The 144,179-nt window shown below is 48.1% G+C and overlaps 1 protein-coding gene across 3 annotated transcripts; it reads right to left on the bottom strand.

The window, feature by feature from the left end:
* Positions 1-77,582: 77,582 nt before the first annotated feature.
* On the bottom strand, positions 77,583-140,031 carry LOC149339606 (uncharacterized). Of its 3 annotated transcripts, none has more exons than XM_089548315.1 (3): positions 139,179-140,029; positions 127,523-128,217; positions 77,583-79,386 (listed from the first exon to the last, which is right to left on the bottom strand). In XM_089548315.1, the coding sequence occupies exons 2-3, from the start codon at positions 128,172-128,174 to the stop codon at positions 79,058-79,060; spliced, it is 981 nt and encodes a 326-aa protein (XP_089404441.1). In that variant the 5' UTR covers positions 128,175-128,217; positions 139,179-140,029; the 3' UTR covers positions 77,583-79,057. The 3 variants fall into 3 exon arrangements, with proteins under 3 accessions (XP_089404441.1, XP_089404442.1, XP_089404443.1); XM_089548316.1 differs by having other exon boundaries at positions 77,583-79,362; positions 139,179-140,027; XM_089548317.1 differs by lacking the exon at positions 77,583-79,386 and adding an exon at positions 96,745-96,975 and having other exon boundaries at positions 139,179-140,031.
* Positions 140,032-144,179: the final 4,148 nt, after the last annotated feature.

Genomic DNA, 144,179 nt, shown 5'->3' with positions numbered 1-144,179 from the left:
GAGAAGTCCCATTGGCTTCTGCACGAGTGTCCCTCTGCCGTTCAGCGTAAAGTGACCAAAGCCAATCAGAAGGCGAGTGGACATAAAAAAAAAATTGGGGGGAAGCAAGAGGATGCTGAGTCAGAGCTTCCAGAGAGGGAAGCCTGAATGCCCATGGCTAAAGGCAGCGCTCTGCGGGAGACTGCAATCGCGTGAGATGTCCTCAATGGAAACGTTTTGAGCTTCGGTGATTTTGTTCGCAGCCCCGAAACTACGCGATAAGGGCTCGCGAAGCCGTGTGTATACGCTTATCCCAGAAGAAATTGATTTAGGTTCTATCCACTGTGCACTGTTCGGCGTCCACAGCTTGAAATGGAGCCAAGTGTTAGATAAGGAAAAAACAGAAGGTAATGAAATCTCGAAGGAGAAGTTACATGAACGGGCTCTCAAGTGACTGTCTTTTAAGATATAGAGTTTCTATGGACGATAAACGTCATGTGAGGCGCCCATCTATTTATACGGACCTTTGAAACTTGAAACGTCCGCAGCAGTTTTGGTGAGCGATTCACTACCGCGATAAATTAACTTCGTCGTCTAGAGTTCAGCTGTAATCTGAAATCAGTGGCCAGGGCTGACACCAAGAAAAGATTGCCCTTCCGTCATTTCCACCTGACCACTACGGTTGCGAGATAGCTGCGGGGAATCTGTATGTAGAGAGTTACCTGTTATCCCTGCCGCGCTTATCTAGGCCAGGGTTTTCTGAATCCATGCCGCTATCCAGCTGTCTGACAGCAGAGCCGACAATGTATGCAATGGCAGGAACGAAATGCCCTGGTTCGCCGTTATCGCCCTGCCTGATCTCCGTGGTTTCTGCAAACTTTGTGGAAACTCTGGGGCGCACGGAGTTGCTCCATGCAGCCGTAAAACTTGCACAGAGGCCGGCGCACCCACTGAATATCGCGAACTGTGCACAGCTTGCAGGGATTCGTGCTATTCTGTGATGGGGCTGAAGCTTGAAAACGTAGTACTTTGTTTAATGTGCACGGTGCGATGGTTCAGCACTGAATCATGGTTTTGTATTCAGGACTTAAGGCAACCTTTGCCACCTGCCACCACCGCTTGAGTTTGACTGTTGTTTTTTTTTTGCGTTGTTTTATGGAATCCTTGGAAAGATCTGTACGACGCAGGATGATCTTCGAACAAAAGGAAGCATGGCACCACTTGAGCAACCACACGAGCCAGAACAAAATGCGTACCTATACGGACAGGACTTCTGTAGCGCGTAACAAGTTAAGTGGCAAATTCGTAACTTGTAACTTGTTACAAGTTACGAATGCAACCGACTAGGCTAGCATCAAATTCTCGTCATTTCCGATAGCCTTGATGTCAGTGACCTGCGAATATGAGTAAATGGAATCACTGTGCAAGATACAGCATGGTCACTGAAAGACTTGGCCGGGAGTTGTGGTTTTTAACCTTTCTAGACGTGCGTACTGCGTCCATATACACTATATGGTCATACTTCCCTGGCTGTCACGGTGATGAGAACATCTTACTGTTGCCTCGTTCATCCTAAAAAAATATTCTTTTACAAAATCCTTCGAGCAGGCATTTGTTGAATGAACGGTGGAGAAAACCTTAGTCCTTACCTATGGCTCATTTCCTCAATGCAGAATTTTTGTGGAATTTGCCTTATCTTTACGAGATTTATGCACGATATAGAAACGAGTAAAATATTAGGCGCTCGTTATTTGCTAATTAACTACAATGCAGCCTTTCGATATACCGGATACGTTGTGCGCAATCACAGAACCACAGGATATCATTATTGTTCCTTATTTGTAAGGCGAAAATACTTGCTTTCGCTTTTAACGAGGTCTTGTCAACTGTTGATGTCAAAGCTCATGGGCGGCGCATACGTTTACTTGCAGCCAAAAACAGGCTACACAGGCTCAAGACGTCACTGCGGACCTGTCATAAGCGCAGTATTTCGAGTTATCTACACTGGCTAAAGATGTCACTGCGGATCGGTCATAATCACAGTACATAGAGCTATAATTAATACCAGTTTTCCACTCTGTTCGCTCTACCAGCTGTTAACTTTATGTGTGAGCTGCGATGGAGCGAGCATTAGGAGTCATGCGTATTCTGACACCATAGCGTAAAGTTGACAAAACATGATCTCAAGCGCACTTAATTAAGAAATAAGAAAAAAAATGTGCTTGCATGCACGCCCAAAACCCCACTGCATAAACAAATGTACAGCCCTGCACTCTGAGTTTCGTGACCGGTAAGAACTTCCTGCGTGAGGATGAAACGAAACGGTACGACTTGATCAGATAATCAGTGCCTACTTGATATCTCTGTACGGCGACGTTTTTCGCGTATTGGCGAAGTGACCTAAGAATTGCAATTTTTAATCAATCGATGATTATTATCATCAGTCTTATCAAGGCTATTTCCGAACATATGACAGTTATCTCCAGTTAGACGTGTGTCCGTTCAAGCAGCGGCCATACAAGACCACCAGTTTCCTCCTCCACACATCACACTTTACCGCACTCGATTACTTTTTCTACATTGGTAAAACAAATGCAGTAAAGTAATAAAAGTAATCATTTTATTTTGACTGTGCTGCAAATTCATTACATCTCTTTGAGATGACTAGAGCCCAGGCCTACTATAGCTGGTGTATTCTGCAAAAATAAAACCAACCGTAAATTGTTGCCAATCGTATTTCTATTTTTATTAGTAGCCTCATGAATGCCGAGTATATTTATCAATTAGCTCCACACGCCTAAGAATCGTGGTTTTCTTAAATGTAATAAGCCGAAGGAACAAGTTATGAATGCAAATTTCAGGAAGACTTCACCATTATAATTTGCTTATAACGAATGTTGAAACGGTGCATCAAAATACACAGTAGAACACAATGACAGCCCACTGCAGATAATATTGCAGTTACCGAATTTGTCGCAGGTCATTCCTTTTCATGTTGATTTTTCCATCATAAAAGCCTTCTTCAACGCGCAGAAAATACTGATCTTTAAAACTAGTCCTTACGCATGCCACTAAGAAAAGGTTAATATGTAATGTTGGTTGATCGAACAGTGGAAAAACTTGCTGCTACGCAGTCAGAAAAACATCTAACAAGGGCTATGTATGGCAACAAAATGATGTTTATGTGCCAGTTAGTTAGTTTGCTAGTCATTCTTCACGTTGACTGTACTCTGTCAACGCTGTCAGCACTTATATTGTAACGGGGGGTTTATATTATCGGGTTAGTGTTGTATCATAGTTTTGGTGCAAAGAAACTCAGCATTCAAAACGATGGGCTTAACAAAGCCGGAAATAAAGAAAGTTTCAGCCCATGAGATGAACATAAAAGGAGGAAAAAAATTAAATGCGAAACAATGCAAAGTTAGCGGACGGTGACGAAGCAGAGCAAATCTTACGAAAACTGAGCTCTGCCTCTGGGAAGTAAAAATCGTTCATACAAAAATCGCGTCAGCGAATTTGACACTAATAGCAGACAAGCGTACTTTGATTTTGGGTTTCTTTGTCCCAAAGACACGAGAACCAAATGTAGCGTCCGATTTGACAGTCATAGAGTAACGTGTTCATCCTGTTATGTGTCGACAAATCATAGGCGCCGAACCCACCAGTGAGGGTTTCTGTAGTTTACAAACCGTGATTCTGTCAACGTTGATTTGCTGAAGTGTTTCGATCGGTATTTGGATACGAGTGGCACCACAGCTATTGGCTTGCTATCTCTTGTGTCTATATATTAGAATTTTTGGTTCCTCGCACTTCAAGCATTTTTCAAGTCTCTTGATTTCGACCCTGCTAACCTGTGAGGGAAAGTAATGTCGATCATCAACCCATGCTGGTTCTCTGTGATGGCTAAGTAAGTCACAAAGTATTTGAAGCCGTATATATTCTTCCACTTTTTCATACTTATGATCCCGCCACTTTTGGGCTGCTCGCCAATTGTAGTTTTTCCCCAGGTTCCAGTATATCACCCTAGCGTATCTATGATGTGACTTTTTTTGTGATTAATTTATATTTTAAACCCTGGCCTTTATTCTATTCGCATTATTGAGTAGTCCTTGTTAATTTCCCTGTTGATAGCCAAATTGAACTGTTGTTTTAACAACCTTTCTTTGCATTTCTGTAAAACCTACCATTGCAGCGCATATTTTCATAATTTTTTGTTCGAGCCCGCAAATCATTTCTTCAGAAATCCTTCTTTGTTCTTCTTTCACCAAAATTCGACTCCTAATCTGAATGAAGTTGTGTTCGTGACTATTTTTCTCGTAATCTGCTACAGCGTGTAGTTCCTCTTACAGAAAAACGAGGTAGCGAGTAAATTTGCTATTCGAGCTGTATATATTGAAAATAATGAGGAAAATGTGTCAAAGAACCTTACAGCACTGTCGTTCTCTGTTAATATGGACACTTTGACCGAAAAAAAAACAGTCTATAAAGCGAGACGTCCGTAATAACTAATTGTAACGAAAAAAATATTCCGTAAGAACACATTGTGATTAAGACCTGCTTCTGAGCAAAATGGTGGGCCGTGAAGTGTAAATTAGACAAAATCTGGGCAGTCCCTAGTACGTTACCCTGGTTGCCATTGTCTTAAATCATGTGGTGAAGTTTGAAGCAACTAGCGGTCCATCAGGCATGCGACAGCTTATTGCGTGATGACAAATCTCCCAGTACGACTGTTCATTTTTCACAAACTGCTAGCACATATCTGTACCCAGTTGGCTGACAGCTTATGAATGCGGCTCTGAGCGCATCACAAGCTGCAGAGAAGTTTTGCTGGCAGCCATTCATTAGACACTGCAAATGTTAAGCGCACCGACCGTGCACTTTCGCAGTGTATAGCGTAAAACCAGAGGTCACAACTCCGGCATTTGCACTTTCGCGCTACCTGTCGTTACTGCGTTTCACTTAAAATGCAGAGCAAGAAAGATTTTATTTGGGCAGTCGAGGTTTTGTTCTCAGCGCTGTTCATATTAACGCGACACAAATGCATGGGCCTTAATCGTCCCCACGCTTTTTCACCCTGACATTGTCCGGACAGCGAGTTTCTATAATAACTAAACGTAAATAAATTGAAGAAGTTTAGTCCTCAAAGAATGCTGTCCCTAATTCGAGTCATCCGTATATCAACGGGGCTCGTATTAACGAGACGCGATGTATTCTTGAATTTCATCTGCTATGTTTTTCTCCCCCTCGGGTTGCTCCCGTGGTAACCACCTGCCGATGCTTGATGTCTAGTTGCATATACCATCCAGATATATGCAGTCTTCTGGATAACGAACTGAACTGTTTGTCCCCTCGGCATTTCAACCACTTCGGTGACTTCAACGATACTGTCTTCAGCAGGACTGTAGCGCATTGCCGATCACCATGCAGATGTCTGTACTCAATTTATTACTGAGTCGCCGCGGTGCTTCACTGGTTATGGCGCTCGACTCCTGACCCGAAAGACGCTGGTTCGATCCTGGCCGCGGTGGCCCGAATTCTGATGGAGGCGAAATTCTAGACGTCCGTGTACTATGCAATGTCTGCGCACATCAAAGAGCCCAAGCTGGTCGAAATTTCCCGAGTCCTTCACTACAGCGTCCCTCAAAGCATGAGTCGCTTTGGGACGTTAAACCCCAATGAACGAAAACAAATCAATTTATTATTGGTTGAGCTGTGCTGAGCCTACCACCAATAAGCACTGCGCTAGTCGTGCTGTGACTGGCTTTGAAGGTACAATTCAGATTGTCAGGGGTGATCGCCCTAGTGACCTAAATCAATCTGAACAGAAGGCAGTTCAGTAGACACATAAGACGGGAGCACAGCGTTGCTCGTATCATTTCTATTGCTTCATGCACTCGTACGTGAGCGCTACCGACGCCTGTCAGCTTCGATGTGTCTCGACTGTACAATACCGAATGCGGGCGGAAAGTGTAGTGAGGCACGTGCCTGACAACTTAATCCGTGGGACGCTCACAGACTGAAAGGAGCACGTGCACTTCGAGGCTTAGCGCGTACCTTGCCTTTGCTGCCCGCTCTTTAACGACCTGTTTGGTCGCACCATCTCCGCGCCTCAAACGCGTGGAGATTAAGATACATGCGCGAGCACCGGCGTGTCGTACGCGATAACCGAAGCGAAGCCTGAGCACATACTTCAATACGGCATATCTCAACGACACACAACCCGAAGCTGTGATTGCCCGACGGCAAAGAGAGAGAGAGAAAAAAATGTGGGCCGTAAAGCAAGGACTGCGGCGTCCACGTAAGGCACCACCGTCGGCGCGGCAGTAAAAGTTCGCAAACGAGCCGCCGTAGGCATCTCAGCCACGCTGCTGCGTTGACGGCGTGGCTGCACCTGGAAAATTCCTAGTGCTCTATCTAACACTAGTGGAAAGGAAGTGGATATTGCGGTGCTCGCGCCTGCGTTCGTTCAACCTTTTAGCGCCACGCGCAGTGCAGGCAGCAGACCTGCTAATCTACTAGAGGCCCACAGAGCAGCAGGACTTTGCATCGGACGAGGTGGCGGTAAATGCGCGCGCATCTCTTTGCAACAGCTAAGGCGAGCGCTCATGCGTGAAGAGCTTAGAAGACGTTGTGCCGCAGGAGGATGAAGTTGTTTCGTGGGTATTCTTATCAACAGGCTTCGATTAGAGACTAGCTCTGTACACAGAGTTATAGCTTAGAATTTCGGTCTGCATGTATCGCGGAAGCGCCGCTTTTCACTTGCGAATGTGCGCCCTCGATCTCACGGCTCTATCACCGTTCGGAATACAGCGGTTAAAGAATGCTTCCAAGAAACTACTTCCGTTAAAAAGATTCAGGCTTAGATACGCTGGGACATTTCTGAAGGTAAACAGAACGCACGCAGATTTAAAGCTTATCAGAGCCACTACCAGTTTAACACAAGGAAAATCGTAAAAATGCGTTGCTGCTGTCTAATATTCGCAAATCTTGGTCGGTAGAAAAATTTGTCCTCAAACAGGGGACAAGCTCCACACCGCTGATTCACTTGAACAACATGCCGGCGACTTTTAAGTCATCCACAAGTGCCACATAGCGAATTATATGCAAAAGCTTACTTTCCCACTTTCCGCACCTTACGTAAGTACAATCCACACCTTGATCAACAATCACGAAGATACAGGGAAAAGACATTCTACCGTTTGTGTCCATGTGCGCTAGAACAACACGACTTCATTCCATCTTTCCCAGTTATTCCTTTTGGGCAACGTCAATGAATCCTTGAGTTATGGGTTAGCTTGTCTTCGCCCTACCATCACCTAGCGGTTTTGGTGACTTGAGTCCGCTAAGCGATTCAGTTACACAACGAATTTTTCTTCGTCTACAAACGTCAAACATCTAAGAATGTTGCATGGTTCTACTGTGTAGCGATACGGATGAACGCAGTGAGCTAAAATTATTCTGCTGATAGAAACCTGTACCTACTGTCAGTTTTTTTTTGCATACATTCGACTGTGAATATTTGTAATAGCTACAAATTTTAGGAATCTAAAATTTGTAGCTATTATGCGAAGTTCGTCTTAAGGGGAGTCTTTTTTAACACTAGGTGTTCACAGGACCACATATATTTTCGAAAAAACTGGAAGTCAGAATTAAGCGGGTTAAAACTAACGTGATTCCACTGTATCTGGTTCATTGACAAAACTAAATTCAATCATGTACCTTCTCCAAACGAGAAAGTCCATAAGTGAGTGTCGTGGAATACGATACAGAAATACGATGCAATATATTACAATACAATACAATACAATACAGTAAAATACAATAGAGTCTATTTTCATCAGTACAAAATTATGGAGAAGGTGAGAAAAATTCGATGGCGCCTGACTATGTTCTCACACCCATTACAGCAGGCAGTGGCAGGGAACAGTTTATTTCTCACGTGCAACCGAAACAAATGAAGGAACAAAAAGATAAGGCGAAGAAGAATACACACTTACGAATGATAAGACACACTGAAGCGACAATGAATATGTGCTGTACGATCTACTATTAAAGGACTAATGACGCCAAGTTTTTGCTTGACTGTTTTGCTCTTTGAACGTTGATTAGACATTGTTGCACATGAAGAACTCTAGGTAAATTATTTAGCGGTCGTAGACGAATGCTACGTGTTCATTCAAGTATTCTAATGTCTAACTCGTCATTTGAAAGAAGAAAACACGTAGTAAAATTAGGTTTCCATAGTACATTAAGTGAATGGTAACTGGTAACATGAGGCAGTTAATGAATGCTGTTTACAATGGGGTAGCTTCTAATAAGCGAGCTGGCGACATCTGGAATATTAATATCTGAATGAACAAATTTACCGCGTAAAACCTCGTTCTTCGTTCCTATCATCGCCGCGGCATGCGTTCTGCGTTTAATGTCGATTTCTCGATTCCACAGTTCCGTAACGCCAAATCAAACTTCGCAGTGCAATCATATTTCACCTCCGGTGTTATCAACACAAACACCGCTGAAAAATGATGCGAATGGGCATTCACTTTCCATTGGAAGGAACGTGTTTTAATTCGAAAGCATTACTAGTCCTACTGGGAGAAAACCCGGCGGCGCGCGTTCGTGTACACGCATATGGTACGGAAAATCCCAGCGACGGCAAGAAAAATAGGGTGACGTCATCAAGCGGCCGTAAGACGCAGAGAGCAAGCCGAGCACCGCCATTTATGACAATCATATACATGTTCGTTCGTCTCTATACACCCCCCCCCCCCCCCTGACTGACCTCAGTGTGGTGCCAGAATTTAGCACCAGTTTTCCCGACTGCATTCGTACCAAAATTGTGAGACGTCATATGTCGCACGGCATTCTGGGTGGCGTCATACAATTTCTCGTTGCATATATCGTACATGCGCTAGTCACGCCGGAGGCTAGATTGCGTCTAGGATTCGAACCGACGACATTTGGGCCTTCAATTATATGCCTTTCCACACTCTTACCACTTTAGTTGAGGTGTCCACCGAGATGTGAGACAGTTAGTGCGTCATTTCCTCTCCATATAATCAATTTTTTTCATATCAAAATTTTTTATGCAACCGTTCGCCCTGGACCGTTGCGGCTGTTGTCATATGATTTCTCGTTGCACATAGCATACGTGTCTTAGCAATAATGGAAACTAGCTCAAAACATATATTCGAACTGCATGTCAGCGTGTTTCACTCGTTCCTTTGTGGATTTAGGGTTTGTGGAATCCACGTTCGGAGGCGCGTCTTCGTTTGATTCCTCAGGGCGCTACTTGCGTCGAGGTCGAACGCTTACTATTAGACACGAATTGCGTTGCCTTCACAGCATGTAAGCATGTCTTAAGTTCCCTTTGATTTTTTTTTCACTCAGAACTTATGGAAGCAAGTGGAAGCAATCCCTATTCCGCTTTATATTTAGGCATGGGGCGCTTACAGTCAATGTCACAGCCATCGTCAGCGAGGCTTCAACCAAGCTCTTGCGATTTCGCAGTCCTTGCGTGGTCTTTTCCACCAATGGGTTGTCGCGAGCCGTGATGCGGTGACAAAGAAACGCATGCATTCCTGCTTTAGCCCGCATACCCTCCGGAGCTTTGTCCATAATTGATATTTCTGTTCCCTTGATGTGAGGCGGTATCGATGACCTGCTTGAGAAAGTGCTAAAGCTTTGTAGGTTATTCCATGCGACTAAAATAATTGTCCTTCTGCTCCAAGTGCCATGCGTTGCTTCCGCACGGTAGTCATAATTTCGAACGGCAGAGTCGTCTAAAGTGTGTTCTTGGTTGCCGATGCGACACGGACATCACAATTGAGCGGTTACAGCAGTTGTGCCGCACTAGAAACAAAAACCTATAGGCGGAAGACAGGACACGCGACGAACACTTTTTTTTTCAGATTAGTGTGCCAGCCTCTTACTCGCAAAAATCCACTAGTTTAAGAGAAAAAGATAAATGATTAAGACTGCAATAAGTGCATCGTGCCGTGCTGTGCTGTGGCAAGAAATTAGCCACTTTTGAAAAACTGCTTTCAAAACAAACTTCATCATTGTACACACTATTTTATTCTAATCTGCTCAGCAACGTGTATGAAACATAGGGACTCAACTTAGCAGAACAAAATCACAGTATTCGCTTAATTTCGGGATGTACGCAGCCGTAATGAATAACATAAAATACGACACTTCTCTTAGGCAACTAACTGTTCAGTTCAGTCCCCATAAACAACTAAAAAAAATGCATACATGCACACACTAGATTTATAGTTGCTACTGTTATGCTAACAAATATCAAAGTCCACCTGAATAACTCCTCTACAATTTGTGGTATGTACAGTCGCGACCATAAACGAATGACCTCGCTTTTCTGCGTGGTCTCAGTGCCGTGATTCAGATAGCTGAGCCAATAGGTGAATCTCGCCCCTTAATGCAGTCGAGAAATGGTTCCCTGTTAGTTTTGCGTACCTTTGATGTGTCACATAGCATAACAATAATATGCTTCAAGGTGCGCCGAGACTTATTACTGGTGTAGGTCACATTTATCGTAACTATGCCACTGTTTACTGTGCTAAGAGACCTCTTTTCGGTAAAAAGCTTTCATACATGTGATTAGCGTTCAACGGGGCGTGTAATAAATCCTTGCCTGTAGTGAGATCTTGGACAGAGTGCATTACGCGTGAACCAGCAATGCGAAAGCATCATTAGTTCGGTCAAAGATCCAGAGTAAGAGTTAGCAGTATCATTACAACCACAAGCAAATTTATGTGTCACGTAGTGAATTACAAATGCTAAGCATCTGGAATGACTAGTTCCATCTGTTAGCTCCTAGCTGTAGCTAATGCAATGAACGCTCACGGCAATACTATACTCATTGTTAACTGTAAGGTAAGGCAAGAATTGCGCACTAAGGAGGCAACAGTGCTCAATCGTGTGCAGTTTGCTACACGTAACCAAAACTGAAAAAAAGGCACGGAAATTAAAATCAACCACAGGTCAAGCCAGGCCAGTGACTCTTGCACAGTTTTCCAGGTTGCATTTTTTTTTCTCATTTGTGGTTTCTTATCCCGAAAGCTCTTTCCCACGCACCTGCACATGCTTGCATGCCATCATGTCCTCATGCACCACAGTCTGAAGTTAGATAGGAAGCATGCTCCGTCTCTACCTTGATAAGCGCTTGATTGATGGCTATGACCAGAGAGGAACCTTCCTGCATGGAGGGCCTGCAGTCTCCCTTGCAGGCATGCAAGCGTCCGAGGGCTCACTGCAGAGCCGAATACCAATGGAGCCAAACCAAAGCAAGTGGGCGCAGGCCGGGACCTAAGTGGACGGCTCTCGTTTCAGGTGAGTGGCCTTGAAGCCAGGGACGTCGTAAAGTCCTGGCCGTTGCAAAGCATGGCGGAGGGCTTGGGCGGGACATTCTCGCGAAGACGTCCGCCGCGATTCCTTTGCACGCGAGTGGCATGGCGGCTCCTTTTTCTAGACATGGCGCAGAAGCCTGCCGCGCCGAAGCAGAACTGAAAGAAGCGGAGGAACGGTTCGCGGATACGCATATACATAAGGCAAAACAGGCGGAGGACTGCTAAGCAGGGAAGAAGAAAAAGAGGACGGTTTCCTTCGGCACGTCCTTAAGGAGTGGCCCTTGCGTTCGCGAGGAAAATAAGAAGAAAGTTAAGTTTTTACGGCTCCTCTCTTGGTTCAGACTGCAGCCTCTACCCGTGGCAGTGCCATAACAGCAGTCTTTGAGCAGCTTCTGTGAGAGCTGTACAACGTTGTTAGGTACCCCTGACGTTTATGACAACCACTTTAGGAGTTCCCAATGAAGAGATGAGGAACGAGAGTGGAAAAGGAAGAAAAATAGAAGGAGATGAATGGGAGGGGTGGGGAGGGCACGCTTTGTCTATCCATATGGTCTAGATGCAGCACTGCATGGACGCTGCTGCCGCGTGCCGCGGACTGACCCATAGACGTCGCGTCACAATGCCGGGTTCCTGCCATCAAAAAAAATATATCACAAAGAGTTCTCTTCTTTTGTTTCGACCTGTCTACCATTGCACTTCTTGTACTTGCTTTTATTCTCTGTTTCCAAAACAGGCAACAAGTAAGAGCTGTATATCACATGCCCATTGTTTTCACGGACCAGTTTCGAACCGAATCGACCTGTCAGAAACCTTGTGGGCTTTCTGGTGAGCACGCCATTGGATGCAGCACACTGTCGGTAAATTGATTCGTTGCCTTTTTTTTCTGTTGTGAAATGAAGAAGGTGACATGGGGTTCATTTGACGCGCTCAGTGAACCTTTAAGTTCCTTGCAACGTACGGCTCTTAACTCAGTCCATCTGTATGCAGTGCCAGTGTCACTTCATGCTTGTGAGTGCTGTGACATCCGAAAGCTTTGCCTGCCCCAACTGCTGCTGATTGAAAGTCTTCGGGGTAGTCTGCATAACACTCAAGGTTCATGCATGGCTTCAAGGTATGCGAAATGAGAATTTTCAGTTTTAATATGTGCATGCTCGAGAAAATTACATTCCAGGGGCGTTGGGATTTCTTATTGCGTATAACTTTTCTGGAAAATTTATCAAACAGCCTACGACTCCGAGTGATTCAAAACGCAACAATTTGTTAAATTACAACATGAATGAGTTGTGTTTTCGAACAGAGATGTGTCTGAACATACTTTAGCCGTGTTTCCTTATGTTGTGAAGAATATCTTCGTTGAAGAAAACGGATGTTTTCAGGTGTTCACTTCAGAGATCCAACACGAAAAGTGCTCACTAATTAACGTGTGTGCCGCTCGCTCGAGACTCGCGCCCGGAAATGACCGTCATCTAAGCTAACATTTCGTATAACTCTTGCTGTTTCGATATGTGTTGCCGTCGTCAAATTTAGAGAAGCAAGAACATATCAGTGAGCTCGACCGTTGTTCCTAGCTGTAGCTTATACCACAGTGAGATTATAAAGAATCGCTCATATTGCAAACTCATCCTGACGTACCTACAGACGACATCAAAAGTTTACGGGATGTTGGTGCACGGAAAAAAAATTTTAGCCTATGCGCATGGGCATGCGCATGCTCCATCCGTTCTCTAAAGCGACTGAGTCACGAGCAAGTGCTATATTTGTACCCGAGTACGAGCATCCCGCAAACTTTTGGTGCCGACTGTTCACGCGTACACACCACCTTACATATCTTTTTGTATTATCCATTTTCTGCACCGCGCGTTCCGGTTACAAATACTGTATTACTAAAATATATTGCGTTTTACTTGTTTTATCAATCGGTCAGAGTTATTCCTTGCGATTTCCAGCAGGTTATAACTAATGACATGTACTATGGGGGACAAAAGTGGTATACTCCATGCGGCAGGAGCCGGAGCAAAGGAAAACTGCGTTGCAACGCCATCTACAGGCGACATCTTGGATCGAGACAGCCAATGCGTGACCTTTATTATCAGCAGGCATGTCGCTTGGCTCGTTTCAATGTTTCGTGCTTTAGCTCTCCAAAATGCCGCAGTTTTCCGTTGCTCCGGCTCCCGCCGCGCGGAGTATACCCTTTTTGTTGGTATACTCCTGCCATAGGGCAGGTTGTCCGAGCTGAAATGTATCAATATTAAACGAAAACAAAGCGTCCTTCGGAACTGAAGTCAAATGAACGTTGTTAGGATTTCTGTAAAGTACCGGCCGATATTCTATTCGTTTCGTGTACCTTAATAATAAGTCGAAATTAATAACTTTTTAAATATGGATGCAAACGCTCAGGTGTGAAATGTAAAGTTGTCAAGCATCACGATATTTGTCCGATCCAGTCGCTTCCGACGAAGTAGCTTATCCCAGCCCTTTTTGTTGCGCCAAATTGGAAGCCCGCGAAATTTTAAACGTATCATGTGACAGCGTTCTCTGTGCGCCGAGCGAACCTCGATTACATAGACCTCATCCGCGCCTTAGTAAAGCTCTGCCATATTCTCGTCTTCTGCTCTGCCTTACGTCAATGTTTTGCGTTGCTGCAGGTCCCGAGATTAGCTACAGCGGCTGTTGATGGTGCGCTTTCTTTTTGTTTTGTTTTTTTGTGCCTTAAAACCTGGTGATTATCATCAGCTCTTTTTCGCTAAACTTAACTAGTCATTTGTACCGCGTAAGGCGAGAGTAAATTTTCTTTACAACTACTTTCGTGGCGGTTATACTGTCTTTTCAAGCGCATATTAAACCTTACCCTTGTTCCGAAGTGCTCGCTGAAAATGATTTTTATTCAGCAGCTTCTAAATATCCAAGTTTACTTCATTTGTCCTCGAGGCTAATGAAAATCGGATGTCTAAAAGCTCGCAGCATACCAGAAACTTTCGGGGTGGCGCCCAGAACTAAAGCAAGTTTTACACAGAAAAAAAACGATATCCAGGGATTAACAAAAAATAAAAACTTCATGCGAACACTGGCGTTTTTAATTCACTGTTTTTCGTGTTTAAGTCAGGGCCCTGTTGAATTGTCATAAACATTAGCACGAGCGCATCCGAAACGTTTCTGGAAATTCACTAGGTGCAGCACGCGCTCTTCTTCATTTCAACCACGCCGCGCGTTTCCAAGGAAGGGTCACCTCATATTAAGCATGAAATGCTTTTAGCCCCCGTTGTCGGCAGTGTGGTGACGTCACGCCGAGACCGAGAGCCATCATCCGGGCACTGAAATCCAGTCATCCGGGCACTGAAATCCAGTCATCCGGGCACTGAAATCCAGTCATCCGGGCACTGAATTCCAGTCATCCGGGAACTGAAATCCACTCATCCGGGCACTGAATTCCAGTCATCCGGGCTCTCAAACGAGAACATCCGGGCACCGTACGAGACTTAACGAGATTTAACGAGACTCTGTAAGCCCTCCTACACGACCGGCATGCAAGCGCCGGTTGGACTCCAAAGGACTCAGAAAAAATAACTGCTGCCAGTGTCTTCTCAATGTTTATCAAGATATCAGTCGCTGTGCGTTTGATAATGCACGGAATTATAATTTCCGATTTCTAATAACGCGTGCAAAAAGCACATAAATGCCACGATACACTTTGTTGCCATACGTGATCTCTTAGGGGCTTCGCGCATCGAAACAAAGCCGCGCAGGCGCACAGGGGCCCGGGGAAGAAGCGCTGCGTTCAAAGGGCAAGGCATCGCGCCGAACGGGTGGTGGCGTTCCTCCCTTCCATTACGGTATGGTTCGGGTGTCCACCGAGATGGCAGAGAATTACTGCGCCATTTCCTTTCCTCAAAAAACGTTGCGTTCAAATGGCAAGGCATCGCGCTGAACGGGTGGTGGCGTTCCTCCCTGCCTGTACGGTGCGGTTCGGGTGTCCACCGAGATGACATTAGGCCCGTAAACATTTCATGCTTACTCTACTCTCGGTTACGGGAGAGGCAGAGATTTTTATTTTTATTTTGTGGTGGAGAGAACGTTCTACTCCACACATGCTGGCACGACCGTGCGTTTGTTTTTCTGGAAAGGATGTTACCCTACGGTAGTTGGAGGGCTGACCATGCTCTCAATTAGCCAATGATATGAAGAATGTAGAATGATTGGGTGCTACGGAATGTGGGCCGGGCCTTTAGGGCTTTAAAACTGGGCCCCGGAGCCGGAAGCAGAGGTTCTGCGCTAAGGTGAGATGCTATGCATCTTCGGCTATGCCGAGTAGGGGCCTCCCCTAGTGTTAGCCAGATCCACTTTTTGTTGTTTGTTCTGCGCTAAGGTGAGATGCTACGCATCTTCGGCTACGCCGAGTAGGGGCACTCAAAGCGGAGCGTCTCCTTTCTTGGAACGCGGCCGCTCGCGAACGCGCCGGGAAGTACGGGTGTCCACCCGCCCCGCGGAACCGATTCGTGCACGTTCTGGCACGAATGTGTATTTGTGTTCGTTTTTTTCTCAGATCAGTTCTGTTCACCAGTGCTTTTGAGACAAGGGCACCCTATGAATGAGGCTGCTTTGCTAATCTCTTCAATTCATCGTTGATGCCGGTGGAGCCACTGCAGTAGTAAGCAAACTGAAGCACAAGTCATCTGATATCGTTTAAATTATTTTTCTGATTATCAAACGTTTTAGAGTACCTTCTTCATGCATCAGCCTACATTTTTAATTACCTTTTTTGAGTACCTGTATTTCTTTTCCTCTTGGATCAGTGGAAATAAGCCATAATTGTGGTCATCTTCAAAAATGGCGACGCATATCTTCTCTAAAGTCATCGCCCAGTATCCCTACTTTGCGATTTTTTTTATACAAATGATAGTTGTTGAGTTCTCGTTCTCCGACACCTTGAAGTATCTCACGCTGCAGCAGCATGCATTTATTAAGGATCATTCGATAGACACTAGCGTGAGTATAGTGCTCGAAATTACATCCCTCCTCGTGTCACTAGTCAGAGCCAGGCCGATTGTTGTTGTTTTTTAATCTTTCAAGGCCTTTGAAAAGGCTCACCATAGTTTCTTACTGAAGAAAATGGAGCCATACATCCTTTGTTCTTTGCTCAGTAAAGGACTATGCACATACTGGTCTTCAAAAAAAAAACATTGTGTACGCGTTGAAAATGCTAATTCCAAGCCGGTTGTCTCCCTATCAGGTGTTCCTCAGCGATCAATCTTAGGCCCCTGTTATTCCTTCCGTTTATTAATGATGTAGTGCAGTATGCTAATTTCGGTAGCATGTTGTTATTTGATATTTTTTCAAATTTTTTTCTTGTGTTAGCTCAGAATAGTACTTTGTGGACCTATATTGCCTAATATTTCCAGAATTGCGAAAACATCTCTAACCAAAAAAAAAAGACAAAACTTATCTCGCTCTCGCTCCAGGAAAAGCTCTCGCATTTTAGCAACCATTTGGGAAATATATTTTCGCGGGTTGATGTAACCAAAGACTTGGGCATGCATGTCGATCCCAAATTCACTTTAAAGCACCATGTTGCGTCTGTTCGTAACAGTGGTTTGAAGTTAAACGGCATTAGTCCTCGTTTGATAAAGCCCTTTCAGGAACCATTTAATGGACTGCGATGATAAAAGCATTGAGACAGTATAAAAACGCTTGGTCAGGATACTATATGACCGGTACTTTGGACGCAAGGCCTATTTCTACCATGTGCTTTTCGTCAAGGCACTATCACTGGAACTATTACATGCCTTTAAGCGCTGTCGTGACACTCCTTTTTGTACGAGATCATTCACGGCAAAATTTATGTGCCTGATCTTGCAAACAGCTTGTACGTACTTGCAAAAACTTGTATGTTTACAAAATTTATTGATTAAATGCTTAAAAAAGAGGAGAGTTTTACTTTCCTTAGCCCCTCTGGTCTTTCACGTGTGCCTGGAAATGCTTCGCACTATTCTTTTAACTTTGTAGAATTTAGTATAATTTTTTTTAGCTTCTCACTCTCACATTGCATACTTTTATTTTCACGACAACATCTTGCACCAATGCCCAGTGTCAGAGAGGTTTTTGGGCATGCAATAATAAATGAATGACCGTAAATCCCATAGAGGTCTTATTACTTATACTGGTGCTTTTTCTTAGCAATATTAGCACTGTCTTGAATATGCCGCATGCGTCATTTTTGTATTTCATTTTTTCCGATCAAATTGCGTGCTTGGATGTGCATATATGCTGCGCTGTCCCACCTTGGCCACGACGCGCGAGAAGAGCTCCTCAAACGTTACAACGACTCTTGGCTCGACGGTGCTGTTCCTCAAGAATGGAAATCGAGTCGATTGATACCCCTACTAAAACCAGGGAAATCTCCACTCGAGCTCTCATCGTATAGTCCAATAGCTTTGGCCAGTTGCGTAGGAAAGGTCATGGAGAAAATGATTTTGTCGCGCCTTGAGTGGTACCTCGAACACTACAAAATATACCCCGACGCTATGGCCGGCTTCAGGCGGGGTCGCTCTTCTATTGACAACGTCGTTGACCTCGTATCCACGGTTCAACAACAGAAGCACTTGAAACGTTTGTCAGTGGCACTCTTTCTGGATGTAAAAGGTGCCTACGACAACGTGACCCATGAGGCCATCCTTGATGCGCTGGAAACTGTGGGCATCGGTGGTCGGATGTTTGCATGGATAGAGAGCTATCTGTCCAAAAGATCATTTTTTATCCAATGTGATGATGGCTCGACGCCTGCGCATTACACCTACCGTGGCGTGCCCCAGGGCGGTGTCCTTAGCCCTACATTGTTTAATCTGACTCTCATCGCCCTCCCTGAGAACCTCCCCAACACCGTCCAGGTGTGTATGTACACCGATGATATCTGCATTTGGGCCTCCTCTGTGACGCGTCCCCAGGTGCGGGCAAGACTTCAGCGGGCAGCATCAATCACTTCTTCCTATCTCCAGAAGAAAGGTCTCAGCGTTTCACCGGAAAAGTGCGCGCTAGTGGCATTTACACGTAAATGTATGACTCCATATCCGGTACGCATCGACGGTCAAGTCATTTCTTACAGCAAATCTCATCGTTTCCTAGGAATCCTGATCGACCGCAATTTATCATGGAGCCCTCATTGCACTCTACTGAAAAAAAAACTAACATCTATCGCTCATTTACTTCGATTTCTGGGAGGAAAATCATGGGGCTCGTCGGTCCAGTCAATGCTGGAGTTGTACAGAGCTCTATTTGTGGGATGCTTGCGGTACAGTACACCTGTACTCTCAAACACGTGCAAAACTAACATGCGTGCCCTCCAGTCAGTGCAGGGTCAGGCCCTTCGCACATGCCTAGGTCTCCCTCGGAGCGCATCAACACTGGGTAGCATTGCACTCGCCAAAGACCACCCGATCTCTACTTATATTGTCCTAGACTGCTTGCGAATGCACATACGTCATATCTCAAGGATTCCACAGCATCACCTTGCGCCCTTGCCACTGCAGAGACCACATTCTGCATTTGCGAAGGTGATAACGACGCAACAGTCGTCGATCCCACAACAGTTCACCCCGGCAGCACTACCTCCCTCTCCTCTGTGGTGTACGCGGCTCCCATGTGTGCGCCTTGCTATTCCGGGGATAGCGAAGAAGTCAAATTTATCGACGCCAGCCATTAAGCAACTGACACTGTCCATGCTCCACTTCGAATACTGGGACCGTACTCACGTCTATACGGATGGATCAGTAACCTCTACTAGTTCTGCTTGCGCTGTGGTCGTTCCTGCGCGACAGACTCAAATTCACCAACAAATTTCGCATCGGACTACCTCTACTGGAGCAGAGTTGGCCGCACTTCTTGCGGCGGTACAGTATATCTCACAACAATCACCTCAAAAATGGGCTGTTTTCTGTGATTCAAAAGCTGCCCTACAATGTCTTCAATCTGCCTTGAGACATAGCGACCATGAGCAACTTATAGCGGAGATACGATATCTGCATCACCAGGCAATCGAACAAGACCATGAAATCATCTTCCAGTGGGTACCAGGCCATAGCGGCATTGTTGGTAACGCCTTAGCTGACGATGCTGCTCGATCGGCTCACGAGACAACCAACACTGTCCGCATACCACTGACAAGAGCTGACGCAGCAAGGCACCTTCAACTGCTCGCCCGAAACCTGACTGTAACATCGTGGTCTGCCCCTGGAGGTTGGACACCCCGCTCGCATCACTTCAACCTCTTGCTCCAACATCATATAACATTCGGCCTCCCCCGCAGTGATACTACGCTGTTGTGCCGCCTGTGGCTGGGAGTGGCGTTCACAAACGCCTATTCCCATCTCATCTCAATGGCTGACTCTCCTGCGTGTGGCCAGTGTGGTTGTGACGAGACGATCAGCCACCTCCTCTGTGACTGCCCTCGTTTTGAGCGAGAGCGCGGTTGCCTAGTTGCTTCTCTGCTCCGCTTGGACTCGCGTCCTTTAACAGAGTCTAACGTTCTGGGGCCTTGGACGCAACCTTCCAGACAACGGAAAGCGGTGAAAGCGCTCCTGAATTTCCTAAGGGACTCGGGGTTGCATTCCCGCCTATAATCTAAGTTTTATGTGCGCGCCCTCTGTCCCTGTGACATAGTGGTCGATGGACACTTGACAGACTCATTTCTTTGCCACTCTTTTTCCTTTTTTCCCCTTTGTTCCCCTACCCAAGTGTAGGGTAGCCAACTGGGCATCGCCTGGTTAACCTCCCTTCCTTTCCGTCCTTTTCTCTCTCTCTCTCTACTTCTTGTCATAATACTCCAACTATTCTGCCGCGTTTTTTTTTTTGTTCTTTTAAATGAACAAGACGCGCCCAACGGCGGGGTCCTTCTGTAAATAATCTCTATTTCCAAAGCCCGCGTAGAATAACCATTTTTTTTAGTTGGGCACGACCAAACGAATGCAACCCAGAGGGGCTGCATCTATGATGTGAAGTTGCTACTTCAGAATAGTGTAAGAGATTGATACGTAGTTTTTATCCCCCGTATTAAAACTATGTTATGTTAGGTCAGTGCCTTTTCTTGGATCAGGCCGCCATTGTGGTCTTTGAGACAAGCAGTTAAGAGCAAGAGGTTCAATTTGAGCACCTAAGTCTGTCAAGTACACTATTTCAGCCACCGCGGAGGTTAAGTGGTTCAAGACTCAAAGTTCAGGAACGTGTTGTTTTACCACGTTCGTCGAGTTCAGTTATTTTGTAATCGTGCGACTTGGCCGCGTTGGCAGCACAGGTGGTCGGCGTGGCATTGATACCGCAATCTCGACTGCTTTTAAACTTCAAAACCAGAGCTACTCTTGGGGTTGTTCCGCAAGAGTGCCGGATCCTGCCTCTGATGGCCGGACCCTGGGCTGCGGACGTCACAGTTCAAGTGAAAAAAAAAACGCGTTCGTAGCGTTGAGAGCTGCTGTGATAAGGCCCTGACGCGCCGGCGCGCATTGCGTTTGTCACGTTTGGTCGGATAACGTATGAGAACCGATACGCATATATAAAGCAGAACGACATATGCTCAGTAGTGCCAGTACACGTTAACCGGTTCACGCGCAGTCAGACAGATCACCACACCGTAGTCGCAACACCACACCGTAGTCGTTCTGAAAGTGAGAGTCACCATATCATTGCCGTAATGGTCGTATAAGGTGCATCATACGCCTTCTTGACGCCTACACAGTTAGGCAAAAGGTGCAGTTGGCTCAAATTAAGGCAATAAACTCTATTGAAGCTCACGACTACTCGAAGGTTCCGAAAGACGCGGGTTCGATCCCGGCCGCGGCGGTCGCATTTGTATATAGGCGGAATTCTAGTGGCCCGTGTACTGTGCGATGTCAGCGCACGTTAAAGAACCTCAGGTGGTCGAAATGTCCGGAGCCCTTCACTACGGCGTCCCTCACAGCCTGAATCGCTTCGGAACGTACTCATAAACCATAAACCAAACTAATATGTAAATCGATTACAGTTTTGCATTAGCGCCTCCATCAAATTATTGCTAGCGTGGCCGGGATACAAACCGCAAAATTCTGCTCACCACACGAACACCACAGTCCCTGAGACACCACTGTGCTTGTAAAAAAAAAAATGCTCTCGTACAGAGAGTGCTCACACATGACGTAACTTTATACGTTCAGGTATAACATATTACTGCCTCGAATGAACTGAGCTGCTCGTTCTTCGCTAACGCTTCATAGAACCAGCGTTCAAGAAAATTATTACAGCTTCGTTCAAGGTGCGCTTAGAAGACGTTCGAAAGAGGTCATAGCTTTCCAGCGGTCTGAGCGCCGCACGCTAGCGCGCATAGTTTGCGCAACTCTCGCTTTCTACTACGATTTCCTATCAGCGTGAGACCGGCCGCCTTTTCGATGCATTGATCGGGAAGCATCTCCGCCACGCGTACTACATAAAAACGCCGTTTCGAACATCTCAAGTGCGCCGCCGCCACCGCAGAATTGGGCACAACGTATTTTTACGTTCGATATCGTGCGCCGTAATCAGCTTGCATCGGCGGACATCTGCGCCCGTGTTCTGCTGGTGCTTTCAGCGCGCTCCTATATCGTCATTCGGTTGAGAGCACGCGAAAGCAGTTACCTCGGCGAAGTTGTTTACTGCCGGGACATTGTCGTTTACAACTTGTTTATATTTATAATGAAAGTGAAACCTTTATTGCAAGGATACAGAGCGAAAGACGAGGGCTAATGCTGTCTTTAGCGCAAGAACGCAGATATTTCGACACCTGGAACGCTGACAGAGTAGAAATTCAAAATGTAGTTTTAGTGTCCAATATGCGAAATGAACTGAACGCGTATAGACTACTCACATCGTACACGCTTCTGCACGATAAATTGTACATAAATGTCGTGTCAGGTATGTTCCATGCTATTGTGAGAAATTCCCTTACATAGACCGACAAAATTCAAATTTTAGTGCCCTTTTCCCGGCAGCAGTTTGGAAAGTTTCCCGCCTTAACTACCTAAGGATATGTGTTAAAACAAGTTTTAAGAACATAGTTCCAAGCTTTGTTCAGCCAAATATTTACTTCTTAATGCAAGCAAAGGAAACAAGGACGTAAATTAGTACCATGAACTTGTATCTGGTACGTTAATTTTACAATTCAAGCTGATGCCAGCTTTACGTGACTGTCACACTTACTCCCAAATCTGTCGATCCGTCATAGAGGCCAACTTCCTAACATTACGAATTGTGAGAAAAAAACGCCGAGGCTCGAACGTCGTATATGTATACAAGCCGCGCAACGGAAGCTTGAGTCGCAAATATGTGATTAAGGTGACGGCCACAGCGTGTCACGTTTCGCTGTCGCAGCGACGCCGTGAGAAACGCGTCATCAGAGACAGCGATCTATTTGCACACAGCCCAGAGAGAAGCATAAGGACACGATAAACAGGAGAGCACAAAATAAAGCGCGAAGATGAACCGCCTCCTCTTCGGTAGCGCTCTGCAGACAACCTAAATGTCCGCAGTGCCAGCGATGTCGTGCTATAACGGCAGCAATTTATTGAGACAGTCTGTAATATATTTTGACATAAAAATTTTCTAGCTAATTCTAAAATTCCGCGATAAGTTGCGGCAATTCCCTTCCGACTTATTTAGAGACCAAAAACTTTATGAGAAAAACATAATCACTCGAATGATCAGTGTTACGCACACTATGGATTCGATGAGTTCTGTTTTTCTGTGATGAATTATGTATTTTTGTTAGCTTTCTTGTTGTCTCCATTTAGTTATGCAATCGATTTTAAGAATGGGAGGTGAGGAGGCTAACACGACCTAGGTTGAGTTTGCTACCCTTCACATGATTAAGGCGGAGAACGGACAACGGATATACCGCGAACATAAAAGGTTGCATGGAAAAAGACTGTAAGCGGTCCCTAAGATCAGTAACTGCATGTACAGCAGGAGAAGCCTATTATCCTTCTGGGTCCTCAATCAGTGAGGCTAATCTCATCTTCTTCCCTGATCGGCCTTAAACGTTGAAGCCGGCACAGGCTAAGAGGAAATGTGCAATGTTTTCTTCATGCCCGTCGTGCACACCGGAGTGTTACCCGTACCAGTCAGGCACGAATAGGCACTCGTAATAGTAACCTCCCGTCACAGGCAAAACACCAAAGGCGCGTAGCAGCGGGAGAGGCTGGGTCGTTGATGAAGTTCTAAGGGGAGGTAGGGGAGGAGACATAGAATGACACACGCCAGTCAGCCGCAGCAGACAATCTGTGGGCGGGACGGCTTAAAGTTCTGTCAGTGTCAATTCTCGACAGCTGGATCTGAACGCTCTGTCTGATTTCACAGGCAGGCCTGGCAGCATGCATTGCTCACAGAGGTCGCAGCCAGACCCACCACAGTGAGCCGGCAGCATTCGGAAACGCATATCGTATAGCCCTAGATGACAGCACAGTGGTATATAGCTATATAAAGATCGGTTGGTTGAATGGTTGAATGGGGTTTAACGTCCCGAAGCAACTCAGGCTACGAGGGACTCTTTAGTGAAGGGTTCTAAATATAGCTACAAAAGCTATATAAAGAAAAGCGAGAACGCTTCACAACGTCTGATGTACTCATGCTTCACAAAGTCAAGGATTGAGTAGTACATGGCCCACGGTATGTAGGGCTTGGTGCGTGTCAGCAGTTTGAAATTCGCTGCAGTGAATCCAAAACAAGAAGTGTGGGCCAGTTCCTTTCACCAACCGCTTGGTGCGCAAGGATCGATTGGGTGGCTTGTAAGCAGTTTGAATTTCGCTGCAGTGAATCCAAAACAAGAAGTGTGGGCCAGTTCCTTTCACCAACCGCTTGGTGCGCAAGGATCGATTGGGTGGCGTGTAAGCAGTTTGAAATTCGCTGCAGTGAATCCAAAACAACAAGTGGAGGTCACCCAGTAACGTGAGCACAAGCGACGACTGCGTGCGTGGCCTTGAGGCAGAATGCAGAATGAAAGCTTCCACGGCGACAATGTCCTGACGCCCGCGAAGCGAAACCTCGAAATGCACGAGACAGAAAAATCACGATAAGGCGTTTCAGTGCCAGTTGAACGTCAACTCGTTAGGCTTTGAGCATTTGGTCTGTGACTAGCTCTAAAAGATTCTGCGAATTTTATGCTTATATACGCTTAGCTGGCTCATTAATCAGTAATGTCACAGTGAGACGTGGTTAAGCGGTTAGCTGTAGGGCAGAAATTCGCAACGTCTCTGACGGCCACCTGGTAATTTTCCAGAGCGATCAAACACCAACTCACGAGCTCCGCTACTTACGGCGGACTTCAGATTCCGAGCAGCGGCCCTAGCGGAGAGTACGAAATTTTCGCCTACGAAGTCATACTCAACTTGTGCGCTTACTTCTGCTAGGCAGATCTGCAGGGCTGCTTATTTTCTTGTTGAGTAGGCTGCATAATTGGTGGCCTAAAAGTTTCGCAAGCATAAACTTCGATATTTGCGTATCTTGTCCGTTGGAAATTGTCACATTTTACAGAATGTCCTTGAAACCATGAAAAGAAAAGTAAACAAGTGAGGTTTTGGAGCTCCATATAGTCATCTTATCTCTCCAATAAATCATATTCATCGCTCTGAAAGAAACTCATATTAATCGCATCTGGCAGCTCCAGCAGTCTGAGCCGGGTTTTCATTACGCGGGGAAAAAGAAAAAAAGAAAGCCCATATCCTTGAAACTACGAAACGAAACCTGAACGAATGAGGTTTGGAGCACCGCAGAACCACAGTCATCTTATCTGTCCATAAATCCCATCTCTCGCCCTGAAGCACATTAGTGTCTTTGCTCAATTCTTAATGATGGACTCGGCCGAAAAAGCCGTTTTCTTTTTTTTATTTTACATCCCTGTGAAGCAATTACTTCGAAAACATGCTTAGTGCGCCGTTGTTTTGCTTTGGCTTTCGACTATGCTAAGCCATGCAAAAGAGAGCACGCCCTAGCATACTACGGGAAATATCGCAGACGTTTAGATCGGCATTCCTCACGTAACGAAGGACCTGCGCTAACTGATATGAATGCATTGTTTAAGCAGCTTGTGAAACGGGGTTCCCATGAATTAACATGCCTGGCCTTCTTTCGGCCAGTGAACGTCGTTTCAAGTGTGCTAGTATATTGTACATCTGCCTGGCGGTTCTCCGCGGTGTATTCCGGAATTTATCTGGACTGTTGCAGAAAGATTTAGCTCTGCAAGCTGATTCCAACAATTAACAATCTGCTGCGTCGTGAACGCTGTCAATACTGACAGGTGTGTGCTTAAATAACAGAGTCCTCTGCTATCAAACTTTTTTTCATGTTGCACGAGCGCTTCTAGTGCAGATTTCGACAACTACTTTTCCAGTTGCGTGCGAAAAAATTCAATTCTATACTTATATATACCGTGGTTTATGAGTGCTTATGGCTGAAAGCTTCTTTCCGGAACGCCATGTATATATCTACTAGTAAAAATCCAAGCAAAACAATTCCTGCACTCGAACGCGGCGTCGCTATCATTATAAGCTACATACATTACGACCGCTGTAGAGCAAATATCTGTCCCATCGACCGCCATTCAACCATGCTTTCCGCCAGCAGAGGCTATCCTGCCCCGGCAAGCTTTGTCAGCTTAACTCTCAACATGACTCTGCCGCCTCAACTGCGTATTTTCAAATGATGGCCGTTACAAATTGTGGCCATAAATTCTATACGATGTGCATGCTGATGCTAACCTCTTTTATAAATACGCCAAAATGTCATTGAAGGAGCTCACCGCAAGATCATGTAAAAGCGAGACCAAAAAAAAACATTACCCATAGGTGGGGTTCGAACCACGAACCTCGAAGCCACAAGCTCCAGAGTAACGCATGGTGCAAATGGATCGGGAATGCAATCGCTCGAGTAGTGGTGCTTGTACAGGCTAGTAATTGTAACTAGTCAATGCAGTCGACGCGATGCAGGAACACAGACGTGTACGGAAAGTCGCACTAAAGCAAAGCGCAAGCGCCTCCATTTATCGCTTCTGAAGACGAGTGTAAGATGCGGTTTCGGGGTGACTCGCCGGTATTCTGAGGGCCGTGTAGTAAGGTTACCAAAACAATTACCGCTGCTAGGATTTACCACTTCATTTTTACGGGAACAGCAATGCCAGGTGTTGTGTTGTGCGTCCCTTCAGTAATTCCACCAGCTTGGACAATTCAAGCATTGCTCTGTTGGGAGGAATAAACGCGCTGTCCCCGCTATATGTGACACTAATCATCATCACTTATTACCGGCTTGTCTCTTGATAGATCTCTTCGGGAGAGGATTTGATTTCTTTCAATAATTCACAGTGGGTAGAAGGCCACAATCTGCGCCGTCGTTCACGATTCAGGCTGCAAATGTTTTAGCCCATGGTTGTGGGAAATGCGGCGCTGTTGAAGTGCTCTCTGGCGGTTGATTTCATCCTGCACGTGATGAGCTTAAAAATTGCACACGCGAGCAAGCGTCAATTTGTTCATGGCTATACATAACTGACGCCGACGAATTCCTCTGAATTAACGAATAAGTCCGTGCGGCTTCTCTAGGATGTTTGCTAGCATTGTCTTGCTACAGAAGTCTAGATATAATGTCAGCTAACATATCGACCAATATTCCACGCCTATAGTGGAAACGGTTTCACTCGGCGTTATGTAGCCTTATAGACTGATGCCCACCATATGCGTCCTGCGTCCCATGCAGAGTAAGTATTTAATGGCTACTCTCTTGCCTCTACCATAACCATATTTATACCAAAGCATACCGTAGGTTACTGCCGCCCGAATATTTGACCAAGTGCAGCGAAATGGGCTTGTTGGTTAACGTCCATACTTAAAAGACGCAAAGGACACGAAGCTGCTGGCACAACTAGCGCTATCAATTAATTCGCTAAATAACTGACCCCACCAAGTTCTATATACCGAGATTCCAGTGCGCTAAAGGAGAGAGGTCACGTTCTGTTGGTTCATAAAGCTTCGCAGTCGGTATAAAAATTTTAAATCTTGAAGACGCCGGAACGAAAAGATGCTGTACGAATGCTTCCGGCGACATTTAATGCTATGCGAGACCTTGCAACAACATACCGAAAGCAGAGGCATGAACCTTACAGGGATATTCTGGGAACTATTTACACTTATTTCCATATTCTTTTATAGGAAAACCAAATTTCATCGATGCGTTATTTCTTGCGCCAAAATTGAATTGCAAGTAATAGGCAGGTCATTGCGACACAGCCTGATGCTTAGCCGATAAGCTTAGAAACAGCAAGAATATACATTCACGCGACATATAATGCATTTCCAAAAGCTCGTTTCATGACGGATCGCTCTGTGTTTTCTGCTCATCACCCACAAAGCAACGAGAACTCTGAATAGCGAGTTATCCTATTCTTCCAAAGCTCTGGGGAAAGCCTTTGTGATGTAACAATGGCGACGAAAAAAAAACTATTTTTTTTTAGGAAAGAGCCTATGCGGTGACGTTGCATGAAGTGCTCAAGGAAGTGGCGCCAACTATGAGCTGTGGGATGAACAACTGGCCAAATGGTTTTAACCATTACAGGGGCTACACAGCAAACTTGCTACTTTTTCTTACAGCTGGCTTCACCTATCAGTATCTCTCTAATTCAGGTGTATTCATCATGCTTCAAGTAATAAATAAGAGGATTTTTTTTATGCCATACCGCTAACGCAGTAAGTTATATTTCATAAAACAGTGAGCTGGGTACGACGTTTCCAGCCATTTTTATGCGGACAGACTTTGATGCCCGGAATAACATGTTTTTTTTTTCTAAATTTCAAGCAGAATGTGCAACATCTAAATCAAGTTTCTCATATCATGCATGACGTTTCAATGTATCCATTTTCAATTATTGTGACACTCTGCACGAAATTTTGCACATACCTATAAAATAATAACCACTTTCGCGCTGGAGAACAAACATTGTCTTCCTTAACGCCTAAATAAAATATCTGGAGGGAAAATATTGTTTCGAAGAAAACAAAAACTTCTGCGTGAAAAAGTTGAGCAGCCATGGAAACCCTGTTACGCTCCTTTCTTATTTCGTCATTGAATCGCATGTGTTTATGTTCCTCTAAAACATTAGATCTCTGTTTCTGCGTGTTCTGTGCGTTGTTTTGCCGCTGACTGCAAAGAGTTCACCGTTTGATGTTTAGATATCACGAAATACTTTGTCCTAAAAATATAGCCTTTAACGGGAGTAGTACAGAAGTAAGTGAACAAAATAATAAATCCACTCTTCTGTGGTTTGTCTTCTGGATTTACGAATAAGTCTACGGTATATCTATCAAATCTGCGGTTACTAAACATTAGACCTGTGGTTGCTTCATATATTTCCACACTTTCATCCTTCATGTTGCGCCGGCCTTCTTCCCGTCAAGGGGAAGTAGCACCTTACTTTTAATCATTTAAATCATTTTTAAACTTCTCCTATAATTAAAACGTAGAAGGATCTGGATTCCCATGCTTGGTACTTCAGAAATCAGTCGATAACGATTTTAAAGCCCTGAATTTCACATGCAACATTTTGAATGACTCGCCGAAAAAAAGCCAATGAGTACGATTAAAGTACTCATGTAATTTTCAAACGCATTTTGGATAAGGACACACGCATAAGACGGCGCCATAGTTCTTGAACGTCGTCAGAGCAGAGCATATACTTCTGTTGTGTTTTCTCCGTGTGCGTTCGTCAAAGTTTGAGCGCTGTTATATCGTGCCCACGACTTACTACAAGACCGTTGAGAGTACTGAAATTCTCCTTGGTCTGCTTACAAATATTTCATCCGATAGCACTACGCATTCAGACTGTGCCTGCTCAAGCTCTGAGCATCTCAAAGCAATGTCACCTCTGTTTCTCCGACAAAGGCAAGGTTATGCGCGATGTAATGTCAATCACACCGACAACGAGCGTGTCGCCAACCCGAACCTGTTTTCTGGTAAAACTGAGCGCGCAGCACAAAACCGCCACAAAAACATCCGGCACCCCTATCTCCTACCCGCCAATCACCTCTTCTGCACACTCGCCGAAGCCGGCGAATTCCAACAGCTGTTTCTCTTTTTACGAGCGCAAGGCAACGCGTTGTACTCGCTGAAGATTGGAACACGGAGGGTTTTCTCTTCCCTACAAACGGTTCTCCTATGAGCCGTCTATAGATCATCCACGGGCAGGCAGAAGAGATATAGAGTTTCCGAGATTGCTTCTGTACGCGTGCGTTTACCGGTAAACGAATGCGCACTATACCTGTAGCGTATACATCGCGATGTGTCTAACGGCACTGATACGAAACACTTGCCACTTTTTTCTCCTGTGTCGAAGGAGTGGCGCCAAGCTCGGAAAAGCCTGCGGCACCCGCATGTTCCACGCATGCGTACGTGCGTGCGTGCGGTCGTACAGAAATAAGCTCGCCGAATGCGGCTCGCACGAACGCACGCACATTCTAACGCAGCAACATCAGCAACAGCCAGACGAGCGGCAGTCCAACGGAGGCGCTGCGCGCTCTCCCCGCATTCGCGACCCCCGCGCGTAATGCATACGTCATACGCGATCTAATATACGAACAGCACGGCCCCAATCCCGCCGCGACTGTTCGACACGTAAACACGGGCAGCGTCGTAAATATGTACGGCTCGCTGCGGGATACGCGGTCTCCGCGTGGTGGGCTGAACGCAGCAACCGACGTTGCGCAGGCAGATTTCATCCGCGCAGACATCTCTCTATACGTGTTCGTGCGTGTGTGTGTGTTGTGTGAGGGATATAGGGGCGTACCTCTGCAACGCGCCGAGCCACCCCGGGGTGGCTCTGAAATATTTCGAAGGGCTGACGGCAGCTCGCCGGCATGCCCCCGGAGAACGACGACAGCCCATTGATCAAACTCAGCGCCGCGGAGCGCCGCCACGTCTGCGCGGCAGCGGAATAGAGAGAGGCTTTTCCCGCCGCGATCGCGAGCACTTCTAGCGGAGCGTTTAGTAAGTGATAGGGGAATGTGCGTGTATACAGCTGGCAAGCCGATACAAAACGCTGCACGCTGTGTGAGACTCACTGGTGGAAGTCTGCAAGGAAATGGGAATAAGAACTGGCCTGGATTGTTCGAGATTCTGTGCGCACACGTGATCGACGTCCGATTTTTTAAATGTGTAGCGAGAAAAAGAGAGAAAATAATAAGAAGCATAACAAAGGCAAGGAGTAAGCCGAGAAGAAAGTGGAGGTATCGCAGACATAAACATTTCTTTGGATACAGGTGAGCTTCCGTAAGAAAGATATAGACGCGAAGAGACAGCTAGCTGAACACCTGCTCGGGCGGTGTGAATAGTCCCTGCTTTTTGTGGACGCGATGCGAGAGTTGGAGAAGTGTTTCCAGAGCGTCAGCAGCAAGTGTGCGCATTCACAGAGTGAATTCCAGACCTGCAGCCGTACTATGTGACAGCTTGGATTCTCAGTATTAACCTAAAAATAGAAAGGATGAATAGCCGTGCAAAACACTGTGGAACATTGTAGCGGCTCAACAGAGACAAGGGTAAAAGTGCCTGGACATATAGGCTGCGTTTTGCGCAGTCCGGCTAACCAACAACTGCATTCACAAAACGCACTTTTTGAAAGAGTGTTTTGTCCCAAAGCATTGTCACTGGCTACAAGAGACGTCGTAGTGTATACGTCTGTGTTTGAGTATAGGTCTGATGCTCATTATAAGTTCACCAAAGTTCACCACACCTTCAAGCGCAACAACTGCGGTCAGAAACCGGTGTCCGACATCGTATGAGCTAAACCGCAGCATTCTATAAGTGAAAGTTCAAGACTCGTAAAGCATTATAGTCGTGCAAGGTATAGCAGCGAAAAGGCCGTCGCACTTCTTTTGAGCAGTCTAATTTAAAAAATTATGAAACCTGCCTCAGCACGTGACCGCCAGGTGAGACACGTCACATTTTCTCATACTGTCTTACATTTTTCGTAAGACGTTCGCCATTATCATGAAACAAGACTGATTTAAAAGTAGTGGTGGCTCAACATGGTTTCTAACGGGCTCGCAATGCAACTATATAAAGACGGACGGACTTATGGAACAACTGCGCTACGTGTCCCGTTATTATTCTGTACCAACTAGCTCACCTTACTCCAAAACTACTAGTTGGCATTCTTATAAATTCCAGCTCCTTTCACGGAGATATTCTTTCCATCCGAAAGCGTGAGCTCCTAGGGCAGCGGATGCCTGCTTAGAGTCAGGGGAAGACATTCAGCACTTTCTCTGGCACTGTCACACATCAGGGAAAATTCACTGATGCTCTGTGTGTCTGGGAAATTCTCGGTCTGTGACCAACTGACGCTCGATACACGGGTGCGCAGTATTTACTTTAGGCGAGTGCTCAGAGGCATTGAAAACACCGGACCACTAGTGAAGCCACTGTGGCGTCGTTAGGTATCTTCAGACGTGAACCGAACAGGACCTTACTTTGGCATGTGTATTTCCTTGCACGCCACTGGACTTTGATAGAGCGCATGAAGCCCGTCACGCATTTAGATATGCATGTGCACTTGTGTTTAATTTTTAAAAGGTTTCATTTTCATCTTTTTCTTGCTCATGCCAGCAAAATCTGCCTTAGTACTCTACTTAATATATTTCCTGAAATGTCTCGCATATAATTCACTAAGTGTCCTTACTGCTAAACACGAGAAGTAGACGGAGAGAAATAATAGTCTTCTTCCGTACACATACAGTTATAGCAACCAATACTTTCACGTATTTAATTGGTGTATTCATATGGAAGCTTGTGGTCAAGTATACTACACCAGGCTGGCACAATCCTGTTTTGATGAGGGAGTCCCTTGTCGGTGCTGGTCACCGAAGCTAGGCCGCACCCAATGCCTGATTATGCAGTTCCATCAACTTGATTTCTTTTATCCGATGGATACTTCCGCTTCACCGGGAGTGAAACCGCAGTCCTCTTGCACGCGATGCGGATGCCCTACCTCTACGTCAACGCTGCATCCTTTAATCAATAAGCGCAAAGTAACCGACATAAGGAAGTAAAATACGTGAGAATCGAGCATGCTCTAAAGCATAGAGGTAGATTAAACGCGGTCAAGAGGAAACTACGCATAGACAAAAATCAGATTTATGCGCTAAGACACAAGGAGGGCAATAACATCAGTAATAGGACGAACATAGTTAAAGTAACTGAAATTTGTACAGCGCCTAATGTAATCAGGACGTTAATGAGAGAGTCAGAAGTGCACAACAATTGGACATCCCGCAAATAATGAAAGAGGAAGTAAAGAAAGCCTTGGAGCAATGGAAATGAAGAAAACAGCTGTTCAGGACCAGGCAACATCAGACCTCCTGAAGGACGGAGGGGAGATTGTGCTAGAAAAACTAGCCACACTGTATACGCAATGCCTTATGACCTCGAGCCTACCAGAATATTGTGATTGTCGCTAACATCTTCTTAATCCATAAGAAAGGAGACGACAAGGAGTACAAAAATTACGGACCCATCAGCTTACCATTTGTAGATTGCAAGGTATTTATTTACTAAGGTAGTCGATAATATAATAAGGACCACCCTATACTTCAGTTAACTGAATGACCAGGCAGGCTTTCGTAAAGGCTGCTCGACAATAGACCATATTCACACTATCAATCAGATGATAGATAAATACGCAGAGTATAACCGAACCCTACATATCGCCTTCATAGATTACAAGAAAGCACGCGACTCAATCGAGACCTCTGCATTATTGCGGTCATTACGGAAACAAGGTTTGTATGAGCCTTGTGTAAATATACTGGAACATATCTATAAGGGCTGCACAGCCACTATAGCTCTTCATAAAGCCAGCAATAAAATTCCAGTAAGGAAATGTGTCAGGCAGGGAGACACGATCTCTCCAATGCTTATTCACCGTCTGTTTGCGAAAGGTATTCAAAGACCCGGATTGGGAAGAGAGGGAGATGACAGTTAATGAAGAACACCTCACTAATCTGCGATTCGTTAACGCCATTGCCTTGCTAAGTCACCCAAGAGACGAACTGCAAAACATGATCAATGTCTTCGTCAGGCAAAGCAGAACGGTGCGTCTAAAAATTAATACGCACCAATCTCAGGTAATGTTCAGCTGTCTACCATTGTTAGAGAAGCGCTGGAAGTGGCAAGAGAATACGTCTGCTTAGAGATGGTAGGGACCGCCGACACAGGTCATGAATGATATAACAACTAGAAGGATATGAATGAGGTGGACAGTATTTGGCAGGTTCTGTCAGATTATTGCTGGCAATTTATGAATATCGTCCAAAATGAAAATACACAACATCTTTTTCTTACGGGTACTCACCTATGAAGCAGAAATGTGGCGGCTAACTAGAAGGGATCAACACAAATTGAGGTGTAGCTTAAGAGACATGTAATGAAGAGGGTAGAGTGGATGAAGGAGCAAACGTGGTTTAATGATACCCAAGTCGAAATCAAGAAGATATGAGTATGGACAGCTCATGTAATGCGAAGGCAGATAACCGATGATAAGGGTAACGGACAGGATTTCAAGAGAGAGCGTAGCAGGGTGTGCCAGAAATCTAGGGGGGTGGAAGAATTAAGAAGTTTGCGGGGATACGGTAGCCGCAGCAGGCACAGGGCAGGGTTAATTGTAGTGACATGGAAGAAGCCTCTGTCCTCCAGTGGACGCGGTCAGGCTGATGATGATGATGATCTCTGCTCACTAACTGTCATTCGAAAGCTTTCGAACACTTCTGAAGTAATCATCCTCATCTGAAATATATACTGCAGAGAAGGAAGGCTTCTTGTATATTAACCTTCAATTAGCCCTGTCTGGCGCCAGCCACGACCTTGGCGCCCTCTCTCAGCAGATTCCCCAACCACATGAAACCACCTAATCATACGCCGCCCTCGACTGCATATGCATTCCCTTTGTGTTCATTCTGCTACTCGTACAAACACTACTTCTGCCTAAGTCTGTTATCCCATCCTGCTGGCGTCAAGTACAACATCTATGCTCGGTTCTGTCTGTAATCTACACTGCTCTCTTCCACCTCGTTGCACTTCCACTTCCACTTCCCTTTCTATCAACCACCGCGCCGCCCTTTCAAACTTTCGTCTTTAATAAAAGCTAATTAAATAATGTGGTGGAATAGCACCATTTCGGCATCACTCAAAACAGCACTTTTTTCTCGTGTCCAACATTGTCTGACGACAATTTTGAATAATCAAAAGTTGTAAGATACTGTTATGAAAATAGCCTGTGCAACCTATCGAGAGACACGGACAGACAGATCTTGATGGCACCCTTTTTGAATCGAGGTGGTGGGGAGGGCCACCTTGCTGACTGAATTAAAGAGACAATTTTATTTATTTCAGTGCTTTTTTTTCCTTTAGTCTTAATCTAGTTGTTCATTCTTTACCATATCAAGCTTCTTATTTTTCTCCCTGTGTTCTAAGTTGTATTATTTAAATATCTGTGAGGTTTGTGCAATTTTCGCATTCAGCGTTTATGCTACCAGTACTTTATAGTCTTCTTTCTTGCTCATCTCCACTGCTAATGTGTTAATTTTACTTTCTCTAAGACACGGATAGTAGATGTGGCGCCATCTGGTAGAAGGAGGTGAAAACGTGTTGGGATGTTTACACAAAGAAATTAGAAAAACAATGACTAGGCCACAATAACCAATATGCTTACTAGAATAAAAGAAAATTTAAGAAGATAATTGGGTAATGAGAGCACTGAAAACGCAACAGCCTACTTTTATGCGCTGTGAGCAGTCACCGAGTCCTGCAGACTTGAAATGTTCCAGTAGGATCCTGGTGGATCCTGCACCACAGTAGAGTGAGGACATGATATTGTGGGATCTGCGCTTACTGATGCTTATGCGGTGTCCATTATCCGGCTTAAGTATTGGAATATCGTAACATAAGTGGCGCCAGTTGTTGATCATTCAGGCAGGAAAAACAGCGCAAAAAATTACAGACAAGACGGAATGGACTCAATAGCCAACACTCGTACTGTGTATTCTGTGAAGACGGTAGTCTTTTGCGAGTTTGTTCCAGTACAATGAAGTCATTGTCTGGATTACGGGTGCATGCTTTTCATTTATTAGGTGGAGACGAAGCTGTCCAGAATAACGGGAAATCGTTGAACTTGTACGTGCTGAACACGCCACATTTGGTGGGGAGCGCCTTAGTGGATGGCTCCGGGGCGATTTCAACCAAGAAGGGAAAGTTATTGTATAAATATTTCCATCCTGTAGTAAAATTTATTTGCAAGTCTAGTGTGAGTCCTGTCGCCTCTCTATTGTCCGTTTCTTTTTGCTCTAGTTATTATGGTTAGATCCAGTAACCAACTAGCCCAATTAAGAGCATTACCTTCAACCTCCTGGAGTTAATTGTCATGCCCAAAAAATTTGAGTACACCGAACCCCTTGCGTCTCACGTACATCAAGATGGGGTTTCCCCGACAACAAATCGAACCCTCAATCTCACCTACGAACACACGAAGTTTCTCAGTTTGTTCCGCAAATCGTCGCGCTTTGTGTACTGTTTCAACAGCGAAAAAAAAAATAGCTTCGCGCTTATGCCATTTAGTGACGCTTCTCAAGAGTGCCTTGCGGGTGGTCCACTTAGGAACATTATCATTTACTAGCTGGCGAACGCACGAGTCCTCGATTAAGACGCAACCACTCGATTAACGGCCACAACGCTGACGGTGCTCATAGTGGAGAAAGTGTCGCTTGAAAGTGTCGTAAAAATTAGACATGATAGCAATGCAAGCAGGTAATAGTATCGGGCCAGCGCTGAGTGATAGCTGCACATTGGCTTTCTGCGCGGCATGTCATGCAGAATACACTCTCACAGATATAAATGACGAAGCTCCATTGCAAGAGGCCGGCAGTTCGAGCAGCTGTCGCTGGCAGTCCGTAGACAACGTATATCAGATGCCAGATATTGAAGTTGCTCTTACGTGCGAGCAAGGTCGGTTAGACATACACGCTCAAAAATAATGTCGGCTGATGCATTCACTCACCATCGCGGTCAGAATCGCCGGAATGAAAAGGCAGTCAGCAGTAGGGTGGTCATACAAGGGCCAGTTCTCCTGTGCAAGCTTGTTTTCTATCCCGAAGCTTTGCTGACCGAAGCAAACCAATTTTGATCATCTTTTCATTAATCTAACTGGATTAAACTATTCTAAATTGTCGATTATCTTTGAGGGAAGGCGGTAGAAGTGCTTCAGCAAGCTCACAGTTCGTATTGAAGCAGTCGGTGGCCGCATGCGGAGGTACTTCTGGCCCGATTCGACACGCACGCCTCCCGTCGCCTTCATATCGCGGCGTGGCACTTCTCCGCTCCGCTAGCGACGCTGACTGACGTCATCACAGCGCTCAAGCGGACTGTCCCAAACGGCCACTTAGCCCGTCGGGCAACTGAGAATGTTCAGTGTGGCTCAGCACGTGCCTTGTGACTAGTCAGCAAAATTCACGGGCTATGTCAGCTCATGTAATGCCCAGTTTCTTCGTGATACGACGCAGTGCACGCTATCATAAGCTTTAAGCACACAGTAGGGTCACAGTCGAAGATTTCTCGTTTAGCTCGAATATGGTAGTGCCAACTCGAAGAATCCTGATATCTGCCAACTACACGAGGCAGCGCATGCGCATAATCCCCGGCCGAAAGCCACGTCATCCATTTCCACGACGGATGATTGACTTACTTTGCGGGCCCAAGCTCGCCCAACGAATAGCTGTTTTCAATGTTCTTCGCCCCTCTTTAGTGCTCGCACAATAGTTACCATGTGAGAACACCATTTCCTGGTAAGGCTTAAGCCAGCTCGCGTCGTAAAACCGCACTATTCGTTCTTCTGCGGCAGTATTCAACGAAAGTGCGGACCAGCAGTGATTTTGTGCAGTTGTAGGCCAGCTGTGATCTTTTCGCATGCCTCAAATTCATAGCCAAAGAAATGCTGCCATGTACAGAGGGCAAAACGCACGTCTAGAACAAGTGAAGTGTCTGTTCCGCACCTCTCAAAGCCGCTGCGACCAGGAAGTAAAAAAACGACAACGAAATCCTATAAGTTTAACTGCACATGCTTACATCCAGACCATTTTTAATCAAATGTTATCTATAGATATCTCGTGCTGAGCCCGAAACCCGCCCAGAGTGTGTTTTAGACATGCGTTTTGCCCTCTGTACCGTCCAGGGTGAAAGCAGCGTACAGGGTCGCTCAATATGCATACTGGAGCGCGTAGTCTCAGCGCAACGCGAAGCGCTAACGCCGAGAACCGGCGAGAATGGGTTCCTCAGGTGCATTTGCAATGAGAGGAGCCGGCAGTGTTTACTGCGATTGTGCCATTGCCGCCGATTCTCGCCGGCCGTCGTTGGCGGCGCTTCGCAAAGTGCAACAGCCACGCGCTCCCGTGTTCCCTTTCATACTGAGCGACCCTGCACATACCACGTGCAGCTGCCCTTTCAACGCTTGTCTGCGTTTTCTCCAAGCAGAAGCGCCAAGGCTATAAAAAACGAAGCTGAAATGCGTCTAGATAAGCTCTTCAGTCTCTATGTCTCAATAATATTATTCATCGCGCGGGGCGGTGTTAGAATTAACCAATGTGCAATTTTCCTTAGAGGAATTCCAGTTCTGCCAAGAAAAAAGTAATTCTCACTACCCGGTTGACTAGTTATTCGCTTCCTGTTGGGTATTCGTATCTCCGCATCATGACTCAGAGCGGTTTTCATAATCTCAGTTATACTTCTTATATCTCATTCCTGGGACAGAAAGCGGTCATGCAAACAATGCTACACACTGCAGGCCTTTTGACTCGCATGCTCTTCAAAAGAGTGATCCAATACACGAACTCTTTGGAGGCACATCAGAGCTACTGTAGAAAGCGGAAGCGTCCATCTTGAAGCCAAATTTCTTATTTCATATGGCATACCTGTCTTCGTTACCTGTAACCGAGAGCAGGCGCTCTCGGACTCAGTCCAACCGAACCTCGCCTGGCATTCACCACCTTGGATTCAGAGAGTGTGCGAACCCAGTGCCAGCTAGTGCAGCATCGAGTTCGGTGCATAGGCAAATCGCCGCTCAAGACGGACGCCCATAGAAAAAGGCGCCTTTATTCCAGCATTGGGAGCTGCGCTCATTCTGCTTTGTACAATGACAGCGGTATAACGGACTTTCTCTAAGGTAAACGTCACCGGCGTAGCATGTCGCAACCAGAATCTTGTCTGAGAGGAGGCAAGCATTTTAATAGGCTGTAGAAAATTTAGGAGGCAGTCCACAGAATCTGTAGCATCGTAGTCTGTAGGATCTTTGTGGACTGCCTAAGGAAATCTGAATCCGAGAAGGGTATATTAATCTAAGAGAAACTTGCGTTTCCATTAGTTGCTGGATCATTTCGAAACTCCAGGGTGCACAGCGCGAAAGGCGGGAAACAAACAAGTAAGACATAGCAGTGACAAAAGTCTTAAGCATTTCTGCGCTGGTAGATATGTCTGAGTGCTTCTATTGTGCCCTATCTTTCGCATCATGTACTCCTGACTTTCGAAATTCGAATTTGCCAGCCCAACTGTGGCCACCGGGATGTTACTTGGGCCAGCCATAGAGGTGTACTCATCTCGAAAGCCAAGACGGGGCTAATTTGGCAGATATGCGAAAGGCTTTTGTCCTGCAGTCAGGCTAATAATAATAAGACTGGGCGCACTTTCGAAAGTGCGCACTACCCTGTATAGACACGTGATTAAGAGGTAGACAGGAGCAATGATTGGCATTTTGGAATAGGTGCTCTCAAAGGAAGTGGGGGGGGGGGGTGTTGAGATAAATGAGTGGCAGGAGAGGGAGGAGCCGATACAGTTATCGTCTAATCTTCACCCGTAAGAAAGTGACAATCCAGAAAAACAAAATTGGAGGGGACACTTAAGCTCCGCCTTAAGGTTATGACGCGATAGCGTAATAGGTTAATTCCCATACACGCGGGATTGGTCATTCTCTACCTCACATTCATAGATCCCTGGGAGTCCTCATACCGCTCCTGGCGCAGTGGTGCAGCGGTTAAGCGATGCGCCATTGCCCTGCGATGGCAGGTGCTCCCAGCTGTGGGCCTTTTGTAGCCCAGGTTGCTGTTTCCAAGCGACTAACGATTAACTGCCACCTGTCACAGTGGGCAGTTTGCTTACAATGCGGTGGGTAGGTTGTGATGACGTCACAAAGTCACGTGACCTAGGTGACCCATCTGCCTCCTAGGTTGCTCTGTGGGGACCACCTGCCCGTGCCCGCGATTTTGGGGGAATAGGACCTTCAACACTGTAGCGTTAATAAAACTGCTTTTCTCCAGGAAGAGGTGGAAACCAATTTGCAAGAGCTGATTCACAACGAGAATCTCCAATAAAGTCCCGAGCCAAGCCTTCCAGATTCATGTCAGTGGCATTGTTACTATAACGAGGGTTTACGGAGATGATGACGAGTGGACTGAGTCCGCTGGTCATGAGCTCCGTAAGATGAGCGTTTTAGTACAGCGCTAAAGTGCACCGCTACCATCCGCACCCCTACCGCCATCCCCCAACAGAGCGTGCGCAGGTAGCCTCGATGGACCAGGTGCACAGGTGCAACCGCACCTGATCCGTGTCGGCGGCTGGAGGTGTACAGTAGCGACACACGGCAGCGCTATGCTGCAACACTCTGCTGACAGGTTTTTTCAAGGTCGTCGGCGTGATTGACCCAGAACAGCGATATCCTACTCCGCGCTCCGCACGTGAGCCTCACCCTCACTGATATATATCCAATTTTCCAAAAACTTTCCAATGCTGAACCCCACGCTGCAAGGCTCGGAGCCCTGCAGGATCATCTGAGGCGCGGACTGAATCCATGGGAAGTGTAAGGCTTAATGCTGGACCAGATGCTGCGTGACTCTAGAGGAAGTAAACCGCTAAAACAACCCTGTCTTAGCCAAAGAAGGATATGCGGTGAAAACTTAAGAACAACCTGATTCATTTTTTTTTTTGAGCCCTACTTTTCTTGCCTAGCGTGACTGCCCCTTGGCCCATTAACTTTCTTCAGCAACATATGTCCACATGAACACACTGTGCTCACAGCCGATCGCGCTTTGCGCTGACGCATCGTTGCCACGTGACTGTTGGTCCGCGGAGGACAACTCTTATCTGCACCCCAATCTCCTTACAATCGTCATCATCAGCCAGTTCACGTTCTCTACAGGACAAAGCCAACTACATATATCTCCAGTTAGCCTTGTCTTGTGACAACTCCCCCCTTCCACCGACCTCCCCTTCCGCTACGTTCCGCAACGTTCCCTTTGTATGGTGTCTGCCCATTCGGTCATTCTAAAAGCACGTCCGTTACCTTCTCTCCGCAGTACAAGTCCTATCCAAGACTATTTCCGGAAGTGGCAAGCTCCCCCCCCCCTCCCCCCCTTCTCACTACCCTTCATTATGTTTCCCTTCTCTCCGAAGTAAACGTCTTGTCCACGTCTATTTTCTTCCCTTGACTTCCGCTCTAGGATCCCTCAATGTGTATCCACAGACTGCCGCTTGCCCGACTAAACTAAGTGTTTCGACGAGTTCATGCATCGACTCACCTGAAACCCAAGTGGAGTCCCCGGGCTGCAGCGCGACACCTCTTCCGCTCTTTCGGCTGCTCCAGGAATCCCGGCTGTCCTCGGCGGCCGTGACTAGCGCGGCTGGCGCGCGCGAGACGGGGACGCGCGTCGCGACGTTCGCGCGCGCACGGCTGCCTTTCGCGCGCACAGCCGGCGTCGGTCTGCGGCGAGACCGCGCCGCAGCGCAGTAGGGCACAGACCGCTTCGTAGAAGAGGAAGACTCGTTCGCGACTTGATGCACATTTTATAACTCCCATGGCGCGTTTATACCTATAGACGGAAACGAGCAATCGCCCCATCAAAAAGCCATTCCGGGCGGCCACTTTTTTTTCAGAGCGCGATGGTTAAGCCAAGGCGGCCATCAATATGCAATGGCCCGCCGCGTGCGTTTATGATCGCGCGCCGTAGACCATTGAGAGGGCCATGGTGATCCGGCGAGCGCCTTTTACTTGCACGGAAATGGCCCTCTCCAGGCGGACGGTTATTGCGCCCTTTGTGTCAAGATGCGCCACTTTCACTGCGTTATGCGCTGCCGACGCGTCACCTTCGAGGGATCGCTGTATCCGACGGACGCGCGCCGGTACACCGGTCGCGGACAGCTGTGGAAACATATGTGCAAGTGCGACTAACGAGTGAACATAAACATTAATGTCCTATAAAACGAAGCTAACATATCAGTTAGCTTCGCCCATTTCGCCCAGTTAGGTCGTTTCGTAATACGTAAATCACCGAATGATAGACTGTAAAATCTGCCACGAAGTGCCGTTTTCTTACAACGTTATGAAACATGTATTGTCTCTGCGGACACGTTTAATATGAAGGGAGGCGTTTAAGCCAAGAGAAGAAGGCGATCAGACAACTGCAGGATAGCCTGAGTGTAATATGGTTTGTTTCTGTACTTACTGTGTTCCTGTGTCAATTTTCAGCGTGTCCTCAAGCAACCAGGACTAGGTTTGCTGAACACAACTTCTACGAAAGGCTCTTGCGTTCAGTGAGTGAGTGAGCGAGTGAGCGCCAGCTGCCTAGCTGTTTCACTGCAAATTGTATTAATATTTTGAAGCCGCAAAATTATACAGTGCAGCAAATAAAAAAAAATCAGGATAATTCTAATTGGAGGCAAAGGCAAAAAATTTTGCAACTCACATTTGTGTAAAAATGTTGAAAAACGTTCGTGCGTGCCGAGAGGTTTTAGACGTTCATTCAGTAACATATTTACCGAGTACTTGCGGTTCTAGATACGGGGTTTTGACCGGCTGAATCGTATACCACACCGATCCTACACCTGAAGCATCTTCGAGCAAACTAGCAGCATGCCGTGAGGAGGGGTGCCTCTCAAGCAGAAAGAAAAAGGACATCTCCATCCGGGAAGCAAGTTTCAGGCCCACTTAGTGAGATCGTGGCGCTAAGAACATCCCTGAGAGCGACTGTTCAATCGCTGTTTATTAGAAACAACTTTGATCTGAAGCAATCCAGTCGAAATTACTTTGCTTTCCCTAAATTGACCAACACGCAATAGTGCGAGCTGTCTGAAACTTTTAACGACATTTGAAATACAGAAAACATGCAGAGTCACTTCGGGAAAAATTTCCATGTTCTGGGGTCACAAAAATGCGACCTTTCTCTGCAGTACTGCTTACTGTCTGCAACAACGAAGTTGCTAAAGAAATACAAGAGACTCTATTAGCGACTACATAAATGTAGCCTGAGATGTAACCTGTAAAAATGCACTGAATGAGCTGAAGCCGACCAGCACTCAAATATAGTTCGGCAAATCTGCCCCTGCTTCGTGAATTTCTGCTCTATAGTAAACAAAGGGGCCTCCTTGGGCAACGAATACCGTACCAGTGCGCTCCTGAAGATAACTCTGTCGAGTAGAAAAGACTAATGTGTCTTCATGCTTATGCTTCACTAAAAATATGGCCCTTTTTTGCATCAGTAGAGTATTAAATACGAACGAGCGTAGCAAACTCATCTACTCTTCCGCATGAAGAGCCATGAAGAACTTCGTCTCGCGTGGATGTTGTAGTAATATTTTGCATTTTAGTCAAGCATTAAGTGTGGGACACTAAGAGATGTTAAAAGGGGCAGTCGAGCAAAGCTTGTTATTGCTGGCGAAATTACTGACTTTTTGCATTCTGAGAGCTTTAAGCACTAAGGTTCGCACGACGTTAAGCCTAGTTAAACCAAAGGTGCCACAATCTGTGTTCTTAGACCCCCCCCCCCCCCCCCACCCCCCTCTCTTGTAAATACGTAAATATGCGTGTCTGTTTGGGCAAGCAGTACATTGCAAACAGCGCAAGTGAAGCGACACTTGTGAAACTTCGCCGCTTTCACTTAGAGCTCTGTGGTGCCCCTCGCAACGATAACGTTTGTGTGGCTTTCCAGCAATTTTCACTGTGCTTTTCAAGAAATTATCCCCTCAAACAATTCTAGCTTTTTTCCAGTTTTGGGGACTTCGTTTATTTTCGTGTATTGTTCCTTTCATTTCGAATTGCGGCCCTTCGGACTGAAAGCAGTTACTGTTGTGAACAGTTATAAAACCAGCCCCCACGACAGATGTGGTTTTACAAAGTGCCTTTACAAAAGCTTTATCACGTGACGACTATCTGCGTTGAACAGTAAATAAGGAAGTATATAACAGATGGCAGCACAGTCAGCGCGGTTGGCACGCTTGCATTCGGCTTCGTGACACAACTGCCGGGTCTGCCACGGGGCCTTTTTTACTCCTAAAGAAAGCGACTGTTTCTTCGTAAGCGCGCAGTCTCCGCAGAAAGAGAAAAAATATTCGAATTAAATGGCACACACGTAGGCGTTGCAGTGGAGCCACTGGAACTTGGTATTTTGAGCGTGTTCCTTAGTAAATGGTTCCTTTTCAACTTCTGCGGCACGTCCGGGGCGGAACCACGCTTTAACGATTACAGATCTTTTCTCTGCCTCTCTGCTGTCATGTACCGTCTTTGTCAAAAGTAACCAGGCTGCATGGTTTGCTTCTAGCTTGTATAGTGGAGCCCTTGTGGCTTTCCTAAAGATCGAAAGGTGTTGCAAGGTAAGAAGACCCCCAGTCCTTACCTTTAACGATCATTTCAACTTCAGGGAAGCTGTAATGGCTCCACTGTACGAGCTAGAATCAAACCATGCAGCCTGGTTACTTTTGACAAAGAATGTACATACAGAGTCGCGCTTCACGCTGCAGAAAGCAGCACCAGAGGGAACGAATCCCAAAATTGCCCCCTGATACATGGAGCAACTCACTCACCTATTATGCAGGGGATCCGATTTGGGCAGCTTACCACAATTTGAGAAAGGCACCTGCTGTCTGAATGAGTAAATTTATTTGTATGTAATACGAAATGCTAACAGTGGTTACTAGAGAACAAATAATATAGTGCAAAGACTGTGCCTTGCGTGATTGATTGTTTTCTTCTCTCAAACCTCCTATGACGCGAACGCCCGGAACGAAAACAAAAGCGTAAAGAAACCGTTGCACAACTCTAGAGTTATGTCTGCAGTCGCCTTTCCTATTAAGAAAGACGTTAGTCGGCCGCACTATGGTGTATACTATATACTAGTGGAACAATAATCGTACAGAGCTAAGGCGACGACTGGAAAGACAAGACGCAAGGTGGCCCGATCCTACAAGTTTATTCATCACCACAAACCAAAAAGGGAGAGAGAGAGAATATCTTTATTCAGCAAAATCGACACACCTCCAGCGCCGTGCTCTTCAGCGCAACTTTGGAGACACTCTCACTGGAACTTGGTAGAGGCTGCAACGTATGTCACATGACCATTCAGGGACGCCACTGTGAAAAAAAAAAAAATAAGAGCAAAAATTAATCCTTTTTTTCTCTTCTGTTACTACAGCCATATAACGACTTCCGCGGCATTATTCAATCCGGCTAACCAGCCAAACTGTCATCAACAGCAGAAAACAACCATCATCATATATCATCCAGAGTGCCAATGGCTTCATCAAGATCCACAACTACTCCCTTATTTCGTTCAAACCGGTTAATATATTTTCAGAACAAGCAAACCACTTATTTACAACCACTTAATAATTTTCATCTTCAAAATGAAGAACGAAGCAAGAAGAAAAGAAAAATGATTTCGGTAGAAGCCCCGAAGGCCAGCCAGCTCTCTTTGCTGGAGATGCTGCTGGTGGTATCTCCTATTCTTCCATTTCCTCTTTAATTTTCCCTTGCCCTACCACTTACAGCTTTTCAATTTATCACCTTTCGGCACTATTTCGTACTATTTTATTTTACAGTTCGCTTCGTCTTCCCCCGAACTACTGTAGAGGTACGGGCGAGGTTTCTCTTCTTAGACCCTACCCTGCAACCTACCTACCTACCCACCTACCTACCCACCTACCTACCCACCTACCTACCCAGCTACCTATCCAGCTACCTACCTACCCACCCACCCACCCACCTACCCACCCATTCACCTACCTACCTACCTACCCACCTACCCATCTACCTACCTACCCGCCTATCTACCCACCTAATCACCTACCTACCTACCTACTTATCACAGCAAGCTCCCCTACATTAGACCGTTCGATGGAGCAATGAACACTGCTGTGACAAAGAAATTCGACCTGCAAGAGTATTTTCAGAGCTCGCTTTATTTCTGTGCTATGTTATTAATAAATCTCCTTCCAGCAAGTGTCAAACGCTGCCACTAAAATGAGTGGAGTTGGTTGATTGTGTCGCTTGCGCGCAAAAGCTCAAAGCAGCACCTAGTTTCATTCACAGAAAGCAAAATGCTGTTTGGAGCGATGCTGTTGAAACATCTTCATCAACATTCTCCTAGATTTTTTTATGCTATAGCAGCATCCAGAGGGGCATTCGGAGTATGCACATTGTTTCGTAGCCATTCCAGCGAGGGTTCTACAGCGCTGTTTTCATGCGGAAAAGATTTTTATCGGGTGCTCTGGGATGATCTCTCAGAATAGCTCATTTGATTCGTCATTTGTATTAGGTTTCTAGGACGTTATCCTTGTACCTACAAGTAGCACAATAGCATGACAAATTGCAATGAATATTACTACCCATTAACGAATTGCACTGCGACGAGCTATATTAAAATGCAGCTGCAGCAGGCTTTCCTTTTTTTTCTGCAGTCTGTTCCTAGATCTCATTTTCTAACGTATGAGCTCTGCATAGATGAAGAAATTTATGGTTCCTTCATTAATTTAGTTCTGCTACTTGAACTCCGAACACATGTGAGTTGGCGTAGTTTTCAGCTTCCGTTTAAACCCTCCATAGTGGCTTGCCGCAGCCGCCGTCGTGTGTTTGTACGTTTCTTAAAATAAAAACAAGTGAATACCAACAACACGCTCTGTTCGGGCGCAAGCACAATCCGGGTTGCTCGTCGTGCACTACATGGCAGTGTACGGCGATCCATGATACAGGATATAATACAAATTAAGAATTCTCTCTTCCAGTTCCACTACACTACATCTCTGGGGCTTCCTAATGGGGTACACATGACCTGCGCGTTCATTTCTGGCCTCGCTAAATACCTAAAGCTGCATCTCCTGAACAAGAATTTAAAATATTTTCAATGAGTTTAAAGTACATTACGAAAGCATGCAGTCTCCTCTAGGAAGCCTCAGTACGGAACATGGGTTAGAATCCCTTCGCCATTAAAACTGGGAATTCGTGAGCTCTCCAGAAAACCTGCAATTCCAATGCATTTATAGTGCACTGAATAATTATGTTTCATTCATAAACCGCCATAGAAGTTTTTTGAAGAGGTCTGTGAAATGCTCGCCGTGCAACAAATTATTCAGAAGTATGTAACGCTGGTGAGTCTAAATGCATGCATTTCATAGGCTGTACTTGTAGGAAGCATTGAATTCAGCTTCTATAGGTCGCTACCACAACGCATGGCATTAAACCATACATCCAAACTGAACGGTGGCAGTTCGCCATGTATACCTGACTTCGGAGGAAAACGAGGAAACACCTGTCCCTGCGACGCGCTTGCGCTGTAGGTGCAGTGCAGTGCAATGCAGTGCAGTGCAGTGCAGTGCAGTGCAGTGCATGCGATAAATAAACTCCGAGGAACGCCAAGCTTAACGTGCTTATAATGCAGGAACTGCTCTAGTTTAAGTTCACAACAACGCGACGGTTTACCACAGTTCCTGGAGTTGAAATGCGGTGAAGGAAAGGGCTTTTTTGATTTCATCAGTGGGACCAGAAATTCAGTCAGCTCAACGGGGCCATAGGTCAGTCTGCGAAGTGACCATGGCTAATATGAAGGGACAGGCAGACACGGGCAGATGTAAACAGAACAAGCCGCGAGATTCTACTGCGGACTTCAGTGCAGGCTTAAGTTGTATCGACCGTGGACTTTCGTGCACTCTTCACCTTCAGGGATCGGCTTTATCTTGTCCAGCATTTCGCCAGCACCAGACCGGACGAATGGAAGCTGTCTTCCGTCAGCGTTATCCTGCACCATGGAAGAAACAACTGCAGCATGGCACAATAAAAAGAATACTTGTGCGACACCTTCAAGGCAAGAAGGTGCCGCCTACGGAGCATCCTCCGACAGGTGCACCTCCGAGCACCCATCGGTAACAACGCATTTCCCATCGATGAGCCTCCAACCCACTCCCCCCTCCCCAACCTCCACAAATAACCAATTCCACGGTCATTACTGCCAGCGAAGATTCGTCGCATCAGCGCATGGTCATTTGTGCATATATTTTTTATTATTTTTCTCGTTTTTCCTCTTATTTCTTGTGCCCTGTTAATGCTGAACAATTATGCGAACTTCTGAAAATAAAGTGGTCCGTTTATATTTCCAAACAACGTTCTGTAGCTTTTTTTTTAATGCGATAGAATTATATTGTAACGGAGACGTGACATGTCTGTACGGCTCAAAGACACGAAAAACCGGCGTCTCGCAGAAAGTGCAATTACAAAATACTCGATTGGTCGAACCGGTGCGACGTCTTCAAGGCGGGAAAATACAAAATCTTAACAAATAGCAATAATTGCTGCCGCACCAGCTACAAAGGAATAGAACTATGACAGAATTGCAATCAAACGCATGTGAATGTCGTGAGATGACTCCAACCACGACCAGGTACATTGCCGTTCAGACAGTACACAACATCGCTTCCTGTATATGTGTATCCCTAGAATTACACACCAACTTGGCCTGTGATGTGGTTTCGGGTCAAAGATTGTGACTCCCCAAATTATTGAACAAGTACGTGGCTGGCTGCGTTCAAATCTGCGCGAGATGTTGCACAGAAATACTAGTCGTAACATGAGTCAGCCGTCAAACGGGAGTCGAACCGTCGACCAACAAATGTCAGGGTGTCTATGGGAGCGGGTCGGTCCCGTATTGCAAGTTCGTTGGTGGACGCAAAGCGATGCTATCGCAATGTCACACGTAATCAGCGATTAAGTGTTCTCCTAAATTTTGCACACGTTCTTCCCGTTTTTTCATAAAGAAAGGAGGAGCGGTAGAGATTGAAGTTCCCGCGTTCGGACGGAGAATTTTCGAAGAAAATTCCGAAATAAAGCTTTAAAAAGTGTCAGGAATCTCTGAGAAGAACGTTCAGGCAGATTGAATGGACATGCGAGCCGCGATAGCAACGAACACATTTAATACACGCTAGACGACAATAGACACTGCCACGCAAAACCTACGAAGGGAAACGACGCATGATAGCCTTAGCTCATTATGTGCCACAAAACACAACATTACACAGAACCCACGCAAACATTCTATAGTTCCAACAATATGAGAAATACTAAAAATACACAGAGCTAAAAAACCACCGAGCCAAAGCAAAATAATAAGTATGAGGTGCAGTCAATTTTTTTGCTCTCGGCCTACCCTGCTGTTCTGTAGAGGTGCGTCAGTGAGCCCTGGTGCTGCTAACTTATAGTTACTGGCGTTCAAGGATCCCGTGAGCGTTGCAGAGGTTGAAGCCGTCAGCGTCGGATGAACCCCCTGTGCGTCGCAGGTGGTTGTAGATGCTGCTGAATCCCGAGAACAGGCGCAGGCACAGTTGTGACTTGCAGAGCGTTCGCATACGGCAGAAGGGACCGCAAAACCGGAGCAGCATCCGGTGATGCTTCCTCTCAGCCGAGGCGTTCCTGACCTGCCGGGGCCACCCGATGTTCAGAGTACCGGCTGGAACAAGGAGGCTACACCTTCATTGTTGCCACATTTATACTCAGCTCCTCTGCCATGTAATGCCATGCGCTTTTATAAACTTCCTCGCCCCACTCCTCTTCTTTGACGCCCGTATCTTCGCTTCTTGTACCTGCCACGTCATTATTCCCATCTTCTTCTTTTATCCCCTTCGCCACTTGTATGTGACAAGGACCACCTTCCTCAAGTGCTTTCTCCTCAAATAAAACTGTTCGTTATTCCCCCGTCCGCACTCTAACATTAAAACTAAATGATTTGCGCGGCCAGTCAGAACCTCGCGCTCAAAGCAATATATAAAACCAAAGTTGTTTTCTATATACCCAGGAAGCACCACTGCCACGAAACACAGTCGTTGTCCTCACAGCATGCAGTTGACAGCAACACTGCAATTGCGCGCAATGCATCCCTAAGAACATACTTATACCCGAACAACGCTTGTCAATGCTCAGACACACAGCAGCAAAAACTAAAACCACACCAGTCACCACTAAATCCCACTTCGGCTCCAACACTGTCTTTTCCTTTTATGTAAGCCCCCCATTGAATCTTTATTTTTACAAAGTTCAACTCCATCTCATAACCCTACCGTTGCTCATTTTGTCTTCAGTCAGATATTCAAGTGCCTGACAATCAGTTTTCACTTAAACTGCCTCCCGTATAGACATAAATGAAGCTTTTTTGCAGCAAAAACCACAGCAAGACATTCCTTTTAAACTGTCAAGTAATTGCCTACAGTGTGCGCTAATCTTTTTCTTGCATAACATACCGGGTGCAACATTTGATTTTCTCTTTGTAATCGTGCCGCCGCTAGTGCTCTGTCAGATGCATCAATGCGAAGAACAAACTCTTGTGTTCATGTTCAGAGCCAGCAGAACAAGTGGCTTAGCCATCTGTCGAGTCAAAGTAACGAACGCGTTCTCATGTTCAGCTGTCCGATTTAGCTTATTGTTCGCGCCCCTTTTCAGTAAGTTGGACGAGCGGATAGTCTATGTGAGCCTAAGCAGAAATATATTTCCTGTAGAATCCTGCCAACCCAAGAAACGACTCTACTTTCCTTGTCGTTCGTGTTCAGGCTGTTTGTATTTTGTCTAGGATATCGTCCTTTGTCACGGTGCGACTCATACCTATCTTATGTTCAAGGAAAGTGGTAGCTTGAAAGCCTATTTCACATCGCGTCGGTCTTACAGCCAGCTTTACTCGCTGAACCCTGTTGAGAAACCTCTCCAGCGTATGTTTTCGGCATTTTCAAGCCCATCCGAAGTTTTTTTCATCAACTTTGTAAATATTGCAGACGCTGTCTTGAAACCAAAAGGCATGAGCTTAAACCGAAATAGCCCCGCTGCTTAAGAAAAATAGTCTTCTCTTTTGATGACTCTTCCACTGCTATTTGCCAATGCCCTTTGGCTAAATCGTGTTTGGAAAAAAAATGGCGGACGAATTAGGGTGGTTAAGCCAGATTCGAATTAGGTGCGCTACCACTTCGATTTCGGTTAGAGCCTCGGTTTTCAACGTCGAGCAGGCTTCCCACAAAGATCGGCGAAAACGGACTCAATCTCTTCCTTAAGGGTATGACAGGATAACGTTAGTGGTCTAATGCTAAAACATGCGAAATGGTTCATTCTCTACTTTACATACATAGACCCCTCGGAGCCCTCTTACCCATCCTGGCGCAGTGGTGCAGTGGTTAAGCGATGCGCCACTGCCCTGCGATGGCAGGTGCTGCCACCGGCGGGGTTTGTGAGAACGAGGTTGCTCTCATCGAACAACCTCAAGGTCAAGGAGAGAGGCTTCGGGCAGACAAACACGGCGAAATCTGAGATTGGGGGATTTAGTGCTGGAGCACTGAAGACGATTTGTGGTTACCTTAGTAAGCACCACATCCAATCTAGGAATAGGTTCAACGTCTGGCTCTAAGATGTTACTCAGCCGATGAAAATCCACAAATGAAACGTGCCATCAGGTTTTTTGATAACTATAAGAGGGGCGTTGTAGGGCGACCATGATGTCTCAGTTGTAACAAGCTCCATCTCCTGTACGTCTTTTTCCATGGCTCTCTGTGCCACTAACGATGGTGGGCATTGTTTCACGTTGGTTGATCTGTCTGTAAACACGTCTAATTTGCAGCATATGGCATCAGTCTTTCCCGACCCATCCTAAAATATATTTTTCTTGCTTTGCAGTACAGCCCTTAACAGTGACGTTATTTCTTTCAAACCTCGCTTTATCAGTACCTCTTCCCACCGTACACTTTTCTTCAAACAGTATACAATGCCATCTGGTTCTTCTGCCACGACAGAACATGCCGCCTGGGGAACTTCCTGTTTTAGAATTCTTCGTATTTTTCAATAAATTTTCATGAAAGACTTCACTGCCGCCGTTTATTAATGATGTCGGAAGCCTCACATCACTTTGGACGCCTGGCGAAGTGAACTCCTCTGCGATTATGGACACCGTTCTCTGCATATCCTGATGTGCGGCCATGATGCTGTCATGTCCATAGCTTAGCATTGTCCCCGCAGATATTTCGGTAGTACTAGCTGCTGGACCTCCTTTGCAGAGCTACACATGTATCTCCTGTAAAGAAGGCCGCGTCGCACTTGAAATTCAAATGATGTTTCAATTTGAACAGTAGTTTCACAAAGTTATCTCAATCCGAATGTCTCCCAGTGAGCGCTGCTGCAATTCGAAACACTGCGTCGTGCTTACGCCTGTTATACACATTCAAGTCCTTTTCAATTCCAAGGGTAAGTTGTAGAACACTGCACCAAAAGGTAAGGATTAGCAGTCGTTCATCTTTTTTCTTCTGCCCTACAGACCTCGTTTAAATGCACAGATTACTGACCCAACGAAGCCTCTTGGATGTCTACGATCAATCAAGTATCGGCAGGACAGCTGTAGCCTTCCTGCTAGTTTTGCCTGCAGCCTGGGCAGCATGTTCTAACAATCTGCGCAGTTATGTGCGTGAGTGTGGATGGCAGTTCGCTAGTACACTGTAGGGAAGCCAATAGCTAGAGAATCTACACTAAGGGCTTCACTTTCTTTGTCCTCTGTTCTGCGGCCTTCCGTCATATAAGTATACCGTGACGAGTTTTTCTCGCGCTCCGTGCAACGGCTGGCTTCACCGGACTGATCCGACTGATCTAAACCCTCTAGTCCACGCTTACCCTTCGATCGAGAAATTACCGAACAGCAACGTATGTACTGCAGAGCTGGACATGCGAGAGAGGTGTATTGAATAAGTTTTCCATCTTAAACGGTAACCTTTTATGAGCCGATGAAATTGAAAAATGCTACATTGAAATAAAAGTTTGCAGTGCACTCTTAGAAGGTTCTCACACCAGCGACAATGCACTCCAGACACTGGCAAGCAGACTTCGCATGCCGTCGTAAAAAATGATCCATGGAGAGTATACTAGTGTGCCCCTTTGTTTTAGTCGAAAGAGACAAGCGATATGTTCTGCCTATGACAGGCCACACAACCACACGCTTGGAGGAGCGACCCATGTGCGAATCCGGCGCACGGATTCCTCTTCTTCGCGAGTAAGACTACGGGGGAGAATATGCGAACACAGAGGAATCAGAGAGCGTGTTCAGTGGCGCAGAATTTGTGATTCGAAAACATCAGACAGGAACGTATTCACGGGAAGGTCGCCGGCCGTCTTGTGTCGTAGTATCCACGTGAGTACTACGCGGATAGTGAGCATGACCGCGAAACCAGTGCATGCGCACAGGACATGGATGCGTTGTGCAGCGCTTGTGAATGGGTTGTGTAGTTTTAAATGTGCGACAGTTAGCCTTAATCTGTTTGAGGGTAGCGGGGGAGTCGGTATAGAGGTAAACTATATTGAAAGTGGGAGCGAACGGAATGGAAGCAATGACATTTTAAATCACTTGTAGTTCCAGTGCCAGAGGAGTACACGTATCCGCGATATATGTCATGCGATGTTAAGGTGAGGATGAGAGGGACTGTTGACAACGTTAACTCACCTCTTGCAATGTGCTCAAAGCATGGGTATACAATATGCACCCTTGAGGCAAATACGCGGCTGATAGCGAGGGGGCGAAAGGGAAAATTGAACAATTGTCAGTAAGCTGACAGCATGGTCACGGAGGAAGTGTCGTTAAACGATGAAACTGAAGATAAGTTTGTTAGCTCTCCTTGCCTCGCGCTGGTTGATGAATGTATCAAGTTCAGCCTACTCCTGAAGCACGGGTATGGGTCTGGGAGAGAGAAGATAAGTTATGGCGCGCATAGCTTCACGGTTCATTGCTTCAAGGGAGTCTCATTGTCTGCGGGTGAGGCGAGTTGTCAGCTATCAAGGCCATTCACTGTTGCGCTTCTTGCGGGCATTAATGTTGAGCCCATACGCTCGCATTTATATGGATTAAAAGTGTTGCAAGTGGCTCTTTTTTTTTTTAATCGGTTAATCGCAGTGGCTAATGTGCGAGCCTGAATTCCAAAGAGCAACCGGCTCGATGCCACACCTTGTAATATCGGGGACAAAAGACTCCAGGAAGCGCGATTACATATCTCGCCTCGTAGTTCGATTCTGTAGCCGCCAACATTCATCCGATAACCTGGTTTCATTCCCGACGAGCGGATAGCAGTAGATGCAGTAGTAACTTTTAGTGCGTTAGCACTTAAGCAAGAACTCAACGATGTCCTCATTGCCACCTAGGTGGCAGGTGTGTCACCAAGGTCCCGTGACCTTGTGACGTCATCACAACCTGCCCACCGGATTGTGAGCAAGCTAACCACCCTGGCAGGTGGCAGTTCAGTTAATGATTGGACACGAGTGGTTACTCAGGAAGAGCATGCAATCTCGGTCTCACAAGGCCCACCAGTGGCAGCACCTGCCATCGCAGGGCAGAGGTGCATCGCTTAGCCGCTGCATCACAGCGCCAGGACTAACAGCGATCTATGAATGCAAAGCAGAGAACGGCCAATTCCGCATATATGGGCTATCTCATATATATGCGCTATCTCGTTATGCCCATTAATGCTATCTCGTTATGCCCTTAAGGCGGAGTTTAAGTGTCCTCTCTAGCTGTAGTGTGCTAGCACTAAGGCCCTCGCTCACCGATTTCATCGATCTTTGTCTGAAGTCTGCCTTACCCTGAAAACCGAGCCTCGAACCAAAACCGAGGTGTAAACCGAAGCGCTAGCCCGCCTATTTCGCATTTGGTCTAACCACGCTAAATCGTGCACCATATGTTTGCCCTAAAAGAAGTCGAAAACTGTGGCAATATTTTTTTTTCTTTTGTATGCTGTGAATAACTTGCTGCATTGTGGTGTTCGCATGGTCTTGGTTTTAATGTACTGGAAAAAAAGCGACACTGGTGGCTTTCAGTGCCAACTCATTAATCTTCCAGAACGTTCTGCGGCATGCACTGCGTGCTCTATAGTTCTTATCACATTCCTAGAAACTCCTCAAATGCTGCTCTAAACATCTAAATCTTATATTGCACAGGGGCTAGGGCTAACACAGGCTAGCTTTCCTGACGTTCCCGTGCCACCTAGTAACATTCACTTTTGATAGCAGGTCGTTTCTAAAAACTACCACTCTGCATGCTATACTTGTTCTTTCACTGGTATCGTCAGTTTGTAGGCAAGAGGTAAAACAGGATGCCTACGTCCCCAAAGCGAGAATACTTGAGCACGAAACGCTGTCGTTTGGTCGGCATTTTTTCAATCTACCGTGAAGTGGCGATGATAGACTAACTATTTTACAACTACATTATTTATTATTGGTGAAATATGTTTTCCTCACTAAACGCTCCTTACAGCAGGCTGGTAAAGAGTTGAAGTCAGAGGTTAACTGCGCGAAAGGGTAAGACAACAGGAAGGAACACATACGGCACTTAGAAGCGCAGAAGACGTCTGACAAAAAGTTTCCCCCCAGCCGCACATGAAGTAGGCCAGGAGCAGACCGCTTAAAGAGTGCAGTCAAAATGGACTATACGGTAACGTGATTCGCGGACCAGCTGGGCTAGGTATTTTTGGGAGTGGGTCCTACACGCTTTCCTCAAGAGGGCAGGAGCATAACACCACGATGTTTACCAGAGCGGGGACCAGTAGTATACAGACAGGAGGCTTCCCACCTTCTAGAATTAATTGTGGGTGATACAGCGCGAAACAGACGAAAGCACTAAAGAAAGAGACACCACAGACGTGATTTCCTCTGTTTCGCGCTGTACCACCCACAATGAACTTTAGCAACTCGTCCAGCTGTCCAACCTTCTTTTTCTAGAATTCCTTCGAGACTCTGGTCACAACTGGCGGTTGATCACTATTGTCGGGAATTGTGTGCATGGCGACAGAGGTCTGCCAGGTCACAGATCTGTGCCTCAAGTTCCCGATCTTAATTAGCATCTAAGTGTCACTACTGTCGAGTTATTTCCGCTAGAAAAATCGCGAGGTAAATCCCAGCAGTATCTTACAAGTTCAACTGAAATGAACTTTAAAAAATCAATCGCTCTAACCTGTTTGACCGCATCCACTTCAATGGTCCGCCTAGATCACCTTTTATCAAACGTCACGTGCTTGAGAACGATCAACTTAATAGCCAAAAGCTCAGGCGAACAAGATCCTTGATGTCTAGCAAGTGAAAATAGGAGTGTTCGGGTTTAACATGCTTCCCGGAAAGCGGACGCCGTATAGAGCCAGGAGGAAGTGCCCTGTACATGTCTGTTAGTAAAACTTCAAATTTTTCTGCCACCTTCCGGCGTGAAGAACAGGCAGCGTTAGTACTTGTTCCGCGCCCCACCACTTTAGGCAGTCTACAGACCGTCCATAGACTTCTGTCAATAGCGTCTGTAGGCTTTTTAAAAACAAGTCCTAAAGAAAATAAAAATCTTACAGATAGTCTACAGACAATCTATACATATATGACCTTACAATTTTAGTAGACCTTTGTCTGTAGACTTGGAATAGACAAAAGGAAATATCTATTGGAAGACAACAGAGTTTTTAAGAAGTCGACAGAAACTCTGACTATTTTACAAGAGGCCGTCCTCAAAGTGTCACCCTCTGGCCCACAGGGCGCACATACGGCCCACACCAAGCTTACGAGCCTAACTCCAGGTTCATGCCACGTTTTTATTGATGCATACCGCTGAACTGTACCACATTGACTTCTCCCCGGCAACGTTATCGAATTTTCGAATTGAGGGCAATTCTGCTCTGAACTCCCTAGAACCTCCCCGATACGAGCCCACCGCCGTCAAAGAACAGTGCATGCAAATTCACATCTCCTCGTGCAAGGACACTTTCTACTGGATGCATGTAAGGTCAGTGGCAGACAGTTTTCAATCGCTCATTGCAGCACATCCCAGTAAACCACGAAGACATCTAACGTTTGTTTGGGGAGAAAGAAGGTATAGCGACAGTTTCATGACCCCCTTCCAATTGAGTCGCGAGCCCGCTGACGCCCTCACATGGCCCACATTGCCCAGGCCCACCCTAACCAAATCAACACAGCTTTCGCAGTCTCAGCTGCCAGCATTCTCGCTTTGCTCACCACGAACCTCAATCACGCACATTCTTTGGCCGGAGATGAAGACACTGAGTTTTCCAAGGCCACAAAATCTGGAAAAACAGCTTTAATTAGCGGAGCTGGCACCACGTACCGCATGGCGCTGAAGATCAAGAAGTACAGCGGGTTTTTTTCATTGTTCGATACAGCCATTCCTTCTATGGCCGCCATAATAAGTCGGTGCGGGCGCCGGAAGCATTTTACAAGTCAGACTCTGTAGCAGGTAGAAAGAGTATGCTGTCAATATCAATATGTTCGAGCAGCATCTCGCCGGACTTCGTAGTTTTCTTCTAATTACGTGCGAAAATATCCCCAATGAGTTACACGGTGTGCAACTCGCTGCCGACAGATGGCGCTAGTTGATGACCAGATAATTTTTTGTTAGGTTTTATTTTTAGCAGTTGTGTTCCATTTTCATCGCGTTTTTGTTTTTATTTTTTTATTTTTCCCAAGGTCTGGACATTGTACGATGCCCGCCCTATACACAGAGTGTGGCCATCAAATTCCATCCATTCCAAGAAGCTGAGCTCACGAGTAATACCTGCTGACAGTGACTGCGCTTTAAGATACGAATAACCACCTTCCTCGAGTGGTAACTCCGTTGGGGAGCGCTGTGAAAGATTGGGCTGTTGCACGCAATAAAAGTTGTTCAATAATTTCCGATATTTCGAAAGAAAACATTGATCAACCCACAGCATGTAAACTCCTTTGCGTTATTTAGACCGCAAAGTTTCGGTGAGCTGCCAGAAAAAAAGGCGTTTGTAATGCTGAAAGTAACTAGCTTAAATTAAAGCACTTAAGCAGGCCCTATCCTGGATATGCATGCTAGCTAGAACTATTCTAGTTGTACGCTGGCACAAGAAAAACTACATCAATCAGTGCTTAAAAACTTAAAGTGAACACTACTTCTCATAAAAAACACTACATTGATCTACGAAGTTTCTCATATAAGAGAGCAGTAAAATTTTCTCCCTTATAAAAAAAAACAAAAATATTGCAAGCAACACTTGCTATCTTAACATCAAAACATTTTTGGCAGCGTGTACAGACGATGTTTTGCAGTCATGGCCGCGATTGAGCAATCGTGCAGTACTATGAGCAAGTTCAGCTTCGTATAGTGCTCGAATAGCCTCATCAGGAGCAAAGTCATGGAGTTTCAGTAGAAGTTGTTTCCTTAATGCTTGTAGTTTAGATAAGTTACTTTAGTTTTGGTTTTGCAGGGTTTAACGTCCCAAAGCGACTCAGGCTATGAGAGACGCCGTAGTGAAGGGCTCCGAAAATTTCGACCCCCTGGGGTTCTTGGACGTGCACTGACATCGCACAGAACACGGGCCTCTAGAATTTCGCCTCCATCGAAATTCGACCGCCGAGGCCGGGATCGATCCCGCGTCTTTCGGGTCAGCAGGCGAGCACCGTAACCACTGAGCCACCGCGGCGAATGTAAGTTACTTTAATAGCAATATTATCAGAAGCTTTTCGGGAAAGCACATCACTATGAAGCAGTTTGAGGTTATATTTTAATAAACTCTAGTTTATCTTTTTTTTTTCCTTTCCTGCCAGTCTATATGCGCTCACTTTTGTAAAACTGTGTTGCGACCACTGCGAGCAGCGCGTTCAAGTTCCCCTCTTCCTCTGTCAAGCGCTTACATATCGGTCAAATTTCCATACTCCTAAGATACTCTGAAGAATCGTATTGTTTGTTTATATTAGTTCTATCCCGGCTTTTGCTTGTTCAGGAGGCTTATGCAATCTTTTGTCTTGCATCACTGGTTACCCTCTGCATCGCCTGGTATACTTTAGTCTTCCCTGTACTTATGACGGGCAAGGAGTATGCGCATACAGATGCGTATCGTATTCTTTCTTCTCGCTCTCACTGTTGGCTTCGCCTTTGTTGGGCATGCACTGCGAATCACCGTGCACCTTGAACCCCCCCCCCCCCCCCTAAACATCTTGGCTTCGTTCTTTTGCGTAATTCATTAATTCCTTTTAAAAATTATGAAGCGTGTTGAAAAAAATAATTATCGATCGATGCGATAACAATTCAGAAAACCGTGAAATATGTTTAACACACAAATTAACAAGTTCCAGCATTCTGAAGACATCGCTCTCTACCTCACTTTTCTTCAGCGGATGTCACTCCGTCACTTTTTTTGGTTGCGTCGGCACCTGGTCGACGTCATCAACATCTCCGTGAAAAGCACCTTACGCACATGACTCTTCAGCACATTTTGGGGCGCTTTGTGAGCTTAGTACATGCGTAAGACACGTGAAAGCGTGAATGCAGACACAGAAGACGCAACGTGCGAAAAGGAAAACTCGGGTCAAGCATTTAGCCAGCTTGCTCACTCCAGGATGCATCACCGCTTTCCCCGCATCGTCTATACCGCCGTGTTCTCAAACACGCTGCCTTCCACCCGTGAGACGTTCTATGGCTGAAGCCTCGACCTGTTTCGTATGGCGTTGCCGAGGGCACTGGGGACATCCATTTACGGTGTCGAAACGCTGTCCTCAGGAAGGGGAACCATTACGCAATCGGTCTCTCGAGCGTCAATGAGCGGCTCGGTTTCGTCTTTCTAGCGTGGGCGCTCCCACCGCCCACGTGCAGCGCCGGGCCGTTGAACCCCTACACACTACCTATACCGTCCCCATCGAGACGCGGGTGCGGCAGCGGACGCACTTTTCTTTATCATGGACATACGAAGCGGCAATTGGCACAACGGCAATCTCCTACGGACGTGACCCGCTTTCATGCGCCGCAAGCAGAGCGGTTCACGGCCACGTACAGTTTGTCGTGATTTAAAGGATATCTTTTTACCACAATCAATCGTAGCGAGGTATGGCGCAGTATATGCGTAATTATTATTTCCCTTCGCTGTTTCAAGCTTCAACAAGCACTGAGACATCCTAGCTGGTCAAGTAGAACTGCGCAGATGGAATTTTTCAACCGATCTGCTCGAAACTGCCCGAGATCGACCATTCATATATTGCTCCTGGGGAAGAACTCAAGAATCAGAAAAAATCAGTTAGCTAAAAGCAAACCTAGAAGAAAGTTTACGTCTTTTCCTACACATTTTAAACTTTCATCAACGTGTCACTTTCTCTTCTTTTTCTTAACGTTCTTATTGCTCGCTTTGTTATCCTGTATTCACCAGTGCTTTCGTGCTGTCGTCCTCTGTTTGTTTTGCTTAGCTATCATCCATGTATCTGCCTTGTATCATTACCGAGAATGTTTTTACTAGTACGTTGTGAATTGTTTGTCTTATTAATAACAGAATTGTTTATTTCGTTTTCAGTCATGACTTTTTATGTTCTGAATTACAAATTTGCAACTGACGATGCCAAATATTATTTCTACATGTCTGTACGCACATGAATTGTTAAGGGGCACAGACCCCGTCAAGCTGTCTTCTTCAGCTTTTTGTCTGTGCTCCAGACCTCTGTAAAGATGTCGAATAAAGATGAATGAATGAATGAAAATGCGGTAAGTCTTCTGTGTGAGTGCCTTCTTTCAGGAAAAGCCTAACGAGGTGTTTCGTTGACTCAAAGCCATACACCTAAAAGACAATCCAGCTGACGTCGCCAACAACTATGAGATCCAAGTGGAGTAATCATGTGGTTAATTTGAGGCTAATTCCGACTGCTTGTTTAAAACAAATAACCACCTCCACATTCTCCGATGGCAGGCTTCACCGCATTGTTTTCACATAGAAGTGCACCTAATCGATTCTAGGCACCCATTTTCCGCCTCCAAAGAACCAGTAGGGTGTAATGCTTGTTCTTTAGGATGATGCTCTCGACATTTGGCTTGTTATAATAGCATAGCTATAAAGCTTCGAACAAGCAAGATTTTGGTAGTCCAGCCCTTCAACAGGCCGATGAAAATTTTCCAAACGGTGAAGGATACCACCAAACTCATTGTAAAGAATCGAAATTTCACCATTAACCAATTTCACCAAAACTAAACTGCACCATGGTCGCACAGCAATCTTCCCTCTACCCTGAATGACCGATGGTTAAGAGACTCATTCCGGAGCTTTGCATCGCGCGTATGATCAGCTCCTCCGCTGCCCGAGGTTCTACGTGGTAATGACAGTTTCATTCTCTTCACTTTTCCCATTTCTATCAGCAAAACATCCGGAGACTCGTCACTCAAGGCCTCGTAGCCTAACCAAACGACAGCGCTGGTGACCGCACCAGACGCAATACGATAGCCTCCGATAGCAATACGATAGTTTCGTTAGCCTCCCAGCAAGGTGCACAGCTCTCCCACGTATCAGGGCACCAGCCCGTACGTAACACCGCAAAAAATAAAAAGTAATTCAGCCGCTTGCTGGTTTAAATAGTAACTATGTCACGCGAGTAACAAAATGGGCTCCATGTTAATTCCTGCAACAGCGTTTCATGGCAATGGCACTGAGAACAAGTTAAACTGGCGTCCAGTGGTTCAAGTGCAACCCTGGACAGAGGACGATCACTTTTTGGATGAGAAGGCATGAATGTATTCTTTTTTGAAGCTCATGGGCGTCAACAAAGATATTCTGGCCTGCATCGAATACTACAGGCGCCTGCTCCAACGTATCACACAGCAAGAAGCCGTCGACGTGCAGACATATTTCGAGCTCTAGGCCAGATCGGGCAGTACGCAGGAGTATTCACAGTCTCGTTTAGTTTTCGCCAAGCTTCCTGCTGTCATATGTCCCACAGTAGGTGCCATTCGTAACCGAGGAGTGGTGACATTGAGATGCACAATTTCGGCTCTGTTTATTAATCCATTTAATTTTTAGTTTACTTCACGCAGTGGTCATAAAACGCAACAAAGAAATCTAGCTATGAGGTACAACACCAATAGACCAAGAACATGCCCCCAGTATACGCACTGTCCTTCTCAGGCGACTCGCTGCAAATAAGCAAAGGAAAACAGTAACTGTACAGCTAACATATGAGACAAAAGCTCGAGCGGGGAGGCTGCATGCCAGCGGGTTTCCGGAGTTTGTACACAGAAAGCCCTCCCCCTGGCCAGTTCCTCCCGAAGTCGTAACGATCCCAGCCAGAGCACCCACATCTTATACCCTCGCATCTTACGCGCTGCGGATCGTAATAGCCCGCGCACACGCCTGCCTCGTGGCTCTCGAGTCGTGCAGCATACACGTTGCTGTGCTGCGCTTCACTGAAACCAAAGGGTATTGCTTTCGTTTGTTTGTTTCCTCGTTCTTCCTCCTGCTGTCTCTCTTCCCTCTGCGTCGTGAAGAGAGGATGAGACACCTCCCTAGGTTGGCCGCTGCCGAACACAAGACAACTGCGCGTCGTTGCCCCAAGCGGCGGCAGCAAGCCGCAGAGGGGCGAGCAGATCCCGCCACGCCACTGGCACGTAAATCACGACGCGCTCCGAGAGACACCGATGGCGCCGAAGGCGCGAGAAAGGGCAGCAGTTGCTTCTTCGCCACGGAGGCTGGCAGGGCCCACCACCTACGGCCAGGAGGCATCCCGTCGCCTTCCCGGCTGCGTGGCTTTTCGGCGTGCACGGCAGTCACCGCCGTAGCCGCGGCCGACTCGCTCGGCGACGGTGCCGGCCCTAGTCGGCGGCCGACGCCGTTGCAACTCGTAAATCGTTGTGCCCGTGGCGGCAGCGGCGCGAGGCGCAGTATCCTTGCTCGCCCAGCGGCTTGCGAGCTCGCCGCCGACGACGGCATTCTCGCCCGGTCGCCGCCGCCGCCGCAGAGCCTGTTGTGTGATCCCCCTTCCTTCCTTCCTTGCCTCATAGTCTCCGACAAACTTCTATGCCGCAACGTGTGCGGCGTGTTTCTCGTACTCTAACGCACGCACAGTCTCGCCGCCAGCGGAAGAAAGGCTGAGGGAGTCGCGAGACAAAACCGTGGACCGCGGCTCAGCAGAGAAAGAATCGGGCTCTCCTTCCTCCTCGGTGTGTGTCCTGTCTGTGTAGCTCTCTGCTAAGCTTAGTTGTTTTTTTATATTTCGAAGAATTCTCGCAACTCTTTGGTACAGTTTTCAAGGTTTGTTTGCGAGGGCGGTAAGCGGTAAAAGCTTGTTAAGTTTTTGTTGTGCTAGTATAGTGAAGAGGAAGGAAAAATGAATCTGAAAGATACTCGTCGACCGCCGAGCGTATTGTATGCCTTGCGCGATTGTGACATTCTGGACACATGCCCCCAAGGAAGCTCTCAAGTGTATACAATGCTATACTTTCCAGGCAGCCAGGTGCATGCTGGCGGACTCAGTCGAACGAAGGAAAGGAAAGGGAGAAAGAAAGGTTGAAGAAGAGAGAAGCATCAACTGTTGTGGCTTTAGAACCATATAGCGGCCTATATAGTTCTTCAAATTATGCTTCCCTTAGGGACAGGCAATCATCTGAGCAATTCGTCGAAAGCGGAACCGTTAAGTAAGAGCCCATGTTTCAGCAGTCCGCCGCAGTGGCCTCAACACGCGTTCTACAATTACGCCACCGCTGCTGTGAAAAATACCTGCGGCTGGCTTGGTGAATCAGCAGCAAAGCACTACCAGTGGTGCACGACAGCTGCCCAGAACACACTTCTGGATAACATACCTGCCTTCCCTCTTTATCTTTATCTCTCTCTCCCAGAACAGCTGGCATGATAGTAGCGTTCAAGTTCGACATGCGGCGGAAGCAGATGAGCGAAAACAAGAAAAAGAGAATGGCAGTAAAAAAAAAGAACAAGGCCTTGTGAATCTCGCCCTGCTTTCAATGACGCGCCTGTCCTGAGTTCACGGCCGTCGACCTATATTCCTTCCCCGGAGGGAGAACTGCCTTTAACCTTCAACAGCCTGTGACCACATCCGGGCATTCTCCTGACGATGCTACCGCAATATCTCCCGAAATGTCCATGGCGTCAGACACGGCAGTAATGAAATTACTGTAAAGAAATTACTGTAATTTAGTTATCTTTTAATTTAATTTATGTAATGATTTGCATTTATAGCCTAGTAATGTATTAATGTAGTGAATTACTCTTTGGAAGTAATTTGGCAGCGGAAGTAACTAATTGCTTGCAAAATTGCTTTCATTAAATACGTATCACTGCTGTTTGTGCCAGCAATGCTTTGATCTCCCGTTTGGCGAGTCGGGGTACTTCGAAGAACAGGAGCGACGCACGAAAAGCCGGGGCCAGCAAGCCAGAACAGTTAGCTGCACACGCGATCGAGTGGCGAAGTGCGCGCAGACCTTAGCCGTCACCTTGTAACTAGGAAAAGGGAAAGCTGCATAGCTTCTGTCTATTCGTACGAACATAAAAGCAACTAAACGCAGTTTTACAGGTTTTCATTTGTACCCAAGGCTTCTCATTCAAAAAGCTTTCTTCACGTACAAAACTGGCTTGCCCTATACCAGCTATTCAGCTTGGCGTAGGGCACCTTCAAAATAGGGGAAAATTTTCGACGCCCACTTTGATGCTCAGCTTCACCTCCGATGCCCTAAACCGAGATCTGAAACGCTAGTAGGAGCTGCGTCCACTTTATGTGTGAAAATAAAAAGTAATTTAAAAATAATTGCAATGCTTTTCGTAACTGATTGCAATCTAATGTCACTGTTTTTGGTGAGCAGTAAGAGGCAACAAAATTTAATTACATTCTCACTATTTTCAGGAAAGGGCTTGAATATGTATATTAATAGCTTTTCGTAAATAATTTTGCCATGTACGCATGGCATCCACACTCCCTGCAGGAAAGCCGATAATGCAGCTCATGTTTATCCAACGAAAGCATGAATATAGTTCCCGCCCGGAGGGGAACTTTGAAAGACTCTTAAATACCTTCTCAAGTGACAACACATGATTAAAGAAAACACAACTGGAACCACGTGACAGCGCGCCACCTGCACTTCTCATGCAATTCAGCCTACTCGCGCTTTTTCAAGAGAAACAGAGGACATGAGTCGGCATTGCTGCTGTTTTGTCTTTGCTTTTCTTGCTGAACATAGGATAGGCGTAGTTTTGACTCGAATGATCGTAAAGGAGCGCACGAGAACCGTGTCTTGAACATATATGCAATGCTTTAAGCATGCATTGGTTTGATCGGACTACATCCGAGGCTCGAAACCTTGAGCTGTAAGTGGTGTGTACATATAAAGCAATGTCGTGACGCTAAAGGCTCGTCGATTATGTTCGTTGAAGCAGTGTTTTTCGCTCCGAAGATTGATATGCAAGCACGGTGCTGCCGCGGAATCTAACTCTTCGTGTTTTCGCCCTGAGAAACCCTTCCTCAGCTTCACAGAATGGCGACGGTATGTCATGTGGGCAATTTCAGTTTTACTGCGAATGTCAAACCCTCTTTCCCGCGTTCCTCCTGCGGTTGTCGGGAGAATCAGAAGAGGTGTCTTTGCTCGGGCCGTTCTGCATCTGTATATGTCAGGGTATGTCACAACGCATTACGCGGCCTTTACATTGCAATATATTGCCCTGAATGGAAAGGCTGTGTCACCAACATGAAGGAACATATGCTACCTGGCCTCTCTGCCTGTTTGTGCACTGGTATAAACGGCTGCATTTGCGACATGATGCAGCCAAAATTCAAACTACTCGAGTCTACCGAAGGTTTGGTATACCTTAAGGACACAGGCTTGAGCTGCTGACTATAATCTTTCTGTGTGTTCCCTGTGTTCGCACGGAATAACGGCCCCCAAGGTCACGCACCGCCCTGAGCTCATGTGCAGAAGTTCTGAACGGGCACATTTTTTCAATGGGAAGTTTTTCATGAACGCAGTTACTTCTCACATCGTTAGTCTGAATCACAGCAATCAGTACGGGTACACCCAGAGATTCCTCCTCGGTACACTTTTAGTTTTCAGCTATTTATTGTCAAAAACGCACTGCCTTGGTTCTCTGTGGCAGTCTTAAGTACTTAAGTACTCTTCAGTACTAAGATCCTGCGATGCATCGGAAGATAAGACCCTTCACATCAATATGTTCATGACAGTACCTTACAATATTCCACAGTTACCTTACGATTAAAACTGATGCCCAAGAAAGCTGAACTCGCTCTTCTTCATTTCCTCTTCTCTCTCCCTTCATGCCCCTCCCCCCGTGTAGTGTAACAAACGTAGCATTGCCTGGATAACCTCCCTGCCTTCTCATCATTGCTTATCTCTCTTTATCTGTCTTATTCTATTCTGTATTCTATCTCTCTCTTGGCATACACGTCCTAGCCTCCTCGATGTCTTATTTTCTTCTTTTCATTTCCTTGGCAAGCTGCTGTCTTACGTTCTTCACCTAGTGTTTTTGCAAAACATGAAAGCACAGTCACTCTCCTGCTCGGGTGCGCGCCCGGCGGACGGGTACATTGTAAATCTGGTCTGTCTTCCCTTAACTCTGGACAGAAAGCGATGTTACCGACCTCTGGCGTCGTCATTCACCGAGTGTGCTTGCGAAAAACACCGGTAGCGTGTGCGCTCTGTCCACTGAAAACAATCCCCGCTGGCCCTGAGTGACGAGCCCGTAAAGCGTCCGCTGACGGAACGGAACGCCATCGGCCGTGCATTCACCCGGAGCTGACGGCAAGAAGAGTCCGGCATTGCTGGCTTTGAGGCACGGCCGGCGCCCTCGATCTTTGCAGATCTTTGATGCCGAAAGCGCCCCCTACCCGGCTTTGGACGCAACACAATCGGCACTCTAAGCGGTTGTGGAGCACAAGTAATGAAAGGCAGTTATAAAACTTCGCGCCAGGCATACTTCTTTATCTTGTACGAAGCGAATGGCGAAAATATGTCGCATTACTGAATGTGGAAAAGAAGAGAGCGCAGTGCCCGTTTTTCAGACAAGTGTTCATATGAGTTACGAAGCAGACGCGGGGGCTTTGCGAAATAGTGTCGTGCCCACTTTCTACCCCATTTAGCTCAGACTTAGAGCAGAAGAATAGACCACTACCTTCAATATTTCTATAACAGTACCTTACAGTTCTCCAATTTTCAACATTCTTATCCGGGAATGTTGGACATTTGATGCTGATCCTCACTCTAAAATTTGTCTAGCATTGTGCTGATTCCCAATTTTCAATCAACATTACCGCTCCAGCTGATCTCTTGCACGATGTTGAGCCTCGCGCTTCGACCAACGTGAATTCCATGCAAGATGCTGATACATGCTTTATCGTCTACGTTGCCTGATGCTGGTACCAGCTCTGTGATTCTCACTGCATGATCCTCATTATCGTTCTGTGATCCGCAAGGCACGAGGCTCATCTGCGCAGTGCGATCCGCATTCCCTGATGCTGATCCAGCAGTTGCTGTACTCAATGCCTGATGCTGATCTCAGCGCAATGGACCGCCCTTATCCTCGCTCTGTATGATCCGTACTACATAATGATCAACCGCGCATTATGATCCGCATTGCCAGGAATTGATCCCTGCTCTGTGATCTCCATTTTCTGATGCTGGCCCCCGCTTTATGATGCTTATCCCTGTTTCTATGGTTAGTTGAAATTCCAGCTGAAAGGGCGGCCATGATTTATTCTCAAGATACAAATGCGGGCCCTCTGGTCCAAATTTGGTTTGGTTTGGTTTGGTTTGGTTTAACGTTCCAAAGCAACTAAGGCTATGAGAGACGCCGTAGTGGAGGGCTTCTGAAATTTCGACCACCTGGGGTTCTTTAACGTGCACTGACATCGCACAGTACACGGGCCTCTAGAATTTCTCCTCCAAAGAAATTCAACCGCCGCGGCCGGGATCGAAACCGCGTCTTTCGGGTCAGCAGCCGAGCACCATAACCACTGAGCCACCGCGGCAGGTCCAAATTTCGACACAAAAAACTGCATGCTCGAGTCTTTTTTTTTTCACCCTCGTTTATAGAAATGCGAGACGCCCACGTTGGCAGATATCACCAATGACACAAAGGCAGAGCTGGTCTCATGGGTTGACTCCGTTTATTTCATCGCTCAGTTATACACACACACTCATGCACACACAGACATACACACACGGTATGGACACAATATGACAGGGAGAACAAAATGTACACACTCGCGACACAAAGAGAACTTTTCTCCGCGGCTGCCCGTCGTCTGAGAAGGAGGGAGAAGTGCTACGGATGCGTTTGCAGCAGAGCCTCCCGGACACATCAAGCAAGGCCGCATCGCCGCAGCGTCCTCACATGGCTTTCCTCATGCATTGGACAGAGTAAGCGCTACCGACAAGCACACACTGGCACAAGGCTCTGCACGCTGGCGCACGGAGAGAGCACAGGACGCCACCCGACTGACAAACTCGCTGGTATCTACTTGCTGTCGCTCGCACAGTGGCCACATCTTGTGCTTCGGTTGGCTTTGTGATCGCTTTATGGCACGGCCAAACAGCTTGACTACACAGTGTTCCGCTTCTCAGAATAAGCACATTTGGTGATGAAAACGCTTTTGAACTAAAACTAGAGTAAGAATAACTAATAAATAAAGCCTAGCTTAAAGCGAAGTATAGCTAGGGTTAATTTTACTCAGGCTGCGAGGATTTGAGACTCGTGTAAGGCAAAGACAGAAACACGTTGGCCAGCGAAGATGGCTGCTTTGATAACAATGTTTGGCGAGTCCTTTGCTTCCAAATTCTGGTGACCACCAGTGGTGAACATTTGCGAATCAAAAAAGCATGCAATGAAAAGTCGATTACTATTAAACTTTAGGACACTCCTACCTTGAAGTGCACGTCTCGTTAGTGATTCATACAGCCAAGTGCGAGGAATGGCGCCTTCGCTTTCTTAATGCAAAGAGGTACGATTACGGCCTGAATCATCATGCCTGGAAATAGTGAAGATCTCCGCATGGTCCTACGGTTCACTGGAACCCTGGCTCTGGAGCGAAGTGCAATCACAAATGAACAAAAGAAACAAGATTTTAAACACACTTTCTTCTTGTCAGCAATTAGCGCTTATAAGTTGAATTTTCCGAGCATCTTTCCCTGCATGTTAGAACCCGACCTGCGAATGGCCAGGAACATTCGACCTCCCACCTAGGTTTGGATACTGCCATGCATGGTCATGCTCGCATGAATAAAGCAATGCATCTAAATGAAATTCTGTCTCGATGCGCGCCAACAGTGCAGCGAATCGATAGTGGAATAAATTGCTTAAGGAAGGAGATTTCAGGCGTTGTACCATAAGGAGCTCGCAAGACAAAGGAGGAGCACTAGAAAACGCAGTAATGTTAAAATGTTCCTACGCATCCATCTCTTTAGAACTTTTTGCGGAGAATCGAGACTGGCTCCAGAAAGTGATGCATGCAATGCATCTTTAATCTTCACGGAAGAAGCCGAATCAGCGATTTAGAATGAAGCCGGCATTTAACGACTTCTACGACTCAATTGCAAAAAGTGCAAGGCTTCTTAAGGCAGACGCAACAAAAGCCTGAATAAAAACTTCCCATACCCAACAATTCTGGACAAAATCATTTTTGAAATGGAAAGCGTTTATAATGCAATTTCTTCATATAATATAAGATTTTACTATAACAATCAAAATATCTGCAGATCACACGACGGCAGTCTTGCATTTTTTTTTCTATTAACATTTTTGCTGCCGTTAAAAGCGTTCCCCATGGGTTTTCTATGGCAGTCTTAAGTGTTCGATGCCATCGATGGAAACACTTTAAAAGGAAGAACTTCCTACGTATCAGAAGATTGGACCATTACCTTCAATATTTCCATAAAAGTTTCTTATAATTTTCCAGTTTTTTAAATTTTTGTTCCAGAATGTTGGGCATGAGAATGTGACAGCTATTGTGTAGGAACTAGAACTAGAGCAAGTTTTAGAGCACAAGCGTAAAACAACAGGCAGTAAACTAAGAAAGGAAGCAACGCGTCACCGAGGAAGCCGTATCCGCACGGCTAAGATTAATTCGCTCAAAGAGAGGTTTAAGGGTACACCTAAAAGCACTTTGCCACCGCAGTGAAAATACGACAGCGCGAGTGGGTAGCAGATTTACGAGGGGGAGGCAGCAGAGGAAAAGGCTGCGACACCGAGTAGACGCTTAGCGACAGCTGCCAGTTCCCGCCAGTCAATACATCACTGTCGTCGGGAAAACACTCGGGCGCGTACTCGAACAGCAGCAGTGCTCAACTCTTTCTTGAACCGGTGCCACGGCAAGCCAGACAGCGGACGCGAGGATGAAAAAGTAAATAACAAAAAACTCACAGAATCCAAAAAAAGAAAAACAACAGGGGAGCAATGCCAAGAACGCGGTCACAACTTTCTCTCGCAAAATGTCACAGGAAATAAATACTACAACCTCGCAAAAAATAGCAACAGGAAAGTAGCGAGCAACAGACTTTGTACTGTGTCTTGAAATAAGACAAAGAAACTAGTCACAGGTAATAGACACAAGTGGTGTTCCTGGAAGAAAGTGTAGGTGCGGCATATTTGCATTGATCGACGCTTTTTCACGCTCTCTCTTCACATACGAGTGCTGGGGCACTCGGTCTTTGTGTGCCAATCAAAAATAAAATGCAAGTAGGATACAACGAAAACAGCGATTTCGAGTGCATGGACATGTTATCGGTACATTTGTTCACAGAACGAACGAGCCAGACAATGTAGCTCGTCTCGTTGTCGAAAGAAACATGCAAACAACGTGACAGGTTCTGAAAAAAAAAAAAAGCGGAAAAAAATACTCGAATTCGTAACAACTTATGCACTGCGTTGTTCGCATGAAAATGAAAAACACGTCACTTTTCATTTTGTACCCTGTAAGAACCTCCCTCGCGATTCAGCCGATTTTCAGAAACTTGTAAACGAACTCGGTAAACACCACCAAACTGTAAAATAGTAGATGTTAACACTGTGATCTTTTGCAAGATAATTCCGAAATTAGTTAGGTTATCTAAGCATGTCATTGCAGAGGGTGATAAATATGAAAATCCGAAGCACTGAAGTGTAGTGCTAAATGTACTCCAGTATAATAGTCTCCGAATTTCACCACGACTACCATGGTTCGCTGCTGTAGTGTTAACCGCTGCTTCTGCAGATATCGCTATCTCTTTCCAGAACTCTTATTTTTCTGCATCTGAAGTGGTCGCGCCCAGTACAAGGTAAACTTGTACTGCGCAACGAAAAATAGAAAGAAAACAGTTTTCAAAAGACGAGTGAAGAACTATAGTAGGATACAACTTAAAAAGCAGCAGTCAGTAACCATGGGTCGTAGTCCGCGGCATCCTGTATTGCTCCACTTACCGATCACAATAGTGAAAGAAATCAGTTTCTTAGTGTTCGACTATATCAAACAAGCCAGCAGCATCAAAATTACTGAGCTGATATTTTCGTCTTGTGATTGCCTCTTTTTCTGAATAACAAGAAAAGCTTTCACAGCGGAAAATTTTTTTTGTGTGTGTGGCGGAGGAATTGTGTGCGATGGACCTAAGTATAGGCGAAGCTTCACTGCAGACTTAGGTTGTATGCGACTATAGAAGACAAATTTCACACTTTTGCTGCTCACTTGTGATCATCCTAATCCTGACAGAGCGAGAATCACTGAGACGTGTTAATCTTAGCTTTATACTAAAGATGGAGGAATTTTGTTGCTGCTATTTTGTGCGACGTGCGTTAACCGAACGCTTTCTCATGTATGGCACTGCGAGAAATCATAAATATGGCTCCCTACTTCCAAACGAAGGCCACTTTTCACAAAAACACTCGAAGAATACCGCTACTAAGGAAGCGTGCACTTTCAACAATGGCCCAAAGAAGGGCATCCCCGCGACTGCAAAGTCAAACTGGGTGGCGTTTTTTCATTTTCTTTTTTTTTTTTGGCACTTTTGAAGCACATTTATGTTGAGAGAAAGCTCCAGACGCTGGCATACTAAAGGGCTACGCAGCCTCTCAGCGCTGACAAAACTGGAACCGATGCTGCCGATTACTTTTTTATGTTCGCTCGTCGTTTTTTAGACTATGATTTCAATACGCTGCATGTCTAAGATCGTTTGCAAGTGATGTTCGTGGAAGGCAAACCTTTGGGACAGATTTCGGGCACAGACCATTACACAGCAACGCAAAGTTCAGAATCGGTTGTATACCTCTGGATGGAACTTAATGGCACGCATCAAGATGCAAATTCGTCCACGCTGTTTAACATTTCACTTTTGCACGCGTATACGCTTATTGTTATCGAGCCGCGCATGACATCTGCGTTTGTGTTAAAAAAATCTAATATATTTAATTTGAATTGGAACTTGAATCCCTGTTCCCCTATCACAGAAGCTACGACATCTATGGCGTCCGCCACGGTAATATTCATCGGTAATCCTAGCTGAAAACCTGCAAATCCATGTTCAGGCTAGCATCACGCAAAGGTCGCAACCAGCGTCGACTAACAAGAGCCTGATGGCCAAAGCGAAGGCGCATAGCGCGAGATGCGAACCTATGCCTAACATGCAGACGGTATTATTGAAACGCCGTCTTCAGTGGGTCACTGAGATCAAAATGCCTCTAACACGAATTGAGCGTTTTATTTCCAACTGTTAGGATCATTGTGTGCGGGTAACACGCACACCATCCAACACCACTTTTCTTATTACAAATCTGTCGCATGTTATGCGAGCATCTCTACTTTTGAGTGAGCGGTTTGTGGGCTCCCGAATCGAGGCGAGCTGCAACTTTAAAAACTTGGCAATATATTCAAGAGAGGGCGCCACTGTGGATAACCATGAGATAGGGCAGTTTTTAAAGGCTAGCCGAAGGGGTGTGGTTCGTGCTATAGAGTCAGCCTCATGAGTGCTGGAAGAACATTTGCTACTGTGATCGAAAATTCGACGTTGACATCGAGGCTTTGACACCGAAGGAAAGAGAGTAAGGAGGTGTTTTGAGAAGCGGCGAAACGAAGTGAACTGCGAAGAAAATGCAGATTTTGACGTCCTCGCAAAGCATACTAACTCTCAGTTCTCTGACCTCCTATTCACGATGCATATCACGGACGTAACAGTCTAACGATTTGGGCAATGCTGCAACCATTCGCGCAAAGCAGTACTGGTTCCACTTTTTGTACTTATGTCCAATTCAAGCGCTATGTCCCAGAAGTATAGGACCACTTTTTGCACCTCCCCAACAATCACAGAGCCAGCTACGCTAGCAAGCCGTTAAGAACAGTGGCCAATACTGATTTTCAAAGACAGCAAAGTTGCGATTTTACCGAAAGCTTTGCACTACTGGTCCCGCGTGATGTCAGCCGTCTATTCATCTCCATCGCTGAGATGTCGCTCCACATAAGGCTCCATGCGTTGCTGCCTAAAAACTGCAATAGCATAGCTTTAAGGCTTTATCTTCGATTGCCAGACCAACCAGAAGCGTCCGGCATTCCCCACATCTACCATTCAAACTGAATAGCTCAAAGCGCTCGTGAAGCTTTCTGGGGTTCAACATTCGTTCGTTGTTTGTGGACAAGGCGACATTCTTTCTGTGTAAGTGTGTTAGCCATCGGGGTCTTGCCTCTAATCGTTTTCCGAGTAGCGCGAAGCGATTCTGCCCTTCCGCTCACCTTCCTCTCCGATAATGAGATTTGTAACAGATGAAAACGGGCCAAACACGGTGGTAACCAAGTAAAACCATTATCAACAACAAGACCCAAGATCGGAGTCTTTAGGTTTTGCCACTCGTACTTAAGCACACAAAGATATAGCGGCTGTAAGCCTTAGTGATTCCATACGCAAGAGCCCAACGCAGGACAAGAACTGTTCCTCTCTTTGACCTCGAAACCGGCGACGTCTTCACGCGCAATGTGCGGGCCGGTCACTTCTAAACACGTCAGAAGTCTTTGCAACGCCGCGAAATGGCTGTAATCCAAGAAAAACTCTCGCGAACCCCTCCTTTTACTCCGAGTAACATGCAGACTAGCGCTAGACAAGACGAGCTAGGCCGTAAGCCGGACGTAAGCCGAGAACCAACCAATACTTGGCACGCAGTTTGAGGCGTCAGAATTGAGAGGAAATACGGCTGGTTGCGAGAGGGCGCTTTGTTGCGTGCGCGCACGCACAAACCGATGTTGCACCGTCATGCCTAAACTAGTTCGCGCAAAAAATGAAGGAAATGATCAAGGCCACAGTACGAACAATTAGAAAAAAAGATATACAAAAGTACGGAGGTTAAAACTAAACCCCCTTTTCACTTCCTGCGACCTTGGAATCTTAGCAGTGGTGATGCAGATTCTTGCCTCAGCCCTGCTCGCCCTCGCGCACTAAGGGGGCAAATTATCAGAATGCCCAAGGGAGGCATGCTCGCACATGACGTAAAAGGGATAAATGTGCAACGTATTCCGAGAGTCCGGGCGGCGGCCACAGCACATAACAGTAGACTTTCACTGCGCAACGATATTACGCATAACTCTTTTTTTTTTTTTCGCCGCCCGCACGACCGCCACACTTCTCACATGAATGTCCAATAGGGTCGCACATCGGTGTTGACACCGGCCTAGTTGGCTTTCTTGGTATGCGTTTGAGCGGACAGGGCAAACGATCCAAGTGTAGAGAGAGAGAGAGAGACGGGAGAAGAGAGGAAGGTGGAATATAAAGACGATAATACAAGCAGAGCGAAAGAGGGGGAGGAAGAAGGAGAGAAGAAGGGCTAAAATCGTGCCCGGCTCACGCTGGAGGAAAAGAACGTGACTTGAATCGCATTACGCAAAACCACCACCCCGGAGGAAAAGCAAAAGTAAATAAAAGAAGGCAGGAGTCCAAATTGCCGCCGCTCACATGCAGAGCGGTCTGATGCTTCGTGGGGGAGACCAGGGGCATGCAAGCTGGGGTCTCGATTGGCGACAGCACCGCTGTGCTCCTGCACGCCGCGTCGCCATGCATGCTGTGGTAGCGGCGACGATTTCTCCATAATACGACGCGTGGAGTGCGGGTGTTCGTGTGTTTGTGCGTACAGGCGACAGGAGACGCCGCCCCACAACAACCCATGCATCGCCGTTGGCATCGTCCTCGTCGCATTGCGGCGGCGGCTGCCGTGGTAGCGCTGCGGCAGCGGCGGTGGTGCCAGACACGGCTCCTCCCATCGGCTTCGACCTCGACCTCGCGTCTCTTTTTCTGCGCGTACACGCTACTTCGCCCCGGGGCCGTCCGTGTATGTGCGCGCGCACTTGGAGCAAGGAAGGGCCCACCGATTGCTGGAAGCCGCATGCGTCCACTTGCGCAACCGACGTCTGATTCCGAGGTCTCTTGCGCGAAACTTTACGAACGCGGAAAGAACCGAGACGGAGGTCTTGAACGTGCCATTCGCTGGCGTTTTCCTTCTCTTTTCCTTTTTTTTTTGTAATCGTTTCCTTTCTTATTACCTTAGTTGCAGCACCCTCAAGTTACGGACAGTCCATTGCAGATGCGAGCTACTTCACGAATTGGCACCAGTCTTCTTTAGTAGAAAAGGTTGGATTAGGCAAAGTAGGAGGTTAAACACTAAGTGGAAGAGAACCGGAGGAAAGAATAGGTGGAAGAGAGCGAGGGAACAGATCGAATTAGGCGAGCAATGGAAGCAGCTTATCGGGTGAAAACGTGAGGCAGTTATCACCCACTAGACTGAGCAAGGTGACAAAAGTCATGATCTGCATCTACTCACAAACCGGGGTTGATGTCTATGGCTTGACAGTTTCAGTTGCAAAGAAGGAATTAACTTATTTAAGTAAGGGGGGAGCTATCCCAGGGGGACAGGGAAAATAAGTGAGAGAATAGAATCTCTGAGGTCAGCGACTTGGTCTGTTCATGGTTTTATCTCTTTGATAAAACTTGGGTTGGGCCTAGTTGGTACATGATGTTGTGAAGGTATAGGATGCGCAATCAAAGGACGAACCACGAAGAAAGACACAGAGACACACACAAGCGCTTGTTTGTGTCTCTGTGTCTTTCTTCGTGGTTCGTCCTTTGATTGCGCATCCTATACCTTCACATTATCTCTTTGAGCCAGGAGTTGAAGCCTGGCTTGTGCGTCAAAGTCCCAAAGGCTCAGCGGCGTGTTATCCGGATCCTAGGCTTAGTAATAGGTCATGAAGAACATTGTCACTGTCCCTACTCGCTTTGCCTATATGACCTGTTCCAGATAAGGGTTGAGATAGACGTGTTCAGCTGGATGGTGGCAGTCGCAGTTTTTCATTTCTGTCACGTCTATGCACATAATCTGCACAGCGAGCCAATAAAGTGTTGCTGTGCTATATGGTGCCACTCCCAAGAGCACAAGCCTTCCGTTGTTACACTCACGAAACAAGTGTCAATCAGTAAATTTATGCCGTTCGATTCCAGCTGCATGGACCTGCGCGCAACCTGCACGCAGAGTTACAGAAAAAACCAGGAACGAATAAGTTGTGCCCGACTACACTGAGCGACCACTAACCGTCACATTGCAGATCACCCTCACTTCAACGATAATGATTTTGTTGTTCTGTGCGCTAGGGAACGAGTGGTTCATTTGCGGGTAGCTGTAGTCACAATTACTTTCAGTCGCATCACATCTTGTGCCTACAGTCCTCTCAGTAGTCACCAACAACTTCGCGTTAGGTAGACCGTTTTCCCGAATAGCACCGTACTTCAGTTACAGTACGGCGACTACTAGGTCGCGAGATCTCGGCTCCTTCGAGCATAAAAATGATCCTTCGAAATGGCTCAGGCTGTAATGGTCTTTTGCCGACCGCCAGAGCGGGTGACCCATGGTCTGCAATGACATCATGAGTGTCATACTGTTCCATTAGCGCAGTTATGAGCTACAAGTATGCCAGCGTCTGGAGCTTGCTTCAGGACAGAAACGATGGCAAGCGACGACAGTAGCGCCACCATCTCCAGTGTCCGCGGGACATGTGCGTCACCGGAGGCGCGGACAGAGGAAAAAACGCCAACGGCACAAAGGCTGTCGGCTACACCACATATACTATAGTATTTATATTTATATATAATAATAATAATATTAAACTACATCCTCAGTCGGAAATGCACGCACACGCACGGTCTGTACACACGGAGAGATGATGAGGGGTGCTCAGACTAGAGTCCCTTGACGGCGCCCGAAGCGAGCGACGAGGTTGAACCTGCTGAACTCTGGCTGCGCTGACGGCAGGGTTTCAACAGCGCTGCGCGATCGACAGGCCTGGGTGCGGTCCGTGTTTTAGCTGAATTCTGTCCAACCTTTTTCACTGTGCGTCATATCCGATCATCATGCTTGCACCTCGGGTTTCCTCCTTTCAACTTGTCTTATTAGGTGAAAGAAACGTAATGCAGATAACGTCCCTCTGCTTAGATATTCGTACATACGACTGCGAGTCATACGAACCATATGCGCTTGCAGGTATCAACTGCTCGTTTTAGAATGTTTATACTTGGTACCGAATGCATAACTAACTACACGTGATGTGCAAACAGGTTAGGATGCAAAGCAGAGGAAACAGTCTGCAGTTTGGCCTGAAAGCTACATACTTTTAGCTGAGAGTCTTCTGAGTTATCACCACTAAGTCATCGCTGCTGACACCTGGTTAACCAAGATTGATTTTCCTAAATACGAAACTGCGCTTCAGTTCCGTCATAACGGTGTCGTAAATTATGCGCGACGATTTAAAATATGAGGTTGACAGAGAATGACATTAGAAGAGCTTTTGGTAGAAGCATGATTTCTCGCAAATTTTGCGTACAAGAAGCTTTCTATCAAAATGTTTGCCAAATATTATCATTAATTAAATTTATTTGACTGTATACTGAACATGCTTAAACAAAGCAGCACCTTTATTTGTATATTTTTCGTCTAATCAAATGCCGATGCGAAACAGATGAGGGCTGACCTCAAGCGCCACTCCCATTGTGCACTCCACGGTATCCGCGGAGTAAAAGAACAGCATAACAGCGCCGCACCTCAGGCCTCGATACAAGATTCAGCGCGTCTCTAGTTCACGCAAGGAACGACGCCACCAGATAGCATCTTTCACTGTTTCTTTTTCACATGACGCCAAGAACAAAACAAAACTAGTAAACATGAACATTCAGTCACAGTATATGAAAGTTTGATGAACGAGTGACCGTCGCACTTCTTATAGGAGGGAGAGCGAACTCACGCAGTTCAAGAGAGAGGCGGCTGCTCACTCGATGCGGGTTGCGCTCCTTGAAGAAGAAGAGGCTTGAGGGACGCGTTACAGGGAGGTAGTGGCTGAGACTGGAAGGGTCGGGGGATGATGACTCGGCGACCACAACGTCTGGAGACAACACTTCGGAAGGGGAAAAAAATGTCCGCCCATGCGTGAGGGGACGATGCGGTTTTCCCGAAGTAGGACATATTATAGCGCGCATACCTCTATGTACACACACAAGCACACACAGGCACACACACAACCCACGCAAACCCGGCTGTGACGAAGTGAGACAGGGGGCCGAGGAAAAGAAGATCCCCCACAAATCCCACCCCACTTCACCCACGAAGTCGTGTTCCGCACAGTTTCAGGCGACGGTGGGTCACAGATGCACCCTTTCGGTATCAAGGGCACCGCCCAGTCCTGGTTTCCGCGGGCTCCGCCCGGTCCGTTGAGGGTCCTGGAGGCGTCGGTTGAAGAAGAGGAAGAGATCATCGATTGCGCTGGCGTTCCCCCGCTGACAGACGTCGAGGCCTGTATTCCCAGCGGAGGCATCGCGCACTCGTGCTAGCACGAAGGTGTGTGTGTTGAGTGTCCCACTATAAGGAGGTGGCCGCGGCGTCATGCAGGCCGTGGCGTGCGTCACGTTAGTAAAGCGTCCAGGGCGCCGCACCTCACGCGCACACAGACTGTAACGGAAGAAGGACGCAGGGGCGGAAGCTGTCCTCAGGAAGTGTACTGCAGGAGGTTGCGATATGCACGTGGATCCATTCCCGTCTTTGAGGCTAATGACGAGCTAATCAGTTATAGTGTTGTTTTTTTTTCTGCGCTTTTGCTCACAGAGGCTGACATTTCACTGCACATCTGGCCGTACAGGAGCTGCACCACATCGCAGAAATAAACTTGCGGCTAAAGGATGTGACAAAGTCACTCTTCGTGCGCAATGCAGGCTGTATTGCCAGTACAAGTCACTGCCGTCAGTGCAAGTAAATATGGTTGTGACTGAGAGGGAAGTCCTTCGTGCGCTGCGCAAACGCTTCCGTGACAGTTCACAGAGACGGAGACCAGCATAATGGCATCTCTCACGGCTGGGTACGGAGTCTTGCTCCACTGCGTTTCATTCAGCCACTCATCATCGGCGCGCAGCCATACGAGATACCTCCGGCCAGAAAGGGCAGCTTCGCGCGCTTTTTCTTCCCGGCGTGCATCGGCGGCGACACACGTCCGATGCCTCGTTCGAAGAGAGAATGGCGACGTCAAGAGGGAAGGAAGGAAGATGTCGAGGGGGATGATGACGATGACGAGGAGGTGTTCAGGCCAGCAGCTACTTGGCCGCCACGACCGCGGCGTTGTGGTGGCTGTTGGCGGCGTTCTCGGAGTTCTGACGCTGGCTGTTCTTCTTGCTCTTCATGCGGCGGTTCTGGAACCAGATCTTCACCTGGCGCTCGGTGAGGTTGAGGTTGCGCGCCAGTTCCCAGCGCTTCTGCTTGGACACGTACGCGTTGAAGAGGAACTCCTTCTCCAGTTCCAGCGTCTGGAACTTGGAGTAAGGCTTACGCTTCTTGCGCACCGTCACGTTGCCCGTCCACTCCAGCGGGTTGGCCGTCAGCGACTCGCTCACCGATGGCACTGCGAACAAAAGACCGGGACGACCTGTTACCGTTATTGCACATTACGTGGGAATAAAAAAAGGCAGCTCTGCACTGCTGGCTGCTGAGCGTTACGTACGAGATGAGGAGGCAGTAAATGTTATACACACGTGCTGCGAATTCTAGCCGCACACCCCTTACAAATTTTTTTTTACACAGTCTATACACTACTGTCCATAAAACCTATCGACAAATCCTAGAGAATGCTATAAGCAGTCTATAGACAATCTATAGATCTAGAGCCATACCCTTTTAGTACTTTTATCTATAGACAGTCTATAGACTATGGTTTGGTTTGGTTTGGTTTGGTTTATTGGGGTTTAACGTCCCAAAGCGACTAAGACTATGAGAGACGCCGTAGTGAAGAGCTCCGGAAATTTCGACCACCTGGGGTTCTTTAACGTGCACTGACATCAATAGACAAAAAGAAATATCTATAGGAAGGCAATAGAGTCTATAAGAAGTCTATATACTGTCTATAGACCATTTTTATAAGGGACCTGTTGTAGTAACGTTAAACTCGCTCCACCAAGAGACGATGTTTAGCACAGATTAATAAAACAGCCAAATGGACTAAAAAGCAAATTGGTGGAGCAAATTCACGTTAGACTCGTTTAGGCTTCACGACCAGAAAAAAGACTAGGAAAAAGACTGGGCTAGATCTGAATCAGACCCGCCGCGGTGCCTCAGTGTAACGTTAGGGCGCTAGGCTACTGAGCAGGTGTACCCTGGTTCGAACCCGGCCGCGGCCGCGTTTCGATGGAGGCGAAACGCAAAAGGCTCTCGTGTGCTGTACGATGTCAGTGCATGTTAAAGATCCCCAGGTGTTCGAAATTATTCGGGAGACCTCCACTACGGCACCTCTTTCTTCCTACGTTCTTTCACTCCCTCCTCCTTTACCCGTTTCTTTACAGCGCAGTTGTGTCCACCGATATGTGACACACATACTGCGCCATTTCCTTTTTCTTAAAAACCCATTTTGAATTTTCAATCGGAATCCTGGTAGGATTTGCTTTTAGTTTTGGCTTCAGTTTGATTTACCGTCTCAAAGCGACTCAGGCTATGAGGGACGCCGTATAGTGAAGGGCTCCGGAAATTTCGACCACCTGGGGTTCTTTAATGTGCACTTGCATCGCACAGTACATGGGCCTCTAGAATTCCGCCTGCATAGAAATTCGACCGCAGCGGCCGGGATCGAACCAGTGTCTTTCGGAAGCTTCGTGCAGTTGTTTAAATTAGAGTTTATTGCTTTAATTTGAGCCAAATGCACCTTTTGTCTAACTGTGTAGGCGTCAAGAAGGCATGTGATGCACCTTATACGACCATTACAGCAATGATATGGTGACTCTCACTTTCAAAACGACTGCGGTGTGGTGATGCGTACATATTCCTATATCAGTCTGACTGCGCGAGAACCGGTTAACGTATACTGACACTACTGAACATATGTCGTTCTGCTTTATATATGCATATCGGTTTGTATACGTTATCCGACCAAACGTGTCAAAGGCAATGCGCGCAGGCGCGTCCGGGCGTTATCGCAGCAGCTCTCAACACTACGAACGCGTTTTTTTTTTCTTTTTCGCTTGAACTGTGACGTCCGGAGTCCAGGATACGGCCGTCAGAGACAGGATCCGGCACAACACGTTTTGCGGAACAACCCCAAGAGTAACACTGGTTTCAAAGTTTAAAAGCAGTCGAGATTACGGTACCAATGCCATGCCGACCGCCTGGGCTGCCAACGCGGGCCAAGTCGCACGATTACAACTAAACAAAGTAACTGAACTCGACGGACGTGATAAAACAACACGTTCCTGAACAACCTGGACAAAAAGGCCGAGCAACAAAACAGCAAGCGTCGAAACAGGTCGACGAAAGAGCACCACATCGGCTGACAGCGTCAAAATAGCACATCGATACAGCAGCTCCGAGAAAAAATAGCATATAAATAAAACAGGACAACACTGCGGAATGATGTTTAGCTATGTCCCCGAGCGTAACGAAAAATATCGATTTAACAAGAACAAAGACCAAAGTTACCTTTTAAATAACATGGCACGTATTCTATTCATGAAGAGTGCTGCCGCGGCAGCTCAGTGGTTATAGCACTCGGCTGCTGGCCAAAAGACGCGGGTTTTATCACGGTTGAATTTCGGTCGAATTTTAGTCGGCGGTCGAACTTCGATGGAGGCGAAATTCTAGAGGCCCGTGTACTCTGCGATGTCAGTGCACGTTAAGGAACCCCCGGCGGCCGAAATTTCCGGAGCCCTTCACTACGGCGTCCCTCATAGCCTGTCTCTTTGGAACGTTAAACCCCCATAAAAACGATGAACCATATATCCATGAAGAATCATTTATCCATTTTCTGTTTCTTTCTCCATTTCATTAGTGAGTACGAAAAACATGAGAATTTCTCTTCACGTTCGTTTCATTTCCCTAATTCCTCAGTTTCATGTTTGCATGACGAACAAAAGCTATAAAATCTGTTCGCTACCAACCGCAAAGATTAACAGTTGCTCCTGTGTTAGTCCATTACACTTGCCAACAACACTGCTCGAAAGCGTTTGGAATTCTCAGAATCATTAGACTTCGTGAACGCAAAGCTTATACGCTTGTAACTTAAGCTTCTTCACCCCCACAAGTTTCAATATTACGACGAAAAAGGGTGTGGAACAGTATGAGATGGTGCGGACCTTGTATTGTTCGTTTTTATTGCAATGTGTTATAGTTATACGTTGCTAAACATGGCGGAAGAGCTCAATAAGAGAGGCAGCATCAACGGATTACAGTGTCTCGCAGAAGCACGACATAATTTTACACACATAAGAATTCTCAAACGGTGGATTTGGTGCTGGAGTCTCTCTCTCACTCTCACGAGCGTTGATAACCAGACTGCTGCGTTAATAAAAGATTAGCGCCTTTGTTGACTATAAGCTAGCAAATCAGAGTTGACATTCTTTTCTGAGGCTTTCCTGTCGCCTCTTGTAAAAGACCGCTTAGTGTGATATTGTGACGTGTAAACATTTGAAATAAGCAATGCGCGTTGTTCGTTGATTATTACGGAAAGCTGCATGGCAGTTCAAGGCGACCGAGCGCTGAAGACAATTAAATCATCGAAGATTTTATTTCATTGCGTGTCTCAGAGTGGTTGGCAGAGTTAGAAGTGTCCAACGTGGTTTAATGACGAAACGACGAAACGAACACTTTCGTGAAAACGAGCGCGCGACTTCGTGAAACAAGCGCTTCCACGGCACAGCTGGCGCCATCTGTATGCCGGAACTGCAAACACCGCTTACGCCGCAGCGGTCATGCCTGCGGCGCCGCGCCTCGCCCTTAGCAGGCGGCCCACGCCGGCTTCTTACGCCGGGCAATGCACGCTTCCAGGGGCCAGCATGACCGACGTTACGCTCAAGCCTTGGCTTCGGCTTCGGCTTGGGGCGAAACAAGCGTTCTCGTGCGGCCGCCGCCAAAGCGGACCAGCGTGGGCGCAGGATAAGAAGCGGCTGCTGCTGCCACCGCCGGTACGTCTCTCCTCCTCGGTGCCAGCAAACCCCCCCCCCCCCCCCCCCCCTCCGAAGTCGTAAAAGCGAAACCCAGGAGGACAATGGCGGAAAAGAGGCCCTTCTTCTTTTCTGCCGCTGCCTTTTATGCTGAGCCGCGCGCGGGAAAAACGCCGGGACCCTTCTCTCTTTTTGCCGCAGCTAGAGCGGCGGCGCACACACCGCAGGAGGCTGTGGAAGGGGACACAACAATAATGACGGCGGACAAACAGACACCGGGGCAAAACGGGCCTCCGGGAGAGGAAAGGAAGTGGGGCGGGGGGGGGGGCAGAAAAAGGAACGAGGCCGAGAGGTAGCAGAAAAGAAAAATAAAAGTGCGAAGCAAAGAAGTAGCACAGCCAAGGATTCGCGGCCGCACAGATGTCAAACTGAGAGCACACTCTCGCCTTCGGTCTCGTTGTTGCGGCTTTTTGTTCTTTTTCTTCTTTTGCCGTGCATTCCTGGCTTTTTTGCTTTTATATCGCGATGCAATAGTAGAAAGTCCATGTAAGCGTGTAGCTTCAACACGGGCTTCGCTGTCCTCTATGTAGTGTTGGAAATTTTCCCAGCCTCGTTACCGCACTGACCGCTTGGACATAAGACAGGTTGACGGAGTTAACTATACAGGTATCCGTAGTGAAAAGCGGCTGGAGCAAAAGGCACTGACTGCGAGCGACGGTGGAGCGGGCGCTTCCCTAGATACCACTCACCAAAATGCACGCCTGTTACACGCCAGACATACTCCTATAACGAATGATGCTCGTCAGCCTCCAGTAGTCAACTCGTCAAACATATAACCGTCATCTCATTTGCCCAAATGCTTTACTCACAGAAAATCCCGACTCCTAACTCTACCCGGGAGTAATTTTCTGCAGCCATGCAGTCGAAGCTAAGAGCATGAGGCGACGTCTTCCGTACGTGTACTGTTCGCACGAGCTTACGAGCCAACCACTCGACCCTGGAAGCTGTCTCCTCGCGCTCGTATAGGTCTACAACACAGCTGCAGAACGCTATAGCAGTGTATATATTGCAGTGTGTATATTGTATATATCGCTATATTGCAGTGTATATTGAATACTGAATGAATATTGAATCTGAACATTTCAACGTGCCACTGAATGTCCTGGACAGGAGGCTTAACCATTTTCGCCTAAATAAAGACGCCGTCCTACTTCTCCCATTGACTTCTGTTTAATCGGGTAAGCCACGGCCTGCTCGCGAGAGAAGCTCGTTCCCACACGTCGCTCGGCTGATTTCAGGGGCAACACGATAGTGCACCGTACACGCCGACCATCCCGGTGTACACAGGCAGCGGCAGAACCGATACTCGCATCAGGGAAGACGGGGAGAGTAAAATAAAAACAGAGAGGAACAGGGCCCCTATCACTGTCGATCTGCAAGCAGCGGCCGAACCAGGCGCGCCCGTACAAACTGCGTCGCGCCCAGCGACTCCGCTAAGGAGACAGCGCAAGCAGCGCTCTCGCCGATCGGACGCTTCGAAAAACGAATGCGAGAGATCCTAATGGGCGATAATTTCTGCTAGCGTATTCCCGGGAACGACCGCGCGCCGGGAGACTACCGAGACACTGGTCAGTCGAATATATGCGACATCGGTCTGCGCTGTGGCCCATACGGGAAAACGGCTCGCCACAGCAGTGCCTGTTGCCGATAGAGCTGAAATGTTGTTTAAAGGGCGCAACACGAAACAGTAGCCCACATAGCACCGGTTCATAATGTGCGACAATCTTTCTCCGCAGCCCCAATGCCAAGGCGGTAGATACTTAGGGAAAAGACGGTAAAGTGAGCGCATTAAAGCGACTTCTTGCGCGCTTTTCGATTTCTTCGCGTACCTTTCTACAGTCCCTGATTTCACGAATCATTGCAACAGCAACATGCACCATCTGCCTTTGTCTTTTCTTCCCTTTGGTTGTTTTTTTTTTATTTGCTTCTTCTGTGCTCGTACTGGTACCGTTGCGTTAAACGCATCCTACTCCCCTTCCTTCCTACGGCTGGAAGGTTTGACCAACCGTCGGGCTTGCACGAATTGTGCTTTTTAGCTGTACGTGCAGCTTCCTGTGACCCCCCCCCCCCCCCCTTTCCCTTCCTCCTCCTTCTCCGCCCCCATGGCCCTTTCTCGGAGTTTCTCAAATCCCAGCACGCGTACAACAGTGTCGAAACAAAAAAGATGCAACAAACAAAGGCAATATCTCGCGAAGCCAAGAAGCGAGACGATGAGTCGCGTCTCTCCCCCTCTTCCCCCTCTTGCAGCCCGCCGCCGCTCTCAGTATAGGCTCGAATCAGGGGCAATTTGAGCACGGACTCACGTTCGCGCCTCTTCCGGCAAAGCCCCGCCGACCTGATTGCGAGGAAAACGTCCCCCCCCCCCCCCCCCCCTTCCAACCCTCCTTTCAGTGACCGCGGCAAAGTCAGCACCAAATGCACGCGCCTGTCGCAGTGTGAGAGAACGAAAGAGACAGCTAGATAGATAGATAGAGAGAGATGGATGAAAGAAAAGAAAACTACATTTGTTTGGACAAAGTGTCGAGTCGCGGGGGGGTGATGGTATAACGAGGGGAGGCAAAAGGATGTGGCAGACGCGGGAGCACCCCGATTACGGAGTTTTACGTTTCGCCATGTGCGGGCTGTGAAAGCCGAAAAAAAAAGGAAACAGAAATAGCTTCAGCATGCAGGTCTTGAAGCCGCTCCTATAGCACGCGCGAACTTTTTTTCGAGATCCCTATCGCCGGGAGGCCCACCGTGGAGAGGCCCCTGTCTTGTATGTATACAGTGGTTGGCGCTCGGTTTCGCTAATGAAAGCACCGACAAGACGCATCATCACGACAGCTTGAGTGTGTCGCTTCAGCCAGCGTACGAAACGCATGTGCTCCCGGGGCCAGCTGCAACTTTCGAGGTGTTTTCAAGTCGAAATTCGAAGCGCAGAAGGCGTCGTGCGCCCAGCATAAAAGAGGGCGGTGGAAGTTGGGCTAGCACAGCTTGCTACTGCGACAGCGGAGAACGAGGAATGACGAGATTGAACATTGCATGCAGGTTTTCCACGGTCAGAAGGAAATCGCGAACCGATAAAGGGGATCGCCAAAGGTGTTCTCTGTGCCGCGAAAACTTATACAATAGTGCTTCAAGCGCTTCATGCTATGATATGTAGACAAGAGGCTGTGAAAAATGAAAACAGGAAATAAACGAAAGGTAAAGCAGTGCCAACAATGCAGGATTGAGATAGTGCTAGCATTTGAGGGAAAAAAAGAAAAAAAAATTACGTATACTGAACGACCGTGCGAATGTGAACGAGCTATCAGAAAATAACAGTGAGCTGTATAATTCTCCCGTGTCGCCTGAGAGTGCGCGCCACGCTTCAGTATGATAGTGCGTTGAACGAATGTAAAGACCCGAGAAATCGCGGAAGCCCATCTCGTCAGGAAGCGAGGCAGTGGTCGCATTGGAGACATGTCGATACCACTGACAAGACGGAAATACAAGACGGTCAAGACGGTGACTTCCGCTTATAAAGCCATAACTCCGTAACAATTTTTTTATTTATATTTACTTCTTGCCAGATGTGACGAGATCGGCACGCGCGGTTCCACAGCACAAAAATTATACTTGGACTCTGCTCGTATCACCTCTCTTTACGGAGCGTTTTCGTATGAAGTGCTTTTCTAACCTGCACATATCAGTTAGGCCACCAAGAAGGTTCTAAATAAAGTCCAAAACTACCCTTTCTTGGCAGACAGGGACGAGTTAACTAGTATCAAACCCAAAAGAGGTATCGCATCAACAAAACCGGCCGTGACAGAGCCTCCTCGAGGCCAAGCAACTACTCATCAGCTACTCGCCCAGTACAGTTTGCTTTCTGTCGTCGACTTGAGCATCCTCTAGCCGTTAACTTAAGCGTGCTGTCTCACATCCGCACTGCATCCCCTCTCCCATTTCCGTTTGCGCAGACGCGCATGCCTATACTGCTGCTTGCTCTTCATACGGAAGGCCATCGTTTAACAACCACCGCGGATGCTGAGAGACCTGAGACGCGGCCGAAAGACAGCCCGAAGAAGTTTGGGGGGGATTGTGCAAAAGGGGGCGCACGGACGCGCGCGCCGTAGAGTTTCCCGAGACAAGCGCGCTGCGCGCAGCTGGTCAACCATTAAACCCTGCGCTTCGGCAAGCGCCAAGTGCGCGCAAACACGCACACAGAGCACACACGCACTAACGCACACCGCACAAGCAGAAGAAGCGGCGGCCTCGAAGAAGGCACGCTAGAGCTCCTCCGGGTGACGAGTGGGCAGCGCGAGCGGCAGGTATAGCGCGCGATCGCCGCCAGCGGTGGCTCATTGGTATGCCAAGGACGCGTTCGCCTATCGGAGGTCTCCGACCGATCCGCAGCAGCCGTCGTCCACCAGGAAGAAGAACCGGCGGCCATAAACGAAGAAGCCCGGAGCTCCCCTCTTCGGACGCCGCCGAAGAATCTCGACGCCGCCGAATGCTTGCGCGCTTCGCGCGCCGCCGACACAATCACAGACCGCCGCGGGCCTTTATTTTGCTTGCAGGACGATGACGATGAGCCCGTCTGGCGGCGGCGCACCTCGATCGAGCAGCGCGCCTTGCAGCAAGCGTCCAGAGAAGCCGTCTTCTTCATCTAATGGCGGCCGCCCGCTGCAGACCCCGCGGTGGTCGACAGCTTCAGGCGCCGGCGAAGCAGCTGGCGATGGGAAGCGCCCGTCTTATCGCCCACTAGGGGATAGACAGTGAGGATATCAGGCGCCCGAGCCTGAGTATGCCGTCTCGCATAATTAACACCCGAGAGTAAAGGGAAGTTTCTGTCGTTCTCCATACATGCGCTACTGATTTCTGACCGTACCTGTACGTTTGTATCCGCAGCGCCTTAATTCATCACCATGTATGTGGGGAGTGCGGTTTAAAACCGGAGAAGCTCCCCCCCTCAGGTTGGGAGAACGGCTCAAAACGTTTTAGTAGAAGAGTGCGCGCATAGAGCACCCATCACAACTGCCTGTTGCCGACAACTATCCATGCACTGGAAGCACTCCATGCAAGTACTCAAAGACGAAGCACGTCGAAGAAAACAGCGTCCGCGCGCAAGCGCATTCCGGCGCGGGCGGACGCTTAGGGCGCGCACGGTGAGACAATTATCTACTGACTCAGCGATTAGCCAGACTAGACCGGAATGTGAAATCAGGAAACTAAATTAAGTCCCTCACGCGCGCGATAATCTGGCCGACCACCCTCCCCTCCCATTCAGCCTCCCTATAGAATTCACACCGCGTGCGAACAGGCAAAACACATTCAGGGGTAGGAGCAAGAACCTTCCCACGAGTGGGAAAGGAAAAAAAAAACAATCTTTTCGTCCGACTCGAAATTAGGGCCCACCACGGAGGGGCCAAAAGGCGGCCACCGTCGCCGCGTAAACGAACGCGAAACAGCAGCGGCGCACAGCCAGCCGCCGCGCGGCAGGGAGCGCGAGTGGTGTAGGCGCTCGCGTGTGTGCGTGCGTGTGTAACGAGGCAAATTGATGGCGAGATAAACGCGCAAGACGCGCAGGTGGCGCCACCGTCGCGGCGGCGACACCGATCCCGGGAGTGTACTCGTATACATTCGCACGCAGCGGGAGTTCTTGGCGGTGGCGCACAAACAGCAGCCACCGCACGCAGGGAAATCACCAGGACGTGGTATAGCTCCAAAATGCGAACCAGCAGCTTGACGCGCGGGCCAAGAGTGGCGCGAACGCCGCCATTGCGACGCAAAGAGAGCGGTACGTCACGCAGGGCGCGAGCGCGCTCACACCGCGCGCATCCGGACCGTGCATGCAGCTGGCGAGAGGCACGTCCGGAGACACTCACCCCGCGGCGCGGCGGCGCCACTCACCGTCGAAATAGCAAGCAGCTAATCGAGCCGGCAAGACGACGATCTGAGGTCTGACACGGTGTATGCTACTCGCAGCCCGCTCTCTCAGCCAGTGTGACGGAACCTATAGTGACAGCGTGCTTTTGGGTAGCTTGAGACGCGTATACATCTCACGTACTTCTGTCGGTCACTAAAGTCCTCGGTACACACGAGATGTAAAAAAAAAGCGAGGGGGGGGGAGGGGGGGGGGGGCAGTGAAATGCCTTCGCAGTTACACGTGGATAGTGCAACGTTCAAGCGATCAAGGGCTTAAGCTGTGTGTTTTAATTAAGTGCATGATTAGTTACGCGTACATTTTTTGTTCCTTTTTACTTCCTTTCTGCAATGTTTCTACCTCGCGTCTAATTCTGTAGCCCGGTGTAATTATGACCAGCTCCCACATGTTCACCGAAGCCGTTTATTTCTTTTTTTATTTCTTCAGGTGTAGTTGTGCATGCTCCTTTAGAATGCAATCCCTCAGCGACTAGACTGTTATGCTTTGGCTATCGACTCGCGCATAACAGTAGTTGGCTGAGAGCATTAGTGTCGAGATCAACAACCGCGTACGCATACACTATTACTTCTTTAATCTCATTACCTCCACAACTATTCTCCGCAAAGACGATTCGCTACCGTTTGGAATGGAGAGATTTCCTAACAAAGAGTTAGTAAATATTAGTAAAGATTATGTGCTTGATGATATATCGGTCGACAAAGCGCATTGTGGTGCAACACCGCGGCCCTCTCATGGCGGTGATATCCATTTCATACAGGAAAAAAAAATGCTAGATCCAAACGCAGAGAAAAAGGGTACCGTAGAAGCACACGTTTCAATCCGCTATGTTTAATATGCGACGCAGCTCAACTGCGAAGTATACTACCTCGTTATACATCGAGATAAACCCGCCGCAGTGGCTCAGTGGTTACGGCGCTCGGCTGCTGACCTTAAAGACGCGGGTTCGATCCCGGCCGCGGCGGCTGAATTTCGATGAAGGCGAAATTCTAGAGGCCCGTGTACTGTGCGATGTCAGTGCACGTTAAAGAACCCCAGGTGGTCGAAATTTCCGGAGCCCTTCACTACGGCGTCCCTCATAGCCTGAGTTGCTTCGGGACGTTAAACCCCAATAAACCAAACTAAACCAAACATCGAGATAACAATCTTGTAGCTTTATGCCGATGGTCCCAGGAAACTTGGAATTTCGCGCGGCGAGCCCTGGCCTTTCGAGCCCAGAAAGGTGCTCTTGGCTCTGTACAGTAATAACGTCTTATTCGTGATGTCCTGTAGTGAATCTCTCAAGTACGCTGTGGATATGGGCTTGATGGAGGCAAAGTCCAAGGTGGCCCCTTTTGGCATTGTGAGCTCGTACGGTTCTGCTGCCATAAACATGCGAAATGGGCTGTTTTATGCACATAATTCCTGCTCAGTGACTATTCGATGAAGGTAGTTTTATTTTTTTATTTTTTTGCACTACACAGCTACAGCCCTTCCTTTTCCCCAATGCATTACCGCTTTTACTCTACTTCCTTTCTAGGTTTTATTTCTGCCCATACATCCTCACTGTCCCTTCATTTTTCTGCCTATCTGATGCTCGAGAGATATGTGGCAGTTTCTCGATGTATATCTGTTTATTTTTTATTTATTTACTGGCTAAACCGTTAGTACCACTACCACTAAAGGCACGAAGGTGAGCTTGACCGTGGCTCTGGCCACGATGAGGCATGGTACAATACACTTAAACACGAATACGCCTAAATGGGAGTAACAATGAAAGTAAACTCTCCTCTTGCGCACCACAGAGGACGACTTACTCCCTTTATACACCATTCTGTTTAGAGTGCAGCATCCATGACAGTCCTAAATTTCAGAGGACGGACGCAGCCACACAAATGAGTGAATATCGGTCATTAGCAGCAGCACCATTCAGGCTCCGAAAAACAGTTCTTAACTGGCGACAAATGCGTCACAAGCTGCGCACTGAAAGCTCGAACAAGCGGTGACCTTGACGCCGACCTTTGACCCGGACAGTCGCCATATCCTGCGAGACGAACTCTTCAACCGGCGTGGTACGTACACGGCAGCCGGCGATGCTTCACGGACGCAAACAACTAGGCAGCCGGCAAAACAACGGATGCGCGGCTATTATATCGAGCTCATCCTACACACGACACACACGCTCACGGAGCGCTTTTCGTTTGCAACTTTTTAATTCCGCCTGTTTTTTTTTTTTTTGTTTTTCTTCCCCGCTTTTGTTCGATCTTCCTCCTGAGCAGCTGTGCAGCTCTTGTGAACAGCTTGGGCGGGCGTGGGTCAATAGCAGAAGCGCACATCCACGTCGACGCTAACCGCTCACAAAGTATCTTTCCATCCCGAACAGATTATCCAAAACAGGACATGCTACCGGAAACCGAAAGCTTGTTTCTTTTTTTTTTTTCTTTCGTGGCCAGACTGTGTTCGCCGACTGCGGGCTTTCGAGATCATCTGTTGCAAATAGTGACTAAGAGAGAAAGAGAGCAATGATAACCGTACGGCTTCGACATGACAGCGATGGAAGCCATTTTATCAACCGTTCGGTTCAGTTTTTCGAAGCACTATGCGCGTAGAACGGCAATTAAGTTTTGATAAGAAGCTATAAATGCGGCAATGTAAATGCAGCTTTCATACAGCGTAGAGGTGGACAGAAAGCACAGTACTTCCTGCATATATTCAGTGTTTCCCGGTTTTCAACTTTCTGTTCCTTGCTTACGTCCTTATTATGGGTTTATAACGTGCTCCCCGACTGCAACACTTCTTTGAATAACATTGCCACGAAGTGAAATAAGATACATATACTATACCTAAACAGCATGTCGTGTAGTCATAACGCTTAATCGAAACGCGCAGGAGGCCCGGGTGTTTGGGAGCGACTGAACGAAAAAAAAAAAATGTGACGACTTCCAAATGACCAATTCATCCCTGTCACGAACTTACGTAACTATCAACGGGAAAGTGAAGCTTAGACTGCGATAGCTATATAAAATGAAAACTAAAAGGCGGTTTCAATGCACGCATAACAAGTACACAGCTGCATCTTAGGTGCCACAGATTTCACTTCTGTCTTCTTTTTATTTTATTTGTAACTTTTCTCGCCCGAAGTTTTCCGTGTCGTTTCGCAAATATTTCTTTTATTTTTGTTACTTCAAACTCCTATAAAATGCTTATCGCCGGAAAACTGCTAAAGTCACAACAAGTAGTCTCCGCCACGCAATTAGTTAACTATCTGCAGCCTTCATTCTGCGTAATTCACCTAATCATCCGGTTGTCACTACCCCACCCGTATCCTTACAGCTCAACGGCCCACAAATTCGACCTGTGTTTCGGTTCCGTCAGCTCACCGTTGGCTCATTTGCCGAGGCGTTGCCGCGTCAAACTGGAGCACGGTCGAACACATTTCACTCACACGCAACACAACCAGTGTATATCTCGCTTCCTGTATGGCTCCACCCCAAACACACACACAAACCCCTCACCGTCGGCGGCGTCCATCTTGCTTTTTGCCGTGGCCCGCTCGGCCCGTGTATACGCGAGCCAACCGATCCAAAAAGATTGCGTTTCCCTTTCGTATAGCGGACGCCAGCGTGTGTAAAAAGACTCGAAGAGAGAAGAAAGAAGAGAAAGAAGCGGCGTGCATGTACCGCACAACGGTGGTGTATATAGTTGGAATAGAGAAGCGTAAAATTTACGACCACCTGCCAAATGAAACGAAGTGGGAGCAGACGAACAAGAAAAAGCAGGGAGGAGAAACACAAGCAGCACGCGACGACGACGAAGGAGAAGAAGCTGATTTCATCTTGGCCACCTTGAGAAGGAAGTTGGATACCTACTACAGCCGCAGCATCCACTGCAGCCCCCTCTCCCTCTACCTCCTTTCCCTCACCCTTCCCAATCTCGGGCCTCCCAATATATTTTTATTTTGTTCGCCTCCGATGCACCGCTTCGCATGCGACGCAAGGGGAGCGCTGCTGCAAAACGGACGTCACACTTTTGGCGTCTTTGCCTTTTTTCTTTTTTTTCACTTTAAACTTTTTAATTTTTTTTTATGGAACCAGTAGTAGCGGTAGCAGCGATGTTGGCGTCGGGAATGCCGCAGCCGCCGGCGCCCTCGACGGCTCTAAACAGAGATGGAAGCCAACAAACCGAAAATACGCACATACAAAGCTGGAGAACCTAGAGATGAAGAGAAGTGAAAACGAAGAAGAAAAAAAATGGGAAGAGGATGAGGAGGATTTTGAAACATGTCAAGAAGAGTGGAGGTGCTGCCGCCGATGCCGCAGCTCAGGAGCCGCCGTCGATATATAAGGCAGCCGCAGCCAGAGCGGAGTAGAAACCAAAGGGATTGGCGACGCCGCGGAGACCGAGCGGATCTTTTCGAGCCCAAGTCCTTCCTCGCTCTCTGCTTCCTTCGCCCCATCTTCTTTCTGCTCGCACGGTAGCGCGGTCGACACAGTTGAATGCCTGCCAGTAACTCTCCAGCTTTCGCACGTTTTTGCCTTCTTTCTTCCTGGCAAGCACGAAGCGAAACAAGAGATACGTGTTGTGAGCTTTCTTGTTCCCTCTCTTCCACTTCCCTTCTAGCAAGGTACACCGGTGCTCTCAGCTGGGGATCTGAATCTCAGGTTCGAAACGAACGCCAAAGTATATATATATATATATATATATATATATATATATATATATAGAGAGAGAGAGAGAGAGAGAGAGAGAGAGAGAGAGAGACGCCATGAAGCGAAGGGCGAAGGTATACAGGTATGCAGTGAGAAAACAGGAAATAGCTAGGCCGAGAACTTGGGGGGCGAGCGGATTTGTGCGGTACGGTACGGATAACGGAATGCGTTTCCGTTGAACTGCAGCGATGGCCGCAGAGGAAGAACCGAGAGCGACAGCTGTGCTATGGAACCGACTCCACAGCCCGGTCGCTGTCGGCTGTGGCGATGAGAGTGCTTTCTGGCAGGGCGAAACACATATGCCCACCGACAGATGGCTCTGTACCACGCTACTGGTCGGAATCTGAAAACGGCGCGAGAGTGAAACTCGTTTAGCACTTGCACCCTACGTAGCAAGGAGTAAAAAGGGAATAAGTTGTACTCTAGCGTACTATCTTTTACAAAAAGGATGTGTGCCAGAGGATAGAGTACTCCCTCTCTACACCCATATAGGCGTATCAGCGTTTAGTGTGCGCTGGCTCTTACGAATAAAAACGCAAAAGAAAGAAAACAAGACCAGTGGTAGTTTGTCCGCAGTGACGAAGTACTGCGTGCTTATTTTTACTCTTTCCGTACTTTTTCAGCCAATCTATTGCTCCTATTTACCACTCGTGCAGTAAGCCTTGCCCATTAATCATTCTTACTTGGGGGTCAGTTCGGCCTGCTCGCTTCATTGATTATTGTGTCGGTTTTATGAGACGTAATGCGTCTGACAAGCTGAATTGGGCCACACGTGTGAGAAGCTTGCTGGGAGGCATCACGAAGAAAACGTTCACACATCCAAAGGAGGCAGCATGCGTTGTAGGTCGTCCCTGTTGACGAGTCATTTCGTGGGCGTTCCAATAAAACCGGACGATAGCGATTCAAACACCGAAGTACGAGCTCAAGGTTACGAGCGCACCTACCTAACGACTCGACTGTAACCTTGAAATCAACCGTTCTGAGGACAGCTTTTAAAAACAGTCCTTCTCAGCAGTCTGTTCGCCAAGGAACATACAAAAAATTTTTCTCGAGACAGTCTATACGGCTGTTCATAAAAATTTTATTATGTTATTTTTTTTTTTTCATAGAAAAAGGTTTATTGGCGTTTAACGTCCCAAAGCAACTGAGGCTATGAGGGACGCCGTAGTGAAGGGCTCCGGAAATTTCGACCACCTGGGGTTCTTTAACGTGCACTGACATCGCACAGCACACGGGCCTTTGGAATTTCGCCTTCATCGAAATTCGGCCGCCGCGGCCGGGATTGAACCCGCGTCTATCAGGTCAGCAGCCGAGCGCCGTAACCACTGAGCCACCGCGGCGGGGCTCAAAAAGAAAGGGGGGGGGGGGGGAATGGCCAGGGAGTGGTTTGGTAAGTGAGCCTTCTGGCACACGAGACTCCTATATATCTAGCTGCAGATTGATTGTAAAACATTTTATTCGCCGGGAAGAGCTTGGCAAGAGGTCGCGTTAAGTGGTCGAGAGTACATAGCCCTCGACGACTTTGTCAGCCCACTCCACCGCCAAAACTTGCGTTCTGGGGTCAGAGCTAGCCAGCACGGTCTCCCACCGCTCGAGAGAAGGAGCTGTAACTAGATCACCCGGAGGTGGCTCTATTTTGCAGTCCCACAGGATGTGATCGTAGGTAGCACGTTGGCCACAGTGTTTGCAGTGTGGGTTGTAAAGATCTGGATAAATGTGCGCGAGGAGTGATGGGGTGCGTATCGATCTCGTCTGTAGACGACGCCACGTAACCTCTTGGTCTTTAGTAAGTCTTTTGTCTGGAGGGGGGAAAATTCTCCTCTCTAGTTTAAAATGATTGGTGAGATCATGATATGTGATCATGGAGTCCTTCGTGAAATTCAGGGAGCCAGACTCATCCACTGCCCGGTCGACGAAACCTCGGGCTTTATTGTGGGCTGCCTCGTTCCCCGGATTCCCCGAATGGGCTGGGACCCATATCAATTGGGAATAATTTGGTGAGAATTTGGTTACGTTAAGGATTCTAAGGGAGATGTTTGTAATTCGCCCTTTAGCGAAATTACTGATACCCATTTTGGAATCGCTGAAGATGATGCTCCCTTGGGTATGCGCTAGGGCGAGGGCTATAGCCGCCTCTTCTGCCGTTTCAGAGGATTTCGTTTTGATTGTCGCCGAGACGATGTGGTCACCATTCTCGTTCACAACCACAATTGCAAAGGCATTGGTATTTTTGTATTCTGCCGCATCTACATAAAGTGTTCCAGCGCACTGTCTGTATTTGTTATGTAAGGCTTTGGCTCTTGCTTGTCTTCTACCCTCATGGTGTACGGGGTGCATGTTTTTGGGGAGTGGTTTGATTAGTAGGGCCGTCCTATAGTCGCGGGGTAAGTCTACTTTAGCATCGTTATTCGTAGGTTGAAAGTTAATTCCGAGCCTGGTAAGAATACTCCTGCCAGTTCTGGAATTGGCTAATCGCGCTGTTTGAGCCATTAAATGGGCTTCTTTCAGTTCGTTGTAGGTGTTATGTATTCCTAACCTCATAAGCCTTTCGGTTGAGGCATTTAGTGGGAGTCCTAACGCAGCCTTATAGGCCTGCCGTATCATACTATCCAATTTGTCCTTTTCTGCTTTCGAAAATTTGAGATAAGGGGTGGCATAGAGTATCCTGCTTAGAGTCTACCTAAGTCACTAAAAATTCAACCACCGGCAGCGTCGCGGGAACTGCACTTGGCAAGTACGGAAAACCTGCACTAATGCTGTTAGTTCACGCAGCTGCCACCATGTGCTCCATGGCGCTGGACGTTTCAAATTACCGAGAGAATTTGAGTGTACGGTATGCCTTACTGATTCTCTCTTTCCTTCAGAACTATAGTCGCCGAGGGCGCAGGAGCCTTTCTTATTACAACACAGATTTTGTAACACGTAGGAGACGTAGGCCATCACTATCAACGTGTTCGAGGAGCACCTCTACTCACTCTATAAGTATTACCTTTCTCGCAATTAAAAGCGAAAATATTCCCATCGAATTACGCGGCGTTCGCTGCTTGCGGCCGACAGATGGCGCTAGTCGGTAACGGCCAGGTAAACAAAAACCAAAAAAAAATAAAGAAAGAAAAGCTGAGCATGGTTGCTATTGCCACCACCCCGTTTCAAAGGGGGCGCTCCTATCCATCCATCCATCCATCCATCCATCCATCCATCCAGGTAACCCCGGCCTGGGCTGCGAGTATGACGAGTGCAACGCCAGTGGCGCGAAGCGTGCAAATTTCATTTGAGAAATACTGCGCCTATACGCAGCGAACGGCTAAAGAAAAAGGGAAAGTTAAAAAGATATACACTATACATACACGTTGGTACTGGTGGTTGTGCACACGTCAGTGGAATAAGCATTGTTTCATCATCATCGTCATCACCCCCATCATCGTGATCCAGGTTAAGTCCACCTGCGGAAGAAAGGCCACTACCTGTGATGTTCGGTCTTACTCCAGCCAGCGAAGTTCTTAACATCAGCCCCCTACTTACAAAACAGCCACCCTCTCCAGCATACGTTTTCCTTCAATCCGATACCTAGTGCGTCGATCGAATGAACCATCAGCTACCTTCTCGGTGGATTACGGCACTGCTTACTATCCTTCTCACAAATAACTATAAAATAATGATACTAATGAATAATATTTGAATATTTGTGCATATTCATATGTATCCAAATATATGTTCTATCGCATCTATTTCAGCAAAACCGGGATTGACAAAACTCTATGTTCAGCAGCCACATTCTGTATCTGCAAGTTGTGATCATGCTTTTAAGGTGTGTGAAATCAAATGTCGAACAAACGTTTATCAGAACTCTTTCTTTCCGCATGTCATATAAGTTTGGGACAAACTCCCCAAAAACGTCGTTGACTGCATATCTGTTGAAGCGTTTCGAGCTTTTATTCGTGCTCTTATTCATTGAATCACTTAACCTTAACTGTATCATTAATGTACAGTCGGGGACAAAAGTCTCCGGACCACGTGTTCCTCAAACGAAGCTTATAGCTCTACTATCAGACAGCGGCTGGAGACCGCACTTGTGGAGATGAAAGAACCAAAATTTAACTTTTACCTCCACAAGTGTGGTCTCCAGCCGCCGACTATTAGCAAAGCTATCGACTTCGTTAGAGGAACACGTGGTCCGGAGATTTTTGTCCCCGACTGTACGCGTGTGTGTGCCTGATTTTGCTGTATTTTATGGCTGTTCCGTGTGTTTGAATGTCTCATCACCTGACTATAGCCCTTATAATGTTTTGTTTCGTTGTACGCCCCCCCGCAATATTGCCTTCGGGCGCTGCAGGTATCTGTGAATAAATAAATGTGAATAAATAAATATTTAGACATATCAAATATAGTCACATATAAAACGATAAAGTAATACCGGTAGTGTTTTCAGAGCCAGGACCGGCTTTTTGTATGCCACTGTATGCGTACAAAATATTGTATGCTGAAGCTGACTTCCTTAAATGAGGAACCCCAGAAAAGGACAGCACACAAGGAACAGAGACGGGACATGCGCCCGTCTCCATCTCCATTGTTTGTGCGCTTTTTTGCGGTTCGTATTTTTACGAAACCATCCATGCACTAACAGCCCCCCAGACTGCATTACTGATATTGACAGCTGTTGGAATTCGTCTTCCATTTTAATAATAATAATAATTTATTGCCCCATAAACTTTCATTGTAATTTCTTCCTCACCTAAGTGCGCTGTGCTTGTGGGTCGGTGGCAGCTAAGTGTATCATGCAGGGCAAAAACGCTTCAAATTCAAAATAAATTTCAATGTCCATTAAGAAGCTCAAATCTGCCCTCTTGAATACATTTCAAGTGGGCAGAGTTGAACTTCGCAAGTTATTTCGGAATCAATGCTTATTTTTCATGCAGTTGTATGAGCTCCGTATACGCCGCGATTATTCAACTTCCTTCAAGGCTGTCAAAACTTTAACAACAGAAAAAAGGTACATGTGACGAAAACCAACAGACCGCAACGCATGCTTCGCAGTTGATAGCGCGGAGCCGACCGGGTGTGTGTGTGTGTGTGCGCGCGCGCGTGTGTGTGTGTGTGTGTGTGTGTGTGTGTGTGTGTGCGCGTGTGCGCGTGTGCGCGTGCACGTGTGTGTATACGTATGTGTGTGTGTGCGAGCGTGTGCGTGTGTGTGCGCGTGTGGGTGTGCGTGTGTGTGTGCGTTTGCGTGCGCGTGTACGCGCGACAGGGACTGAGGACAGGCGCGTGCCTCAGAGACACCCCCGCACCACCCGTATACGTCGCTATGAGCGCTCACGGGTGTCCGCGGCGCCAGCAGCAGTTTCCACAGTCTTGTTTTATGCTCGTTAATGGAGTTGTAAAAAAAGACGTTAACTGTTTTTCGCGCGACCGATACGCGCCGCACGGAGGATCCAAGGGGAGGGAGAGAGCGAAAGATGAAGGGAGAGAGAGAGAGACGCTCGCGTCAGCGTAATGCCTTCGGAAATCTCGCCCGTCCGCTGGCACGCTGTGTGATATCCGCATTGAGCACCATAATAAAGATACCGCGCGCCGGCACAGTTCTTTCCTCGGCGTCGAGAGCGACGCGCTTCTCTCCTCCTCTTCAAACCTCCTCGCTGCCTGCCTGTCTCACTCAACTGTTCCCTACGTGCATCCTTTTCAATCACGTATTTGATCCACAACACACATAATATGTGGCGTCACCGCCGTCGTCCCCCCGAGACTGCATCCGTGTCGTTGTTGAGCGTCCTCTCGTGACGTCATCTGCTGGAAATAGTAGTGTACAGGCTCTCCGGAAAAGTGCATCGTGTTCCAGGGCGCTTCGAATCGCCGCATCGAAGGCGCGCTTTCAAGCGTGCGACGGAACTGTCACGAGTCACGGCACTTAATTCACCGCAGCCAGCGGCGGCGGCAACGCTCTGGCGCTTAACTAAAGCAGCGAGTGTTCCACTAGGCGGAATATGAATTAACCTCGTACAAGGGCCGCGAAACACGGCGACTCGCTAAGCGCGGCTTAACCGAACCAACGCAACTCCAACAGAGCCAACAAACCACAAACCGCCAGAAGTGGAATGGAATCGACAGGCATTGAGTGCACATCATAACATCTAATTTTAGAGCTCAATTGGACGGAACAAATCAATTTGAATAGACTTTTTTTTTTTAAAGAAAACGAGGAAACAATCGATACGACACTCCCGATTCGATATGAGGTCCGTCAGCCGCTGCTGCTTCGCGGCCATACGCTCGAGAGCGACGGCGGTGGGAAACAGCTCCAAGCGAGGTGCGTGGCGTGCTCGGAACTCGGCGGCAGCAACGGGAACGCATGCGAGCCAGCGCGGCTTCGGCGGCTCGGCGCAAAGCGGCGAGCGCTCGCGCAAGCTGCTGCTGTTGCTGCCGCAGGAGCCCGCGCCGACAGACCACGCAGCGGGAAGCGTCGTCTCGAGCGCACAAATAAACAGGTCCCCCCGCAGAGCGAGCGCCTCCAGTCCTGTGTGAGTCGCCTAGATCCTGCCGCCCCTGCTGCTGCTGCTGCTGCGGGCGTTTCGTGCTCCTTCTTTCGCCGCCACTGCTTCTCCCAGCGTTTATTAGCTCTTTTTTGTTGCTTTTGTTCTTCACAGTACACCCCCCCCCCCCCCTTCCTCGTTATGCAACGAACACGTTGCGGCTAATAGATTCTTTGTCGGCTTTATCTCGAGGGGAGCTTCTGACAACAGCGGCGCGACGGTTCGCGCCGCGCGTTTAAATATATGCCGGTCGAAATCTACGTGGCAACGGTTCCGCTATCGAGATCTAAGCTCCTCCATGAGCCAGAGTGCTTTATTTGCCGTCCTACGATCTCTCAATTGCGTATCTAGAGTACGGTGATAATTTTTGTTTGTTGTTGTTGCTAGCATCTTAAGCTGGCTTTAAATATATTTGGATCAGTGCAGCAGCACTGACTTAGAGCCGGAGCCGAGGAGTCAGCCGGTCCCCCGAAGAGAGCGAAAAACCTTCATCCCGGCGAAAATGCCAAGGATTGCTATTCGCGCCGAAGCCAAGGACGCCGGACTCAAGCGCGTCATGAGGAATGCAAAGCCCCGGCGCACTTCTTACACAAATTCTTGGCTTCTGCAGCCCTTCAACGAAGACGCGAGCAGCAGCAGCAGCAGCAGACGCGACGGCTGGCTTCTCCGCACGGTGCACGGAGAGAGGACGCTTGGAAGCGCGTGCTGAACTACGCGCCCGGCAGCACGCAGCCGCGTTTACGAAGCGAGGTCGAGGCGGTCTCTTCTTCTAGCTCGGGACGGCCTATATTTAGGCCGCGGGGCCGGGCTCGCGCGGCCCGCCCACGCCTGCGAACGGGGAGACAGCATCTAGCTCGCCCCCGCGCTACCACAGCGGGCCAGCCTATCGTGCAGCGACCCTCGTTGTGGCCCGTCGTCTCGCGAAGGAACGGCAGGAGCTCTAATGCACGGGCAGTTCTCAGAGATTCGGGACGCCCCACGCTTTTACAACGCTCATGAAGTCGCACCTCCGCAGTGTCATATACGAACACCGCACTCTTCAAGCCAAAAATGGCTAAGAAGAGGGACTAACTGCGCCGGTAAGACCTAACAACGAATTGTTAGCTCAGTTTGCATAGCGACTGCTCCGGTGAAGCGGTGGTCTCGGGTTCGAATCCCGGACCAGGACGAATTTTTCTTTAACTACGAAGTTTCTAAGGAAGTTGTATAGCTTTCCTCTGTAGCCGTATGGCTGTGCTTGGGTGGATGACAATGAGTAATTACTCCCTCAACACGAACTGTTAGTCTGTAAGGTAACTCATGGTTGACACTCCTTTGCAGTTTCTCTCTAAGGTAGTAATGGTTGTTCTTTGAAGAGTTAAAGGTTGTGGAAACGAACTCTCGAAAGAAGTAGCCCCTGTAGAACGTTTTCCGAGCCGGAAAGGAGTACAAGTCCGAAAAGGATTAATCCTTTTGGGACTATAGCAGAGCTACGGCAACCATTAGCTTTTCAAAGTCAGAGAGCAACCGCTACGCTCTTAGGAAACTAACTGCAAGGGTCATGAAACCACAGTTAGATTTCAGGTTTCCCACGGACTAACCGCTTGTCGGGAGGACTAAGTGGTGCAGCTAGTCCCATTTTTAACTTTAAGTTTAGCCATTTTCGGTGGAGGCCTTGCACTAGCGTTTATAACGTCGCAGCCATTGCAGAGTTACGCAAACACTACAGTCAAGATTTTGTATTGTACATCCTTTTCCGCCGATCCGGAGAGCTGCGGTAGCCCTTGTAACGTATACCGTCCTTGTAGTACAGTGTAAACATTATAGAAAGCTTTTAACAGAGATTCAACAGTAAGCTACAAAGGACCTTCAATAAAGAGTTAGTACATGCTTTCCCGGGGCCCTATACTATACTGCTACTTCGTGCTTTCTCCGTTGTGCACACTGCGCGCACTGTGACCATAAACAGAAAAGTCATTTCATTTTCTTCATGACAGCGTATACTGTACAGCCTTACATGCAACGCTGTGATGCATTTTGACTACAAGGCGTGCCCCTGAAGAGCAGTTGCAGCTCTAGATTTTACGTACCGGCCGGAAGACCCGTAAGGAGTTTGCGCCACACATACGTTCCAGAAACTCGATACGCGTTTAGGTTGCGCGGAAAAGTAATGAATAGATGGCGCGATAGAAAGACAAGCAATTAACGACGTTGGCTGTTGTGCGTAACCCCGGAGTTACATTGCAGCCTAAGCACTCTATTCGACAGCCAGCAGAAGGTGCTGCGGAGAAAACACGTAGACAAAGCTGCGTGAGCCACAGTAAACAATAATACACACAATAGAAGAAGCTAGAACCTCGCTTACAAGAACAAAAAACAAAACAGAAAAGGAGAGGCCATGCGGACAGATCGAGGGAAGAAAAGCAATACCCGAAAACAAGAGGGACCCGGAACGAAAAAGCGGCGAGACAGATATCGAGGGGGAGGGGGAAGAGAGAGAGAGAGAGACAGACCTGGGAGGCGATAGCGCTTTACGGGGCCTAGACGGAAGAGTGGCGTTTATCGATCGTTAAGCGCCGAACCACGTGGTCGGCGCCCGCAGTCCCCAGCGCAACAGCAGCAGCAAGGAGCGTCGCGGATCTATACGCATCCAGTGGCACATGCGGACTGCCCGCGAGGTTCGCGTGCCCGGCTCGTCGCATACGTCACACGCACGCCGCCTGTCGGGGTATACGGCTGCTACTGTGGCTGCTGCTTCTTTATTTTGTGCACGGACACGCACACACACACGCAGACGCTGGCCGGCTGAGCACGTGGACCATAAAACACACACGAGACGATCGCGTTACAGCCAGCGCCTCTGAGAAGCGCTCCTGGCGAACATCATTCAAGAAGCCAGGGACCACAGCGTATTGCATGTGTATACAGACCGGAACAAGCCCTGCGATGAGCTATGAGGGGGTGGCGAAAGTGATTCTACTGTGGTTCACTATGCGAGCTCAAGTCGGTTTGGCTGTCGAGCGAAGCAGCCAGACGGATGTCCTGAGCGAAAACGCCGTGAAAGCAGCTCCGCCCATATACAGGACCTCTTTTGCAGGGCAGAGGTATTTTTTTTTATTACAAATACCTCAAGGGCCCTCGGGTGAGGGCTCTACATGAGGGGTATAAACACGCATTGGCGGTTACGTCACAGCGGCGCCTCGCCATAGCCGAAATCATGGCTTCGAGACAATTGTGTACAGCGTGCGTCTCTTGTCTTACAAGGTCTACGTCTGCACGAGTATGTAGGTCTGTAGCCGTATGACTGAGCTCATTTGGGCGCTAATAATTATTCCTTTATTCAACATCATTTGGTTCACTTGCCTGATGGTTAGAAACGGGCACGAACTTGCATGCATGCCTGCACTTGAATGCAACGTATCAGTCATTTACTAGATTCGAACTGACTGCAACGTCCCCGTCCGGTGAATTCTGTCGATGTAATGCCTGCGGGCATCGCGTTTGCGGGTAATGTCCGCCTCATAACGAGACGCGATGTAGCCATCTTCCAGCAGGTTACTGAACAGCTTGATTCACACACCGTGTTCACAACACTCTGTTACAAGAACCTTGCATCAGAAATGCAGCTGTATACTGCTGGGCCCCAGGAGATTTGCCAGACAATGTGCAGGCAGATTGTATAGCATACACCCTGCTCCAGACAGAACAATCTTATGATGTCAGAGTTCAAAACTCTTACATCTGTGTCCTCGTTACAGTTATACACGGTCTATCCTGAAAGTAAGAAGGCTGTGCACAGGAAACACGCATTATTTGACAAAATCTTTCAATACCTATATGTTCTTCAAAATAAAAGCCTTGGGCCTCGACACGCTTTTTATCCTCGGAAAGAAGTTCTACTCCCATGTAGAAGTTCCATGTGGAAATTCTACTTCCATGTAGAAACTAGCATATGCTGTCGACCCGGAGGGAACAAATTCCTTATGGACGATTTCCTTGCACTTAAGGAACACGATGAACATGGATTTCACTTCGGAGTTCGAAATCCGCGCCTTTCTCAAGGGAAGAGATTCACCTGTGTGCCACTCTGAGCTCTGTCTTTGTTTCTGGGTCATACTGAAACACCCACGTTTCATTTCCAGTAATAACTTGCGTCAGAAAGTGTAGATCACTGTTGACTTGTTGCAATATAGTCATTCGGGTCTCCATCTGCACACGATTGAAAACTTGAGAACTTAAGTTTTCCGCCAATATAGAGCATTTGCAAATGTTCAATGACAATTTCATTGGGGAGACACGGGAGAGGCCTTTGCCCTGCTCTGGGCGTATCAGGATGATGATTATGATGCGTTTTCGGAATCTCGAACTCTTCTGCAATCACACGGACACATAGTCGCCAATCAGGGTGCACTAAAGCATGCACACAATCAACATTAATGTCCGAAACCATTGTCAACGGTGCCCGGACAGTTGATCGTCGTGGACGTCTTCTCGAAAGCTTTGTGCCACTTCAACACTCGTGACCTACACATTCTCGGCAGGTGATCTGCACATCGTTTCGGTAGAAGACATCCCCAACGCATCCTTGAACGCAAAACTCCACGGATAGCGCAGTTCCAACTTTCACTCCAGTGTTTCCTTAACGCAGATACGAACCAGGGGTACACTCTCAAGCAGGTCCACTCGCTCCGCCTTTTCGATGCCAACTGAGTTCGTCGTTTTGTCGAGCTGAAGACTCCCCGACCTTCACCGGAAACACGCTTCCCAGCCAAGCGCACGTGTGCGCCACGCCACGACTTGTCTCCTTACTTTCAGGACAGACCCTGTACAACTGCAAGCGGTACATGTGCGGCAAGTTAACACGTTCCACTATGTGCCGCGCTAAAAACAATATATACCTGCACCTGAGCATAGTAGACGCGACAAACTGCTTTCTGCCGCCGCGGTGGCTCAGTGGCTATGGTGCTCGGCTGCTGACCCAAAGGACGCGGGTTCGATCCCGGCCGCGGCGGCTAGAATTTCTTTGGAGGAGAAATTCTAGAGGCCCGTGTACTGTGCGATGTCAGTGCACGTTGAAGAACCCCAGGTGGTCGAAATTTCCGGAGCCCTTCACTACGGCGTCTCTCATAGCCTTAGTCGCTTTGGGACGTTAAACCCCATAAACCAACTAAACCAATCTTCTCACCTACTCTCTCTCTCTGACGCATGTTTCTGATCGAAATTCTCAGAATATAAAAATGCCCGTGCACTGATATTTCGATGCCCTTTAAAGACACCCAGGTCGTTTAAATTCATCGGCGTCCTAGGCAAACAGAAATTCAATCGACCATAGATAAATCAATTAACAAAGCCCTTCACGCATTCTTGCTATGAGTCTGTGATGTGACGTCGACGCGCAGTTAATCGCCTAAGGTGTGTTACGCCCGATCGCTGCTGTAGAAACGCCAACCGCGGAGATGAGTGAAAAACGAAGAAGATGATGTCCTTCCCTCCCCCTTCCCCCCAATTCGGCCCCACGTAATGCATTCTACAACACTCGCATATCTCGCCTCGCAGGCACATTCATACAGGTCTAGGCTGGTTATTACATTCCAGCAGCAATACAACACGCAGTACACTAGGCAAAAAAAAAAGTTTATGCGACGCGTGAGCTCGGGAACAAATTTACTGTACCGCTCCCTCGCGGCTCAGCTGTCTTGTTTTGAGACCACGTGGGTGGAGCGTGTGTGTGTCCTTATAACTGAAGGTATTTCGCGCGACTGGTTAGCGTACCCACGTCGAAATAGCTTTTTTTTTTCCCCTGCACACCCGCATCCCGTAAACGTCTGTATACTGACCGTACAGTCGTGAGAAATATTACAGGGAACGATGTTTCAGCATTCATTTATTGATTACTTCAAATTATGAGTGACATGCGGAGTTTTTGTTTCGCGATTAAGTTTTATTCCTGGCGTATAATATCCAAAATTCATTCTCAAATTTAGCGCAAAAGAAAAGACAGGAAATTCGCAGTTTTATGAGGAAACTTTGTTCCCAGTTCCCAGTTGTTCCCAGTTTGTTCCCAGTAGCCCAGTTTAGCTTACTTGTGCAGAGACTTTGTTCCCTCTAATATCGCTCACGACTGTGTACATGCGTAAAAGGCGGAACGGAGAACAGCGTTATGTTCGGTGGTGTCCTCTGCCTGTAGTATATATACGTGCTGCTAAGCGGTACAATGGACGAGCGTTTACACGCCCTCCCACATCACGCGCTGATGACGCAGGCATATACGTGCTCTCGCTTAAGCTAAAAAATAATGGCCGGAAAGCCAACCTAGAGCACCGCTGCGCTCTCCTCTCAGCTCGCTCAATCTCCGCACGTCAAAGCTGCGCCCCGCCACTGACGGCTCAAACAGTGCGCGCTGCGGGCGTGCGTCTGTGCGTGCGCGCTCGCGTCGCGCGCGCAAAAGACAGGCAGCCGGCCCCCGGTGCGAGCCGCGGCGTAAATAGCCGAGGGAAACAAACGAGAGGGTTTTTGGGCGAGAGACGGCAGCTCCGTCTCCGCCTCCTCGTGCACGGCGCCAGCCCTTTATTTCAGTTTTTGTTTTGTTTCGTTTTCCTGTCCATTCTATATCCTTCCTTGAAATGAGACGTCAAGTGTCGCCGCAAGGTATCCTGACGCTCGAGGCGTGCAACGCGGCGGCTACGCGGCTGGAAGCCCTTCGCCATGAGCTCGGAGAAACACCTCGTGCGTCGTCCGCGTCGCTGCCGCGGGTGTCTTTGGCGAGAGCGTTCTGTCTCTCGCGAGAGTCGGCCAACGTGGCGACAGTTATCACGTCGGCACGCCGCGCTGACGCGAACAAGAGGGGACGGACGCAGAGGGAGGGGGGCACAGAACTAAAAGGAGCTAAAGAAGGATAGATAGAAACTGCCCGAGAAGAAAGGAAAGTTTAAGAAGAAGGAATATTCAGGCACCTCGCATCCTCGCACCTTCCTTCCACGTCGTGTACAACTGTACTCGAAAACCCCGTAACGGTCGTTCAATAACATCACAAGTTCTGTCTCTGTGAAATGTACTACCTGAATAGCAACAAAAAGGAGAGACACCAGACAGCCCGCGCGCAACTCGGGAAAAGAAAATGCTACTTTTCTTCCGGTTGCATATGCTAATCCTCGCATAAGCTTCGCGAGAATTCTGGACGGACCGGTGCGTGTGAAAAGCCGAGATCATCGCGCGTATATAGCTTGCGTGCTAATGCGGAACATATTTGCGAAGGTATATAGTATATGCGAGCACACAAGGTCCTGTTTATAGATATCGGGATGATCACGCTTAAGAGTTAGCGCCCAGTAATCCTAGCGGTATTAGCGACGATTATGGGGACGCGATTTTCCCGTTCAGAGATCAGGCGCGGATAATCCCCGAATTCAAGTAGCGAAGATGACGACTCGCTCCGCGGAAGAATAAAAGTAATAAAAACCGAAGACACGCAGACAGGTCTCCACCACGCAGGCGGCGATCACCGCACAACGAGACAGGCTTGTTTGCAGCCGTGTCAGTTGGTGCTGTCGTGCACGATGGCCGCGCCTTCAGAGCCCTGAAAGCAGCGCATGCAGCCAGGCAAACCTGCTGCCAGCGTGCATTCTCGAATCATATATGATAAGCCCCGTACGTATACTATATATGTCACCGCTGGACTGCGCGCATGGATTGTATGGAAGCTTACGCAAGTGCACGCGACAGGGCCTAGCGTACTTTATTTATTATATAAACATATAATTTTGGAATGTCTGCTGTTGCTGTCTCTGATGTTGTGAGGGGTAAAAGATTAAGCGAACAATTCGACCATTCATGCATCGCTGCAGCCATTTCTAACCATTCGGCTTCCTCCTTGTTGACACTTGTCAATGTTATACGGTGCCTATCCTGGCGAGCTGAATGGCACAGGCATGGAGCCCCAAAAAGAAGCGCTCGCGAACGCCAAAGCGACGTTCCACGCAACGCGAGTCGGAAACAATGGACCAGACGCAAAACATTAACCAAGACGAGCGGGAGGGTGGGGTGGGGATATCTATGCTATGACCTCAATGCGTGCATTATGGGTGAAGGCAGGGCTGCAGAGATCGAATCCTGTGACTGCAAAAGCGGTACATGCGCCAACGGCAGTAGCGTTTTTCAATGACTAGCGCGCTCCATAAACTTGTGAGGCCGGGTGCACAACCTTGACTCAACGCGAAAGAAAGCTATTGGCTTGCAGTTAATAAGTGCTCGCAAAAGATGAGCGAGAATCACGTATTCTATTCTTTTAGGTAACTGAGTAATACTTGTTGGGAGGCTAGTTGGTGCATGTTTTTAGGTAAGTTTGTCTCTGGGTGAGCTTCTCCTTTTAATGTCCCTTCAAGGGCATATAAGTAAAATATTTTGGTCCTTGAGTCATTTAAACATTCCCTCTCGCACTGCTCGTACCTCTACATAGCCATTAGCGCTGGTACTTATTTCATTAGGACACGGTACTAGTGCACCTGTCTGATCACAGCCGGGCGTACGGTATCATGTTCTGGCGGTTAATATCGTCTTACGATACCCCTTTTTTAATTTATCGCAACCTGCAAACAGGAATGGCGCCATGAATTATTAACCGGCAGTTAAACAGACAACGACGCGCAGGATAACGTCAGATGGACCCGTGTCCTTTCGAAAGACGGTAGGCGAATTGATAAAGCAAGACCATTCAAAGGGAACCAACCGCGCAAGGAGAACAGCAACACTGAAAGCCAGACAGACAAGGAAGGAAAAGCTAGCAACGATAGAGGAGGAGGGGGGGGGGGGGGGGGGAGGGAGAGGTAGGTAGGCAGCCTGAATGATTTACTCCCATACCGGCCACCGTCGGCGCAAGCGGCCAATCGAGGACAAATCGATAAGTTCCCAGTCGACGGCACCGCCGGTCTCGGGCGCCGCCTTCGGTGCGGATGGCGCAACCGGGCTTCCAATGCCTATCTGCCTCTCCGTCTCTCTTCCATGCGCAGTGAACTGAGCGTCCGTGCAGATACGCCCCACTCCGGCGCGTGCATTGTTCTGCTTGCTTATACGGATGCGTTTGGGGTGCGCAACTATACATACCCTCGCCATCGTGCTGAGTTGAGTGCACAGTATAGAGTCATGGACGCAGTAGTGCTCGTCCAGTCGGGAGTCTGGAAAAGGGCCTCGCCCTTTTCGGTATAACCCCGCCATCGAGGGACCCGTCATATAGTTACTTCATATGAGCTCTCTGTCTAATTCCGTGGGCGCGATGCGCTCAGAAGAAGGGACCTCTGTATGTGTGAACGTGTGGCTCCGGCCCCTCGGCGCAGGGTATCGGGAGGTGTATTTACGGACTCAGCCTACCGACGGATAACATGTGAGCACGAAAAACAAGGGAGTACACGCGGGACAACCAGCTCGCTAAGTAAATACATGGTGATCAAGATGCAGAAGACTAAATCTAGGTGAACTTCAAGCAGAAAACGAGCCATATAACGAAAAATTTATTAGAGGAACAATGTGCCGGAAGAACCGGCATTATAACAGCCTAGGGCGGTTCAAGGAGACGAAAGGGGAATTCCAAAGGAAGCGTGGGACGAAATGCAACAGCCGAAAGTTTACCGGGGCGATATTCGCTGTTGCTGCTTGCAGGACAGGTAAGTTACGGGGCATACTTTAATAAGTGCATACGAGATCCCCCAGCCTCGAATAGATGAAGCAAGTAGAGATCTGGAAAGCTGAGGGATTTCTAAACAGGGCGGAAAGATTAGGATGCAAGAATCACGAAGAACTGAAATGTGAATACGTTAGAATCAGCTAGACTTCACGGCAAGGTTACAGTTGTCACGCCCCGATAGTAGGGAGGATTAGAATAGGGTGACTCTATCGGAATAAGGGGACAGCATGGGGCCAGTGTGCATGCGTAGAATACTGGTAGCGCCCTCTGTGTTAGCGTTTTGCGTGCGACTAGCGCCTCGCTGTTCCCTTATTCCCCAAAACTACATAGGTCCCCACATATCCTAAAACTAGCTATTCAGATGAAATCTGATCGATCTCTACCTACATGTATTGGTTACAGGTTTCATAAAGGCTCCGTTCGGCGAGCACCTGGACAGTCTACATAGCCCAGGCACAACGAGTCGGCGCATGTGGGAGTTCTGCGGGCAGCGCAGCCACGGAGGCTCGCACGCACGGCGCGGCCGCAGCAGAAACGCGGCGACTAGGCCGCAGGCCCGAAGCCGACCTCGCGCGGGGAAGCGCAAAGCGCACGACGCCCACGCTCCGTTCGTCGATCACGCGGGGCGCGGCGCTCAGGATTTGTGGCCGCTCGCTCACGACGACGCCGTCTCGAGGCACCTGCCGCCGCCGCCACCGCGCCACACGGTTTCGCACCTCCTCCTCCTCCCGTCACTCTCCTCTCTTGCTCTTCTTTCTTTCATCCCAGTTTTCTTTCTTTCTATTTGATTGCTTCCTCCTCCTCCTCTTTTTAAAGCGAGCGTCGTCGATGCTCCTGCTGCAGATGCCCCGAGGCAGGCCGCGCGCGCACAGGGCGAACGAAGAACGATGTTTTTTTTATAAAGAGGAAGCACAGCATAGGAGGAAGGAAATTCACCTCGTTCCACCGATACACGCGCACTAAGACACAGACACGAGCGCGAGGAGGAGAGGGTGCTGTGAGGGGTACGCGCCCGTCGGTGTGTGCGCCAGAACTGACTCGAAAGCGACTGCACAATCGCAGCATGCATACGCGGACACAGTTACACGTGTCCCATCGAGACGCTATTGTCGAAGCGCGACACAAAGAGAGAGACACATTGCAACAAAGGAGGGAGAAAACAGGGTTCGGGGGGAGGGGGGTGAGGGGGGAGGGCACAGGCGAAAAGGCCTCGTCGCCTAAGTGTCTGGGAACGGGGAAGAGGTGGCAAGAAGGTGCGAGTGATGCGGCGGACGGAAGAATTACAAGGGAAGCAGGGCGGCAGGCATACGCGCGACGGCGTTCTAGTATATCATGCTTGCGCCTATAACGGAGAACAACTAGCTATAGCTTGCCGCACACAAAAGCCCGTCAGCCGCTGGCGTCTCGCGCTCCCACTCGACCTGCGACAAGATTGCGCTCTCGCAAAAGCGATGTCTATGCTTTTCAAGACGACGCTCGAGACTAACGCACCCCTAAGGCGCTGCGAACGGAAGCACGGTATAGCAAGCTAAGAGGATCTTTGGACGGCTGAGGCCAATCCATCCAAACCAGGGCTACGTGATAGGCATGACATGACGAATTAAAGAAAAAAACGCAAACAGGCGTTTATATGCAAGGGTCAATGCCCCGCACTGAAGGAACATCGATTCTTTGGGGGAAAAAAATTGTGTCCGATGCTACCGATTACTTTCCCAATAGCAGCGGTTCGTTCACATAATACGTTTTCCCATGATAAGATTTACATGAGAGGAGAATAGATATGGTTCTCAATATTTCAGGAGCGAAAGAACAGTGGCAGGAGCCATGTTTAATATGAAAATGCCAAAAGGTGGCAGCAGTTTCCGAATAAAAGTCCTCGAGGAAAAGCAAACGTTCGGTTTGTTGACAGGCATGGAAAGGATGGAGTCTGAAAAACGTTCAAGTGGTCTGGATGCCGTCGCGGATAACGCAACACGTAATAGGTCCCGTTGGTAAAGAATGACATTTCTCTTTGCCTGAGCAACAAACATTACTTCCTTTACTACTCCAGAGATTCGTTCGCTGTAAACATGAAAGAAGAGCCTTCTTTTTTATAGCAGCCCGCCAATTATGCGCAGCTCCTTTAGTGTCATACAAGCAAAAATATTTACAAATAGAAAGAACAGAGCTTCTAAACTCGTGCCGTACAGCGAAACGAGCTTACGACGACCACATTGTATTATACGGCGCAACATTTTGAAGCGCGTGTTTAACGCGCTGGCTCGCTATATATGCTCACTCACGCGCTCTTCGCACGCTTTAGAACCGCGCGAGTGAACCAACGCGAAGCAGTAAAAAAAAAAAGCGGGCGGCCAACCTCGACCGTCGTAGACGGAGAAAACGAAGGAGTGGGACGGAGCGGGAGGAGGGCACCCCATAAAGCAAGCCAAAAGCCACCGCTCGGAAACCCGCAGCCGAGAGAGCGCGTTTTGATTTTGCACCGTTTCACGACCCTAACCTCGGCCACAACGCGAAAAACGAGCGGCCGTGCAAGCCTGCCAACTTCGTGCTGGTAGGCAGAAAAGGTCGCCACCGCCGACGCCAGAGGGCGCTACGAGCGCCGAGTGCCTCCTCCTCTTCGGTGCACATGCAACGCCTTCATTCGAGCCCCCGGGTAAAATGAGACGTTAAACGAAAAGAAAGGAACGCATAAAAGGCGCGGTGCCGTGACGACGCCAAGCACGCCTCGACGTGTGCAAAGCAAGAACGCCGGTGGCACCGGTAGCCGCCGGGACGTATACACCACTCCCAATTAGGGAGCATTTAGCAGCGGTACGTGGCCTAGAATATTCATGGAGACGGCGCGCTGCCGACGACGATCTGTGTGTGTGTGTGTCTGTAAGGGCGAGCCTGCGGAATAAGAGGCTTGTGCAGCGCCCCTGACGCCGTCCGTTTCGAGGGAAGAGCGCGCGCCGCGCTGCGGCTGAACTTTTCCCCCGCTCTTTCCCTCTTCCTCCCCAGACGCAACGCACGCCCCTCCCTTAAACGAACGTATCTTCCCGAAACCAGAAAAAGAGAAAACAATACGAAAGTTAAGCCTCTCCTCCCTTCACTGCGCTCTTCGCGCGCTTTCTCACCCGCCCACCCGCACCACCTGGGGGCGCACGTATCGCGTATAGGGAAGCAAAAGGGTTGAGAGTCAAGTAGAGACAGGGAAACAGGGGAGAGGGAGGATGGCGTAAGTTGGGTAGAAGAGGAGACGGGAAGCAGGTATGGGGGAAAAGGGATGGGACAGAGCAGGCTACGGGAAGATACGGAGAGGGAAAGACCCAGAGCCTTTCTCTCTCACCCTCTGCTGCCGTAGCAACTCCGTTCGGTCGCTCGCTGGCTGGGGGAGTCACACGCGTGTTCGTTCGACGCCCATCGACTGGTGCGGCGGGAATCCAACTAGCAGCTCCCCGGGCACCGGCCTAATATCGTAATGCGGCGAACTCATCTCCGAAGTGCACGTATCTATCTATACCTTCGTATATACGTACGCTTATAGACATATATATATATCTTGGTGGCCTAATGCAGCACGGCGACTCCCGAGCGCTCGCTACGCGGGGCGGTATACAGACGGCGAGGCCTCGTAATAGTATAGAAGGGGTGCAGAAGATACGCTCAGCACAGGATCCGTGTACATCACGCAAACGCCGCGCCCAATTTGGGTCATCGGCCGTGGTGCCCAAAACGAAGTTTTCGGAGTGCACGTATAAGGCCACGCAGAAATAACATAAATATGAGAAGGAAGTTGCCCTTACGCTTCCTACAGGAACAAGCGGTGCAAACATCATACATGCTCCGCGCGTCGGCAGATGTAACGGCGAACAAAGTTTATACGGTTTTCCGAACTTCTCGATCGTGCCTCGGTGCAGAGTTGCTGCTTGCGGTCACGTGGTCTTTGTTGCTATTAAAGCGCAGCAAAATTGCGCGCCGAGAAGTCAACGCGTGGTACAGAAGCTATAGTTTTCCGCCACCGAGTTAACGTTCTTTTTTCGTTTCTTTTTGTTGTTTATTGGGCTGTGAGGATTTTCATACGCGAAACTTTGCGTGGTAGTATCATTAGCTGCCAAGCCCTGCATTTATTCCGATTATACAAGCGTTCTGCCTAGGTGCAAATTCATTCACGTTGCATTATATAGACGGCTGAACACGCAATGGCATCACTATGGCGCAAGAACCCAAAGGGCAAATAAGGCACGTTGTATAGAAAAAAAAATGCGTTTTCACACGCACAGCTCTTGCGCAAAACATCCTGGATAAGCGGTGCTTGCCCACGCTAATATCGAAATCTATACGAGCTGAGCTATAGCTAAACAGCAAGCAGTCAATGGGACTACGCCACCCACACATTTTAAACACGCACTGTCAGGATGCTCGTTATCTCTTGAGTTAGGGGGACTGAAATAGGCACCCTGCACCCACCAATTTCAGTCATGATTCACAACATTACGATAATCTCGGCGAAGGATGTGCAGCTGGTCGTGGGTGCACGTGCGTATAAAGGCCGAGAAAAATATACGCTTGACGAAGTAAATCCGGCGGCCAGCTTATATATACACAGTCCGTTCGCATTTACCTTATCCAGGCGCGCCGATAAGCGGCCTGTCACGATACGCGCGTCCTTGGCTATAAAAACACGAGACACGGCCGCTGGCTATGCGGTCCGCTCAACGCCAAACAACGACTCCTCTTGTATCGATCCAATGCACCCGCCCTGACGTCGTCGTGTGAGATGGGCTCTCGCAAACACGCCTGGCAGCAGCGTGGCCAAAAAAAAAAAAAAAAGAGTGCTGTACATGACGTCCAATTCGCAAAGGCCACCCAGGAAGACCCGTAATTTACGTTGTTTGCTTTTTTTTTTTTAAATGCCAGTCGGGATGATGCACGTATACGTATCTGCCTTCGCTGACGCCGTCGATCACATTTCATTGAGAGCTGTCTTTCGTCATCGCCGTGGTCGTCGTTGTACAGCTGTTTTTGCGGCACAAACAGAAATCGACCTGTGTGGCTTTTGACGCAGCAAGCAGAGCTTCTGGTATACTGGCTATCAGGGGAGCTTCGTGTGTCGCCTCCCAAGAAGCCGCATCAAGCTAATCCAAAGCGACAAGTCTGTGATACACGTTTAGAAATAATATGCCGAGAACGACCATTACGCTGTTATTGAGAAAAGTTTACACAGAGGAGAATATAAAGTGGTAGGATTTTAACATATTTAAAGCGAGTTAGACGTGAGAAAGCACTCGAGGCAACACTGCCTCAAAGGCAACCGCATGCAATATCTTATCCGAAGCCGCGAGCAGGGAGTTGGGTTGGGAGGGGGAGGGCGGTTCCGCGCGTTGACGGAAGAGCTGCGCAAGGCCTCAGCCGCTGGCGTTCCGTCAAAGGTCGAGGCTTCACACATACCTCGGGTCTTTCAGCTTTGCTAGTGATCGAGCTTTCGCACTAAAAACAGATCGAATTCAAGAAGCCCCAATTTCCGGTGAGGATTCAAAGCGATGTATGACGGTGAAAGATGGACAGAGAGCTCAGTAAGTTGGTTGGCGCCCGTGTGTCATTTTTTTATGCTACAGTCCTTGCATTTTCGCGCGGTCTCAAATGCATATGATGTAAACTCGTACCGTTTGTTGTCAGTGGCAAACCCGTGGCTGCCGACCATCATAGGCAGCTGCGTGCTGACTGCAATTTCTAATGCCAAAATCAAAACAACATTTTTAATAAGGGCCTGGAGTATACACCTGTGAACTTGGAGGTGGCTAGGCACGGCAGACGTGCAGTACATAGATAAGGGCGGGACACGACATAACAAGGACGTGTCAAAACAGCAAAGCTGAAAATGGCACAGGGATGCTCTGTCCTGTCCCTGCACTGTTCTGACGCATGCTGTTTTTTCAATGCTATTCGTTAGCTGCGCTGTTTTTGACGCGTGCTGTTATGTCACGACACCGTCTCCGTGACATGCGCGTTGTTCGCTCGGTGCCAACTGTCTTTTCAAATTCCACGCTAGCAAGTAGAAGCGCGTTACACGATTCAGTGAGTCACATACGCGTCTCTCCACCGCCAGTGCAAAGAGGGTGTTAGGACGGAAAGGGAAAGGGAAGGGGTGTTCGCATCCGAGTAATCACGAGCAAAGGCGCGACTGCGTAAAAGCAGCACGGCCGAAGGAGGGCGGTCCGCGCCGACGCAGTCGCTCGCTCGCTTGCGGCGGGAGGTGGGGTCTGACCTCCTCGGAGGCAGCAACGTTTACACAAGGGATTCGCGGCTCCAGGATGCATACATACATACATATGCACAACGCCCACGCGTCAGAACAGCGGCAACGCGAGGCGCCGCGGCTAACAACGAGCTGCTCCGCCGGCGCGGCTCAAGGACCGAGTTATACATTCCCCCCCACCTCCTTCCCTCACCCCCAATTCCTCGTTCTTTCGCTCCGGGCTCTCTTTTCGCACATGTCGGAGAAACAGCCGGAACGCATGTGTGCTGCCGCCGCCCCGTTTCCAGCTCCCGCGAGAGATGCGGCAAGCGGTGCTGTTGCAGCTGCTGCTTGTTTTCTGTACTCTCTATACCTCCCCGACTGCCTTCTCTTTCGTACGGAACCAGACAGCTCCTTACTACGTGCGTGCTTTAGTTGACCCTGAGGGCCTATTACAGGCTCGGCTGTGTGCCCCAGATCGGGCGCGCGTACTCTGACATTGGCGCAGAGGGCGACGGGACGGTTTACAAAATGATGCGCGCGTGTTTCGGTTCAAGGTATATAGGGGCAGTTTACAGAGGCTCGCTTCGACAGGTTTGGTACACGTCGTTCATATGCGGCACAGAAAAGCGGCTCGCAGTGAGAGCTCCGCCTTGCTAAGGACTTCGACTCTGTTTGAAGTGACTTAGATCAGCGAAAGCAACTCATCACATTCTTTCTGCCAAAATACACTGATTACAGCGCCGTTATTTCCGCCTAAGAACGTGCAGCATTCCCTTCTTCCCATCTCTTCAGCGCTTTTATCAGTAGTCTAACAGCAACAGCAAAATTAATTGCTCGCCGAGAGCCAGTATCGGTCTAAACAGGGAGATACTCTCGCCGTCAGCAAGGACACCGGTGCAGGACAACGAACTTAGGAATCTAATGGCTTCTTGCCTTTGGAGTGTTTTCAATCACCCAGTGAAAATGATCTGTGCAGAGACATAATTTCTTCATTTCGAAAACAATTTGGAGCTGGCAAGGTACGTATGCGTCCCTGACGGGTGCAACCCTGGTGCAAAACTTTCACCGCCTGATCACGCCAAGTCAGCTTCGCTAGCTAGGATCTACACGAAACGGGCCGAAGAGAATAACCTTTGCTACAGCCATGACACCTTAACAGCTTATAACTAACTTATAAATTAACAAAACTTCTGTTTGGGCTAGATGGTGCATAGCTTATAAATGAAATCAAGTTTAAGCGCACACGAAAAACGCACACAAGAGGAGGATACACACAGGACAAGCGCTTGTCCTGTGTGTATCCTCCTCTTGTGTGCGTTTTTCGTGTGCGCTTAAACTTCATTTCATTTATAACTTATAAATAACTTATAAAGAACTTATAAACATCTTATAACTAACCAATAAATAATTTATAAACACCTTATAACTAACCTATGAATAACTTATAAACATCTTATAACTAACCTATAAATAACTTATAAACATCTTATAACTAACTTATAACTAACGCACGGCCAACGCACGTCACAGTGTACGCGCGCGACTGTACGCTAGGAGAAATCTAAGAATGGCAGATCGGTAACTGGAACGCAGTTCCAACCTTCGGCATCCATGGCCTTACGTATAAGTTTTCGTCCTCCATGTATGGGTGCCAGGCACCACATGCGCTGCCGTGGAAGCTTTATAGGAAATATTTATCGCCAGATTTGCCCGAGAGGTCCTACGTTAGTGCAAAGCACACCGAAAATCGAAAACAAGCGCACAGAATCCCAACACACCTAGATGCGTATACCCCGTCCAGTTCTCTGCCGTCAAAATAACGAATTGCATTGAAGAAACACACGTGCCGTGAAGAGGCGGGCGTCGCGTGGGAGTCCAGAATTGAGAAAGAAGAGTAACAAAATAAACAGGCACAAACTGACTTCGCTGTGAGCGCAAACAGGAGCAGAGACATTGGAACGGGCACGCCTCAATAGCCTGCCCTCCCGCCGGGCTTTAGGGTTGTGCGGCAATCGACCCCTGGATTCATTAGTCACCGGAGGGTGAAGAGAGCTGGGGATGGCAGAAGGAGAGAGGGAGGGAGTGCAGACGCTAAGATAACGGGCCATGCGGGTCGCGCGGGGCGCACGCAGCAACGGCGAACGGTAGCGGAATGAAAATCGAAGCCCGCGGCCAACTGTCTCGGGGGCGGTATATGGACAATGAGCGCCAGATAAGACTGCTGGCGTATATTCGCTCTTTCGCGCTGTCGAGTGAGGGAACGCTGAGAGGTTGGGAGCAAGGCAAAAACGCTATACAGAGTTGAGGTTGTGATCGGCTCTCAAGACAAGACAGCGTTCTCTCATCCCCCCCCTCCTTCCTCCCTCACCGCGATAGCTCACACAGTCCCGCGATGGTTGCCGTTGCTCGCGACGTGCCCGACATCACTTCGCCGCGCCAGAGAAGCCGTGCACTGCTGCGCAAGTCGAACCTGGCAGTCTAGTCTATTATGAGGACAGTTATAGCGTTCACCAAGAGCGCACGTGTACGAGACATCTCGAACTTTCACGCCATCTTGTCAACAGCAGAGAAGAAGCAGATTTTGTAGCCAGAAAATCACAGTGAGAGAGATGAAAGGCTTTGTCTAGTTTGCATGTATTCACAAATACGCCGCAGCCTCGTTATCGAGACTGCATGCATAAGGAGCGGGGTTCGATCTCTAGCGCCCGCCAGGCACCCAGCTGTTTCCATCGGGTACAAGCTTTCCCCTGCCGAGTTACACGGCTTCTCTTGAGTTAGATTATAGGAGAATAAGTATTGGGCCCCACGTTGTGTAGACAAAAAAAAAGCTTGTGCTGTAGCGTTCATTGGCCCAGCTGACCTTCGCCATAAAAATTCTTACTCATCATCATCATCCTCATAGTGATCGGGACCGTGCTTTCTGTCGCGCCCTACACAGCAGCCATCTAAAGGGAAACTCGGCAAACTCTACAACTTCCACAGCACTGCACGCTTTTAGGGCAACGGGGAACATACACACACACGTCATCGCCGTCGTCAGTCGTCACAGACGCGGGCGGTCCTTCGCCGAGACTGCACTGACTGTGCAGTCCCGCCCCAGTGGAGAGGTCTGAGAAAGAGAGACAGGCCACAAACGAGGCTGGCAGGCATATAAGTATATAAAGCCGCGCACAGCAGCGTATATTAGGCGACTGGCAGCAACGAAGCCTTACCGCCCCCCCCCCCCCCCCTTCAATATCGCCTATTTGCGCTCTTCTTGATCGCCCGGCCTTCCTTCATTCGCTCGTTGTATGCCCCGCGGCGCGCACTCAACGCTGCCGCACTCCGCAAGAGAGCAGCAGCGCTGAGTGGTATAGATGAAGGGGGAGGGAAGCTGTTGCGACACCGTGGCCGCCGCAATGAGGCGGTTGACGTCCAATAAAGAAAACCCGCCTTCGACCCGCCGCGGTGAACGGCATTTACGTATATATATACGGCGGACGAGTGCTGGCCAAATCAGCTAGTACTCTGCACTTGCGCAGGATAAAAGAGTAGACAAAGGAGAGGAGGATATCTGTGGAATTCTGCGGGGGTGCTTGAACCTCTTACCCCATCAGCGCTGCTAGAGACCTTCGGAACTCTCGTCATTCAGGCTAGATCAGGATGGGAACGGGAAAATTAACTTGAAAGTGTGCGACGGAGGTTATAGCCGCAACTTTTGTTGTTGCAAATGCAGCTTAGCCTGCATTGTACTGTTCCGCGACATGAGGTGTTAACGCTGCTATGAAAATGAGTGGATAAGTTGGTTTTGCCGTTATGCCTTGCTATATTAGCGTGCATAGCGAGGCAACAGATGTGCAAATGGCTGCGATTTATCAGCGTAATTATCGAGGATGTACAAATGACAAGCACGAAGAATGGGGACGAAAGGTTGGCAACAAGGGGCACAAGTACCGCTAGCTTTGAGGGAAAGAATACGGAGAGGACACAGGAAAGAAAGTTGGGCAAAAGCAAATTAAATGGAAAGGAAAAAGGATACCCGAAGCACAGACAGAAATTAACGGAAATCGATTAGCATAAACTTGCCTAAAGATCGCTCAGACGGTAAGGTTAGGTGCAGAAAAAAAAAGCCCCGATTGCCGACGATTGCGCAAAAGCCGACGATTGCACAAGTTTTCAGACAGATAACTATCACTCTATACATATGTCTCTGCACGCGCACACGGCCTGTGCCAACACGGAGTGACAAGAATTGAGAAATAAAATTTATATCTACACTTAACCCCACGCGGCTCAAGCACACAAAGCTGACAGTCCGAACGACTAAACTGTTCGAAGAATTGAGCCCGAGCAGTCATTGCATTTGCATAGCAATGTTATATGGGCTCCTCAAGTTCGGTCATACGCTCCAGATACGCGCATGTTATCCAATTCAGCTAGATAAGGGTATAGTCGCATTAGTTATGCCGGCGCGTTCGCAAGTTTTAATGAAGTGCGTTCTATCTCTATCATCTCCCTCGACCTTGAACATGCACGTATGCGTAGAAAAGGCGTGGCTCGGGGCGGTTCCCTATAGACTTCAACGAGCGAGGGCTCCAGGCCATATTCCATTTAAGCTTGACTCTTGAAAATCTGGCTGGCTCGCACGTATATCTTTATACACCCTGTATATATATATATGCGCTTGGCCTGTGTCGCGATCGGACTCGCACGCGTCTCGCTAAACACCGCCGGGGGCCAATGAGAGGGAGAAAAGGAGGTGGGTACACATATAGCAGATGAGATCGCGCGATAGTAAACTGCGGAAGCAAGCGCATGCGCACTCACACGCACGAAAGTACGGAAGCATTTGACAGAACGGAGTGGCCGGGCGCATAAAGATAACCGAGAAGGCGATCGTTGAGGTTTCTTTTTTTTTTTCCCCCGAGTCACGAACCTCTGTGGGACAGGTCAAGCTCAAGACTCTAATACACTGCCGCCGGCCTCGCGAGCACGTGCTTTAGGCAACAGCGCTGAGCGATGCAATCTTTATACGGTCCCGTCAATATCAGGTGGCGGAAGGCGCGAAGCAGTTAAATCGGCCGTTGTATTGTGTATATGCAATCGTGGCGGTTATAGAGTAACAAGACTATATATATATACACAGGGTGTTTCACGTAAGACTTCGCACAATTTTCTTAAATAGGCTTTTTGCGTAAGAAGAGCGTTTTTTTTTCTGCACAGCATTGTGATCGGTGTAGTATGCAAAAATACAGCTAAGACTGCTAACCAGAAGGTTGGCTAACTAATATTGAATAGACAACTATTACTGTTAGACTCCTTAAACACTTGAGAGGCTTGTAGCCCACCGTAAGCAATATCGTAATCAGTTTTTAGAATTTCGAAAATGCGATTACCCTCAGCGCTGCGGCCCAAGAAAATCTGGCTACATCGTGCCAAAATACATGGGCTTTCGAGAAGCTTGCAGGCAAAGCAATGTATCCACAGCACGTAACTCGTCGAAAATTTGTTGGGTCACAGCGCCGAGAGTAACCGCGTTTTCGAAATTCTAAAAACTGATATGGATGTTACTTACGGTGGGCTACAAGAATCTGAAGTAATTAAGGAATCTAGCAGTAATGGTCAACTATTCAATATTATTTAAACTACCCGCTGTACTACACCGCTGTACTACATTCCGATGTACTACACCGCTGGCAAAGATATGCCGGAAAAAGCGCTCTCCTAAACTCAAGCAGCCTATTTTTAAAAATTGAGTAAATCTTGTGAAACACTCTGTATATTTCAGCACTGCTCATAATCATCGGGTCATTTCGCAGTGCAATCTAACGCGACTTAGCAAACGTTTTATGCGTACTTTTCGTTGCAAGCGTAATAACGCTGTGTAACCAACTTTGCAGCAAGACGAGACATTGCAACAAGGCACTAGCAACAAGACGAGACGTTGCATTGTGCCTTTTGGACATGAAAACGTACGCAGTGTTAAGACTGTATCAGCTTCACACCGATTACACAAGAAAAAAAAAAAGAGAGAAAATCTGCCGCACACACTGGAAGGACATATTAAAGGGTGTCGTCGAAAACACTTCAGTTCACTTGTTCTGCTGACTTTCACTAACGGATTTCCCCGCTGTCCGATGAAAGAGGACGCTGCACTTCGTCATGACTCTAAGCTTGGCTGAATGTGACACTGACGTGTTCGCTATACATGTCCAACGGGACACAAATTTTGAATATTCGAAAATTGTAAGGTACCCTCATGAAATATTGAAGGTAACGGTCGATTATTCTGATGTGTAGCAAAATCTTTCTTTCCAAGTTATTCCATCGCTCGTACGGAGCAGTAAAGAGAGTCATTGAGAACCACTGGGGAACGCTTTTTACGATTGCAAAAACGTTAATAGCAAAAAAAATGCAAGGCAGTCGACGGGAGATGTGCGGATATATTGATTGTTAAAGTGAAATCTCGCAATGTATGAAAAAAACTGCCTTGATAAACGTTTTCCATTTCAAAAATGCTTTGGTCCAGAATTGAATTGTTGGCATATATGATCACGGCCTCCTGCTAGTCCACACAATTCTGCAAGGTCCTTCACGGCGCGGCATACTAAAGTCAGAGGCTGTGCGCCAGCACGTCTTAAATATGCGGCTACTGTAAGTCGCTTTTTTTTTTCCTGTGGTGGCACGCGGTCTTCGTTTTATTTCTCAACTTACAAAGCACAGAAAAAGGCACGTGGCTCTGGGAACAAGGTCCCTGCATGCAGAAACTACCTACGCGTTCAAGCCTTCACTCTACATTAGTGTATATGCAAAAGAGTTACACGAGGTTGGTAATGAAATTTTCGCGGAAAGCGTTCTTGCCAAAGGTAGCGAAGGTATACGAAACGTTCGTCGTCTGGTTTGGTTTATGGTTTGGTTTATGGGGTTTAACGTCCCGAAGCAACTAAGGCTATGAGCGACGCCGTAGTGGAGGGCTCCGGAAATTTAGACCACCTGGGGTTCTTGTTCGTCGTCTATATGCAGCCTGGAAAGCGGTGTCCACAGTACATTACAACTCAAGCTATTTGGCTCGTGCCAGTTTTCATAGCTCCAAATCCCGTAAACCAACGGCATTCATCACAAAGCTTCCTCTCATCGGTCATATGTACATATATGAGAGACATGTACATATATATGGAGATATAAGATAGATGGACATACATTGTTACTGAGATCGTTTTGGATAAACCGCTATTCCTTTCTGCTTGCCTTTACCCCATTCGCAGGTATTCGCGAGTTTCAAGGTCCCGGCCATTCGAAACCTGTATACGCGTATACAAGACTCGGCAGCATGGTCTTGGATGAAGGCAGAATGGAGTCAGAACTCCTGCCATAGTAAGTACACTCAGGTAAGCTGACCTTTCATGTTTTTTTTTTATTATTATTTTGGATGCCTTTAGACTATACGCCACAGATGACGTATACCAAAGTGAGCACACGTCCATTTTCTTCTCCATTTTTTTTTTTAAGCAAATTACCGTACCGTCACAAAGAATTCTTGAGTAAGATTCTCGTACTGGACGCGTCATTTCCTCTTTGCTCTTCCCCTACTAGGGCTAATACAATGAACTTTTTTTCCCACTTTTCACACTTCTAAAAATGCAGTGTCAACGACGAACGCACGTCGCGGCACCGTCCAGACTCGGACGACGTCATCACAACACACCCGACTTCATCCGTCCGCATATCACACTCTCCCGCCGCGGCTTTCGACAGAGATGTATGAAGGACACCATCTTTCCTCACTCCCCGCAGCTACCCGCCAATCCTGCCAATGAATGCAGCCGCCGCCACACGGGAGCAGGTAACGGGGGAAAAAAGTAAAGAGAGAAAGGAAAGGTGCCAGAAAGATCATCTGCATGCATGCGACGTGTCGGCCGCTGCGCTTTTCGCGCAATCTTTCAGGCAGGCCCCGCAGTACGCTGAAGAAACCGAGCGGCAGAGCGCAGTGAAAACGACGTGTGGCGCATTAGCACAAAGTGCTGACAGCGCGCTTTGCAAACCGAGGAGGAAGCAGAGGGCTGTGGCAAGACCGTGGCGGCGCCGCTGAGCGCCGCACCAACCTGCGACGACGTTCATGTAATAGAAGAGCTATATACAGGGTGTTTCACCTAAGACTTTAAGCAATTTTTAAAAATAGGCTCTTTGAGTTAGAAGAACGCTTTTTTCGGCATAGCATTATCAGCGGTGTAGTGCATCATAATACAGCTAGCACGTGCTAACTGCCAGGCTGGTTAACTATTATACAACCGTTAACTTTTCAGGGTTCGATCCCGGTCGCGGCGGCCGAATTTCGATGAAGGCAAAATTCTAGAGGCCCGTGTACTGTGCGATGTCAGTGCACGTTAAAGAACCCCAGGTGGTCGAAATTTCCGGAGCCCTTCACTACGGCGTCCCTCATAGCCTGAGTTGCTTCGGGACGTTAAACCCCAGTAAACCAAACCAAACCTTTTCAACTATTACTGGTCATCTCACCAATTAGTGAGAGGAGTGTAGCCCCCCGTAATTAAAACCTCTATCATTATTTTTAGAATTTCGAAAAGGCGGTTACCCGCGGCGCTGTGGCCCAAAAAAATCTAACTGCATCGCGCCAAAATAGATGCGATTTGAGAAGCTTGCAGGCAAAGCAGCGTCTCAAGTGCATGTAACTCGTCGAAATGGGCAAAATTTGTAGGGCCACAGCGCCGAGAGTAACTGCGTTTCGAAATTCTAAAAACAGATATGGATACTACTTATGGCGGGTTATAGACTCTCAATTATTAAAGAGCCTAACATAAATAGTTAAAAGCATAACTCTTCAGTATTAGTTAACCAGCCTTCTAGTTAGCACACCTCAGCTGTATAATGATCTAACACACCGCTCACAACGCTATGCCGAAAAAGGTGCTCTTCTAACTCGTGTAAAGTCTCAGGTGAAACACCGTGTATGCTAGCCGCGAGGACACTTCGCACACTGCGTGACGCGGATCGCAGTATGTAATGTATGTCACGCCGCGTTTCCTCCTTGCGTATACGTATCGCGGCAATGGCGCGTTTATACGTGCAAGCACAGAGCAAAGCGAAACGCTTTTGTTTCGACAGAGCGCTTATCGAGGTTCGCGTTTAAGCAAATTTTGTTATCAAATGACAAAAGAGAGCGACATTTCTGGCGTATTTTCGCTGTGGTACCACTGAATTCGACGTGGCCGCAGCTCGAGGCTTCAGCGCATTTTCTCAGCACACATGTCAGCAAAAATCTTGCATTGTACAAACACGACGTCGCTGAAATAATTGAGTGTTGTTTCTTCAGAAGTATTTGTTTAAGATAAGCACCATGCAATAAATCTAGTTACGCAAAGCCAAGGCTGAAGGAATACAGAACAACGTTCGCGGACTTAACGTCCTCAAGAGAATAAATTGACTAAGTCATTTAAAGGGACACTGAAGGACAATATGAGATTGGTCCTGTCTTAATAGATTACCGAGTTCTAATCATAAAGACATTGCTTTTGCAGGAAACGCAGCTTTTACAAGCAAGAAAAAGAGATAAAATCGAATACAGGTGTAACCACTGACAGCAGTTTCCGCAAGTAAACTGAAGTGCTTCAAGGCCATTTTTCCTGGGGGATGCGGATCTCTGAGGCTAGGCTACACCTCCATTTACTTCTAACGGTGATCACGGAGTCTTATCGCGCCTTCACGTCTCAGGGTTGAATCCGGTACCGAGAGAAAAAGAAAACGTTCATCTTTCAAATCCATTTTCTTTTCACAATAAATGCGTACTTTGCAGCCAAACAAACATCGACATAGTCAGAAAGAACCATAGAATCGATTTCTGCCCAGAACAAAATTTGGAAGTAGTTAATCTCAGCGTCCCTTTAAAAGTACACCTCAGGAGTCCGATAAATCCTATTTCTGAGGACACATTTCGAAACAGAAGCTTCCCCGACACCTCCTCGAAGCATGCAAGCATACAGCATGCATGTGGTCTGACGTTACACACAAATGTGACCACTTCATTTAACGAGCAAAGGTAGGAAGTCCAATTAGCAGATCGTGTGCCCCAGCTGCATGCGTCAGTAACTGCACTGCACTACATACTAAAGGGAACCGCTGTGTTATCTAGCTATGGTTACGACATTAACAACGACAGCAAAAAAGGCCGACAGCCAGTGTTTGACTTCATGATTATAAAGAGGACTTGCCCGTGCTAGACATATACATGCAGAGCTTACCACTCGGCCCATTTTTCTGTGTTTCGATTACTTTTTTTTTTCTTACTTGCAGGCTGGAGGAATTTCCGATTGCGACAGCGTGTCGGATACGCAAAGTTTCGTAGGCTGAAGGAAACGTTGGACCAGCGTTTGACATGCAGTGACAGCTGCGAAGGTTTGACACTAATGAAATGCCAATCCAGAGCTGTCAGCAAACATCCGTAGCTAGAGACAATGGCCCCTGGTCCACAGGCCAGGGATGCGAACAGAGTTTCGTGACACCGCGCACAAGGCACCGCCTTGTCATGCGACGTGTAGATAGTCACATATATACTACATGCCCCTATATATGAGCCTGAGATGAGGAGAAATTTGTTACTACGCCTGGTTCCACAACGGTTGCATGATGCATTGCTCTACAGCCGAGAACTACCTTTATTTCTGTGAAACAAATCTTCAGAGGCATCTGTGTCTCAAGGTGATTTCAGTATGAGCGTTGTTACTAGTCCTAGACGAAATCGTGCCGGCTACACGCGTCTAAATACCACTGACTAGTCACGAGATTGTGCCGGAACAAACGAAAGACATTCCGGGCTTATTGCACTCTAAACACAAAGGAATACAAAGGGAGTAAGCTCCCTTTTTTACCTCCATATCGGTGTATTCGTGATAAGTGTGTATTACATCCGGATCTGTTCATCGTCATGCAACCACCAGTGTGCACGCATCCCCCCCACCCCCCAATACTCATGCCTATGGCGTCACAACATGTGCATGCATGCATGCATGCCGACCTGCCAGGCGCCACAATATGCGGTCGGCGGAAGCCACAGTCTAGCACATAGCCCCGTCTTTGAACTACCCCATGGATTCCTGTTTCGGCAGCATCGTGCAAAGAAAAACGAACGGCGTTTTCCCTTTTCAGGGTTCGCCCGCCATGCCTCTACAGGGTTTCAGCCGCCAGTCTCCAAAGTCTTATTCTACATGCCGTAATACACTTTCGACCGAAAAATACTGGTTTCGCTAGCTGTGATCACTTTTTACCATTATTACCTGCGCATTTTCGGCTGCTCCAATGCAGAAAATGTAGACAAGCCGGATCAAACTGGCAACACAGATTAGCCTTTCGTTAAGACGGCCATGCAGCAGTAAGCAAGGAACCCTGGCAGATTTGGAAACCAGTTCAAGATCTCGACATTCGGTCGCGGCCATCCGACGCTACCTTGACCGGAAATTCTTTTTCACCTGTGCCTCGCATTCACTGCAGGTGTTCCAAGCCCCTCCATGCAGTGCGGCCCCCATCCGTGGCCCATGCAGCGGCGCGGCGACGACGCATGAGCCGGACCCGAGACTAGACGAGAGGCAAGACAAGACACTCACCGGTGCTGACGGGCACGTAGGGCGGCGGTCCGTGCGCCTCCGCCGCGGCGGCCGCCCTGAGGCCGTAGCCGTCCGAGTAGGCCGCGAACGCATCGCTGCGCGGCGGTGGCGGCGGCGGCGGCGCCGGGTGCGGCGGTGCCGGGTGCGGAGGCGGTGCCGGGTGCGGAGCGGGGGGCACCACGCGGTGCTGCTGTTCCTCGGCCGCCTGCAGGTACGCGGGCTCGACGACGCGGGCCGCCTGCGGCGCCGGGTACGCGGCCGCCGGGTACGGGCACCAGGCCTGCGCCGAGTAGGCCGCCTGGCACGCGTCGGCGGCCGTCGGGCCCAGGTCGTAGCCCTTGGCCGCGGGCCACAGGTTGAACGGCTTGCGGTCGGCGGCCGCGGCGGGGTAGAAGTAGCTGGCCGAGTCGCGCACCACCCCCTGCTGGTAGGCGGCGTGGTGGGGCGCCGCGTCGAAGGCGTCGGCGCCGGGCCAGGGCGAGGCCCAGGGCGACTGGCGGATGACGCCTCCGGCGGCCATGGGGTCGACGCCGCAGTCGGCCTGGCCGTACGCGAGCCGCTTGGCCGGGATGTGCAGCGGCTGGGGCGCCTCGAGGCTCGAGCGGCTCGCGGCGGTCTCCTCGTACAGGCTGCCGCCGGCGCCGCCGTTCATCGCTCGCCGCGCTTACGGCACCGACGGTGGGCGCACGCCGCACCTGTGTCACGAGGAGGAGGAAGCGTCAGTCCGGGGACGCCCCGTCGGAGGCAAGTACACTGCACACTGCATGCACTTGCATAAAACATCGCCACGAGCCATGCATAATGCCTGGATACGCTGTACCGGAATCACAACAGCAACTAACGACAGCGGACACGGATGCATTCACGAAGCCCAATGGTCCAGGAGACTGAGACAATGAACACGCTTTGTGGCTGGAGGACATTGCTGAGTTTTAATAGCCTGATATGCAAGAAAAAAATTTAAAAAGAAACAGCGCGCTTTCTATACATGTTTGACAGCTGTATGAAGTCGGAGGAACAAACGATTGCTTGGAGGATGGCGTATCAATCGGGCCAAAGAATGTCCGCGTCTTACCGGGTGGCGAAAAGAATATGCTCCTTATAAGTTATTTCAAAGCGTCCACAACTCCTTAGTGAGACATATCCGTTAAATTCTCAAAATACTTAGGCGTACTAGAACCAATATTTTCCTTCTCTTAAATCCCTTTTTAACCGCTCGCTTAGAGAGTTCAGAATTCTCCATATTCCTGTCAGCCCGGTCAGTTTTAAGATAGGGAGATATATGAAAAAAAGAAAAAAAAATCGGTTATCGCAATTCCTCGCTTTCAAGCGGTGTTTTCTGGTCATTCAAAATAATCAAGGACGCAGAGGACGCAACGGATTGCACGCACTCCGTCGTTCGCTACGTAAGTACCAGTCGATGCGCTAGCGACTGCTTGTTGAACAAGCACCACAGAACACTAAAACTTTCCGGTATGAGTTACATAGAGCTCACGTCCGCACGCAAACTCGCCTTCGTCGTAAGTTATGACTTCCCATAACCCGGGTAATAATAAATTCATCCGCAGGCGTGGCCTGCTGCTGCCATAAGCAGGTCCCGCCGGACATAATACAGCGTCTCGGACACATCTTCCAACTCTCAGCGCCTCGGTATTCTGACCAAAACGGAGAACGGGGAAAGAGTTCAGTCGCACACAGCGAGGTCTCCGTTTGATCGTTCTTTAATCGGACAAAAGAAAGACAAAAGCTACTCGCGACAATGCGACGTGCCATTGCCCTCGCACTGCCCGCGCACGCTGTTTACTATACGGCAAGCACAGCGACACCCATGCATGGCTGCGAATACGTCACATGCGGCGTTATCAAGCCGTATAATCGGACACAACACGTTTTATGCCTTGTAACAGACGCGCGTAAAACGAATGCCGGCCGACGCGGAACACTTGACGTTTTCTATGGACGCGCGAGGGAAAGGGGGAGGGCAAAAAGGAGCGTCGGTCGTTCGCTCGTCTCTGTGTGTCTCCGTAATGGGTGCTTAAAGGTTGCCCCACAGCAGCGTCTGTTCCCTTTTCCGTTCTTTTTACATATGTTTGTTGCTGGGCGAAACGGAGATGGGGGTTGGGGGGGGAGGGGGTGACGGTGTTCGACTATCAGAAGACGAGATCTTCGACATGGAGCTCATGCGTGAGTTTTATTCAACGCATATGCGACACATGCGAGCTGTCACGCTGAATTCGAATGAAGTACATATACACTGACGGAGTAAAGCCAGCAATTTGACAGGTTATTTTCAGCGGATACGAGAGGGTTATAGTATATATGCTGCACTGTTTGTGGCTGACAAGCATAGACCAACAAGCCATCATCAAGCAAGCTGCAAACTCTGAAACACTGTACAATTAGAGAGCGTTACGCGCTCATTGTCGATGGCATACCTCGACCATTGCCTTGCCGTCCACACGAAGCTACAGTATATATGACCGCGAAATATCGAAAGAGGTCACACGTATTGGCATCTGGAACTGGGTGGAACGATACTGCACGAACCAACACCTTATCACACTCCGTGGTCGCCGGCCCCGAGTGAGGCGACTTTAGTGGAATTATAGTACAAACGTGGACGACAAAGACTCAATTATAACGTTCGCATTTCCTCCGTGGGTAAAGCGTTCATATCTCCTCTGGTAAGGCAGATTACGAGAAAGCATTTGAATCATAGAAAATATTTCATCCTGAATCAGGGTGTAGAAGAGCCTTATGTAAAAATACTGGAATATATCTATAGGCTGGCATAGTCCTCCATAAAGTCGGAAATAAAATTGCAATAAGGAAGGGTGTCAGGCAGGCAGACACGACCTCGCCTATGCTCTTCAGCGCCTGCTCACAAGTGGTATTCAGAGGCTTGGAATGGGAACAGTTAGGGATAAGAGTTAATGGAGAATACCTTAGTAATCTGCGATTCGCTGATGACACTGCCTTGCTAAGTCATTCAGGGGATGAACTGCAAAGCGTAATCAAAGACATAGACAGGCAGAGCAGAAGGGTGGGCCTTAAAATTAAAATGCAGAAAACCACAGCAATTTTCAACAGTCTCACAAAGGGACAGCAGTTACAATTGATCGCGGGAATCTGGAAGTGGTTATGGAATACGTCAACTTAGGGCAGGTAGTGACCACAGATCCGGAGCTCGAGATGGAAGCAACTAGAAGAATAAGAGTTGGGTGGAGCGCATATGATAGGTTCCCTCAGATCATGAATGTCACTTTAGCAATATCCCTCAAGAGAAAAGTATATAACAGCTGTACCTTACCGGTACTCACCTATGGGGCTGAAACGTGGATTCTAACGAAGAGGGGTCAACTTAAGGACAACGCAGCGAACTATGGAAAGGAGAGTGTTAGGTGTAACGCTAAGAGGGTGGATCACAGAACAAATGCGGGTTGCTGACATCCTAGTCGAAATCAAAAATAAATTGGCTTGGGCAAGGCACGTAACACAAAATCAAGGACACCAAGAGAAGGCAAGAGCAGCAGGGGTGGGCAGAATGTTAGGTGGGCGGATGAGATTAGGATCTTCGCTGGGATAAGGTGGTCGCAGCTGGCACTGGACAGGGTTAATTGGAGAGATACGGGAGAGGCCTCTGTCCTTCAGTGGACGTAGTCAGGCTGATGATGACATACAACCCACAACTCCGCAGACGAAATTAAAAAGCCAGGTTCTTCAATCAACGACTCCCGCTGTCAATGGCACCCGCGTACACGTGGTCGCGGAGCGTTTCACGTGGTACCGCCGATAAGAACGGAAAGAGTATACGAGCACGACCGGCTGCCCTCCCTATTTCCACGCAATCCTCTTGTATACAGCTCCACGCATGGAGTTACACACTCCGCAGTGAGTTTTCTGCAGTTCGAAACCGTCCGCGATAAGCACTGCAGCGAGCCGCACACATGCACGCGTATGTGCAAGCGCCGGAAAACGCACCTGCATGACGCTCAATGAAAGAAACAAGAAACAGAGATAAAAGGAAAATGAACAAGCCCTGTCGCAATGCTTTCGAGCTGTGCGTCTGCCATCACTGCGTGCATGCTGGAGACCCAAGGCCTCTCTCAACAGACGCCTGCGACCACGCTGCGCGACATGCTCGCCCATATACGCTGCGTCTCAAAACGCTGGTGCAGTGCGGGCAAAGCTTCGGATGACGTCAGTGAAACGGGAAAGTATGCAAGCCACAGCGCCCCCAGTTACGACTTCGATCCGCACGCCAGAAGCACCAGATGGCGTGGTAAGCGTGCAATGTGTGTTCCTGCCTTGGTTTGACGTGAAATTTCGCTTTGGAATGCCACTGCAGTCGTTCCATTTGACTCTGTTACAGCACTGTTCAGGCTCCTTATTATTTAATACCTTTCGATATTTTGGATATAACGGAGTGTTGAATTGCGCATACGGTGGTTAACAGCGGGATAACAACCCGTTAGGCACGCATACACTCGTTCTCAAGAATGTCATAACGGGAAACGCAGCGATCCGAACGCAGTCTACTGTGTTTACTGGCTCAATTTTCGCGTGGAGAAACGCGCCAGTAGAACTTTCGAAGCTTTCTCGGTCATTTCCACCTAGCGCCATCTATCGTCTTCCAGTAGCGAATACCGCGTTGCTCGATGGGAATATTTTTACATATAATTGAGAGAAAACTAAAGAGTGCGGCGAGATTATGCACGAAGGTGTTGATACTGATGGCCTACTCTTGCTATGCGCTGCACAGTATGGCTTGCAAAATGCTTTTGCACTCACACCACCTGGTTTTGACGGCCTTGGGAAATCAGTGGGGTGTACGAAACATTCGATATTACCGCGGTAATTTTTTACTATCAGCACCGTGCAGCAGCCGCACAAACTAACAGCTCTTGTCCAGTGTATGCGGTCTTGAAAGAAGAAGAAAAAAACGCATCAGTGAAGGCGCAAACATGCACTGCCATTAAGCCTGAGGACATCATCATCATCATCATCATCACTATCAACGTGTGCAGACGTGACAGCCCCAGATATCGTTCCTACTTAACCATTCTGCTGAGCATGTACTATGTAATGCTCCGCAGCAGTGGGTCTGTGTACATTGCAGAGTGTGCTATGCCGATGTTCAGGCGCGCTTTGCAAGCACCCCTCACCTTGTGCTAAACCTCGAAATGATTGCCAGCAGCTGTGTTTGGGTGGCCAAATGTCTTTCTTCCAGTTTAGCGAACGCGATTTGAACAGCTCGATTAATCCAACTGGAATACGCAAAAACCGGGAACACGCAACAAATGGCACAGCGCAACGAAACCTTCGTGAGCATATCCGTGAAAGACGTATACGTTGTCACAGCGTTTACGCGGCATTTGGTGCCGGTTCCTAGGCATCTGCAAACAGCACATGCAAAACGTAATTGGCTACCTGGGCTCTGCACTAGGAGGTGCTTGCAGATCGCGAATTCAATTCGGGGTATTCAGTGGGACGTCAATAATTCAAAATACCCGCGTAAGGAAATGTCAGATGCTGGACACGATCATAGGTGTTCGGCGACCCAGCACTGAGAAGGCCAGAGGAAAGTATTGACAGGACTTATATAAAAAGCAGCGATGATCGAGCCCTTTCCTGAAGGCGCACTCAAAGAAGAGACGAGTTTTCGCGAGTCGTTGATTCCATATTTATTTATTTATTTATTTATTTACCCTCAAGGCCTAGGAGGCGTTACAGAGGCGGTGGGTACAGGGGTTGAACAAAATTCCAACAGAACAATTTGAAAAAAAAAAAGAGATAAAGCACACGCATACAGGCACTCCCGCTTGGGCAGCACTGCTGCCTGCAGTATTTGGAAATAAATAAAAACTGAAACATATGTTGAAGGGCTTAAGAAAAGAAACAAAGTGCTCTTACAAGGGTAGACGTGCAGGCTAGTTGGTGAACCATGATTCTTTAAAACAGCGCAAAAGACAAGCGCTGTGTGTGTCTTTTCTATCTGTGTCCCTGTCTTTTGCGCTGTTTTAAAGAATCAAAGTGCTCTAGACACAGCAAACAAGTGATAAGAAAAAACATGAAATAAGCAGGCTAGACAGTCAAAAAATTTTTAGCGCGTCTTTGAATGCCACAGGATCTTGAATATAGGCAATGGAGGGGGGAAGGTGGTTCCAATCTGTTATAGTTTTTGGCAAGCAAGAGTCAGAAAACAGATTTGTACGGCAGTGTGGGGCGCGAACTTTATATGTGTGATTGACACGCGTTGATACGTAAGTAGGCACAGAAAAGAGTTCACTTTTCAGTAAAGGGTTACTGAAATCAAATCTATGAAACAGGCACAAACGGGAGATCTTCCTTCGAATGTGCAAGTTCGGTAGGCATAGTTGTGATTTCATTAAGGAAACACTTGAAGTACGGGCATAATTAGACAGAATGAAGCGCACTGATCGATTTTGGATTGCTTCGATGTCGTCGGTTAGTGTGGAAAGAGCTGGGTCCCATATTGCGGAAAATATAGAAGATTTCGGCTAAGATTTCTCTCACAGCCTCCTGTTTGCCTTCAGAGATACGAAGCTGAATCCGCGAGGGGAACATGAATTTTTCTGGTTACAGTTTTGTGGTGTGTGTACGATACGGTCACACACACCAAGCACACCAAGCACGACAGCTCGTAATACACCGACAGTCCGCCAGAGACACACGCTTTTCGTTTAGCCAACGTTGTCTCTTACGAGAAACACTGGCTCGCTGACACGGATCAGATCGTTTGCGAGGCAGTAAAAAAGATAAACAGATACCCGCTCTAAAGAGACCAGGAAAAAAGAGAGGGGGGCTTTTTCACAACAGGCGACCCGCACTCGTTGTCGCCGCGGCGGCGGCCCAAACGAGCCGTAAACGAGCAAACGCGCATACGTGTCCCCGAAAAGCCCGCACGCTTTCTGGAGAGCCGTCGCCGTGCAGGGTTTCGCGCGCTCGTGCATGCGTGTACGTCTTTCAGTCGCCGATAGGCATCGCCAAGACGGAGCAGCCAGGCGGGCCGGTCAGTCCCTTGCCGACGTCCGGCCCCGACGGCCCGCCGCTAACCATGCCGCAACTAGCACAGGGCGCGCGAGCCAGGCAGACAGGGCAAGCCGCCAGGAAAGAAAGGTTACGAACGACGAAAAAAAAAAAACAATAGAACCAACAGTGCAAGAAAACGGAAATGAACGGCAGCCCACAGCGCAGTAAATAATAGAGCAGGCCGCCATGGACATGCAGTAAATAAAAAACATAAAAAGGGGGCAGGAAAGGGAAGCTGCGCGCAGCGCCCTCTGCATGGGCAGCCAGGACCGTCGCTTAGCGGCCGATTGGAAAGATACTGAACAGGGGATAAGAGGGGAGGGGGGGAGACGGTATTATGTATAGGGTATAGTTATGTAAACGTGGCTGCACCGACGGAAGGGAGACGCGGCCTTGAAGTCTAACCGCACACACAGCGAGGCGTGCAAGCGTCAGTATGCGTGCGTGCATACTGCATGCTTTCCTGCTAGGCGTGGTGAAATGCAAGCCCCAGACCAGCCTGCGTATGCGTTGTGCCGCGCTGACGTAAACGTACCAGGAGTTGGTATCTCGGGAACAGCGACCACGTTATGAGGGCGCTGGCCGTGCATAGGACGAGAAACGATTCAGTGTGCTCAAGCTACACGTCGAAGTTCTGCAGGTTGATCCGAATTAGAGAACTTCGCTCGCTCATAGCGACAGCAGCACCTTCCCTACACGGAGCGCGTTTCTTGAGCAGATATAGGCACACGAGTGGCGACCAAAGAAAACCGAGTTTGAAGTGAGTGCTACCAGTTGCGATTACGTGTAAGAATGGCGTGCTTTATGAGATTACCCTAAGTGGGAAAGCGCATTAACTAATAGCCCCTATAACGTGGCTGCTGTAAACGAGGCCTAAATCCCGCGACTTTCGAGAAAAAGAGTCATTTTATTAATCTTTCTCAAGCGGACTAAGGCGGTTTAGGGCCCCATGCCGTCTTCCCAATAATTTCCACAGTGAGGAGTCGTTCTTCGCGAGTACCGTAATACCTGTACCAACTAACGCAGATTCGTGATTTTTTTCTTTATACAAATGGCAGCGTGTACGAGCGTTTACGCATAATGCCATCTTTGCCACATGTAATCAAGCAACGGGCTTTGTTTGTTAGTCGTGTAGCGGAGCACTTAAGGAACATCTTAAGCTCAAAAAGCACATTAAGGTTGGGAGAACTCTTGCCGTGCTTTCCGAGACGTTTTAGTCTTTAGGAGTGCCGTAACGGCTCCACTATAAAGACTGAGAAGCAAACTCTTTTGCCATATATATGTCATATATGCAATATATAAACTCCTTTGTAAATATATATGCCAGCATAGCAAAAACTGGCCAAATTGTGATGTATATGAGCCTTCGATGAGCTTCGTATGTACAGAGCTTTTTCATACCTCCGAATATTCCTTCGCGGTCTGCTTTCCAACCTTTGTTTACATCAAAAAGGGGTGGAGATAAATTATCGAAGCGGAGCACAGGTACCATGTGCACGACAAAGGTACAGTTTAACACAATTTTGAACTTGCACGACCACATTTTTCTTTTCTTGGAGTGATCGTTAGATGCTGTCCAATAAAAATTAGAGCACAGGATATTGGAAACAAACCGGCTAGCTATGTTTATGCATTCCGTTCAGCTTCTTCCAAAAATTAACCGCTTTAGGTTATACAGACCTAAAGGGATCACCTTAAAAACACGTCAGACAACTTTGGCCACAATTATACATGCTTATTTAATGGACGCTTCGTGCATACTTGAGCAGCTTTATAAGGCCTCTTACATATGAGGCTTTATGGCTGTAAACTTTCGAAAAGATAATGCCAAATTAATGACATCTCCATCTGCGCGGAAACATACGCCTCATGGGCCAAGAAATTATCTGTCAAGTGTACATAAATGTTAGCACCAACAGAGGTGCAGCTGCAAAAAAAAAAAGACGTTTATTGCCTATCAAATAAATGTCCGTACGCGTATATATATACATGGCCCACAAGAAATGCTTAATGGTCGCCATAAACAACTCTCTTTTCATCGCCCATATACGACTCGATCTGATGTGGTGATAACTACCGCGTTACTCGCGCCGCAGCTCTTCAATGGACGCCCTTCTATACGTAACACGACGCAAGCGGTCCTTGTAAGCGTTGCTCATCGCTCTGACTTCCAAGGCACGCGTCTTTCCGCGACGTGAGCGTCCGCTGAGTGCACGTCAAAACATTCGCCCAGCGCAGGAAGGCCAGGGTGAAGACGTTAAAACACCGTTATCTCGTTGACGACGTCTTAATTGCCTGCTTACGTAGCTGCCCCGGCTGCCATCGACAAAACCGGATAAAGATAACGAAGGAAAATGAAATGAGCGTCCGCTAATCCCATAACGCCGGCGACACTGCTGATAACGCTACAGAAAGCCGTATATACACAACAGATGAGTGCAGCTCGGTACTGCATTAAAGGTACATACATACTGATGAGAGGCTGATACGTTCATGTTACTGAAGCAACATAACTGAAGCCAAGCTATCCTAACGCACAGTGCATACGCGAACTGCCTGTACGCTTCAGAGCCTGCTGAAAAGCAATGATGTAGTGCATGGAATGAGCGACCATGCATTCGTAAGTTTGAGACGCAAACAGCACATGTAAATAAGGGACGACAGAAAGAGATAAGCCTTGAAAAATGGCTTCGCTCTCTCGATAATGGCGGCGGATACTACGTAATGTCATCAGAACATACATACATCACGTCTAGCCGTGTGCAGACCTCTGATCCAGGGTCCACATTGAGCGCAGAGCCTGAACCGACTGTACGCATTCCCTTACCGCCGAGATTCCGCAGCCACAGTGAGGCTTGCAAACGAGGGTACGATTGCAGCCGACTCCCATCATTCGTGAATGATCACCGGAAACCGCTTTCCCTTGCCGCGCCCCCATGGCAGTGATGTGAACTCTATATACGAGGAAATTAATTTAACATCAACACAACAGCGCACCAAAGCACAGAACCCAGCAGATGTGCAGTGTTTTGCGCGCCGATGCCAATAAACTCTACATACGCGCTTTCGGTGGTCTGTTCACATTTTACGCGCACCGTGGCGTTTCTTTCTCGTAAACAGGGCCATTAAACCGACGTCGCTGAAACATGATCCGGAGGTCACTGGAGCTAATGTGTTGTTGGGAGTCGTCGTGGAGGCACCTCGTCGCGACCCCTATGACGTTAGGAGTTTCTGCACTCTTACCCGCAGCGGACACTGGCCGTCGCACATGCAGGACACTATCAATCTGGAACATGCATCTATCTCACTGTCCCCATTCACATAGCTTAGAAAACGTATCAGATCAGCCATCGAGAGTAGCATAGCACGAACTTCGCCGGGAAAGTTATGTATAGTGAACACTGAGGAGTTGCTTCACTTTTATGTATGGGCCCAGCGTTTCTGGCATGCGCGTTATTAAGGATATAATGGCAAAAATAACACGACAGGAACTGGCAGCATAAGCTCAGTAACTCCCATGAACTCAACTTGTCTTGAGAACCACGATGAGTTTGTGCAAACTGTGCGGTATATACTTCAAAGCTGTCCCTGCACATATGAAAAACAATCCCGAAGCCTCTTCTTTGCTGCACTCCGTAAGTCATTCAATGGGTAAAGTCGCCACTGATGCCGCTCGAAATACGAAAAAGGGAATATGTGTAGCATGAAGCTGTGAAGAATGGAGAGAAAGGGGAAAGAAAGGCTAAGTATCGAAGAATGCCTGTAAACACTTTATGACTGGCCCATTGCTGCCGTGCTTCCTTTCAGACAAAGGCACAACGATGCAGACAGACGTCGCGGCCGCAGCCAAGAAAACAAAAAGCACTACTCAAACCGTTCCCGAATAGCAGTAGATCAATTATTCTGCGTCGAACCGAAATCGCAGACGACGATACGGTAAAGCACCAAATGAATGAACCCCACACAAAACGAAATTGGTCCCTGGGAAAATGGGGGGCCAATTAAGGGCGTCCGGTATACATATATATAAACGATCGCCACTTGCCGCGACACTTGGCCCGGAAAAAGAAAAGACAAGAGTAAAGGCGTGACAAGAAAGATCGTCAGCGCTGCACGCCGTTGACACCGTTCCTCGGGCCAGACCGGTGTCCCTTCTTCGCGCAACCGCCCGAGTGTGCGGCAGCAGCAAAATAAAGCAGGAAGCGTCCGTTTTATGGGTGCGTATAAATTACAGCAGCCAAGCCGTATAATGACGCCGACAGCGTGTATTTATCCGGCCATCTTTAAAACCGCACCGACGGTTCCCGAAGGGCCCACGCCGCGCAGAGCACCGGCGCCGCTTTCGCGAGGGGAGAAGAGAGTGGCCGGCCGTCGTATAAAGGCCCTAAAAAGCGGAGCTACCGTTCTCGTAAATATCGGCCGCGGCCGGACAGGCGAGCGACCGGCGTTCGACCTCGGCTCCGTGCGCGCGCGCGTGTCGCGAACGGCACCGGTATACGAAAAGACGCGAAGACGCACTAGATTCGAAAGGTCGCGAAATCATGACGGACAATCAGAGTGGCACTACTAATGCAGTGCAAGTATACGGTGCATGTATACTTACAGTGGGCGCGGCGTCGCGGCAGAGCTGAGGGACGGTGATGTCGCAGCGGGGCCCAAGTTGCGCGGCTGTGTCCAAACAAGTGGCGCTGAAGAAGAAGCTTCGAACAAGTCGATCTGGTTTTCCGGTTTTTCGCTACGGCTCCAAGAGGAAGAGGAACTCGACAGCGTCCGATGACGGGCTCAGGTCAGGGGCTCCGTCCAAGAAGAACTCCGAGTGCCGACGATGATGAGTTGGAAAAAGAAGGGGAAAAGTGCTTGGCCTCTAGTGGACACTTCTTTCCCACCAGGACGACGACGATGTAGAGGAAAAAAAACTCGTAGTATAAGGTTCTTCTACCTCTCTTCTTTCTCTCTCGTTTTTCGTCTCCCGAAAAAACAAACACACACACGCGACACGCCGTGTCCTCGCGGGCTACGCATCAGCCCATGCTGGCTGCCAGGACCGCGCTCGATGCTGCTGCAGGCGAAGTGCACGACGACGACGAAGCGGGCCGACGCGCCCGTCTCGGCGGGGGCGAGCTACGATGCTGCTGTCGCATGGCTGTAGTCACACACCACTGCTGCAGAAGCCGGCGCGGGAGGAGCTCCCGCGCACGCACGTGCACTTCGGGGCGGCCGCCGGACTGCGGCCGGCACGGCAGCGCGCTACGGCGCGGCGGCAGGACGACGTGGCGGCGAGCCGCGGCATCCCGGCGCGCTCCCCAATGATCACTGTTTGAGCGCGACTCCCTCTTTTCTGCTGCCGAGCTCCGCTTTCGTTTTCTAGGCGGCGACCCCTCGCAGCGCCTGCCTGCCTGCGCCGCCGCCGCCGATGCTGCCGCCACCGCCGCCACCACCGCCTCGGGCGCCCTCTCCTCCTCCTCCTAAACAGAACGCTCTCTCCCGCCAGTGCGCGCTCCACGGAGCTTTTCTCTCCGTCATGTCCCCCCCCCCCCCCCTCCCTGCCGCCGCCTTTTCACACACACGCACACACCACTGTTCGATCGGACACGTCTTCCCCTCTCTCTCTCTTTCTAGCCTAGCACAGAAAGATCACCTCCTCGTCCTCTTTTCTTTTCCTCCTCGTCTTCGTCACCGCAACCCCCGGGAGAGCCGGCGATCCGTCGAGAACGCAGCACCCGAGAATGGCGAGCTCACGAAGCACGTACCGCCATCTGGAGACCAGGCGACAAGCTGCTCGCGCGCCATTCGGGTTCCGTCGTGTCCTGACAAAATACATCGAATTTTCGCATTCATCCAGCGATGAATCCTGGAAATGGCAAGGTCTTCTGTTCCCGGGGAAACTCTTCTTCCGGATTCCTCGTCAAGAAGCAGGAGCTGAATTTTGTGGCGACGCGGACCAACCCTTCGGTGTCTCTGTCCTCGGAGGCAGCGAGTGTTTCTGGGAGAGCGCGCGCTCGGAAGAGTCGTCATAAAACCAGCAGAAGCAGGCTCGCCGAAGTGCTGCTGCTTGCTGCATGTCAGAAGTTACCACGCACGTAAATGGCCCACGCTATTCGCTATTTACTGGCGCGCAAACGACCCTGCAGTATTTGTACGCGTTGCTCGCGCGCGCTCTGCGGCGCTTTCTCTCACTCTCTTTACCGCCGGTGTAAAATATGGCCTGTAAAGTGTTACGTTTATAGAGTAATGGCTCGGGGCGGGCGATAAAAACACACTTCATTCAGAGATCCCGCGCGAATGCTTGGATTTGCGAACGAGTTGGTTTTCAATAAGCGCTCGCGGAGAAGCTCTCTCGTCTCTTGAATGCGGGCCAGGTGATCATTAACACAAGTGCACAAAGAACACGTCAATGAGGACCGCAACGGCTTCGCATCGCATTTAGAGCAGCAGGTAGGCTGCAGTTGCCGTATGACTTAACCAGAACAATGCCTCTGTAGGTTGTACAGTCGCGAGTAAAAAAGATTAGCACACATGACGGAACAGCGGAGCGCCGGAATGGCAACGCGTGGCGCTGCGGGTGGCGAAGAGGCTGATAACGAGAGTGTCGGGCCGTTTCCGTTCTACAGTATTAGGGGGGTTGAGCGGACTGTCAGGGACCAGCAAAATTACTGGCTAAAAGCAGCGCTATCATCTATTGTTCCCGCGAGTTTCTTTTGACAAACCATCGCAGACATAAAAAAAAACAGTAATAAAAAGATGTCATTTTTGCTCATGATAACCGAGCCAAAATAAATGCCGCATGCGCAGTCACGTACGGTCAGCACTTCAGCGCTCGGGCGGTGCACGCTTGATAAAGCTTACTTCCTGCCGTCCCCCCCTAGGCTGCAAACATGGAAACGGCCCGATAGGCACGTCTGCGAACCGTAGCGCCGCGTGGTGAGATATACCAATTCTGATCGCCAGTGATCTGTGCTAATATTTTTTGCACGCGACTGTACCATGCCTGACAGTCAGACTCGACGTCTTTTTTTTTTTTATGCTACTCCATATCTGTGTCGTCACAGAGGTCACGTGAATACCTCTACTCGTAACTGCTGCTACGCATGTTGTCTTCGAGCCCAGCTGCGAGTACTGATACTGACAACCACGGCGAGGCCATTTACTATGGATGTTCTTTTGTTCAACTGCTTTTCGTCTCTTTGCGCGTTCACGTCGCCTATATTTTGCACCAAAAACATTCGTTCTTACGTACTCAGTAGCCGAACGCCATCTACAAAATGTATTTCATCAACTATGGTTCCATTATTGCCATCATAGATAGCTGTAGCGATTCTCTGGACCCTTTGTAATGGGTTAGTTACTATGAGGCATGTGTTCCAAGCTACTACTGCAAACCTACTTCTTTTGTTGTACAATGCTAGGTTACAAACTGCCAAATGTACAAGAATGCGTACGAGCATAAAAGGAGAGATGGTGTACGAGGGCACTGCAATGGAAAAACCGAAGCAGTATGATGAAACTTGGCTGCTTTGCACAGCGCACGCTACCGCGCTGTCAAAATCACTCTTTTTGCGATGCACGTTGAGTCCAAAGACAACGAAAAAAATTAAGGGAAGTGCAAGTGCTTGTGTTTCTTTTTTGTCTGTATACCAGAGCGTGGCGCGTACATTCGTGCGTTCTTCGCTCAGAACTGAAAAGAAAAAAAACGAAGAAATTCTCATACAGAGCCAAAAAAAAGATAGGTAATAAAATTAAGCACGACATATTACTCCAGGAGTGATGACAGCGGGGTAAAAAAATACGGGCTGCAAAGCAAGCTATTAATGACGCTCCGCACAGACGAGCAGTTCTAAACGCTTTGCTGAGACGCGCCGAGCATGCAGTATTACAGATGTAAACTAAATGCCTTGCGCAATACACGTGTGTATGTTCCTGAATTCCCGAGAGTTCATCTGCGTGGGTTGTGGCTTTCACACACCAACGTGACTCAAATGAAAATCTCGCTTTTTTTACGATCACTGCTTCTCGCTGGCCGCGCCAACCGAGAGAGAGAGTGAAAGCCCGAACATTCAACGCAGTGCGCATGCGCGTTGTGAGCACGCAGTGATTCGAGAGTGGTCGAGCATGGTTCGACGTCATTGGTCACGCAGAAAGTGCATGTATGATTGCAACAGCTAAAGCTAATATTAATCAATTATGCGAAGGTGCCTTCGCTGAACGACGGGGGAAGATATTGCATAATCACGCACGTGACTCGAAATTGTGGCCTTCACGCTCTAGCGACTAAACGGCGCCGGCAGGCTTCAGCTTCATACGTAAGTCATGACTAATAGACTAATACGTTAGTCGTATTATTCTAGATGTATACGTAACCTTTGTTGGAAACGAAATGGTATACACTGTTATGAAGCCCTGAAGTACGATAGTACCCTGTTAATTATTCTTTTATTTTTCGAGATTCAGCAATAAAACTGAGATAATACATAGCTGATTAATGACCTTGGGGCTCAAAATGTTGAAAAGACTCTCTTGCAAAAGCGATCAATGCTTGTTGCGAAGACAAATAATACAATAAAAAGCTTAATTGTATACTTATCTTCGTTACACCTCAGGCTCACGAGTGCTTGCGCAGACACTTTGCTGCATTTGAATCGCAAGTGAGACGAGCGAGATAAGGGGTGATAAAGAATGAAACATGTACAGAAAGTTACAATAATTTCATAATCTGCTCATCATTTAAGCACAGGCATGAGACATAATAGATCATGCGAGCTGTACAACTAACACGCGGTCGCACTTTGCCAATGGCTACGGCAAATCAAAAATGCTTAAATTCGAGTAAACATTAGCGACACGTACGCCCACCGGTGAGAAAGAAAAATAAACAGCTGCATATTTCAAGTTTTCGTAATTCTTTTGAAAAATTCCATCACACCGACAAACAACACAAGCATGGAGCATGGTATAGAATGCAGTCAATTTGCTGTGCTTTTTATTGCGAAGAACAACACCACTGTACCATGTAAACTGATTTCCATCGTGCAAAGCTCGTATACTGTGTGAAAAACGAAGTTCTTTCTGTTCATCGGTTTCTTCGCAGCGCCACCAACCCAGCGGAAGGAAGGAGAGTAGCGCGCTTTCCCGCCTCGCAGCGCGACGCCGGAGGAGACGCCACTGGTGCCATCTGGCGAAGAGCAGGAGAACTGCAAGCGCGGTGAGGGACGCTTCTTTGTTGCTTCTTTTGAGGCGTCGCTCGCCGCTTGCGCCTCTGTGGGGTCGACGTCACACCGCGTACGTTACGATACCAGTTCACACGAATGAGTCGATTCGCACAGATAATGTGGAAACATAAAATGAAGAATGGGAAGTTTGTGATTTTGGGTAAGAAATTAATAAGTTGAGTGTGAATGCAACTTCCGTTTTGTTTGCTCGCGAATTTCCAATTTAGTGATCGCCGGCGTTTGGCGCCCTGAAGTTCTTGGTCTACGGCGATGTCAATTTCTTAACTCCCGACTGAGCATGAAAACTCCGGCTTCCTGTCATTCCTTATTGCAAAAGAAGGACAGCAATAGAAAGCTATATCCCCCTCCCCTCCCTGGCCTCTTGCAAAACCTGGATA

Source organism: Amblyomma mixtum, chromosome 6 (genome assembly GCF_055824585.1).
Source record: "Amblyomma mixtum isolate Tamu chromosome 6, ASM5582458v1, whole genome shotgun sequence".
NCBI lineage: Eukaryota > Metazoa > Arthropoda > Arachnida > Ixodida > Ixodidae > Amblyomma > Amblyomma mixtum.
This window is presented reverse-complemented; position numbering and strand designations above follow the sequence as displayed.

Bases quoted from the DNA above. Each gene is read 5' to 3' on its own strand.
- LOC149339606 (XM_089548315.1), bottom strand. From the start codon at position 128,174: ATGAACGGCGGCGCCGGCGGCAGCCTGTACGAGGAGACCGCCGCGAGC. The intron at 79,387-127,522 runs GTGAGTGTCTTG...TAACGGTAACAG, and splicing joins CTACGTGCCCGTCAGCACCG to GTCGTCCCGGTCTTTTGTTC.